General features: G+C 32.1%; 1 protein-coding gene, 2 long non-coding RNA genes and 1 pseudogene across 6 annotated transcripts in view; 2 read left to right on the forward strand and 2 right to left on the reverse strand.

Annotated features, from left to right (window-relative positions):
* Positions 1 to 376, forward strand: part of LOC148607968 (uncharacterized) — a 2,045-nt gene extending 1,669 nt beyond the window's left edge. Inside the window, exon 3 of the long non-coding RNA XR_015915405.1 lies at positions 1 to 376. This exon is cut by the window's left edge and continues 481 nt beyond it. This is a non-coding gene — a long non-coding RNA (uncharacterized LOC148607968).
* A 3,210-nt stretch (positions 377 to 3,586) lies between these two features.
* On the forward strand, positions 3,587 to 14,124 carry LOC148607969 (uncharacterized). Its single transcript, XR_015915289.1, has 2 exons — positions 3,587 to 3,845; positions 13,239 to 14,124. It is a non-coding gene; the product is annotated as an uncharacterized LOC148607969 (long non-coding RNA).
* LOC148607970 (uncharacterized) lies at positions 7,678 to 9,039 on the reverse strand (annotated as a pseudogene).
* Positions 13,354 to 117,105, reverse strand: LOC148607971 (uncharacterized). 4 transcript variants are annotated; one of them, XM_088545818.1, is made up of 16 exons: positions 116,701 to 117,105; positions 94,716 to 94,811; positions 60,186 to 60,326; positions 57,608 to 57,637; positions 52,758 to 52,784; positions 32,899 to 32,941; positions 31,165 to 31,666; positions 29,351 to 29,559; positions 27,870 to 28,087; positions 24,214 to 24,249; positions 23,825 to 23,917; positions 21,365 to 21,457; positions 19,642 to 19,837; positions 19,235 to 19,303; positions 18,162 to 18,465; positions 13,354 to 16,943 (listed from the first exon to the last, which is right to left on the reverse strand). In XM_088545818.1, exons 1-16 carry the CDS (start codon positions 116,920 to 116,922, stop codon positions 16,073 to 16,075), a joined length of 3,150 nt encoding a protein of 1,049 aa, XP_088401944.1. In that variant the 5' UTR covers positions 116,923 to 117,105; the 3' UTR covers positions 13,354 to 16,072. The 4 variants fall into 4 exon arrangements, with proteins under 4 accessions (XP_088401944.1, XP_088401945.1, XP_088401947.1 ...); XM_088545819.1 differs by lacking the exons at positions 94,716 to 94,811; positions 116,701 to 117,105 and adding an exon at positions 78,981 to 79,261; XM_088545821.1 differs by lacking the exons at positions 52,758 to 52,784; positions 57,608 to 57,637; positions 60,186 to 60,326; positions 94,716 to 94,811; positions 116,701 to 117,105 and adding an exon at positions 39,095 to 39,179.
* Between the last annotated feature and the right edge of the window lie 8,449 nt (positions 117,106 to 125,554).

The raw sequence follows: 125,554 nt of genomic DNA on the forward strand, positions 1-125,554 counted from the left end.
AATCACCTGTTAAAATTTATCAAAACTAACCTGCAGCAACTACCTACAACTTCCCTAGGATGTCATTCACTTCCTAATTGAATTTTAATTTGTTTCCACATTTACCTCCAGCAAGCACTTCCTTGAATTATCAAAATCAGTTTTTGAGGAAATTCATTGGAACACTTAAATAATACAGACTAGTGGAAATAGATAATTCATGAACAGGCGTTGAACTATTATAGACTTGTCAGGAATTATTCTGACCTTATTTTTTTTAATAAAATTATGTCACATTGAATTCTATAATGATCATCGACCAGTCAGTCAAGAAATACAATGCCATAAATACCTTTACTCTATAAGTAAAGAGAACTATTATGTATTTGCGACAAGGAATTATGAACATTTGACAAACAGAGAAATCAGGGGTAGAACTTTCGGAAATCGTTTTGAATTGTCCTTGAATTATTATAAGCTGTTCTTACTATCAATAAAAATAATGAATAGGTCAAAAATAGCCAAGTTTAAAAGGTAAAAAGGAATTACAAACAAGTAAAATATAAATAAAACGTATAAAATTAGAGAAAATGAGCCAAACTTTTCGGCCTTACGATCTTCGCCAGGGGTAAAAAGTGTTGAGGAAAAAGTATCAACTGCCGGTCCCTAAAACGGGGACAAAGTGTTATTCAGAATTACTAACGGTAGCCAGGAATCGTTTGTTACAAAATATATTATAGTTCAGTGGATAATTTCACTTATTTATCTATCCAACGTTTATAAAAAATTAGGTATACTTAGCATAGCATGCAAAAACAGCTTTGTATATCTATGTCCTAACAATTATACATGATTAACATTTTTAATTAATTTTATATTCTAGTCCGTGACTAAAATTGCAATCATACACTGAGTATCATATCTCGTGATGCATCAAAAGTATTTGTAATTCATTGACACTTTTAAAACCATAACTTACATTCAGTAATTAACACCTAGATATTCTAGCATGACGACTAATTGTTGAGTGTACCTTTTATTCGGTATAGGATGTGTTACTAGCTCTAGTATTTTTTTTCAAAATCTCTTATGAATTTCCTGTAATAATGAGTCATTCCAAATAAAGATTGTGTAACCGTTTTAGTAAAATGTATGGGAAATTCAGCATGCGTTGATTGTTTTAGAAATGTCGGTTTTCAATTTATAATTGCAAATAGGTCCCAAACATTTATCAAATTATAACGGAATTTATACTTTAATGGTCTAGCATTAATTTTCAATGATTCTGATCACTTTCCTATACATTTAATGTGTTTTTAATATTCAATACGCAATATTGATTAGTTTTTTAGAGCGTTGTCCATAATGCTTGCAAATGTTTCTGGTCTGGTGTTATTTTTAATGCATTTTTACTACAATTTTTAAAATGTTACAACCGGAGTGACCTACTCTTTCTTCTTTGCTGTCTTTGGCGATCGGAACTTTACCTGAAGTACCCCGCAGTAAGATCGATACTACTAAGGAATTTAGAGTGTCCTACTATTTAAAAAAACATAAATGCGAGGAGTTGGATAACTTTCAAATATTGTAACCTCATTGGTCTTTCTACAATTAATACTTATTCTAAACTTAGATCACATTGTCTCACTACAAACAATGTCTGCACCGTAGGTACATGTAGAAGAACTTGTAGTTAATTTCATCATCGCAATATCTTTTGCTACTTTGGCTTCAACACACAAATCGAACGGTATTCTGTTCGATTTGCACATAATCGGACTAAATCATTTGTTTAAGTACAGCTATGTCTACAAACCAGGCAGAAGCCTTTAATGGGTCATTCATGCATTTCTTAATCCAATCTTTTTTATTGCAAATCCTTCTTAAGACCCCATAGAAACTGAATTATGAAATACAATGCAAATAAAAGTAGTCCATTGGAGATATTAAGACTTAAAATTTGGTTATGTTCCACTACAAAAAAGTACAGGAAAATTTCCCGTCAGAATTTTAACACTATAACAAGTCACACATATTTTATGATAAGTTTAGGACCCAAGGACAAAAACATCGGAAGAGTTGTTTTAGGATCTAACAAATGTATGGTCCATGCTCCCAGTTTTTAGTGGAGTCCGAGTTGCTCATTTGCTTTTGTTACTTTGTATGTATGATTTTAATTACTTCATGTGCTTTGTTGTGTATGTGTGTTTTTCATGTCTGGTCTTTGTCCCTGGATTACATTCTTTTGATTGCCGCTATAACCTTGGTTCCCTTGATTACTCTTTCATACAGTTTCATTGATTATCTTAAGATGTGATGTGTAGTATTTTCTGGCTGTGATTCGTCGACTAAAAAATAACCATATAAAAACTGTCATAAAATGTAAATAAAGCTGTTATTATCAGCTTTAAATATGATTAAAGTATTTAAAGTTATGAAATAATTCAATTGCAATGCAATGAAATTAGTAGGACAAGTGAAATGTGAAAATGCCTGAACTATGAAAAATTCTAGCTTGTCCGCTGATCGCCAGATGTAGAATAACTAGCACATTTACGGTAAAAGCAAGAATTATCTATCCGCGTTTCGTTTCCGGTATAACGAAAGAGATAAATATGAAGGTTGCAGACGAATAATGCCAAAAGCTCAGATGAGGGCATAATAAGGCGTTATCAAAGAATGATATTCAGACTAAAATACGTTAATAGGTGTAAACATTGCTGACAAACGAAATCTTTGGGCAAAGCAAAAAATGCTCACTAAAGACGTCAGTTGCACGGACAAATTCCAGGACTATAAATATAACAGGAGATAAAAATTATAGCCAAGAAATACATAGCCAAGAAATACATAGCTATGAAATACGTTTGCTCTGCCCTCCGTTAATATAAAAGAATTTTGATCGCAGAATTAGCAAAGACAGCATATAAGCATTATAATACTAATTTTAGTTGCAAGAAACTAAACAAAATTTAAATGAAAATAAATATGTCATTTTTACTACATTTCTCAATATTAACTATATGACTCACAAAACATAGTGATGGTGCGATATCAATAACGACGCTATACAATTCTACGACTCGTGCTCATTACGTTACATGTATGTTTAACTTTTACCATGAGTCTGATAATTATGTTACAGACCGAAAGGTATTCACGGCATATCCATATACATATGTTAAGCATAAACAATGCATAAAAAACAATAAACAATCAAATAAAACACAATTGACCATCCACTTAAGAAATGTCCATATTTTAATATTTTCTGCATGCTTTAAAATGGCGTTTCCATTTAGCAAAAGAGATGGCTGACAACAGTAGGGAACTTGTTTTTTTGAAGCAAGTCTTGCCAGGTGGTGAAAAAATGAATTATTTTTGGCCCCTCTAAATGGGCATCTTGAACATTGAAAAAACACAGCTGACATGGTCAGTACTGAAAAATACAAAGAATAGCACAAATTCAAAATATCGAAATTGGCTGCAATCGAACTATTTGAAATTCATATTTGTGTTTTTGTCTTCATCCAGTTTGGTATTTCGCCTATATAGGGTTTTAATTTATTATAGTACACAACTTCAACCTTCGATCTGAAGCAAATTTCAAATAAGAAGTTACGGAATTTTTGTTATAAGGTGAGGTCCAGTCCAGACGAATTTAATCTTCTGAATATTTTTTTTATCATTTATCTGTTGAAGTAGTCTCTTATTACTAAAAGGAGCCTGTTCTTTTTTCAAGTTTGTGGAAGTGGACCAATTATGTCAATACTGATACGATCTTAAGGATTACCAACTCTAAAATCGACAAGTGAAGGAGTTCTTAATCTCTTTCGTTTTCTTTATTCCCAGGACCTGCATATAAGGTATTGTGGGATGCTATCAGAATATCTTTTCGTAAGACAAAAGGGACCAGGAGTTGTAAGTGTTCTTGGTCATTGGTGTTGTTTCTCCATTTTTGATGAATTACACCATCTTTCAATATGAGGTTGTCCCATTTGAGCCAAAACTGTCTTGTAGCTAGACTAAGGTTAGCATATGAATCTCTTCCTGAAACTTTACTATCAGCAAAACATTGATGAAGATGTATCTAATCTGGATCTTCTTTCTGGAAGGTACTGATCTTTTTATTTGTGTATTTTGATAACCATGGGTTTGATGTTTCTGTTTTCTCCCCTGTAACTGCTCCAATTCGAGACTGAGGTAAACTGTGCTTGATTTTGAGGTCTGTGTGATCATGTTGTCTTTGGCTCAAGTCTGTCAGTATTGAATTCGCGGTCCTCTTTAATTTCTCGACATTCTGTACAACTTGGATATGATTTTCCTTCATTCTGACGATGGCATTGTTGCCCTGATGTATTGGCATGTTTCACTCCTGCTTCACGATGCTGTATAGTCATATTGGCTCAGACTTTCAATCCACCTGGCAACTTGTACGGTTGGGTCTTTGAACACAAATAGCCACCTGTGTGAACCTTGGTCTGTTCAAAGTAAACATTTCTGTCCAAGCAAGTAGTGTCAAAAATAGTGCATGAATGTTACAGCAACTAATATTTCTCTGCGTGTCACACTGTATCTCTGCTCAATATTGTCAAGTTTCTTAGATGCAAATGCCATGATCTTTTCCTTCCCTTCTGGCATTTGGAACAGGACTTCTCCAACTCCAGTATTTGAGACATCTGTATCAAGAATGTAGGTACTAACAAGACATGGATAAGCCAGAACAGGTAGTAAAATAAAAGCTTCCTTCAATTTGCAGAAGGATTCATTACAAATATTTGTCCATTCGACGATTACATCTTTTCTTATGAGATGACCTATTGAAGCAATTTCACTGCAGTTTCGAATGTATTGGCGGTAGTAATTAATAAACCGAGGAATTGTTGAACTTTCTTAGTGGATGTTGGTTCTTTCCAAGCTTGTACTGATTTGATGATATTTGGGTTGGGGTTTTTTTCATTTTCTTCCTACTACATGCCCAAAATACAATATTTCCTTTTTCACTAATTCACACTTGGGGTGGTTCAGTTTCAATCCTGCCTGTAAAATTCTTCTCAGTACTTCATACAGTCTTTTTGAATGTTCATGTATATCATAACTGAAAATGATTATGTCACCGAGGTAAACGAGCAAAGTTTGCCACTAGAGACCTCTAAATATTAGTGCCATACACCTCTGAAATGTACTTGGGGCATTACAAAGACCGAATCCAATTTTATTATATTCGTACAACCCGTACGTGGTGAAAGGTGTTTTTGGACGATTCTTATCTTCAACTAACAGCTAACAATTACCACTCTGAAGGTATTACCAAGAAAAGATAGAAGCTGATGCTAAGCATTCCAACCACATATCAATACTTTGGATTTGATAAGCGTCCTTTATTGTTAAATCGTTGACCTTACGGTAGTCCTCGCACCATCGGACAGAGTTATCTTTTTTCCTAACAAGCAATACTGGAGAGGCCCATGCTGATTCTGAAGGTCTAATCACTCCATTGTCCAATTGGTCTTGAAGGTATTGTTGTTCCTCTTTTTCAAAAGCTACATGTTTACGTCTTAGGGGATGTCCCACTAGCAGTGTCTATTCTGTGTTTTATAACAGAACAAGTTCTAACATCTGAAGATGCAAATGCCTGTTTGTTTCTAATAAGCGTTTAAGTTAGTTTTGCTTTGTTTGATTGTCAGGTATGTTCTCGCAACTTTTTTTTTCAAATAGATCTTTCAAGTGTTCTCGCAACGGCGGAACTTCGGCCCCTTTCTTGTTTTCCAATAACTTTCTTGAGAGTTAATTTTTCCTGGTTGTCATCAGACCATGCCTGTGGAACATGAAATTCTGTTTTACTTTCATTTTCACAAGCTCGTGTTAAGTTGTGTACCCTACAGATATCGGACTGTGTGATGGCTTCATTTTTTGTTTGTCGCACCTCAGGTTTACCAAGACCTTGTTTATCTTGAACAGTACGCTACTCCCCAAGAAAAAAATTCTGCTTAATCTGATTGGATGGTGTTCCATCTTTACTAGTCTTATGGGTATAATCAATAGGGATGGATCAATCAATGACTATGCAACCAGGATTGTACTCTTGTCTTCAACTACTGGTTGTAATATGGAGTTTCTGATGTCAATATTTTCTGGGTATACTGTCTTTCAGGGTAAGATTATCTCAGAATTGGCTGGAACAGTTACATTTTCTGTCAAGTGTATTTTTGCTATCTTATTATCAATTATGCGGTCCACATTACAGTTGATCCAATTTCCATCCATCCGGACACGGCGATATCCATTTCATCAACACAATTACATCCGAAAAGAAAGCTGGTGCTACATACATCTCCCATGGAAAATATTTGCCTCCTATTCGGACATCCATGGAAACAACTCCATGTGTATCCATTTTCGTTCCTGCCTCTGCTACTACAACGTTTCTGGTAGCTTTCTCCAATTTAGGTCTCTTATCTGCTGATAATCCAAAATACAAACGGCTTTCCAAGACTGCCAATTCAGCACCAGTATCCAGCACCGCTTTAGTCATTTTTCCATTGACACATAATGACACCGTAATGGTCGCTGAACGTACCCGATCTACCTGTATACTTCCATTGGTATCATAATCAAACTTTTGTTGATGTCTGTCCTCCATCTCCATCTGTTCTTTGGTTTCAGACTCAGGGATCACTACAGACACAGAATCAAGTTGCTGTCCATCACTGTAATCCTCTTCTATTACTTCCATCCTTGGACTCTAAGAAATTATGTGTTTCACTTCTTTTTTCACTTTTACTTCAGTTTCTTTAAAAACTTGACCTAAAACGATTTCTACTGATTCATCATATTCATTTAATTTGTCTATTTTCATCATCACAAATTCTTTTTCGTTTAAAGCACGTTGCTTCTGGTTCTGTGAAAGAGTAATCAAGGGAACCAAGGTTATAGCGGTAATCAAAAGAATGTAATCCAGGGACAAAGACTAGACATGGAAAACAGACATACACAACAAAGAACATAAAGTAACTAAAATCATACATACAAAGTAACAAAAGTAAATGAGCAAACACGTCCACCACACTGGACAAATATGTTGTCGATTAAAAATTCCAGCATTTTGTAAACATCTTCCTCTGTTTGTTTGGAAGATGATTTGGAATTATTTCTTACAAAGTAAGAGGAATCTCTACCAAGAACTATATATTTGTATCTAGGTGTACCATCTTTTTGGAAAAAACAACGATGTATAATGTTTTTAAGTCGGAATTTTAACTGAGTATGGGGAATAGACGTATACAGTGTTGAAAAATCATAGGTTTTAATGGTATTATATTCAGATAATAGTCTTGAACTGATTGTCTCTAAAAGATCTTTCAAATTTTTCAGGACCCATATTGAATTAATACCACTACGGGAGTAACAAGTGTTGTGGTAAGACTGCAGACCCTCTTTGACAGTTGTGAGTATAGAAGTAAAACGTTTTGACAGAGGTTTGGTTGTACATTTTGCAGATCCAGCTATGAAACGTTGTTTGTATGGATTCTTGTGGAGTTTAGGAATCCAGTACATAGACGGTAAATCACAATCATCGTCCTTGGTAGAGAGAACTTATTTGTGACTTATTTACTAATTTGTAGGACAGTCATATCTCTAATCATGGATTCTTTTATATCGAGTCCAATATGATTCCATCTTTCTTCATTTACATAACTATTCTTCAACTCTTGTACACCCTAAGTCCTCAGTATTATAGACACATAAGGATGTCTCTTCTATCTGCTCTACAGATCTTATCTTGGGTCTATCTTTTATGTCACTTTTACATGTCAAGTGCCATTTAACAATATTAATGGCTTCGTCCATATTGTTTGGCCTCCTAGTTAGTACGTCATAGTCTATACTCTGATCAGGTAGTCCAGACAGCATGTATTCAATGCTGATGTTGTCAAACAATTCAATATCCATCCATGGGTATGCCTTCTGTACCATTCCTCTGACCCTGTCAGCATATGCATATACTCCTTCTTTCTATTGTTTTTGACAGACTGTAGTTCTCTCCACTATGTCTCTGTAAACTGATTGTTCCCAAATCTACGTTCTATTTCAGCATTCAGCAAACGGTATGATGTTCTGACTTTGTGTGTCGAATTTGATGCAAAGATCAAAGCTTCATCCCTTAATACTAGAGGGATCTCTTCTGCTTGTTGTCTTGGGTTCCAATTGTTGCGTTCCGCAATTATATCGAATTAGACTTTGAAAGTCTTCAAGTCTCCTTTACCATTAAAATGCGGTAATTATGATCTGTAAGAGTCAATACTGATTGAAGACTCGGTTATAATCTTTCTTGGATATGCATTTCTTTCATCTCTTAGTTTGTTGAATCTTGTGTCTGCCTGGTATGTTTTATTGTCCAGTTGGTGTTGTCTTGCATAGTTTGAGTGATGCAAGTCACCAATGAATGTTGGTTTAACTTCATCATGATACTGAATTGAATGAAACTGATGAAAATGCTGTTGATTATGACTTGGTTGAAAGTATTCATTGTTATGATTTTGCCTTAACCGGTCTTGGCGATGGGTTGATAAAACGTCGTCATCATTCTTTGATGTTGTGTATTGTGATGTCTTTTAGTTTGAGTCTTTGTCATAGGTTGGGGCATATAGCATGTGAAAATGTATTTATTTTGATAGCCTTGGTACGGGACTACATTTGTGCACAGATTTTCAATTGAACAAACAGGAGCTTCTGAATTTGAACTATCAGCAAATAAATTGTAAGAACATAATTCTTGGGCAGATCTAAATGCATGTAAGAGGTTAAATTTAAACTCCCAGCAATTGGTGTGCAACTACTTAATTCTTGGATTTGATTTAAAGAAATGAATGTTGGAACAGTGCTACCTGCAGTGCTAGAAATAGGATAATTGACATTAGTGTCCATATTAGAACCCTCAAAATGTGGTAAACTCGAATAAAGAGAATTTACTGTCCTTACAAGGTATCCTAATAATCCAGAATTCTCTCCCCTTTTAAAAAAAATCTGATTAGGTAATTGTCTATTTCTAAGATTCATTGCGTTTTACCTAGTATTGCTATACTAGGTATCGGACATTCACCTTTGAATTTCTATATTCTTAGTTTTTACAAAGTATATAAATTTTGAAAAAAAACACCTTTCAATTTTCATAATTACTGGTGCTATGAATATAAATAATTGAAAACACCTTTAACTTTCAATAATACTTGGTGCCATGAATATATGTAATGGAAAACTGCGCAGACAAGTCTTTCGAAATTCTCGGAAAGTATTCATATCAAACAGATAACGTTACGTTAAATAATTTACAAGCACCTCCTTGTAAATGCATATATAAATATCTATATTGTATTTATTGTCATTGCAAATATCCAACACTGATGTACCGCGGTGCGTCAGGATATCAACGTTTTTATCTAATCTTGATGGATTGATTGCACCAAGAATTGAACTTTCTATCAATAGTGTTTTCTTGTTTTCCAGTCTTTCATTCTTACGTTCAGGCTCAGATTTACTATCATTGCTGAGTTTTCGTACGTGTAAATATCGGCACCTGTTCCCTAATTTACAATAACCATGTCTATCGAAGCAACATTTCCTGGTTTTCGTTTGACTGATTTACAACATCCTTTTGGCTATTTTTCATTTTTGCCAGTCTTTCCTTTATTGATTGTAGAAAGGAACTTATTTCTGAATTTTTGTTTTCTTTTTTCTCCTCTGTGCTTACTTTTCGTGGCTTACTGATTCAAAGTCATCCAACCTTGACTGTAATACCTATATTGAATGTTATTCTTAGACTTCTGTATCACACTCATTTGTGTACGCAGCTCTTCAATGTCTTTCTGTCCTGCCTTGTTTTGATTCAGCAATGTAATTGTAGGGTTTTTTTATTTCGTCATTCCAATTTGACTGTTAATCTACCGCATCTAATTCTAATAATTGAGTATCAGTCTCTGTAAGAATCGGGCAGTGGGTGGAACATGGTATGAAAAAAAACATCATTTAGATAGTGTAATTTGACTATTTGTACCCTCAGATTCAGGAAAAGGACAATATTGGCAAATTGAGTTATAATTTTATTGAAATGCACTGAAAATGATTTTTTAAGGGCAGATAAATCTTTTAAAAACTTAATTTTCCTAACATTCTATTGAAAAATTTCTTAGCAAAGTCAATGATGCAGAGATCAGATAAACCATGGTCTTTTCAAATATTACATTGTCAGATCGTTGGGTTTTTTAAATGCATGCTTCTGATATTTTCCCATTTTGCCAGATTCTTACAAAAACTTACACTTAAATCAGAATATCTTCATTTGGTATGTGATTGTAGTTCAGTAACTTGATTTTAAAACGCGTGGAATTTTGAAGGTTATCTCTCTTTATGTGACTTAACTACCTTTGTCATTTTGTAAGGTTTCAGTCGTAGTTCATGTTCATGATTTAGACGTTGTTGCGCAAATTGCATTCTTGTATTCCCAAGTTGTTTTTAAATTTACATCTTTCGTTTGACTTTATTTTCTCTGTGGAACTTTTTCGGGTGGGTTTAATTATTTGTAAATCGTGTGCGCTTTCACTAACATTGTTCGTAAATTGAATCAAAGTGTTTGCAAGTTCAGCAGCACTTCTTGTTTCTCGATGTCCCTACCAAATCCCCCCTCGAATTTCCATTATGGTTGAACTGATGCTTGGGTAGTCAAAAGAAAGTCCGTATAACAAATGGCATTATCAAGGTAAGAAACCATCGCAATGACTTGGTGCAGTCATTTACAAAATGGAAGGTGTTTTACACCAGGTTTTAAACGTGTCGTTTGTCAGATATTGTGTTGTACTGAGATGTCTACTAGATGAGGTCAAGTTCGAGATGAACGTCTAAAATTACGAAAGGGAAAGCTGTGTCAGTGGTCCCTTTCATTTCTTGTTCTGATGGATAAATAAACGGAAGCCATTCTTTAAATTCAGGATTATTGATGGAGTGAACAATGTCAATATATCAATACGTGAAATTACAGAGTTTGGCCTATTTAACCTTTTTGTCATTCACAAGTTTTTTAAGGAACTCTGTTTCGTTAGATTAAGAAACATGTTGGCTTTAGGAGAGGGGCACAATTCGTACCCATTGGAGTGCCGATACTGTCTTGAAAAATTGTCCACCAAAAACAACAAATATGTTGTCGAGGAAACTCTATCAAACTGATAATCTATTGATCAATGTACCAGCTTTTGTCTTTTTGTTTTGTACTTGTAAAATATGTAGAACTACAACTTCACTAGAATAAGCATGCAGTTGAATGCTTCCTGGATGCTTTCTTCAAGTCGAGTTTTCAAGTGATCGTAGGGTGAGGTTGTATTTACTGTTGAAAAGTCAAAAGTTTTAATAGTGTTAACTTCTGTGAAGGAGCGAGATTTAAAAATATCTGACAGATCTTCCGAGTACATCCACAAATGATCAATACCACTACGCGAGTAAACAGTTTCACAATAATTTTGTTATCCTTCTTGGCGAACAAAATCTGCCATAGGCAGCTCTTTGTTGAACAAGTAGATGATATTGCTATAATGCTATGCACCTTTGCTTGTATGTATTTTATATACGTGTAGTTTTAGGGTCCAATACAAAATAATTAAAAGTAGGTTTTAAAACTTCTTATTTGAAGGAATATTTAACGAGACCATAAAAAACTTGAGGTGGTTGTGTTCGTTCTGCCTATTGCAAGTAGGTACAATATTTCGGTAAGCGTCAATTTCGCTTGGTTGACAGTTCGGTAAATGTAAAATCTAATTGAAGATATTTCAATCAAAATGTGATGACGATCATAAAAATACTGTATTTGGGATATCAACAAATGCTGTCCCTGTCTTAGAAGCTAATCAGAAAGTATCCACGCTCTATTAAGAAAGTCTATGTAAAAGTCACACCACTCTTATCGAGCAACTAATGTAGACTCAGCTGGAGGTGCATATATATTGGAGCAAAGAAAGTGAACGGTTATAATTCGAATTAAAGGGTAATAATAAAATTATCGAACTGATAGGCAAACAAGATGGTGAAAATTAAACCAGGAAGTTCCGCCGCTTCCGCAAAAGTCCTGACTTGTTTTATTAATTGATTGATTGTGGTTAAACGTCCTATAGCCTATATTTCGCGTATTTCAGGACACGAGAACGATTGACCAATCGAACAGACCCGACTTAGAGAGAGTTAGTTCGATACGCTGAGTCGGAGATCACTGAATTCGAAGGAACCTCCCGCTTCCTTCGATGGTCTGGCACATTGTGGTACAATTTAAAATCTTTTCACTTTTGCTTAAATTATTGTCCAGAAAAAAAACTTACCTTTTACCCCTAATTATTTAATGGTTCAAGTCGTTATTATGGGCTTCAAAATTAATTCCAGCCATTTTTTGGCAGTTTCGGCACCTACTGGTACATTTTCTTTTTGTTTGCTCCGGTTTAACGTCCGAGCAGCAATATTTCAGCTATATTCATTTTCAAAGATATCTATAAACTTTACTCACTTTTCTATCAGGACATCAGGAAAATCTTTCTTTCTCATCCCTATTCCAAAATGGGTAAAGTAACAACCCCACATCTTAATTTGTGGTATGGCGCTGTTGTAAAATTTCAAAAACTTCTATTCTCTTTCCCTTAGAATAAGAACTTGCTTGTGGGAGGGGTGGTAGCCTAAATTAAGTGGTAAATGTCATTTATTCTCGTCATTATCCTCACATCAAATGTCCGGACAACGACAACAACAGTATGATGCCATTATATCACCTCAAATATTTATAAATGGTACACTGTAGTACGTAGTAAGTTGGGAATTTGTAATATATTACTTGATATCTGTTATAAGACAGAACCATCTCACCATTGCTTGGGCTTGGATAAGTTGTATCTATTCAAAGCTTTATTATGATATTTTCGATTTGTACCTTTGTATAAGAAGATCCCATACCTCTTTTCCCTGACAGAAAAATGGTAAAAATATTATTCGATTTTTACCAAAAGCAGGTACTTTGTATTGAACACTTTACTTGAACACCTGTCTAAATCACAAGATCACTCTAGGATCATTGTAAAAGATATTCAAGGACCTACAAAGAGTGTATAACTTTACATGTCTATCCTCACTTAATACATAACCCCACCATTTTTATGCAAATAAGTACAGTATAATAGAAATAACTGTTTGTAGTGAGTATTGCTAAAGCCTAGTAATAATTTTTATGCCAGAGCCTCAATGCCAGCGGATTGATACATACCAAAACCAAGAAGCGGCTTTAAGTGAAACATTTCTAGGTATGAAAATGGTCAGGCAATTGTTTGATACAGTAAAACAGAAGTAATATGAGTTTTCAGTACTTTTTTATTTCTATTTTAAATAGAAACATTTATTGTGACCTATGTCATTGACACATTTCACACAATTTATCATAATATTATATTGCATCAAAAATCTTTGGATTTTTTATACAAAAAAAAAAACAATTCATGTCATACATTCTATATCATATAATGAATATATATATATATATATATATCTCACGATTCTATCAAAAATTTAAAAAAGAACAATATCTAGATGCATTTGATAAAAATCCATTGATAATTTAAAAATTCTAATACATGGAAACAGTTTAAAAATCGACATTAAAACAAGTAAGAAGATAGACAATAAGTGTTGTTAGTAAATATTGGAATTGATAAAAACCTAATAAAGTGCAGCAAAGATGATTTTGAAGTTACAATATGTTACTATACAAAGATTTAAAATAGAACATTTGTTGAGTGTAATTGGCAGCAAGGTTTCATTCACTCAGCCCTTAGAGGAAAGTAAATTACTCACTTTTCAAAACTTTCTGGCCGAAACAGTCCCTTCTTTACATAATGTTTGCAATAAACTTTATGATAAACTAACTTTTTACCCTTAACCATAGCTCCTCATCATTACTCAAATTAAAAACTTTGTTTCAACAAAAACCGAAACTCTGCCTATATTTCAAAGCACACAAAATCTGGATAAATGTTTTCAAAGAAAGAAAGAATATAGGAACAAAAACACCTTAAGATATACATGATATTGCCTCTCTTGCTATGTAGATTTAAAAAAAAAAAGAAACAGTTTTACAATGATGCTACATGTATAACAACGTGAGATAAGAAGCAATATACCATGACAAAAGGCAAAGGATATGTAAAATGTTTCTATGGACGATCTTCACATTTGTTCAAACACAATCGGCACTTCGATACATTTCTTATATTTGATTTCAATTCAAAATGCAATTTACAATTCAATAGTTAAAAGATTTGAAAAAATCATTATCACTACTAAATACAGTTTATAGAGATTTTGCTATCAGCAAGTAGAATATCTATTCTTCATCTCCATTTTTTTTTTATCTCATGATAAAATACTTGATACTTTATTTCAAATGACAATATGAGTATCGAAAGAAACTTGACATTGCTGAACAAGAGAACAAAGCAATTTTTGAAAGACTAAATTCAACATCAGCCTCACACTACCAGAAATAATGCCAGTATGCCTACTTAGATTTCAAAGCTGACATAATTCAGTGTTTATTGACTGAGTTTTGATTAGCACTGACTGAGATGATTAATAAATAATAAATTTTGTTACATATGTTTTATGTTAGATTATGACAACATACAATAACCTCAGGCTTTGCCTCAAACAAATACACACTTTTTACATAACAACAACCCATTCAAAGTTTTTTGCAATGAAGTGATTTTGTCTGCGATAAAATGGCAACAATTGTCTTTTAGTACATTTTTAGAATAAGCGATTTTAAGAGTTTTTCATTTACAAAAATACCATGATATCTAGTGAATATATAAATGATAAAAATTGACACCAATAGTACAATGGAAAATAAATAATAAATATACATGTATTTGGAATGAGAGAGACCACTGTACCTAATATTGCATGATAGCTTCCCAAGTCACATGACTAACTTTACTAAATGAATTACATCAAGTTGAGGAACAAAAACAGTTAAACAATAATGTTTTACATGCTTGTCAGTCAAAATGAAGGACTTTTCATTTTTAATTTCAATTCCTTGTTATTTTTACAGTTGCATTAAGTATACCAGTCTGTCAAGCACTTTTTGGCTTTAAAAAAGTTGGAAATCAGCAGAGTTTGAGTGCAAAAATTAGGAAATTATCAAGATTTTTTATGCTTTCACAACTTGAAAACAGTTGGTTTTCTCCACTCTTAATAAAGAATTTTAATTACATTTTTTACAGCTGACCTAGTACTTGTATATGTCTAAACAATAAAGTACTCACTTTGGCAACAAGTTTTTATAACCCATTATGTGAATTAAATACTAGCGTATAAGTTCAAATTTTCCAAGGTAATATTCTTACTACTGTACTTAGAAAAGTCCAAATATGTACTAAAATTTAGTTTGGTAAAAACTGATTTAGCATTGCACTCAAATAGTTGTTTAATGCATAAAAAAGCCCTATAAAAACACCATCATAGCTTCTGAATACCAGTCGTAATATGAAGTTACAACATAGATAAACTGGTCTTTAGATTACTCCATATTTATTTGATGACACTGACCTTTATTAGTTCTTTGATCAGAAACATTTTATTCAATAATAAAAATAAAAATCTGCTATCAGAGGAGTTGAATATACTATAAAAACAAGAGTGAAACATTAAAATCCTGAGTGAAAAATATGATCTTAATTTCAAAAACGAAAGGCAAATTCTATTTGATTTAACAGGGTTCATTTTATGCTTACAGATGACACTAATGACTAGATTTTATTGAAGCAATGCCTAAGAACCATAAAATTTTTATTTTTAACCTTATCATCCAAAACAAAAGATTTTAATTGAAATGAAAAATGAATCTTGAATTATACTAAAGTCATATGAAACTTTACAAGAATGTGGGACTGCTTGAAATGTTGACTGTAACTATAAATAGCTGCCAATGAGATCACTTTATTCTTGCTTTAGAAGCACTGATTAGATTAAAAAAAAACAACAAAACATTATATTCAAAGAAAGATAACTCTTATCTACTATGAATACTAGGATCATTTGAATTGGAATAACCCTCCCTTTTGTCACTGGTTTCTGTTGCACTAGGTTTTGTTCGCCCTATGTTAGGTGACTGTGTCCGTGACTGAGTAGCACTAGAGGAAGGAATTAATGGAGGGGGATATCCTGCTGGAGATCCTCCTTTGGCATGCCCTATCATAGGGCTTATTGTTCTTGGAAAGTGAGAGGAGAGCGGGTCTGGAGTTCGGAAATGTGGGTATCGACTCTGCTCCAGAGCTAGTCTTTGAGGATCATAAAGTCTTTCTAACAAGTCTCTTCGAGCTCTTTCATCCTGGAACAATAATTCCTCTTTCCGTAACTGATCTGTTGGGTCAAACAATGCTGGATGTTGCATACGACTTAACATGCGTTCTCTCTCTCTCTCCATATCCTGTTGCATTTGCAGTCTATGCTGTCCTAAGTTCACTTCTAATGGACTTTTATCATACTGACTTAACAATGCAGGATGTGGAGGAACCCTATCTCCCAATAAGTATGGTGATGGGCCAAAAAATCTGGCACGGTCCAATACATTCATATTTAATGGATTTGTAGCTGGGCCACGCCCAAGTAAATAATCTGTCCGTAGTTGTTTATCTCGTTCAGCCTGAAGAATTAATTCATCTTCCCTTCTTTCTTGTTTTATTTTGAGTCCTCCTTTATCATCAAATCTTCTCTCATAACTACTGTCAGACTTAGCAGACCCAACACGGCCATTTTGTAATGGTGACCTTGACCTTGAACGTGATCTAGACATGTGGGAATCTTTCATATAAGCTAAGTCTCGTTCTCTACTTCTGTCATCCAAGCTAACCCTTCTCTCATGTTCACCATTTCGTCTTTCCCTGTAATAAATACAGAGAGATTACTCAGGTCGTAAGGAATAAAGCAAAGGAAATGTAATAATTTATTTTGTCCATAATACAAGAAAATAATTTTTTTATAAGTGATATATACATTGCATGTTTCCCTATACCAATTAAGCATGGTGCTGCACCATGCCTGGATTTCCAGCTCCATGCTACCTTGATCATGAATTTTACTATGTGCCCCAAGAAAATCACACCCAACTTTCAAATTGGAAGATTAATTTAATTATTTTTAACTAATTAGCATGTTAACGTGTACTCCTGTTGTGTTAACACCCATTCATGATACTTTTACACTAGGGTGAAGGATGCTTCATACTGATTTCAGTAAGTACATTGTCCTTGTGTCAAGGTGGGGTGCCCCTAACATAACAGTCTGTGACGAACAGTGTACATGAAATATGTACACAAATAAATATAAATTTGACTCTCACCAAATAATAAATCAAGTGGGCATCAATGAAATGTGCCTTACTAAAAGAAGTTAACAAATAAAAAAAGATGTGTTAGGAGGGTAATACAAATTGTTTTCAAACACTAATTCTAGACGAGTATAATTTACTCATCACCCATTAAATATTCATATGACTCAAAGGTCAGAAACACATACAGGTACATACATGAATAATTTGACCTTTAAATTCATTATTACTTGTTTTATAAATATAAAACTACCCCATTAACATATCATTAAACAGGGAATTTCAGACATAAATAGATCAGTTTATAAGTTTTGTCACCTACAAAGTATCTTAACACTTGAGGTAGCAAAAACTTATTCAATATAATTTTGATAACTATAAGTATTTTGGTATTTCGACTGCATTTCTTGATAGATTATTCTATTATGAGATAAAACAAAACCTAACTGTGTGCAGCTGTTGTTACAATAATACTGGCCTGGCTAGAATGGCTTCTGTGGGAGAACTCTATGAAATATTGTACACTAGACAACTGTGTAGTCAGTATTATATTCCAGCTTCTTTGTAGTGTATTTCTCATTACTTCACCACACTTTTATATCCCTATTTTATCATGATGATACATGTAATCATAGTCCAGCAATGGGGAATGACATCAGTTATGACTTTCAACTTTTAACTCCATAAAATATAAATGTACACACTGATGTTGTTTTAAATGGTAAAATAAGTGAAATCATCAATTATTTCTTTTCTGTTCACTATAGCTCACCTGTCCCTCTCTTCTTCCCGTCTTCTATCCAAAGCAAGAACACCAGGTTCAGGACCTCTGTCACCTCTTTCAGCCCTGTCACTTTCCCCTTCCTCCCTCTTCCCCCATGGTGCAGTATGAGCAGCAGGGGCTGCTGGGAAGGTGGGTGGGGTTCGATGTAACCTGTTCCACTCATGTGGAGAGGTCAGACCAGGAACTGCTGGCATGTCCCTGCCACTAAATGCCCCCGAGGCTGATCCCAGCCCTCCAAATCCCAAAGGGTTTGTCATGGAAAATGGCGAAGGCTTAGGGAAAGGGGAAGTTCCTGAAAGAAAAGAAAACACAGTTAATTATTGTGGAAAGAATATTTTTGTAATTGGTGTAATTTTATTTCTGCTGTTTCTATTTTTTTATATTTACAGTCTCTAGTGGTACTTGGGATTTCATCTTTAATCTTGGTCTACCCAAGTTAAATCAATATTATATAGTTTTTGATTTTAGTTTTTGCAGTTTTTTTTTGGTAACCACAAAAATTCAAGAGAACTAGATTACCACAAAAATGTACATTTATATGGTATATTGGCATCCTCCCAAAAATAGCTGCCACAATACTTGTTTTCTGGTGTCTACAAAGGCAAATATGCCACACATGAGAATCATATAGTTTGCATCATATGATTATCATATAAATCGAGCACCATATGATAATCATATGTTTTGGTATACATATGATTATCGCATGGTTATCATATGATAATCATATGTTTTTTCACAAACATGATTATCATATGTTTTTAAGCCAAAATTACCATATGAGAATCATATGATAATCATATGACTATCATATGTTCAATATTATATGACTATCATATGTTAGATATCATATGACTGTCATATGATTACCATATGATTATCATATGAATCGAGCACCTTATGATAATCATATGTGGCACATTTGGCTGTGTAACAGGAGGAAATGGAAGGGGTTTATTTACAACTGATTTGATATTATTCTTCCAATTTTTGAAATATTTTACAACAGGAAATTTAATTGCTAGGTTTCTTTAAGGAAGGTGTCTGATTATGGGACTTACCTGAATGCATGGGGTTTAGAAAGCTACTATGAACAGGACTTGGCTCCAAGCTACTTCGACTGTGGGAAGCTAAAATAAGGAAGATAAAAATCATTACTTTACCTTGACACAATTTTTATACTTTAAAATAAAAAGGCCTGCAAACTCTAGGATATCAATAAGCGCTCTTACTAAAGTCAAAAATCTTAAAATATTTCAACATTCTACAATTTTTTTTTATTTTATATTTTTTTTTATATAAATGATTCTTTTTAATAGAGATTATAAACATCTTACATTAATTGATAATATTCTCAAACTGTCCAATTTAAGTTGTTTTATTCATACTAAATATGTATGATATTCATCTGAATGTAAAATCCTACTGATTACCTCCTCTTTGACCATAATTTAATTTGATGTAATACCTTGTGACATTAAACTTGAGGAAGCTGACAAGTCTGTTGGTCTGTGTAAAGATCCTCCAGGAAACAAATGACTAGGGGGTCTTAACGGCTCAACTGTTTTTCCTTCTACTCCCTTCTGTAATTCTAGTTGCTTCTGTTGGTGTTGGTAGATTTCCCATGCTATTCTCACATGTACTGCATTCCACTTTCCTGGCTTCTGAAAAAAATAGAATTATTTATTGTTAATTTTGAAATCACTGCATGCGTTCAATATTGCAAAATTAATAATTTAAAGTGTAACATTAAGTTAATTCTTATGATATCAATGGAAATACTCAGATTCAGTAATGATAGAAATTCCCAAGAGGCTGTGTAATTACTGTCATTAATACCATGTTTATTATCACAATAAAAAAACATTGTAGTTATTACAGCACTAAATCAAATTGAGTAGACAAAATATTTTTAAAAAATGGTAGGCAATCTAACAAGAGTAAAAAATATTGATATATAAAACAATTCTGTCTGTAGTAATTGACAAAAGGTCATGACCTTTGCATGTTATAAAGGCATACTGGGGCGTTCTGTAAAAAGAACAAACATTTTGAGATTTTCACACTTTATTTGCAATTTAAAAAAAAATATTGATAGTTTTTGTTAAATATGAAAATATAATCTAAAAACATTGAATCCATTAAAACTATTGTAAATCTGGAGTCCTTATTGGGAATATTTTTATGAAAAAAGAAGACCCTGCAACAATTAAAAAAAATGTCTTAAAGTCAAGAAAATATATTCTTATAGGAGAAGGAACTGAGCCTAAAGCCACCCTGTCCTAATCATCATGCTTATTTCATAAAGCCTTGGAGGTTAAAATTAATGAACTGTAAATCTGAAGGTAACTTAGGTAATAGGGTAACAGATAATTAAATAAAATTCTGTTCTAATTGAGAGTATATTAAGATCATTTGATGCAGGTTACAGAGGGGTTCCATCTTTGGGTTTATCAAAATCAACTCGTACAGCATCAGTAACATTTAGTAGTTATATAGTAGTCATTTTCAGTATTTTTGCTCAAGACCACAGACTTTGTTTTGACACAAATTTTGAAAAATCTAGTGAAATTTGATTACCATATAAACAACATTGTAGTTACAGCAATACTAAGTAGACATAGAGATAAATGTAAAACAAAACAAAAATGACAAGACAAGATGTACAGATATATATACACTACGATGATGTGATTATGTATGACTGTCAGTTCAGAATATCTTACATAATTGTCATCTCAGGATGAAAAAAGTATTAAAAGGTAAAACTGGGAATCTTTTTGTATTCATTTTCTCAACAGGCTCATTTGATTTTTCTGCAAGAGGGTTGCAATACCTTCATTCAAAAATCTGGTTAAAACTATTCAAATTTTTACATACACCGTTAGTACTTACCTGGCGGAAGTACCAACTGAGTATGCTCAAAAATTTGCATGAATTAGTCTTAAATCAGTTATAAATACGTTATTTCAACTGTAAGATTTTCTTTAAATATTTTTTTGGAAATAATACTAATTCAGATTTTCATGATTAGTCAACAAGGCATGTTGTTGAAGTGAAAAAATACAGAACACTTCTGGTCTATAGTTAAAGAGTTCATTTATATAACAACTGAACAACGATAAATTTTAAATTCTGAAATGACAGTATGAATGAAAGTGCTAAGACAGGTGTATGAAAAAGACACTAACTTTCTGTTGGGGCAATGTAGTGGCTGGTGGGAGCTTATCTCTATCTCGTAGGGGGTGCAGCATCTGTGTGGGGTGTAGCCCGGCTGTGACCCTCTGCAATCACATCATACACAAAATGAAGCATACAAAAACAGCCAATCAAAATATCAAAGTTTAAAATATTAGTTCTGAAAAGTTACTGTTAGTAATTAGTATTAAACACAAAAAAATGCCTGAAGTATTTTCAGCAGCAGTAAATCATTAGATACAGATGCAGAGCTTCATGTTCAATATTCAATTATGTAGGCATCTAAATAAATCAAAGATGGGAAAAATTGCAAGGATTTCTCTTTCAAATTAATGCACCTTTTACATGAACATTAAATAAATGAGAAAATTGATCAGGATTAATATATAACACTTTTGTGAAGCTGATTTTGAGTTCTAATGCACTCATCAAATATATTTAGACATTCTTAATTTGTGCACTAAATTTGTAATCAAAACCTGGATAACTCTTACCATGAGATTATAATGAGAAAACATGAGTTACAAAACAAAACAATCTCTGCCTGAGATTTTACTGGAGGTGTATTATGACTTATAACATATACCATCAATCATAAAAACATTCAAAATACGTCCATGCTCTATTTTGTTCCAAAATCTAAAAGATATGGTATGAATGATGAACAAAAAAAAGGGAAAAAATGATGGATATGAAAGTACTTGAATGAATATGATATGAAACTACTCACATCTCATCCTAGTAAGTGTGAAAATGATTTTTTCTAACACCAGTACACATGTGCAACTGTTTTTGTTTTTACATTTGTAACACAGAAGAGTTATTTTTCAATTAACACAGATATTTTGTATAATAGGGTCAATAGTTTTTATAAAAAATTTCTTTAAACAAAAAAATATCCATTCACTAAATTCTGAATGAGAAAATCACTTTTTGACCAATTTTTCCTACATGGTTCCATGCAAAAACCTTCAAAACCAATCCAACCCAGCTTCCTTTGAGGGTATGGCACCTAATGGTACAATTTCAAAATAATCCATTTCTTTTTACTCAAGTTATTGTCCAAAATTCAGAAAAAAATTGTGTTTGGTCCCTGTGTGGCCCTTTATTTTTGCTTGACTTAAGTCACAATCTCAAAAATCAATCCCAGTCTTCATTTTGTAGTCTGGCACCTTGTAGTAAAGATTATATGAGATCCATTCATTTTATTCAAATTATTGTCCAAAAATAAGAAAGATACTTGTTTCAAGTCCCTTGCAGGCCCTTTATTCCACAAAAGTTCAAGTCTTAACCTAAAAAATCAATCCACCTTCCTTTGGAAGTACGGCACTTTGTGATACAATTTCAGAGATCTATACTTATAGTCAAGTTATTGTCCCGAAAATACCTGTTTTGGTCCCCTTTGTGACTTCTGATTTCTAAAATGTTCAAGTGTTTACCCCCAAAATCAATACCAGTCCGACTACTGTGATGTAGATTAGTGTGGAACAATATCCTGGATGTTCCTATTCTTTAAATGAAGTTATATAGTTAAATACTATGAAATGCTTGTTTTCAGTCCCTTTTTGTCCCCTAATTCTAAAATAACTGGGGTCTTAACCCCTATAATCAATACCAACCTCCTCTTTTGTGGTTTAGAACTATTGTAGTATAAAGTATTGCGGTACAATATCATAGACATTCCTATTCTTTTACTGTTGTTATCAAGTTAAAATCTATGAAATACTGATTTATGGGCTGTTACCTCCAAAATCAATACCAATCTTTGATATTGTGGTTTAAAACTTTGATATAAAATTTTATAAAGATCAACCAACTTATATTCAAGTTATCATACGAAACCTAGTATCTACAGACAACTACAACAACACGAAAGAGATGGGTTCCCAATGTCTCAATATTTATAAATGACAAAGTCCATGTTTTGCTATGTGAAACCTCAAAATGAACTTGGATCAATATCAAAAATAAGAGGGGCACAATAAGAATATGTAATTAAGATTGTGTGAAAGTTTCATTGAATTCCATTAAGCAATATAGGAGGAGTAATGGATAAGAAATGGGTCCCCATGTCCCCATATTTATAAACGTCAAAGTCCTTGTTTTGCTATGTGAAACCTCCAAATTAATTTGGATCAATATAAAAAATAATGGGTACACAATGGAAATATGTAAGAAAGATTCAGTTAAAGTTTCACTAAATTTCATTCAGTGGTGTAGGAGGAGTAACAGATAGCAGATGGTAATGGAAGAAAAGAAGACAGAAGTGACCCTTTCACAATTTACCTTCCACTTGGGGGATTTGAAGTTGACTATCTATATGAAGCTCTCAGAAGACTTTACCATAAAAGAGGTAGAGTTGCATAATTAAAAAAAAAAAGAGAACAATTATCTTTTAAATTATATCTAAACACTAAACTAGTAAATAATATGTAATTAAAACATGTATGTACCTTAGGTTGGAATGCTCCAGTTAGTGTGGATGATAGTCCTCCAGTAGGGGGAATCAAGGGAGATAACCCAGGATATCCTGGTGGCATCCCAAACTGCAAATTAAAACGAAAGATATATAGTAGTAATAATACATCATGGTCCAGTATTTTTATTTTATTTCTTTCAAGTTTGGATTCATCCATCAAAACTCTTCCATATTTACATATTTTTATACTGTCTTCTTTTGAGTTATGACCTAGGATACCATTGTACCTGTGGTTACTCACTTACACAAGTGGCATATTCATGTATATAGGTCCTACTTATTGGTTATGTTTAGCGATGTTCCAAATTCCTGTCTTCATGTTTTCAGTATCTACAACTTCTATTTTAAATTGTAAGTACTTACATTTCTATACAATGGGGAGTCTCCAAATTTCGTTATCTGAAATGGCAAAAAAGGAAAAAGTAGAAATAATCTTAATATGAATTTAAATTATTTGGCATTTTATTTAGACATGTATATAGATTCTCCCTTAGTCTCGAGAGGATTATAAGATTTATACATTTGAGAATTTTAGATATCAACCCATAAGTATATTCAATGGGTTAAAAATAAAATTTAACTATCAAGAGCTGATAAATCTTGTAATCAAGAGCATTGGTAGAAGAATCTGTTTCTCCCATGCAATCTGTAGAAATTCTGAAATGTAAAATGGGGGGAAATTCTTGTAGAAATTTAATCACCGCTCAGTGGTTAAAAAGTCACATGAATTTTTAATCACTGGCTTAAAATAGGAGAAAATAAAGTAATGTTCTATTACCGTAATTGTAAACCAATTTTTCAACTAAAACTAATTTTTTCTTTCTTAAATGTCAGCTGACAACCCGATTATAATACATACAGCTCTTAGATAATATAGGTATAAGATATTTATTGGTTTGAAGTGCTTTTCACGACATTGTAAGTGCCATATTAGACCATGAATTATACATACAGTCCTTGAAACAATCTGCACAACAATTGGACAGATCAATGACCGCTAACAGATCGAAAACCGATGATCGGTGACCGATCTGATCGCAATTTTGTTATATACAATGACTGATGATCTTTGAGAAATAATACAAATGTTAAATAAAAGTATAAATTGATGTTTAAATTATGTAAATATGTGTAAAATTGACATAGAAAACACTGGAAATTGCACTATATATAATTTAAGGTCTATGTATGTTCTAGCTGTTTTCAACAGTCCATGTCATCCCTTAGTGCATACAAACTTCACTGTTCCACTACAGTACAAATTATAAATAAGACTTATAAAAGAATGACTCTTACATAACATTTTTGTAAAAAACTGTCTTGTTTTTGCCAAATAACTTTCACTCTTTTCTTGTGTAAACAATTAATTTGATGACTGCCCTGAGATATTTGATATGGTATTAGGAAGAAGGGTAAAATCAAAGAAGAAATTCTTCCTCAAGCTGAATTATTCTCTAATTTTTTTTCAGGAACCAAATCGTTGGAAAAAAGAGAATTTTCTCAGTACAACCATATTTCATTACAAAAATCTCATTATTCATGCAAAACAGGAAAAAAATCAGCAATATTTTATATCAGATGACGTTTTATAGAGTTAGGAAAACCATTTGCGTTCAACTATCTCTCCTCAGAGAATTTCAAACCAAAAATCAATAGGAATTCAGAATTTGTTTCCCCTTTATCTCTGAAATTATATTTAAATACATAAAAGAATGGATCTATGGCATGAAAATACAATATCAATTCTTTATAATATGTTCTTTCATATTTTTTCTATCTTTGAAGCTAGAATCATGAAACATAAAAGATCGAATTCCTAATTTGCTTTGAAAACTGATACAGCTGCGTTCACTTAGATTACAGAAAAATATTGCAAATGTCATTTTCTCCGGACCATAAACGTTGAAATAATTCAATTTTACTGACACCTTTGGATAATGCCACCAATTGTGATCAATTGACGATTCACCAGTTTATGATTTTTTGCCGCTGCGATTTGCCTCTTTTCATCTCTCGTCAGACTGCTTCAGAAACTGATATCATTTATCATAGCTTTTATTCCTAAACGCCTCTAATTATGAATTCACATTGATAACACTTATCATGATGAGCTATTATTGCACATTATGTGATTTTTAACAACCGCTATCAGCGAGCATGATATTTTGTCTATGTATCGTTGCTTCCGATTTTTACACCCTGTTTGTCAGCCTAATCAAGCATTGGTATCACTACATAAAGATAGCTGGGAGTAATCAGTTTCAATCCATGTGAAATTTATGACAAGGCAAGTTTATCAGTCAGGAAGCTGATAAGTGGGAGTCTATAAAATATGATATTTACAGTAATTTAGATGTTGACAAGTCTGATTTTAACAAGAAAACAGTTAATCAAGGGTGGGAGTGATGGAATGGAAGGAACATTGTGAATACTGTCATTGTAGGTTGTTATAAAGACAAACTGACTTATATGTTGAAAATAAATACATAGCTCAATAAAACCTTTTTTACCTTCTGTAAGTACTATTTCAACTTTAACTAGTCTAAAACTATCCTTAAAAGTTGTGGTTTTTTTTCTTTAAATGAGAAGAGCAAAATGATATTAAAACCTTTTATGAACCATAAAAATCATTTGCTTTTGTTGCTTTGTACATGTTATTTTATATTCTTTGTTATGTGTGTATCTGGTCTTTGTCCCTGGGTTACACTCTTTTGATTTCCGCTAGAATCATGGTTCCCTTGATTACTCTTTTACAGCACTTACTCTCTGCATTTCAGTCACATTTAAAAGGACAATTTATCCCATTTCAATTGGTACATTGTACAAATAAAGTGAAATGAATCAATCAATCAATTCAGATAAACTGTTTAAAATCAATTTCCAAACTACTTTTCCAGTCAAAATTATTGACCAGACCATGTTTTAAATCATACCAGAAAGTAGAGATATTGTCTAAAAAAAACTTGATAGGTACCTTAATGGCACACATCACAAAGTTTATTTGTAGATAAATAGATATCATCTCTGGCAAAAACTGCATTGTATATCATCAACATGCATAGGGCAGATACAACTTAAATCTGATACCAATAAAACCTGATAATCTAATGCCAAAAGCAAGTTTTTTTTTTGTTTTGTGTCTGGCAGATATAATAGAATAAACATTCTAAGGAAAAGGTGAAGCATTCTTGGTTTTGTATAAAGTCAAAAATATACTGAGTTTACCCCTCTGGCAAAACAAGTCCAAATCATACATTAGCCTTTGATAGTTATAAGTAATAGCATATTTAGCATTTTACAATGATTGTCGATTACATTTAAGGTAGAATTCCAAGCAATGAAGATAATTGTTTCAGCCATTGGGACAAGCAAGTGGTTTAGGGATTAACTGTTGAATGACCAGAAATTTACTGGTAGTGGTAAAAGTCTTGAGACAAGTACCCAAACCCATTAGATACTTACTTGTAATGGTGATGGTGTTAGGATGATTGCCCCAGCAATGTATGGAGAAACTGCTCATGGTGGCGGTGTTAGGATGAGTGCCCCAGCAATGCATGGAGAAACTGCTAATGATGACGGTGTTGGGACAAGTGCCCCAGCACTGAATGGAGGAACTATTAGATAATTACTGGTAATGGTGACGGCGTTGGGACAAGTGCCCTAGCACTGAATGGAGGAACTATTAGATACTTACTGGTAATGGTGACGGCGTTGGGACAAGTGCCCCAGCACTGAATGGAGGAACTATTAGATACTTACTGGTAATGGTGAAGGTATTGGGACAAGTGCCCCAGCACTGAATGGAGGAGCTACTAGATACTTACTGGTAATGGTGAAAGTATTGGGACAAGTGCCCTAGCACTGAATGGAGGAACTATTAGATACTTACTGGTAATGGTGACGGCGTTGGGACAAGTGCCCCAGCACTGAATGGAGGAACTATTAGATACTTACTGGTAATGGTGAAAGTATTGGGACAAGTGCCCCAGCACTGAATGGAGGAATTACTAGATACTTACTGGTAATGGTGACGGCGTTGGAACAAGTGCCCCAGCACTGAATGGAGGAACAATTGGATACATATGTTGATGTGTATGTTGATGTTGATGTTGGTGCATGTGCTGGTGTTGGTGTATATCTGCTCTCATGTACGGAGATTGTGACAATATGGATGAAGGCGATCTATCTTGTGTCAGTAAAAATCTTCTGTTCAATTCTTCTCTAAGAATCTCCTGGCCTGTAAGAACAGAAAAAGTAAATTGAAATAAAATAGGATATCAACTGAAAATGAACACTATTTTTAGCCTATGAACATAGTCATATCAGTGTAAAGTACATTTTACTTAAGGATGACAATTACTCACATTGAATTTATTTCACTGGTAATGGTGCAGTGATCAGTGTTTATCAGCCACTTATGCCATCGATAAAAAATAAAATTACTCAAATGTTCAGAACTGATTCTTTGTATATGTGTACACATAAAAAAAAAAAAAAAAACAAACAAATATCTTCACACATTAACAAATACCTAATTGAGAACACACCAAAAACACTAAAATTATAAACAAGTTATTCATTTATATTAAATGATAAGTGTATATTAAGCAATTAAATTTCTGAATAAACAACAAAATTTTATACCTTTTCCTTTGAAAGAAAAAAAAATGTGTTTTTATAGTTGTCTTTGTAAACATTTTTCCATTATAAATTCAGTTGGCTTTTCTAATTGTTTCAACATATTATGACAAGTTTATAATAAAATTACACTTATATACAGCCACAATATATGTAATCAAATTGAAACTAGTTAGAAGTGGTTATATTCATAATTATTTTTAACTGTGGAAACTCCTTATTCAACAACGCGCAAATATAGTAATAACTTTCAATTTACACAACACTTTTTTACACCTAATTCTAAGGCTTTACAGAATTGACATTTAAAGGGCATCAAGAAAAATAATACTTTTCGTTGAGAAACAGATGCCAAAAAAGGTTGTGGTTAATCAACATGACATATCTTAGCTGTAAGAAGAATTCTAGCACCTTTGTTCTGATAGAAGGGTTTCTCACATAGATAAACTTTTGTTTAATTCGAGAATTTTTGGAACAGAATCAAGAACAGCTTTCATTTTTTTGGTCTTTGATCTAACAACCAAAGACACCTGTCTGGCAATGTGTTGATGGATTATGTATCCTCGTGTTGTTCAAATGTCTGCATCGTTATAATTTTTTGGCTTATTTTTTTGTACATATATACCTCCCATTGTTAAGTAATTAAGAGAAATGATAGTATTGATTGCTTTAATATTGTGGAGGTCATATGTTTACCATAGCTAAGCTACCATCTTAAAGGTTGAATAAATCACTTAAAGATACATTTACCATTTATTATTTCTTTGTTTTCCAATGTATCTCAAAGATAACTACAGTTCAATTAACACCTTTAAAAAAAAATAAAAACATTTTAATTAACACCTATTATCCTGTTACTCACTAGCTATGTTCATGGAATCTGTAGGCGAGTTTAATGATGCCCCTGCTCCTAGGTTTGACGAGGGGCCTGGCGGCAGGGGAGATGCGAACATGCTGTGTGACAGCCCGGGGTTATGGTTTGGTGGTTGGCCAGGGTAGCTGGAATGATGATAGACTGACAATCCTGGAGAGAGTGAAACCTGGGGTGCAAACAGGCCAGGAGTGGCACGTCTGAAAATACAATCAATACATTATGTTCAGATAGATAAAATGGTCATGCCGAGTCCCAGAACTGTTCAATGAAATATTGGAAAATGATGATCAAAGAAAAGCAACATAGAATCAAATATTAGATAATTTCTCATGGCATTCTGGGTTTTATTGTACTACATGTCAGCAAAGACAGATATACATGTACCATTAAACCTGTGTCAAAAGCTGTGTGTATAAAAATTGTGAAAGTAGAATTAAAAAATAAAACATGTTAACTCACCTCAACAAATATGAAAGATTGTGTGATAAATATCATGGTTAAGTTCTCAAACAAGCTGATAAACTGATAAGTTTAATGACAAATCTCTGCACAAATACTTAGAACACAAAGGCAGAAAGACACAGACAGACAAGTACCAATAGAAGACAGCCTGATAGAATTTAAACCTAATTATCAACATTGTACAAACAATTATACCAAAATGACTTCTACATTGTTATAATTATTTTAGAAGTATTACATACAGTACTTCAAAGACCATGTTAACAACATGAGGCTGCTTTTACAAACAAACACATTAGAAAACCTTCTGGCAAGAAAGAAAATCTTGTCTCTTGTGTAAATTATTTGTTATATACTAATTACAGTCACTGACATACCAGTTCATATCGCTTTAGACTCAAGTGAAATCTACATTTCAAGCACCAGTTTATGGCCAAGAATAAAGATCTACTTATGAACACTTCAATCTACCATGGTATTACTATTAAGTAGACTCTTAAGTATTGGTTTTACTTGAGATCAGGCAGAGGGGTGATATATACAGCAGTTTTTAAGTAGACTTTTAGGCATAGATTATTTTAGCATCAAGCAGTGGGGAGGTGTGCAATCTGTACTAGGATTTATAGCCAAGTAATTAACAAAAAAAAAACATCTTTTCAAACTGTTCCTAACCAAACTGCTTATATATGTACCTAAATCAACATCATTAAACAAAAAGAGAAGATACAACAGTGTTGAGGATTGTTCTTAATTTAGTATGGCAAATAAAATAGTTTACTGAAACCTTCCAATGTCCCTCCTGCGAAGGCTGTTTGGGGATGTGACAAAGAAATGCTTCAATGTTTAATCTATAATCCATGCCTCAAAATTGAACTACAAACAATATAAGTAGATACTTCAAATCAACCATTTCACATCCTATGTCCGGGTAAAAGCTATGTCTGTTTCCCCTAAGAGCAAAAACCTGTGACATTCCAGGAACTGATACTTAAAACCATACCAGGATTTGCCCACAATCAGTAGTAAAATTGTTTATCAGTAAACACAGGCTACTCATGCCAGATTATCTCCCTGATAGCAGCAGTGATAGTACTCATGCTTTATTTTCACTAATAGATTTTATCTAGATGCTAATTATAGTATCAGTAGCCAATTGTCCCTTTTGTCAATAGAGTCCTATGTTAATTTTTTTATTACAATTCAATACTTGACAACAGCTGTTAATGAAAACTAACAAATACCAACAGAACTCTCTATCCCTGCAGATGGGGTCTTAACTGTAGACTAACAAGGTTTAAATACTTCCTTACCAGAAGATTTTGGTAATGGTAAATACATACCCTCCTAAAGACTTTGGAAATGAGCTGCTAGGATGCTCTTTTTCTCTAATATCTTCCCTCTTTGGTGTGACTCTAGGTGATGGTGACACTTTCCTATAATCCTTCTGTAATGGTGGAGCAGTTGATACTGCTGATGGTATAGACGAAATCAGTGTTGATTTCTGTACAATAGACTGCTTTAATGGAGTTGGAGAAACTCTCGATAATGGGGACAAATTTTTTCTCTTTAAAGGGGGTGATGTTACTTTTGGTCCATTAATTATCACAGATGTGGTAGCGGCAACTGCAGGAGTGGTTATGGAGCTTGTTGTTTTTGTACTCTCAGTTGTCACAGAAGCAGTTGACAATGCCGATGTTGTTGTTGTGGGAGATGTTGTTGTTGCAGTTGTAGAAGCCAGAGTATTGGTTGTTGTGGTGACACGATTATTTGTTGAAGAGGTTGTGACCGTGGTGGAAAATGTACTGCTGCATGTTGTAGTTGTTGCTTGCAAAAGACATTCTCCTATAATAGAAATTTTATTGTAAAAAGTTGTCCAATCCATTACAAGTATTAAGAAACAAACACATTTTCTCTGTAATTCATTCTACAAAATCATCAATTATCATTTTTGTTACATAATAATAAATACTGTCTTGCTTTACAGTTCTAATGTTTTATGCACAAGAGTTACATATATTCATAGTACATTTTTATGTTCCTTTCAGTTCTTAAACAACCATCAGATGTATAAGAGGCAATATTCTCTTTACATATTGAAATGTAAAAGGTTTAGTTGTGTTACATGAAAACTCTTTGCACTTGACCCCAACAACAGAAACTTGTTAAAACATTTAACATACCACTTAAGCTTCATGAAAAAGCTTTACACAAAAGCCTATTTCCATCTGCTCAATAATGCATGTGTTTGTCTGACTCATAAACAGTCAATCTTTTTCTTGTGCTAATTTTTCTTCTACTAGGGGTATTAGTTCATACAAATAATTTATTTAAAAGCATTTTTATTGAAGCTTAGCACCTAGTAAAGGCAGCTGCCAAGGGCCATTCATAACTGAAGTGGTAAATTTATATATGGTGCATCAATTCAAGTGAAGAATTTTTATGTTAAACATCAAAGTAGTGCCCTTTCATGTCAAATGTGTCGAGGCAACATATAACTTTGATTTTTTCTCATGTTTTCAAAATGTTGTCCTGAAAATTAAACCCATTTCAATTTTTACACTTCATTTAAGTGCTCAATAGGGAAACATCAATTTATTTCCATTTAAGGCAATAAAAACGGAAAGGGTATTGATTCAATTTAGACATGTCTACGAAACACCTTCAATACAGAAGAACACATTTTACACTTGCTTTAACTCAATTTACACCCATTAGACCATCTGTTCACCAAATATGACTGAATATTTCTACAGATCACAACATAGAAGGGAGTCAGTATTTGAGGGTGTTATTGAAGCACGATTTCTATAAAAAGATCTGTCCTTTAATCGTATGAAAAGGAAAATCTGTGGAGGTTTTTGATGCTATCTAATTCTACTTTGACAAACATGTAAGATTAATGCAGTGCCTGTTTACCTTTCTTCAAATTAGGGGTTAGGATGTGATGTAATAACTGCATTCTGACTTATGAAAATTTTGAAGTGGCCCCTATACTTCATTTTAAACCCCATCAACCTAAAGTAATTTTAATTTTGTGATTTTAAGGGAAATTGGTCTTATCCATATATACTTACGATTATGACTCAAGGTAAATATATCAGAACTTGCATCAGAGGCCTGTAAATAATAAACAATAATGATATATCACTGTACTCAATCAAATGTCATATCAATACTATATAAAGCTACATGATACATTCATAAAGAGACAACACTTCATCGACACTAAATTTAACCATACATCATTTTAAGTTAAATCACTAGAACTACAAAAAAAAACAAAAAACAAAAAAAAAATTTGTTTAATTAAAAAAAAAATACATATACATACATGTAATAAAATTCAAGTCTGCCAACTCATCTAGCCCCATTATACATGAAGTGGTTGAGGAAATTGTTCAAATATTTTTTTTTTCAAAACTACTTTATGTAGTTCCACACACATCTATTTCGAAGTGCTCCTATGCACTTTTATTCCACAATCAGAAACAACCTTCTTGATTTTTTTTGCAAGAAACAAATTGAGGATATTCATTTTTATTTATTCATGTGATACTCTAATTTAACAATAAACCATTTGACTTTCACCAGGCTCTGAGAAACCATGGCACCTATTTCAGTTATATTTTACAAACAACAGACATTTTGAGACATTCCGTGATCATTGTACAAAAGCCATAATCAGTATTCACAACCTTTACAAATTCATAACTGGTTCTTCCTGTTCAGATAAAGGTACCAGTACAATGTACTTAGAATGGTGTCGCCTTAAAAGCCACAGACTACTAATTAGACCATTATAATTAGATATTAAATAATTAATTCATATATAACTATTCTTCTCCCCCTACACCTTTGGTGTTGTTCATTTATATCACCATAAAAGCCGACTTCAATGAGAGCAAAGCTAAACACCTTTTAAATTTTTCATAAATAGACTTTAATAATGCTATCATTAAAGTTTATGGCGCCATTGAAAGTTTCATAAGAAGACCATATCTGTTGATGAACAACTTCTAGTGACTATGTTTTTTTCACAATTAACAAGATTACTTTTGATACATGTGGCATGAAACGGCTGTACAATTTATATTGGATCAGTTATATGATAGATCCTATTAAAGATGGCAGAGATTACCATGAATATTTTAATATTCCAGACATTATCTATATTCTAACATGTATTAAGTTCAAATACATTTCATACAACTATGAGAAATTATATAAATATTCACTGATTGTAAAATAATGAGACTTTGGTACATCATAATATGCATAATAATATTCATCAGGATGAATGCACTTTAAAATTTAAACCAGCTTCTACCAAAATTGGATTATTAAGACAGCCTTTAAATGTTAGAGCAGGCTATATAAGCCCAGCTAAGATGTTGACAGTTTACTACCAATATTCAGTCAATAACCTAAAAAAAAAAACCTACCATTCTCCTTAAAAGATTTGCAAAGCTGAATCCTAACTTTCCTCGACTTATTGAAGTTGGGGAATAGTGAAAATCCATAAGAATGTTTTCATCGAATTACTTTCATTTTCAATATAATGATTCCACTAAATCATAAATCTCTACACTGTACACTCCCTTATGAAGATGACACAGAAGCTTACTGGGTCTACTATCTTCACTTCAATCATAATATTCATAAAACCAAACTGTCTAAAAACTGATAAACCATTTCACATTTAACACTGAGAATGATACACAGCTCTAAAATATCCATCATAATTTTCAATTAGCAGCAACAAGAGGTGCAAAACAACCAACTTGCAAAATGTGAATTCTAGATAATAAAACACTACGCCTTTCCCATAATTCAATTTGCCATGTTACTTTCCAAGTTTTCAAAGTCGATAATGGTAGTGGAAAAATAATTATCCTTTCAATTTCAAATATGACAAATTATGCTGGCATTACAACAGAATGAAAATTACCGCAGTGATCCTCCAATCAAATTACAAGTTAATAACCATAACAATAACACATTCCATAAAGGCAAAAAAAAACATGTAAAGGGCAACCGAATTATCATAAACCTATTGTCATATTTCAAAATCCATCATCACGAACTGTGGCAAAAATGAATGAGCTAGCCTTAAAGGAACTAAAAATGACACCAGTATGCAATAAATTTCAAAACATTGCACATATAAATGGATCAAAACTTATTTTGTATTCCATCTTCAATGCTTGGGCATTAATAGTACATGTTCAACTTCCCAATCAACATTCTCCTAGCCTGAAGGCTGAGAGGATATGACTGAAGGGTTATATACTGAACAAGGTACCAAGGCTAAATACCATGTTCATATTGTGGTTTTTGCTCACGTTCGTTAAAAGGTCAACATGTTCTTAAACAAGACTATATATCACAACGATGAAGTGTTAAAACACATGTACAGGTTTTGTTTTAAAGCATCCATAGTTCAAAGGTCTTCCTAGTATTGTATAGAATTACTAAGTGTCAAATAACATAAGCATTGACATCTTTAATCATTGAAAGTCAGGATTTTCTCCAGGGTTTTTCACACTTGCTTTGTATTAGAACATCCTGGATTTTAAAAAAAACCTGAACATATAAATTTTAACAAAAAAATATGTCAACAACACATACATTTACTCTTAAAGCATTGGAAGTTCAATTAAATGAAGATTCACATTTGTTTTATTTTGGGTCATCTTAGGTATCAAATAAAGGCTTTGCAGACATACAACAGATAAATATGTCAGTAGCAAATTGTCCAACCATGTGTGTAGTGTACTAAAGTGCAGTTAGTTTGAACAAATAAGCCAACAACTGCTATTTTTTCAGTTAAGTTGGTGCATGAAGAGTAAATTTAAAAATTCATTCACTACAAAAAGCCCTATGCTTATTGCTAATAATAATAATAAGATAGGGGTATATTAAGAAATCATTATGGAGATTAGGCTTTACAGCACAAGAAGGAAAATGCACTTATAAAATGTACAAAAATGTTTTTCCTTTCAGAAACCAGTTTTAATTTTTGAAATAAAATGAGAAATTTTTCATAGCGCTATGAGGAACAGGAGGTAATTTCTGCGTCAAACTATTTTTGTGTACATTCCAAATACTCATTGGTTGAATTGGTGGTCTGCAACCTTAGTCTAATGTCTGGTTTTGCGTTTTCCCTCTTTTAAATTAACCTCTAATAACTTGAGATATATTTAATCTATAAGAATATACATTTCCACTTTGTTTCTATCAAAATGCCAAAAAAAACAAAAAAAAAACAAAAAAACTGCTTCACAGGAAAGAAATAGTTAATACATGTACTAGAACATTGACAAATACACTCTTCAAAGCCGACATTTGATGAAGAACTTAGATCTACATTTAAGTTCTCCATAATACTTCAAACTTCAATGTATTTTGTTAACTTTTAACCTTAAAACCATAAATTACCTTATAAGTTCAAAGAACCCCATACATCCTCTATTCAAGCATTCATTATGTGACTTAATTGACCTTTGCCCTTTGCCTGTTCAAACATCATGATTTCCTCATAAATTGACATGTTTTTCTGTCATCTATTGCTTTTTTGTGCAACCCCATGACCTGTCACTCAATCAAAAAACTTTCCTTCATTTGAATCTAATTAAAACTATGTGTAGAGCATGTTAAACACTGTATGTTTTTCTACAAATTGCCCTTATATACAATATTTACACTTTCGTCCTAATCTGCATTCTCCATCAAAGCCCAATAGAATATTTGTTAAAAAGTTGATACCACCATGCAGGTTTGTCTAAACCTGGTATATACCTTTGTCTTCTTTGTAATAGTTCGTTACAATATCAAAATCTAGAATGTCAATTCAGTATCAGTCTCTGTAAAAATCTGGCAGTCAGTGAAACATGGTATAAAAAAAAACGATCATTTTGATAGTCTAATTTGACTATTTGCACCATTACAATCAAGGAAAACAGACAGGATTTTCCATATCATGCTGCACCTTTGAGTTACAACTTCATTGAAATGCACTGAAAATGAACATTTCAAGGGCAGACAACTCTGTCAAAAACCTCCAATTTCTAAGACTCTATTGAAAAATTTCTGAGCAATGCCAATGATGCAGAGATCAAATAATGGTCTTTCAAATGGAGAGGATATCCTTGAGTGATATTATATTGTCAGATCGGTGGGGTTTTGACAAGCATGTTTCTGATTTTTCTCATTTTGCCTTATTCTTACAAATACATACACTTAACAAGCAAAAACATATGTACATGATTCAAACTCCATATTCATCAGTCTCAAAGCATTATATCTAGTCAAACGATATGTCCCAATAGTGCAAAGTCATCTAATTATTAGTAGATAATGAGACAGCCACACAGTGGTAATATATACTCACTCAACATGTAAGGCCATTTATTCATATTGCAGGTACTTAGGGTAAATGGTCTTCTTAGTTCATCAATTGTTATTCTTCATAAGATAACTAAAGTATATGCTTACTAATTTTTTTCCCTATCAGATGTCATGCAAGGTAACTAAATCACTAGAAATGTTACACCACAGACATTAAGCAGTCACTATGTACCATCAAACAATAAAGACTTAAAGGCTTAACACACAGACAGATATTCAATATGTTAACGCAATCCAAGCAATATTACCCTCAATGGTCTATTTGTCTGATAAATGTCCACTTTAGATTTGATTGATGACTGCAGAAAAATACTTAGTGGAAATTTTCTCCTAGTCCTCATATCATCATGGTAATGTCATATCATAGTCATTTACCATTAATTGTTATGTTAAAGTAGAGCCACATGAGCAAGATTATCTGGGTCATTTTTTGGTTTCCCATTTAAAAACATTAAGGAGACTGCTGTGAGTACCAGTCGATTGATAACAGCTTAGTAAACAATCTCCTTCAACACTTTAACCATGCAAATATAAACTTCTTCATATAATTGAAAAGAGTGCTCAAAACTATGCAAACCTCGAGTGGGACATTTGCGAAACATGAGAGGTTCATATCTCCTTCAGACTAAGGTAAAATCGGCAAACCAAACAATGAAAGAAAGACCTCTTGTAAATCTCGATGACTGGCATTATATCATCATACTCTGCTCTTCAAATAGAAGGCAAATTTTTTGCAGATAGTCAGAATTAAGCTAAGTGCTGAGCATCTGTTTTTACGTTGTAATTTGCACAGCCCTTGTGTTAGCGTAATTATGGCATTGCTTGTAACACTTTGGAATATAAATGTGCAATAATTCATGGTTAGATGTAAAGGCACTGTGTAACATCAATACAAACACATTTCAATTATTCAAAAAAGTTTAGAATTTTTCCTGTTCTTTAAAATTCCAATTAAATACAACTCCACATGTCATCATTTTTTTACCATTTCAAATCTAAATTGTGTTTAAGAAACTGTTGAACCAGCTGTGAGAGTAATGACAAACTGGAATGTCACAGAGTACCTACCAGTATGTTCTCTCAGTAACACTATAAATTACTAGACAACTGGACCTAGATGGCAAATTTTGCCTCAAATTGAGAAAATGTTCTTGAAGTTAAGTTAAAGTCAGACTGTAGACCTGTTTGGCAACTAAATTGAAAAATGTAAAGTTAGACAGGAAACATCATTAACAATATTGTTTTGAATATTATTTTAGCTGGTCTAGAATTATTTTTGAGATGACAAAACATCTGGCAGAAAATTCCAACATTTTGAAACTTTTTTTTCACATTCAAAACATATTTAAGTCATATATATGTAAACTTACATTCATCATCATGCCAGCTACCATATGACATTTATAATGACAATATAATTTTCCTCTATACTAGCTCCTAGTGGCCATTGAAGATAACAACAAGATCTTTAGCTATCAGAGAGGTATATTTAACTTTGTCTTCCAAAGATTAAAATTTTTGAGGGGACTAGTCTTACAAATCTTAATAGAAAACAGCTTATCCTGTATGAACAACTACTTACAAGGTCAATGAAGACAAAATAAAATTATATTGTAAGCAAATTATTCCATGGTATTTCCATTTTCAAATCGTATCTTAATATTTAAATCTTTGGAAGTTTAATTTTGCCTTGAGATGGACAAAAAAGTTTTACTAAATTTAAGTGATTCAAGTGGCAAGAAAACCAATAGACAGGCAAAATTATTCTGTCTTTAACATTTACTAAGCATCAAGAACCCACATTATTTTACACAAACAATGAATCACTTTTAAACAAATCTTGGACTAAAAACTACTACTTACTAATATTGAGTGCATTGATCCTGTATTCCTTACAATTCACACGACATGCATGCATCATACTACAGTTATAATATAACAAGGCTTTACCATGAATTTAGGGCGTTTCAAGTTAAGCAAGATTTAAGGGGCACACTGAGGGACCCTATAGGTAATAAACAATTTGAGTAACGGGCCAAACTACCCAAGTTAAATTGAACAAAAGTCAAATATTGAATTTTACCCAAACAAGATGACAGGCAAATATAATAAACATATCCAAAATTTCAATTTCATTTTTAAGATTTTAGAAATTCCCTGTGGTAGACCCCGGAAGAAATTATATCCCTAGAAAGACAAGAAAAGGAAGGGCCTACTTGACAGTATAAAAGATACAATATGATACTTGTTCTATACAATACAAGTACATGTAATTACACAAAAGTATTCTCATAATCACATACTTGTATTTCAAGGAAGTATTTACAGTGAAACACTATACATCTTTTGTGTCCAAATTAAGTCATCTCCAGTTCATGAAAAAAAAATTGCCTATGCTCTTCTTTGGAGTTTGATTTTAAAGCAGATTCAGGGACCATGCCTCAGGCAGAAGTAGTCTACCTTGATTATGTGACAAAATTCATGTATTTTTGTTATCATTTAATTGACAATTCTTTAAGATCTGAACCAGTCTGTTTGTAAATTTTCTGATAAATTTACACAATGGTATAAACTGACAGGGAAAGGTATTTGTGGCCATATCGAAATGTCATGTTTTTGAAAACCATCTTTTTAAGTAACATATTTCTAAAGCAGTTGCTATTTACTTATGTGTTTAAAGATATTTCAATATTTTAATACACTGACAATACTGAACAAAACTAAAAAGATCAAAAGCCATTTTCACTAATTGCTATTTTTCAACTAATTTGTCAATCAAGTATCTCAAATAACAAAATTATCAAAAAAAATCCAGACTGTAATTATTGGAAGAAATCCATTTTTGATATCTATATTTATGCGATAATAATTAAAGATTATAGCAACAAAATCAGAGCCGAATACCAGATGTCAACATCATTGCCAACTAACTGCCAAGAACCTTTATTATTTGTCTGGCAGATTAAACAGTATGGAACTTATGGAATACAAATCATGATAATATGCTTCACATGCAGCAAAAAAGCCATGTTATGATGGATAATCCACCTTAATCCTCTAAAATCTTCTCAAATAGAACAAGGATATACTGTGAAGGTCATGACACCTTGTCCTTGACTTCTAAAGTTCTTTTTTTTTTTTTTTAAATACAAGTTTACTTAAGTACCTTACAGAGCATTAGACTGTAATTTTTATCAATTTTTTAAATAGAAAAAATAAACCCAGTATGGCCCAATAGTGGTAAGAGATTCAATAAAAGTACTAAAGGATGCTGAGCATGGAGAAAACAATGGACTAGTTAAAGAGTTTGAGGGATCTGTATCAAAGTCCCATAATATTTAAAAACAAAATTTCAACTAACCTAGTTGGACTAATTCTATAACTTTCCCAATGTCAGATATAATTCTTGTTGGTAATTCAATCATAAATATGACTTCAGATTATAGAGAGGAATGTAAATACAAATATTCCACTTATCACTTTCCATTCTATTTTCATGATTCTTAATTGAGACTGTACTTCACTGCTACCTTTACTCAAAGAGTAATCAAGAGAACCAAGGTTATATCAAAAGATGTATTCATATTTTAGTACATAAATTTAAATCACAACTGTATAAATTTATGATTTAGGTTTCCACGTTTTTTTACCATTGGTCTTCTAAGAGAATGCAAGTCACTGATTGACATCACCAGAAGACGGGCACAGTACGTCATCAGAAAACAGGCACGGTCATTTGATGGTTAAAGACCTCAAACTTTTAATGATGATAAGGAAGAAGTAACCATTCAGAAGACATGCACTATCCTTTGATGGTTCAAGACCTGAAACTTGTAGGGATGATAAGGAAAAAGTAACCATTGGTTCTAATTGTTATGTTAAAAAATAAATCAGGCTTTTTACATACACAAGATTGAACTTAAAGATAGTGTTCAAGTTAAAATTTCAACCTAATTTTCAATATTATTATATAAGGTGTAGTGGCAGACCCATACATTTTAAAAAGGGGAAATCTCAAGAAAAAAAATGGATGAATAAGAACAATTTTCATCTATTTCAATAATACAATAGATAATGACGAATTGCATGATTTATGTATGAAGATATGTCACATAGTGAAAACTTCTTATGTTCAAATATAAAAAAATTAAATAATTCATAAAATATGAAATTTCAAAAGTGGAATTAGTCACAGATTAACCCACTTTTCTAAAAATGTGAGGCTGGCCTACTTTTTCAACCTAATAAACAATGTAATTACAACCCAGAACCCTGAAGTACCCTTAAAGGCTGTTAACATTGCTGCATGGGAAGTGTTAAAGGGACTAAAAAGGCCAAACTATTAACACTTTAATTCTAGGCCAAGTATTCATAACGTAACACAACATTTATCACATACATTCTACATTTATGATACCTACTTTTTATTTGGCATACCAAAATAACTATGAATATTTAAAATTCAAATGTCACATTTTTCAATCCTTGTATATGGTATGACAGGCATTTTTCATATCCCATTAAAGTGTTGTATTTCAATATGAATGATGAAAACAAAATCTTTATTTCCTCACATGTCTCAACTTTAATTTACATTTATAATCCAAAGTTTTCTTTGACATTTTCTACAAAATTGACATAAATAAACCATCATAATGTTTCATCAGTCATCAGACACGCCAAGGAAAAAAACTTTCAATTCATTTTTTATGAAGATATCATCTTTGACGTTCTTTCCATCTTTTAAAATTCAGTCTCTGTATTGTATAATAGAAAATAATAAACTGGAAACATTTCTACAGGTATGATGAAAAATGTTAAGTCATAGTTGTGATTGCTACCACTCCAATTTTTTGTATCAAGTACAATATTACCGCTTCTTACACAATATAATAAATGTTACTGCGACGAATATCACATGTACGAATCTTACATCAACAAAACATCAATGAAGTTTTCAAAATTAAGAATTTCAGACATGTTTTGAATTCTTGTACCACAGCTCTGAAACTGACCAAAGGAATTGATTGTACCATGAATTTCAAAACCTGTGAAAAAAATCTCTTACCTTGAATCCAAATTTCCATACTGCTAAAATTCTGATATTAAACAAATCCAAAGAAAGTTCTGAACTTTCAAGTCCTTGGGAAATAAGTCCAGTCACAATTTAGAGAAAAACACAAGTACAAAATCACACAAAAACACACAATTCCATTCAGATTAAACCAAATCTAAAGGAATAAAATCTGTAATATATCAGAAACCTTCATATGAACTGAGTAATCAGACAAATTCCTTGCTCTGAGCTCAATTACATATTACAGTATATCTCAAAATGATGCAATCTGCTTTACTCCCACAGCATGTAATGATATTTCCAATATGACCCCCTGGAGGTCACCGTTAAAACATTTTCTCCCTCCTCGCTGCACTAGTGTGATTTAATAGCCCCTAAGCATTATCTTTTAAGTGAGAAAACACATGCTTCCTGTTAGATTAAACCCTGTAAGGCGTATTGATTTTTTTCTATCTATTAAAGGGGTGGTGTGGTTATTAGAATATCATGAATGTATGGAACAGAACAAATATGATATACTACAAAATAATGAATTACTGAAAGGGTGCAGCTCTGTCTTATTTGAGGCTAAAAATGGGTACTACTTTTTCATTGCAAGAAGTTGGTTTTTTTTCTTCAAATAAATCAATCAAATAGTATGTGAAAGTCCTAGTTAGTTAGTATATATATATTGGTTTGTGGGTTAATCATATTAAGTTCATCAACATTTGTTTTACTTCCTAATATAAAATATACTGACAGACACATGCAGTGTACCAAATAGTTTCTACATTGTTATAATACTGCCAAAAAATCAGTCCAAATACCACAACACAGCAAAAACATTTCATAACAGAACTGATGAGCTTTCCAGACAAAACATACAAAATGTCAGCATAAATATTTACTCAGTATACAACACACCAATTCATTCAGATCTGCCAAAATAAATTATTCTCTATCACCACAAAAAAAGTTCATCCCACGCCAAATCTACAGATTCCGTTAATTCCCCTAATTATGATACTCATGCACAATCACTATCATCTCAAGATAGTAGACATTGCAAAATATAATACAAATCATTCACTGTATGCCTGAACATAAGGCTGTGAATTATAGAGAATTACTAAGCTACCTGGTATCATCAGAAGCCTCATCAAAAACAGATGAAAGCTCTTTTGATGTCTAATTTACCTTAATTGAGTGAGGGGAATTCAGCTCTGTCTGAATTAATAGCTTAATTGTATTAATGACTTAGAAAGCCTGAATCTGTAGAAAATAGCTAACTTTTGATTCTAATAGAATGAGAGAAAAAAAAACAGGAGATTTTTATTTTGTTACTAACATGCTATAGTTACTGAAATAGGTCAAATCAAGCATGCAGCAGATTGATCAGAGATGGACTATTTTGCACAAGTCATAGCTCTCTTCTTCCTTTTTCTTTTATTATATTATTTGTAGGGGTACTGTGCACAATATGCAGTTCACTTTGATTATTTTCTGGCCTAAAAACAGCAGTTCTGGCTTCTTGCTTACTTCTTAAAGAATTATCACAGCATATATTGCACCCAAGACCTATCAGGGTATAGATCACATCCAGGACCTACTGAATTATCTCTGAGTGTCAACTTAAATTAACCTATACATTACTAAGGCAGTGCACCCCTGGTAAACAGTATACAAAATAGACCTTTGTCAAACCAAGGAGAAACATGGGTTCTTCTATTGTATAAAGGTAAATACCACAAATCAATTCACAAGGTTTACATACAGAACCTTATCATTATAACTAGGATAGTGTATCTATAGGTCGCTGGTGTTCAATATTTCGGATTTCTAAATAAACATATCACTTGTCAAGACCACTGTTATTATAAAAGGTAACTTTATTTAACTCCAGCTAAAAATAAAGTAAGATCTTGCAATTATATTGAGATTCCAGTTTGTATTTACTTTTTTAGAATTTTAAAATTCATGAATTGACTGTTTACACCATGCAGATACTACTGTAGATAAATGTAATTGACCACATACAACAAGTATTGGACCTGTATAAAATACCCCATTTTCTTTCATTATTGGATCATTATAAGGAAATCTGAAAATTGGTTGAGCACTTGTCTCTTTCATAGTGATAAAAAATCATAAAATTTTATCAATTACATGCATGTCTGTAGTATTTTAGCCCCAAGATCAGATATAATTGAGTCCTGCTTTAAGAGGTCTCAAGTACAAATCTAAGTGCTAATTCTATTTACAAAAACAGCTAAGATTATCATAGTGCAAATTTAAACTTAATCAGGTATCTTAACTTACCAATTATTGAAACAAACTTTCACAGACTTCACACAGATAATGATTTTTACTCCATCAGGTCAACAATTAAAAGTCCATCTAGTATTAAAATTATTATTTATATGATGCTTTAGAAAACATGGTTCATCACTTTAACTCCTCTAAAATAGAATAATTTCACTTATGACATAAAAACACAGAAACATTTCTTATTCTGATTGTTTCTTCAGCTGACCCCTAATATTGAGTCATTATATGACAAAGTGTTGTCTGCTTGTAAGAAAACACTGAGTCCAGCCAGTAAAGGAAATTCCCAACTAGACGCTCACCTTAAATTCAAATTGTATTTACACAAACATCTATATGTGAAGTACAAATTTATGAGTCTTTTCAAATGGTGACAAATATCTCTTTTCACTACAATCATTTATTAACCAACTTTAAATGGTTTCCGCTACGATGAACACACAAAGAATCAACCCTACAACAGCAAAATCGACTGCTTGTATTCAGGGTAGAAATAATACTATTATGTGCGACACTCTACAAAGACCTTTGATCTTTGGAAGGAAGTCAGACGTGTAGAATAATCTCTTGAAAGGACCACTTTATGGCTCAGCGGCAAATGATTAAAACCAGTGATATTCTAATCCTCTAAGCTATTCTAGATGCATTTTTCTTGCACGAATGTCATATTTCGCACTCCAGGCTATTCCATAAATGAAAAAAAATTATCTGCAGTCAGTCGTTAAGAGTAACAAATTGACAACAGTTAAAGAATGTGGTCCACATGAGAATTTGATGAAGAAACTTGGTCACAAAAGTAAAATATTTAAGTTCCTTCTGTGTGAGAATATTTAACAACACAATGTAAGAGATACAGAATTCTTAAACAGCCCTCTCATTTAAACGTAACAGCACAGTCCATGATTATTCTTGCACTCAGAGAAATCCGTCATACAGTATTGTGTTGGTAGCAAATCTAAACTTGATGCCATGTAAACAGTATCGAAGCTACGCAAACATCTGATTTTCGTAACTAATCAATTTTATTGTATCCTTGGCTATCACAGGAGGCTTAATTCCTATCTCCAGTCGCATTAGTTTGACTCAACAGAAATAACCAAATTTATTTGGCACAAAGCCTCAATTAAGTCTCCGACTCAACCACAATCTCTAAGATTACATGTTGGAAATCCCTACAAAGACTATCAGATTTTGGGCTTGGTTTAATTTAATTCTGAACTTCCAATATGGAGATACAATCTATACAAACTTATTTCTCTTGGTTTTTATGAAGATGAGTTGAAAAAAATTCAATTTCACTTTTCATGCTATCATAGATTCACAGCATGACAGCTGTGTCCTAAATATGGAAATTGAAAGCAGCCAGGCAGAGAATATCAGAAATGTCAACAGTAGAAAATCTCAATAATACACAATCTGAGTCTTAACTCCTTTGAGAATGAAAATAAAGTGATATGTGTGACAGGTTACCCATATGCCAGAAAGACATTGAGTATGCATTTCACTATTCTGTTGATTGTGCTATGATTCATTTGACCCTATGTCTATTAGCATAAGCTAAAGAAGAAATAATCCTTTTATATTAAAATCGTGTATAAAAATTCAAAAATTGGATGGATCAAGCCAAGATGTTACCAATTTTATTTCATGATGATAGTTATATGATAATTTTTTATATCTCAACATCTGCCTCCACAGAATAATTTCGGAAAAATTGAATAAAATAAGTCAGACAAAACAGTTGTCAAATTTGAGAGTTTTCTAGAAACACAAAAATATAACTGAAAATAAACCAACAGACATTTAAAAAAAAAAAATCATGGATTTTGCCTTAAAAAAATCTTTGAAGAAGGAAAAATCCCAAGCCCTTGATTAAAATTTCTCCAAAATCCGAATGTTTTTGAGGTAAATCTGTATTATTTTAACTTGTATTTTTCTCACTACAGATAACCAGGCTATTCCTACTTTTCAGCCGTGTAAGACCCTACATGTGAGATTAACACACAACATTTGTAAACCAACTGTATATACAAAAAATTTTCAGCTGGCGGTGTGTTTTGAATTGGCATACTATCACACAAAAATAATTCTGAAGTGAGAAAAAGTACCACTGCAGGACTTGGAAATATAAGATATCAATGTTTGTCAACTTAGAAGAGCCTGTTAATTAACCCTTGGGTGCTTAAGATTTCTCTGCCGTGGATTCTCAGCAGTGTTAGATTCTTATTATGTAAAACCCTTTTTTGGCCTCACTCATATGCCTTCAAACCACTCATTTCTAATTTTTCCCAAAACTACTATAAAATTTTCTAAGTGTTTTAAACACATATTTCTGAAACCTTTCTTGCTATAAAGTATATTGATTTTTTCCATGCTAACTATTTGATGGGAACCCGACATGTAATTTGAAGGTATTTTTTTCTCATATCCTGAATTCAGTCATTTGGCTTTAATACCGTGCACACAGGTCCTTTGAAAGGCATTCATTTGTCAACAACAGGAACATAAGGCTGTAATTGGTTGCTTAGCAACACGGAAAAATTAAATGGAAGCTATTTCCTGATTGCTAGTTGTAACATTGTCATGATTTGAAATTTATTAAAAATGACACAATAGCGACTTTGATCCATCAAATCTAATTTATAAGCCGATTATGGAGAAAAAAATGTTTTGAACAACAAGGCCATCATAATGATATAAATTAGTAATTGAGTTACATTGATTACTTTTTAATCTTCCACTGAACCAATTTGTACAAAACAGTTCTCCACAGCAAATACAAGCAATACCACCAACCAATAATTCAACTTTATTAGCTGTTGCAGATTCTCTAAAGATTTCCATTTTTCCTTGAAGGAAAAAAATCAGAACAGATTTAGAATATTTATAAATCTATTACAGCTCTCTATAGCATTCTTTGTTACAGGGTGTCATGTTTATTAGAGCTGTCTTTATTACTTGAATACTACTGATTAAAGATATTCATTTTAGAAGTAGAAAAAATATTAAACCAACCTTAATACATCATAACAACAATACTCAATGATCATGACAACCCACACCAATTACTCTTGTACATGATACCCTTTACAATATGAACATGTTTGTTAAGATATTTTTAAAATCACCAATTCAAAAGCTACATGTAGCATATTGTTAGAATTTAAATATCAATTCCAAATTGTGCTCTCAGTGATAACACTAAAACTGTTTTCCTTTCTGAAATAAGTCTCAAGTCATCATCCTAAAGTAATTTATGTCATGAAGGAAGAGGATTACTGTCAGAAAAGTCGCAAACATATGACACTTCTTATATACATGTACATATGTAACCTCTTGGAACTTGAATAGTACCACTTAATTTTTTTAAAAGGCTACTTTTATTAAAAGGAATGACCACCAAAACTTTTAACCCAAATATTTCACATGTAAGTGTTGTTAATTCAAACTAAATTGTTAGCCATACATAGAATATGAATAACCCATTGATTGAAGAGGTTTTATAGGACTACAACAAGCGGGAATTTTATCAAGCACTTTAAATACTTCAGAGCTCTACAGAAAAAAAGGTGCACTATAATTATATACTTATTTTGAAGGCTGGTTCTATGACAAGAGTGCATTAATACATCTCAACACCTTGGTAATAAACACCCAAGTCTGAAATCTTTAATGCTAATTGGTACCAGATTATAGAGAACCAAATTGACCTGTGTGACCTTCACTAAATATGGGTTAAAAGATGTACAATAACATGAACTGAGCATTGTCATTCTGTATTCTGTACCTTGAATAAAAAGAAATAGTCATCTATAATTAGGGCTCAACACAATGTTTTGTTGGCCTTTATTATGGGATAGCTTGGTCTGTAATTTTCCACCACAGTAAATAAGTTATTTATGGAACTTCTTTTTTCTATATCCTTTGTAGGGAAATTCATCCTCCAACAATGTCATTATTCTAGGTTAATTCCTCCAATAAGAAACAGAAATGGCTTTTGTACTTGCTAAATAATGTGCTTCATTTAAAGTAAGTCAGCACAAACTTCATAATATTTGAAGAAAAGGTATACATTTATTCTTGGAAAACACTGACTAAAAAGGCTAACTGCTTAACCTGCTTAACTCTTAAAAAAAGAAATAAGGCTCCAGGAGTCTCTTTAAAGAATTCTGGTACTGATTTGTCCTGAATAAGTGTATTGTTTTAACATTGCAGTTTATGAATTCCTTGTCGTAACTTCAATTCATAAAATCTGCTTAGGTCAATGTTTCAGGAAATAATTCATTTGCTGGAATACTGAAACTTTAAAATGAAACAATTTTTTTTTCACATGTCATAATAAATGCTCCCTACAAAACAAATGATCCCTATTGAATACATCCTACTACCCTCAAACCATAAATCAACAACAGCACATCTGAGTCCAAGTAGTTTTCTCCTCACATAAAAGCTATCCTCTGGGAAATAAGATGCACAAGCAATAATTGAATTAGCTTAAAATTCTATTTTTTTACCACAAAAGCTTAAATATTTTAAGTCAATTGCTAAGTTTTATTCTTCCTTTCCGAATTAGATCTCTATTTTCCAGCACTAATATAATTTTCCCAGAACAGCGACTGGCGCTACGAATGTTTGTCTCCCGACATTTGATGCTGCGACTCAGTAATCAGAAATGATCTGAAACCATTATGGATTTACAAGTCTCTAGGGTAAAATATTGTCACGGACATCTATCTTCCAAAATCGAAAAAAAGATATTTGACTAATTGGGTTTTCAAAGCCCAGAGGAAAAAACGTCAGATAACTGATAGTGAGAAAATAGTTTTAGCCTAAATGGTCTAGCAATTCACAACTAATGAACGTAAAACAAATTTAATGGATTTACTAAAACTAATGGTTTAGAAATCCAAAATAGGAATATATTCTATGCTTGAAGGCATAGTATGTTATGCTCAATTCTTCTACCACACAGACATACAGGCTGAATTTGACGCATGCACTTGCTTTAATTTGAAGATGACTGACCCTCTTTTTTTGATTAACTATAGATTGAAGTAGTCCATCCTAACAATTCCAAAAATAAATTCTTATTTAGACAAAAAGCAAACAATGGTCTCTAATACTCATCTTTATATAATTTTTCTGCTGATTTTCATTTTCGTCTCTTTATTTCTAGGATTCTAACATAGTTCAAAATAGCTCAAAAAGCTTTTAATATTGCAATTCTGTGTATAAAAGGTAGTCTAGACAGATATTCACCTAATTTATTTTCCGGAACACAGACATGATATCATAAAGCAGATAAAATATCAGAAATTAATCTCACATGGTCAAATCAACAATCACCAAACAAAACAAATATGAATCCAACTTTAATTCTGTCATTCAATTCAAATACATTATTATTTGTAATGGACTATAATCCCTTAATATGGGAGAGAAAGAAAACGCATAAAATTTTACACCGTTGAGATGATCGGATATTTACTATAATCAGCTTATATACATAACATTAACTTCAGTTGTAATGGATAATATTGCAAGCCCTTAAGACTTGACATTATGATTACAATTACCTAAATTTAAGGGCTAAAAGTATAAATATTATTTGAGGCCTCAAAGGTGTAATACAGATATAAATATTTATACTTCAATGTTATTCTGTGTATGGAACCTTAATTATCCAGTTTTTAGACCTTTATGTATTATCATAAGATTTGATGCATTTATTTCCACAAACAATTAATATTTCTGATAAAATTACCTTTTTTACTAAAAACAAGGAAAAGAGACAATGTTCATTGATAAGAAGGAAAATTTCACACTAATACTAAGAAGATAGTGTACTGTGAATGTCTTCATTATGCGGTGTACTAATTCGTTATTCTTTATTTTTGGGATGGGCTGAAAAGCTTGAAAACAGTACCTGTTAAATTGATTTTTAACACTGTGCAACACTAATCTGTTTTTAAACCATGAAAATTGATACCAGCAAATATGTTCACTTTACAAAATCCACAAAACTTAATATGATTACAGTATTTTATCCTTTATATACACAAAAAAAACCAGCATTTTTTCTTGTTGATAGGATGAAACAGCGAGAGAGGAAACTGACATCCAATTAGTCCCTTCAAATGATACTATATTGCATTGCACAGAAAGACATTTTTTATAGTTTTAGTTGGACTTAACAAAAGATCTTTTTTAAAAGTTGATAAACAATAGAAGATATCAAACTTTTTAGTAAACAAAGAGTTTTCAAAACCAAAAAAATTATTCAATGTTAAAAACTTTTTAAAAATGGCAGAATTTCATCCCAAAAAAGAGAATACTGTAGCTTCTTGTTAAACAATAGGGTCCAAAGCATTCCCCATTCCCATAGAGTTGATTTAATCTCCTAACAGACTTTAAAATTCCCCAACTTGAACCCCATAAAATTTGACTGCACAATAATTTAATCCATTTATGATATTTTTGTCTGCATTTGAAGCCTATGATTAGTTACATCAGTAAATCGCCCTAAGTATAACAATTCTACAGCAATCCTATTATTGATCTCTATAAACCATGTACCACATGGTACAATTGTACAGCATGTCAGAGTAGGTCACCTCTAAAATCCAGGCCTACTTCTTAACAGTAAATGGTGTCATTCTTCATTTAGCTTATTAAATTGAGAGTAAAGTATAAGGTTGGTTAAACAAGCATGATCAGACTTGTTATCTACATGTATGAATTTGTGAAATGTACGAAGAAATATTTATCATGGTTCTGTTCAATCTTTTAATCTGTAGAACAAATCTTGAAACTTGTCTCATTGGCAAAGTCAAGCTAGACAGCTGGCATACAATACCATGAAATTATAAGCGTCAACCCATATCTGACATATACACGTGTAACAAAATTATTTAAATCCAATTGCAATGCTCATGTAAAACAATACAAGGAGATTTATTCTCTTTGCAAATAAAATAGAGGTTAAATGATATATAATGATATCCAGGTCCAAAGCATAAAAAACACCTGAATGTAGTGCATTGTAAGTGTTGTGACTGGAGGTAAGTCTAGTCTTGACAATACTGTGTTTCCCTGAACATTCAGCAGAAATGTAGTCATGTATTTGGCTGTGATTAGTTACATTCATGGTTTAAATCATTAAACATACATTTAAAGGCAATATCCATTAGTTTATTTGAGCTTATTGTCTTGTTGGAAGTTTTTGTTTTATTGTTTAAAACAGATTTGATGGGACAGTTAGTACTTCATACAGGTGTGCTAATAAAAATCTTGCCAATGGTCCTAGAAATATAACAGATCAGTTTAAACAACTGCTGTGATTCTATCTATAACAGTATTCATTGCAGTGCCTAAAGCCTTTAACAGGGAAAGGATGGAAGGTTCAGAGTAAATGTATGGATCAATTTCTCTGTTTGTTTGCACTAAGGGATATCCTGACAGAATGAAAGGCAAATTGGTTGACAGACCCAACAAGTTCTTTAATTATATAAAACACATCAAAAAGAAACGTATCCGTTTGCACAACAGCGAAGTAAAATCCCAAAACATAACAATACAGGGCAAAGAACAGACTTCCCTAAACAAACCCTCTAATAGCACTTACAACAAACGATATCCTGCACTTAAAATGTACATTTTTGTTGTTTATTTTTTACTTACCTTCTTTCATGCTTTAAAAACTCAAACGACAAAATCCATTATAGAAATATTAGTATTCCTTTGTTGATCATTAATGTAGCTCTTTTGGAAACCAGCTGCTCAGTGGATTCAGTCAATAAATATTAAAAAGCCAGTCTTGAAATTATATAATGCTACATGTTAAATATCAATATAGCTCTTTTTTTAAAATCCATGTCATCTATCGACACAAGTACACCATTTGAATAGCACGAAATACACAAAAGAAACACAATTAAATCTAAGGAAATCCGTTGCCTTGGTTTCGAAATAAAAATACGATAGTAGAAATAGCGTACTAAAGGATGTCGATCAAGTTGGCAGACTTGACAGGAAAATTATTTCAGATACAATGATACGACACTACAACAATAGGGCTTAACTCGTTCAGCAGTTTGGTGAAGTAAAGACGCCACACATAACAATAAATACAATAAATTGACTTACCCTGTCGTCCCCACTTTCACTATCACACTAAAATAACAACAAAGAAGCTCATTAATATTCATGAATTCTCAATGAAAAGTGCAATACTGCATTATGGGAAACTCCGTAATAAAACAGCAGTCTGTTAACGTTTTGATTACAAACGTTATGTGAGCAATTTTAAAAGGTGTTTTTAATGATAGGTAGCACAAACAAAATCGAAAAAAGGTTGACGTTCCAGTGGATTGAGTTTACCTTGCGGTGGTATTTAATACTCGGGAGAAGTTAGATCAGAGTTAGAGATTATACACAATATATGGGAATAAAAGGCAATACAATGAGATCCTAATGAAAATATCAACAATAATACGATCTAAGACAGTTGACAGGTCAACTTAATCTTTTCTACAGCGTAAAAAATATACCAAGAACGGCAGATAAGAATACTACACTCCGACTCGAGTGACGGTAAATGCCTACTGAATGGATTGAATAGCTCTTGGCAAGGAAGCCATCGTACTATATAGTTACTGACTGACCACATTGTTTGACAACGAGATAGTGATCAATTGGAGACATCCACAGATACAATACAGTAGATGATGACTTAGTTAAAACAATGCTTGGAGACAGACAATTAATCTGTAGATTGAAAGACACATGGGTGTGAATTATATGTTCTGGCATTTCCTGAGTGTGTTTATGTTTAAAATCCCAATACTCTTATAGATTACTATAGGCTTTAAAATGCCCTTTACTTTTAAAGAGCATTTTTTGGTAAGCAGGTAACTCTTTGAAATCATGCTTATCACAGTATTCTTTCTGACTAATATTGGTAGTCCAAAAACAATGCCTTTTAAAAGTCTTGAAGTACATAATTGTTAACTCTCTACTACAAGTCTTTGACTGTGACATAATAACTAAAGTATATTAGAAGCATAACTAGAGTTTTGCTTGAGGTTTTTAAAAAGGTTTTTCCAATTCTTTAGTTCACATAAATTAATAACCTGCAATTTCCATTCTTTACAAAGCTTTGGAAACAATCAGGAACACACTCTTGGGCCTATCTTCTTGGAAAATTAAAAATTTTAAAAAGCAACATTTGTTTTAATTTTCAGTAATACCAGAGCTTTTGGTAAAACAACCTACGAACACTTATATCATAACAGACACTATGGGCCACAAAGTCCCGTTAAAAAAGGGCATATTAGTAAAATGTTAACATAACACAAAGTCCTTTAAAAAATACATACTAGTAAAACTGCAAGGAAATCAATATTCCTGCTACAAACTGCCATTGAATCCATACATATGGCCGTGACTTATATAGTTACATATCAATTTTATACTTTCAATTGTTACAAGCGTGAACAATAAGCTCTGAGTGGGGTAGAAAAAATGTTTGAATTGTTTTTTAAATGATATATCCCTACATTCTTTTCCCTGATTTAAACCACCATTTGAGTGTCATAAGGATATTCTACATGAAATATAACTATCTGATCTAGTCACCCTACACTAATTGTTTATCTAGATAAGCAGCTATTATTGTAAGTCGTTGACATGGTTTGAAATTCATGACAAGCTTTCAACATGCAATCAGTATTTATCAAACCTCAAGTTTCATTAGCTATGATAGTAATTTTATTCAATCATTTTTTTTCATATTCCAAAATCAAATATTGAAAAATACAACTATTTGCCTCAACCTACCAAACTTTATCAATAGAAAAGCTTCTGTAGACTTTATTGGAATAGAGGAAATAATAGATAAATTATGATTTCCAACTTCATAAAATTTACACATTAGTGAAAACACTTTAATTCTGATCCATTGGGACAAATTAAAGTCAGATTTCTATTTGAGATGACACACTTTCCCCAGTTGCTAAGCAATCTAATTTGGAGTAACTATGACAGAAACAATGTCCTTCTTTTGTCCGTCAAACAATGGAATCCTGCATTAACAAATCTCCTAGCAGCCAAGTTGATACACTCAACCCTATTAAAATCTTCATCAAAATCGTAAAAAGCTACTCAACTATTTTTCAATTGTCCCCACCAGTATTGAGGTAAGCGCAGCCATATTTGACATAAAAATTGGAATTATTTCCCATAGCAAGGGTAATTTCCTTCAGATAATAGACTATATTTGTGCCAAACAACTAATATTGTCACGGAAATCATGGTTTCATTACCTGCAAATGTTGATGTCTAAAAATTGCCGACAATATCCATTTTTTTTTCTTTTGAGTGCTTATCTTTTTAAGCGTTTTTAATTTATTTTTAAAGATCCATTGTTATAATATTGTAAACACACTTAATGTAGTATTTAACTATAAATGTTTAAGATGTGGATTAGAAGGCATTAATACCTAAACAGTTATCAGGGTAGAATTGTGTTAAGTCAACTTGACAAACGGTAAAATGTTCTACTACGATTAACTAACCCTCTTAATTTTTTTAAGGTACAAGAAATCTGCTTGGTCTGGAATTCATAGAGACTTCCTGCATTTAATTTGAATGGAATTAAAAAAAAAGAAAAGATTTCATCAAATATCAATCATATCAGTAACCAATAAAAGTACAACCACACACATACTGTAAACTGGGAAATTTTTGTGCTGTATTTTCTTCGTAACTGATGTGATCAGTCTACTTTAAAACAGTTTTTAATTTGTGATCGTTCTTCAAATTGTATTATAATGTTCCATGAGGAAAATATTCATGACTGTTTAATTTTGGCATCATAGGTATTACCAAGAACATAACAAAATCAAAACTGCTGCGAAAAGTTGTCTACAGAACTGTTTACATACAATTATTTTCTAAATAGACCCTTTTGTTATGGTGGGGTAGATGCGAAGAGCATGCGAAGAGCATGCTCACCAACTTACCACAAAAAGGTCTATTAAGCTATTATTCTATTTTTTCTTATGTAAGAGTGCAAAACATGTATCCAGAGAATGGATAATTTTTAATAATGAAACCCTTAATATTTTCTACAAAACAAAAAATCATACCCCCAATTTTTGTTAAAATAAATTAATGAAAATTAAAACATTTACATGTACCAACATGTGCATTAGAAAAAATCTTTAAAACCTCAGAATGACAGGATAATAAATAATGCATGACTAAGGGCTGACTAAGGACCATGTGAAACAATACCCCTACTTAACACTTATAATAATAATTAGTCCTCACTAAAACACCAACATTTACTAAAGTATATAATCTACTGTAGTCAAGACTACAAACTGAATGTGTTCCATCAATTAATATTCCTCCACATTTAACAACAGGACTAGAAGCAAATCTTTATTGTTTGTAGTGTCTTTGTTTGTGAATCTTATGAATCTTGACTTCTGTGAAAAAGCACTTCAAGCTTTCTAATCCCTGGCCTCAGATCCAAACAATCTTAACCTAACTTATTAACATCCAACTCTTAAACCCAGACACACAACTGTATTCATTAGTTAATTCTAAACCGCTGTTCATCCAGCATGCAAACAAACAACACTCCACTACCAAAGAGGATGAATTTCATTATTTCTTCACATGTTGATGACTTCATTGTTGTAATTATTCTCCATCTGTCAAAAGTACTTCAATCCATCTCATTTTAATGGGCAACCCAAAAGGCTACAAACTGCCTTTTTACTGCCTGATTAGACACTAAAGCCAGGGGAAAATTCTGACCTTAGCCCTGTCAATGGAGTGCCGAAGCCATTCATATTGAACTCGGTCAACTGCCAAGTGAAGGTTATGCTTCCAAACATAGTTTGGTTTCACATGAATGCATATCAGTGATGTAAAATAAATTAAGGCACTTGGTGGAACACGTGTCTCTTTGCACAGTTACAAATTGCTCTTTCTTGACAAAGAAAATGATTTTTTGTGATGAAGAAGGAAGACATATAATCAATGCCTGAAACCTTATTTAAAGTTTGACTAAGTTATTAAATTGATCATGAATGGAAAATCTGATCTGAGATTGTTTACAAGCCAAGATTTGACAGACAAATTAATTCTAGACAATTTGTTTACATTGATTAAGAAACTAAAGAACCATAAGAGAAATAAAAACATAGTATTCTTCTTTAATCATAGTTTTAATGTTGACTGAGTGAGATGTTTTTTTTAATTTTATTTCAAATTTTAGCCCTATGAAATAATTGGCCCATTCATTATTGTTCATAAGAAACTTTGCAGAAAAACAAACAATTTTTTAAACTGAAACTGATGTGGTTAAAGCCAAGCGATATAAATTACAACCACTTCCAGTAGTAAAGCTTCTGATAATTAAGTAAACCATACATAATATCCTAATTATCAGACAAAATAGCAATTAACAAAGTTCAAAACAAGGAGGAATTTTGGGAAAACAAAACCAGAAACACGTGAAGCACAAAAAAAAACACAAAAGAAGCAAAAAATACACACAGAAAAACTAATAACATGAAGCCCTCTAAAAACTCAGATGAACTCAAGTGCTCTTGAAAGATGAGTAATTCCTTATTCTTCTGAGACACCTACAATACTGCTAATTAATGGAAAGTCTGATGAAAGAGAAGGAACATCGAGGACAGAAGGTCCTTGGTGACATTTCCTATTGGTAGATTTTTTTCTAGGCTGGATGGTCGGCTTATATACCACTCAACACCCATATTGTTTACTAAACCAAAATACACAAACCTCATGGAAATGCTTTCTTACAATTAGCAAGGGCCAAAAAAGATTTTTCTGAAGAACAGTACCTTTTGATGATGGCAGTGATGTATGTGTTCCTTATTTCTGTAATGTTTGTTTATTTTTCTTAATTGATTGTTTACAATCAATTAAAAGATATAAAAACAAAGTAAACTTACTAAGTATCCTCTTCCTGAACTTGAACTTGCCTGTCAAAATAAACACAAGCCATATAAGTTTTATTTACAATATTTTTTCATGTAATGGAATTTCTTCCACACTTCGGTGCCAAATTTTTGTATTAAATACTTCAATACTTCACATTAAAGTATTAAATGAAAGGTTTAATATAAAACCCAATTAAAAGCTGATTTTAGAGCATAAATCTAATCTTATTTTGAATATGCTCCAAGTCAGTTCATTGATAGAGTGACTGATGTTTAACATTATATAGCAGATATTTCCAGGATGAGAATGTTTGACCAGTCACTGCATGCTTTCTAATATGATATGCCTGACACAGCTTTTAATGTGCTAGCTCACAGAGGAAACAGCCTACAGGTACATGTAAGAATATCACTGCACTTAGACACATGATTATGACTCTGAGCCAACCGTCACCCTACATACTGTATCTAACATGGTGGGTGGAGAAGCAGTGACTAGCATAGAATAACTGAACCCCTTAAAAACAGGAACAATAGTGTGTGAATCAATTTAAAACCCATGGAGTCAGTAAAACATGCATTAACTTTCATACAAAAATGTATTTTCATTCAGTAGGGTAAATAATGAAGAATAGACCAACATTTTCTACTAGCTTTGCTGAGGAGATCTGCACCACCTCTAATTTAAAATCATGGAAATGCTTTTGTAATTATCATTAAAATGAGCAAAAGATGATGAAATCTTTTTTTAAATGGTAATTGATCTAAATGAAAAGTAAACTACATGACGGGGAGAATCTGTAATATAAAATTGTACAGTCCAGTTAGCAACTTTGATTAAACGCACCTATATAATCAATGCATGCTTTCTTTGAGAATAAATAGCACAAGATATTCTGGGAACTCGTTTTATAGGCTATTGATGGTGTACCGCTAATGCAATTTATCATCATTTACATCAGAACAGGAGAAAAACAATAAAAAAGAGACATAATTTAACTAGAAATAAAACAACATAAAAACTATACCTCCATGGCGAAATGCCTTCAACTAAAAGTGGCTAAACATATTTCAAAACTTGTTATGTATTTGGGTTCCATATGGGTACATTCAAAACTGTTTGCCTTGTGGATTAAGACGCAGTACATACACATCTAATCCTTTTAACATGGTTCAAGTCAACTTCAAAATGCATTAGTTCGAGCATCTCAAAGTTTCATTTCATAAATTTACATTTATAAAAGGATGATCAACATGTAAAAGTACTTAGATCAAAGTCTTGCCGATGTGCATAATGAATTTTTAAATCTGATCTTGTACAAAAATTTCCCAATTAAAGCCCCATAAAATGAGATTACAAGTTTTAAGAGGCTTAAGAAATAAGCAACTCAAGATTTTTATTAAAATATTTCTTTAAACTTTTAAATATTATTCATTTAAATGTAACACCTTCTTTCAAATAATTTACTTCACTTACTTTCAAGATCAAAGGCATTCTAAAAATAAACTTATTCAAATCATACTTAAAGAAAATTTGACTATCCTTGATGAGGCATGAAAAAAAATGCCCACGGATCAATTTATTTGTAAACAGACCATGCTTAACCACTTCAATCTATCATGAAATAGATTTACACCCTTCATATATGAAAGATTTTTGGTAACAAAGGACTTTCCACTCATTTAAAGATCAGCTGAGGTTGTGGCTGATCAGAGCAATACAACAACCTAACCTTCTGACAATGAAATCTAATTTATCAACTAGTTGGATATGTAAACAAGCCCAAGCTTTCTCAGAAAATACTATATCCAAATGCAGTCATGACTATTATACATTCACCTAGACCTCAGCCCCACAGTAATACAAACTTCACTTGGCAAATAGTTGAATTTGTGCTAATAGGTGATATACTCATTAGTCATAATTAATTGAATAACCTGGTAGTACTCAGGAGTAAATCCTTTAAATTGTGTATTATTATATAGCCATTACTGTAACTGTCCCTTAGTGGGTTTACTTAAGTATCGGTCTATAAATATCAGACAGGTTGTGATTCATACTTTTAAAAAAGCCATCAAATTCACTTTTATTTCTACATCAGAGAGAGTTACAGACCACAAAACATGTATTAATTTTTGTCTTTCTGTTGTTGAGACAAAAACTATATAGATTCTTAATGATCTAAATTGTCACTTTGCAAGAGTTACAGTTCTCTATTTGGTTGATTTAAGAAGTTGAATGTAAAGTTTTTTAACAAAATACAGATCTGTATGAAGAAAGGACTATAGTTTAGCCAAAAAATATGGAATATTTAGATAATTAAAAAAACATTGTTTGTTCAAGGGTTTTTTTCAGCACCTTGAATCACCTCTACTTTTGGCAGTGTCTGAATTTTATATGGACTGGTACTTAAGTGTTGCATTTTTGTGTTGTGTTGGCCTACTGAGCTTAGTTGACAAATAGCTTCATCAATTTCTGGTAAAAGCCAAGTAAACTGTGTAAAAATAAGAAACAATTTAGTGCAATATAATAATACATAACAATAGCTGTGCTCATAATAAGAATGGCATGTATCACTCTGCTTTTTACCTCACTGAGTAAATCTCTAGAATCAGTACTCCTACGGGGGCTATTGATTTTGTGTGGTTCTGTAAACTCCCCACTAGAACTGGGTTCCACCGACTCTTCACTCTGTCTCAGTCTTGGGGAAGGCAATGGCAATGGTCGATGCTGCAATAAAAAAATAGTAATGTCATAATGAATTCTGTCTCAATATAGGCAAATACAGTATCAATAAGCAATGCTGAAATAGAAGTAGGAACTTTAAATTGTCAAATTTAGCTATGCCTCGGTCTTTGAAAAGGCAATAAAAGTGGTCCAGGCTGCAATATAAAATGAGAAATGTCAAAACCAATAACACTTTAGTCTCTGAGGAAACAATGGTAGTGGTCAATACTGCCCTATTAGCAAAACAGAAACTCTGATATCTTATGTGCATGAAGTAACCTTACTCCATACATGTGTACATAATTCATGAAACCAAAAGATAAATAAATGAGTGTGTGAAAATCATCCATAGTAAAGAGCTTATGTGCCAAAAACAAAACAAAACTCACATAAGTAATAAAATGAACTTCAACTGTCTTCAATGTACCAATACAAAAGTATCAGAGGTCCTTCTCACAAAAAAATGTAAGAGTAAAATTAGTCATAAGTAATGATGACATCACAATACTTTGATCAACTATGACACAATAACTTACCGCTACTTTTACACTTAATTTTTTTGTGTGAAAAGGACCAAAATACAGATGACAGACAAAGAATGACATGCGGCCAATATAAATGGATACATTAAAAGTATGCTGAGATTATAATTTCAGTCCACCTGTATCAAATCCAACCTAGAACCCAGTGAGAAAAATGAATTTTCAGTTTTCATTTCAGCCTCATATCTTTGGAATTCCTTGAACTTTAACATGACTCTATCCATAATTACTAAAAATATGTTCTCAGTGAAATGTATATATACACTTGTCTTCATCCAAAACCATCCTTGTTTATACAAAATAAATTGATAAATTCCTGATAAAATTCTAAGTGTAACTAATGGAGAAAAAGATTATTGTTATAAATTCACAGATCGCTGTTTTATTGTTCCAATAAAATATAAAATATCATTCCTTATGGGACACGTGCTTCCAATATTTATTTCATTTGAAAACAATACACTCCCATGGGACACACAAAACAAACACTATAACTATATCAAACTGCTGGGCTTATGGATAATAACCCCAACTATAAAACACACTATTAGCAACTTTTTACAGTTCTAAATTACCCTGAATAGCCTAATATAACATTAAAATGGATGTTTTTTAATTCTCTATGGAAATGAAAAACATGAAAAAACACCAAAATTCAAATTAACACCTGCAGACAAAATTAACAATTTAATGACCTCCAAATGAGAAAATTAATTATTCAAAGTGAATGACAGAAAACAAATGAAAATGAATAATGAACAGACTGTAAAAACAGCACACAGGTTGCAGCATCTGTCAACTAACTAATGATTAAAAATTAATATAAAGTCAAACACCAACATGTGCTTGACTTTGATATTATTAATGATAAGGTTTTATATACTAGCAAATAAAAAATTCAATGTTCTTATGCGAGATCAGAGAGGGATAGTTCGAAATCAGAGAGGGATAGTTCGAGATCAGAGAGGGATAGAGATCAGAGGGAGATCAGAGAGGGATAGAGATCAGAGAGGGATAGTTCGAGATCAGAGAGGGATAGTTCGAAAGGTTTAATGGACTAATGGTCCATCTTAACATCATAAAGAAATTGATAGATAACTTAAAAACTCTACACTGAAGTACCAATGACTTAGATTCCTCAATATTGGGTTGAAAATATGATATTTATTTCTTATCAATGAATGAACAACACTCGAATATGCATTACTGCACTCTGACCCAACAGACAGGGTTTGAAGGACTCATCACTTACCAAGGCCCAAACCTAAGAAACCTTTACAAAGGGTTTGATGGACTCCAAGGTAATTCATTTTATTAATTTCTAAATAATCTCTTAAAGTCTAAGAGCAGATCATCTGACTTACATGTAATAGTATCAGTTAGTTTAAATGCTCTTATAGAGGGTATGAACCCAATCCAGCCCCTACCCTAATTCCCAATAACTGGTATGGTACCTGGATACTGTCTATAGTTAACAACCCCTGAATAAAAAGACCCCTGCTACACTACACAGTACAACCTGTCTATAACAATTTCTGAATAAACAGACAAATGTTACACTACACAGTAAAACCTGTCTATAACAATCCCTGAATAAAGGGGACACCCATTCTGAATCCTCATATAATTTTAAAATCCATTATTTTTTTAACCTTCCATTTTACACACACAATATTTACAGTCCAAAAGGAGTTTGATTCAGTTTAATAGACATGTAGAAAACATCTTTTCTAACTGCCGATAGTACAACACAGTTAAATCCCAATGAAAAGTAAAATGTATTGACCAATTTCCCTATGCAATTATCTGAAGTTACCCAAGACAGTTTTATTATAGAGAATTACAGACAAATAAGCATCCAGTGTTCCCATCAAGCTTTTTATCAAACTATATAAGACCTTAATTACACCAATATTCCCAACAACTGCCTTTAATGATAGCACAGCCTTGGAGATAATTTCTATCTTTTTTATCATGGTTCCTGAAAATTATTCGTAATGACTGACAAAGAATCGTAGAAATTACTAGTTACGACAAGGTTTGTGATTATCAGCCCTTCATTGACGTTCTAACGATAGGTTGGCACAACAAAGGTCATATTAACGGAGGAAAACCTTACAAACTAGTACTTACCGTGTACAAACTACTTGTTATCACTTTATACGGCCCAATTAGGTCGTGTTATTTGATTCAATCCAGAGAACTTTCTCTGGTCACGTTATAGTATGGGCGTTAGTACTAAGAACAGATTATTGGGCTTCTTAGAGTGTAGATTGGCATCTGCAGAAATTATTTCCATTTCAAAAAATGAATTATCATACATTCTATATAAAACAGAGAAACATAAAAAATAAGAATTAATACCATCGGTGCGAGGCCCGACTGGGTAGTCAAGGACGTTAAAAAACCCCTTGGTAGTAATAAGAATTTTATTCAGAAGGAGCTGATAGTTGCTATGACATTATTGATACTATGACTTCTTTTGTCAGGTGAAACCAAGAGTTTGTCATCTTTTTCTTTTTTACTCCATGTTTTATGTCAAAACCTAAATATATGCAAAATAAAACTTAACTCATACGTCTAAATTCCTTTTCTCTCTAACAAAACATCATTGGGGCAATACTTCAATGTTTCAGTCAATCAAATTTAATATTTGTCATTTTAACATGTTTACTACATGTATGATAATTAGCTTTTTTGTATCTGTACTTAAAATAAGAGATCACTACCCTTTCACCGAATTAAATTGTCTAACAGAGTACAAGCAATAACTCATGAGCTAATTACAACTGTCTTCATCAAGTGTTACTTTAGTTGACTTCAATGAACTTGTGCTAAGGCAGGGTTAACATAAAGAAAATAAAGTATTGTCACGCTTCCATTATTTAATTTTCAACTAACAACAAGTCAAGGAAGAATAGTAAAGACCTGGTAGGATGTGCCTTATTACCAATTTACACAATATTAAGATAATATTGGAGCCACATGCAATGTCCTTAAAAAGAGTAATTGGGGATGTATAACCTCTCTAAGGACAATTATAGCGTACACAATGATGATACTCATGGAATAGCATTATATCAATTTTTAAAATATAATTAGCTGATTTATACCTTAAGATGGTTAATTGGACAGTTGGATACAGATTTTTAATACCTATTCTCTTTTCATCCAGTTAACTACATCAAGCAGTTCATTAGGTGATTGTCATTAAACAATCCAACTCTTTCTCCTGAACATGATCATTTTATGCGCTATAACTGTTAGAAGTCTTGAAGTTACCATCATCACAGTATCACGAAGCTGACATAAGTGTCTATGGTAATTAGACATAATAAACTTCAATGTTAACAATTGATAGCCTTAAATCTGACCCGAGTGTAGCAAATTTACTTGGGTTTCCAACTAAGTCTGCGTCAGTCCCAGAGTGCTGGATACTTCCGTAACATTACAATATGATATTGATCACGATCACGGCTTGATATTGATCAAGATTTTATTTGTGTCAGTCATGCAAACTAATCCATTCAACAGAAGCCTGCCAATTTATAGCTGAAATTACTGCAAATAAAATGACTTAAGGAAACTATTACAGTGCGACAATGGAGGAAAACATTTTGTGATTAAAAAAAAGAATTGGTTTGAGGACATAAAAACGATTTTCAATAAAGAATGTCTCTGAGCCATCAAGAAATAATAAAATAACAGCCTAAGGAGTTACATGTCAAGCATAATGTTCTTCACAGTAATAACCTGTAAAGACTTCATTTGTTGTTTAAAAATTACTGCAGAAAAACCACAGAGGACACTTTACAACAATTATAAATACATGTACATAGTAAGGCTGTGGCAAGATAGTAAGCTGAAATTTATGAATTCATGAAATCATTATAACTGTAATTCTGATGGAGTTTTATCTAGACAATGACTGAATGATTGTTGGGGTTTAACATCTGAGTAGCAATATTTCAACTATATTCAGACCATTTATCAAGACAATTTGGTCAACAATTTACTGAGTTAATGTTTATTTATGTACATGAGTAAGGAAAAATAAAAAATTGCCTTCTTAAATACAGGAAAATCATTTGTGATCAACATCTCAAAGGAAGTCCAACAGTTCTGGTTATAAACACTATATGAAAGAAACTTCCAAGCCTCAGGCCAAACCAATATAATGAATGATGATGATTGGGGGGTTATACAGTCTTGACTATCGTATCTCCGACCACTGATACCTTGAATTTTCGCCACAACACTATACATAGTGATCACATGAGTTTACTAACTACCCTTACTCTCACCAAGACCTAATGACATTATTTTACTCAGCCACGTACAACACAATATAGATATCTGATAAACAGTCAGTTTAAGCTCATCAAATAACAATTTTAATTAGTACAAAATTTTCTGATACATGCTCAATTGCACAAAAGTCAAATATCAGTTGCTAATATAATCTATCTTATTACTTCAGCAAATTTCACTACGACTTTATTCAATTATACAATCATAGATGAGATTCCATATTTATTAGAAGCTCGGTGGGTTTATTACACAGCAGGCAATAGTATTCATACATCCTATGGCATGAAAAAACCAGTTTCTAATTTCCGTTTGATTCTGGTCCTTGTTTGTGGCGCAGTAGGATATTTATGCAAATTTTTAACATTAATATTATCATGGAGATTTTTTAATACAGGCTCAATCATCAAAAGAATGGTGACTTAACCAAGGCCATAAAGTCATTAATACATCTCTTTACTACAAAGTTAGAAATTTTCACACTTAATTTATTTCTTTAATCTGGGACTAATATTCCTTTAGCCCTATGACAGCCATTTTCATCTCTAGAGCAAAAATGTCGGGAGCCATTAAAACTAAAATCTTGTTTTCTTTATGATCACCCTATAACCTAATCAAATGCATGAGTAGATTTCTGTCGTCATCGTAACACATTAGTCCACGTTTCTGTCCTACTGGAATAAAGGTTTCCCCGTGGATGATTTCAGGGAAATTATTGTCAAATCTGATTGTTGCAGTACGGATTGCAAGCCCTAATGGCTTTATTCTGGAATTAAGGAAACCACAAATGAATGTCACGCACATTAAAGGATCAACTCCATATTTGTAAATGAGAAAAAATTTACCTAACACAATTGTTGGAAAAACATCATTCAGTACATGAAAACTTTTGAAGAAAAGGCAAAAAAATACCTGACAAGTAGTGGAAATTACCTTGCTTACAACAATTTTAAAATTGCAGTGTTGAATTTATTGCAAAATATGGGAGTGTATTAAATTGCCATTATCCAAACTCTTATATTGTATATCTAAACTAGCAGTATTTAAGTATGTATGACTACACTTTTAAACCTTACAAACTCAAATTTTTATCGTTAACCCAACAAACTCCTTACAAACCTGAACCAGTGCAATGTACATCCAAACTTGTCACTTCTTTTTTCAGGGATGATTTTACGAGGTCATCAAAGAATGGGGAAATTGGTAAAACCAGAAATAAATAAACAGTAATAAAAAAGAATCTTACAGCAAAATTCAGATTTCAATTAGCGGAATTCCACTAAAAGCAGAAAAAAAATCATCCCTGTTCTTTTTATAATTTAAAATAACACAAATAAGGCCTCTCTGTAAAAATGAGATATCAAGAAAACCAACAGCCAAGTATCAAGATATGAATCTGATCAGAGAGAAATTGTTATACCTCTCCTACATTATCAAGTTAACATGCATTAAGTTTCATCAACATTTAAGCATTCCATTGTATGTAGTAACTTAGATGCCAGTTCAGGATAGTTTGTTGTTTACATAGACACTATGATTATCTCTGGTTATCCATAGTTTATATCCAGTTTATCCCCCCTCAAAATAAAATGATCTTATGTTACCACCTGCAAGTAATTTATTCTGCTTGTACAGCTACATGTAATAACAAACTAGGCAGCAGAAGTAAGAAGATTCAGAACATGTTTATTGTTAGTGACCTGATCAATACCCATTAAAGGTATATCCAAATATCCCCTATTGCAAAAATCTTCAAAAAGCTTAACAAGATATTGCTTCTATCAAATTTGCTTCAGACCTGACAGCACTTAACAAGTGTATTCATTCTATAAATTTGAAACTCATACAGGGAAACTTTCAATACTACATCTCATATCCCAAATCTGATTTCCAAACCTTAATGCAGACTTGAACCAAATATAGAAGCCATGACAGTAAGTTTCTAATCAGATAAAGCCAGAAAATGCATCCTGAATTCAAACTATCTCCACGGATTATGCAATTTAAAGGGAATTGAAAAACTCATAGAAAATAGAAATTGTCAAATCAATTTCCAAATGAAATTGAATTTTCTGGATTTAACATGCCAAGGAGCTTGCAGATCTATTAATGATTATCCATGAAAATTGTTCAAAAGCCATCTTTTTTAGTTACCATGACAACCAAGAAAGAAGACGGAAATTGATCTTTTTAAAATCATCAACTCCTTAAAACGAATCAAGGTTTGTCAATCTCCATCGAGTCTCCTCCGCATAATTTCAACATCTAAATTGCAAATGTAATAAAAATTTAAATAACATTGATATTTTTATACTGATGTTATCCCTCCGACTGCAACACACTTTGCAGCACTGTCATAATCATGACATCACAGCATATGCTAAGATCCTATTTAAACTGCCTATAGAATTTAAAGGGCTCGCCATGCTATTAGAGACATAATCAGATCACTAGGCAGCAAATACCCAGACAGTAATAATTTTTACATTATTTATGGCTAATAAAGCAAGCCTTATAACATATAACAGCTCTGGGGACAGGAAAATCAATATTTTCCAGGAACAGTAAGCCTATAATGACAGTCTTTATAGCACATAGCAATTATCTATAGGGAAATATCATATAGCAGTTCTACAATGTTGTACAGGTGCAATTCTCTACAAATACATTGTTTGACAAGGAGCGTACATGTACATGTATGGAAATACAGAAAAAGGGTATTTACCATTGTACTGTGAGTACAAATAATGTCATAGATAGTGAGAGTTTTTCATCAATTTCCATGGGACTGTAATCACAATGAATAATACTCTCTATGGATTTTCAATATTTCTTTTAATATAAATGTATTATTAGAATATTTTACACTCATACTTTGGATTAAGCAGTGTACAAAAATCTACTTTGGATTGTACCCAGAAAATGGGCAACATTAGGGATAAAAGTTTTGATTTGTTATACCTTCAAGAGCATGCAAGAATGGTTTTGCCTTCCATTAAGTCTAAACATCAACCCCTGAGTGTCAATTTATATCACAAATGTGTATTTCTACTTGTGTATTAGTGTTTTATTAGTGCCTTCACTTAAACCTATTTTTCTCACAGGTAAAGCCCCCAGCAGGAAACAGAGAACAAAGTGACAAATATTTATACATCATTGTCTGCCTTTAAGTCAACCGTTCCATTTTAACCAACAATACAACTCGTACTAAGTCCACTTGTTCGTTGTCCCCGTATCTGTGCATTGTATTCCTATTCTATCTCGTAGACCCTTGCTGTAAATCACTGATTCGGTCTTACTAAAAAGTCAGACTACTTCAAACAAACTAAGCACCAAGCTCAACAAGGGACTACGGACTCGAGTGACTGTCGTAATATTTTTAATGAAGTTCTTGACAACCTTCTATTTATCAATACTCCACTACTTGAAATGATCAGAGCTTATGAAATTTTGTCACCTAAATATTCATCAAATGTCACAATCTAAATATGCAATATTTGTTCAGCACCGATATAGAATATTGTCGTGTTTGTCTATCATACTTACAGAACAATCGAGTTGAGAGTTTTATTAGACTGCGGGTGGTATTTGGGTATAATCAACGCTCAAGAGCCTCTTCTTGGTTTCTAGAAGTAAGAGGATCACTAATGGTGTATGGCGGATATAAATTATATACATTCTGCTGGGACTATGCCCTGTTACTATTTTAAGGAATTTTAAGAGCAGCATTAGCGTATCACTTCCCTCCGTGAGTCTGATTTTATCACGAAAAAAAAGACACAATAAGGCAATTGACCTATTTAGTATTATTTCAATGAAGCAGGGTTTTACACCAGCAGAATTATTGAGCTTTGTCGATCTTGTATTTTTTGTTCCTTGAATTAACACTATACATTCAAGATAATTTTTTCATATGATACAATATCTCTTATTATTACATATTCAGTGCAAAAGTAAGAAAAGGATAAAAGGATAGAAAGGTTAGATCAACATACCATACTCAAAAAGACAAGAGGCTCTCAAAGAGCCTGAATCGCTTACTTGGCAATCCAAGTAAGTAATGGGTTTCATGGTTTGTTACCAGGTTTGACAATAAAATGCTGAAAAAAAGCATATATTAATGAATGCTGTAAGTAATTGAGTACATAAAGGCACTGTAAAATGTTGGAAATGCCTTAGGCAGGTGCCCCCTATGCTCTGTTATCCAACTAGGTCTGGGGGCATTAGCCAGCTATACACTTGCTGAGAAAGAACATAAAATGAATTTAAATCATGGCTATAGAACATTTTCATCATCACCATTCAAATCAGGAGACCATACTATACAAACCCAATATCACTGAAAACAGAAATGGCAGCCATGGTAACAAAGAATAGTTGTACACTAAAAATCAACAAAAAAACCTGTTTCAAGGGCCATGGCTTACCACTCCTACATTGGGCAATGAATTATTTTGAAAATTTTAACATAAGTCATTCTTCTGATGGTGAACAAAATTAACACCTGTCAGAATTTTGCTTAATTCAACAGTTTTTGAGTTCGACAGATTGGATACATGAAGAGACAGACAGATAGACAGGGTAATGCCCATATACTCCAAAATTTCGTGTGCAAGGGGAATAATATATTTACATTACAATTGCATTTACAATAAAAATCTTTTTTTAACTAATTGATGAATTCCATAATGAAACTTAATTAAAAAATAATTACAGTAAACATGGCTGCAAACGCTGAAGGTTGAAAAAAAGATACTTAATGAAAATTACTTTCAAAAATCTTCTTATCAAATTACAGCTTTATTTCAGTAGGATGTAGCAAAAACTTACATGTCTATACATTTAAGAGTATTATACATGTAAAAAGTTGAAAAATTTGGACTTTTTGTCAAGAAATGCTAATTACCTCAATAAAAGCTGTAAAATCTCCATTAAATATTCACAATCTCCTTTTTAAAATTCACTAAAGGTAGCTTATTTGAACCTCAAAATAATTCAATGCTAAGTCACACTGAATAGTTAATATACTGCCCCACCAATTTAAAATGAACACTTTATCACAGGTACTGAAAGAGATGAGCACTTCACAGAATTAATGTGTCTAAAATACATCCCAACTAAATTAATATGAACATTTGATCAGAGCTATTGAAAGAGTTGAACACTTCACAGAATTAATATCTATTACATAACCATGAAGGTCATCAGAAAAGTCAAATTGTATCTGATGACGCTAACTGTAGTTGCATCAAATTTGATCAGTATGAACTTGAGACTCCTACAGATAACGATATCTAAATTGTGAAATTTATCTCTTAAATTTACAAATTTAAACCTTATTTATTTTCTTTTTTTTTAATCAAAAATAAAGAAATTTGAAACAAAATGATGTGGGTTTTTTTTTTTGCCAATTCAGATAAATGAAATGGCATTTGTAATGTATATGTATGCAGATCTAGATATAAAGAAATAAATTCATCTACAAGACATAAGTTTATGGACAACTCATTAAACAGTTAAATCTCTATCAACTTCTTCAGCAGAATATTCCCAGAAAACTCATCAAGCAAGTAATTCTGGGACAACTCATCATGCAGTTAATTCTGCAGGGACAACTCATCAAGCAGGTACTTCTACAGGAACAACTCATTAAACAGGTTATTCGGGGACAACTCATCAAGCAGGTAATTCTAGGACAACTCATCAAGTATTTAATACTGGGACAATTGTCAAGTATTTAATACTTGGACAACTGTCAAGCAGGTAATTCTGGGACAACTCATCATGCAGTTAATTCTGCAGGGACAACTAATTGAATAGGTAGTTTATGGAGTACTCATCAAGCAGGTAATTCTAGGACAACTCATCAAGCATTTAATACAGAGAAAATTGTCAAGCAGGTAATTCTGGGACAACTCATCAAGCAGGTAATTCTGGGACAATTCATTAAGTGGTTAATTCTGGTACAGCAAGTCATGCAAGAACTCTAGAAAAAACATTTGATAAACCAGAAATTATAGGACAATTCATCAAACTGAAAACCCACCAACAATTCAACATTCTGCCACTGCTGCAGCAATCTGAGATGTATCCATAAGAATTGTATCATCAGACAGTAAATCCTAAGACAATCATCAGCAGTGAATTTTGTATCAACTCAGAGGGCAGATAATTTTGCAATAATTCTGCAACAACTCATCAACTTTAGTGACAGGTCATCAAACATGAACATTTGTGACCAATCATCAATGAACATAGCTTTGAAGACAAATCTACAGAATGATAAATTCTGGGACAAATCATCAAGAAGTAAATTTCTACATGAATCATCTTTTACAAATCATCAACCAGTCAATTTCGTAACAAATCATCAAGCAATTACCTCTTGGACAAATCAACAAGCGGTAAATTCTGATACAAATCATAAAGCGTGAAATTATAGGACAGTATAGATAAAAAAAAAAAGCAGCAAAGATAATATGGTGAAAATACCCAGAAAAAATATGTCCAAGAGTTATATTCGAATTGCATAATTATAACCTTTATACTATCACAATCCTTACATATTAATGTATTGTAGTGTGTGAACTTCATATTTATTTAGGTTTATATGGATAGATTCAGGTTCCTTATGATTAGTAAACAATAAAACATTCAATAAAATACAAATCCCAAACTAACCAGTACATCACTGGTCATCTCCAAAAAGGATGAATCAGTGGCTGCCTGAAGACAACACAGAGAAATGAAATTTACTTAACAAGATACTTTTTTACAAATGGAACTTTCTTCTTCAAAAATTTTAAACAGAAAATTCCATGTATAAAAAATTCAAAATAAAAAAAAAAACATTTCAGAACTACAGTGCATTGATATCCACAAAAACAAATTCTTACACAATATGTATCTCTTCTAGATTTATTCAAGTTTTTAAAGTATGAAATCTGTCGATGTTTTATCAAAATGTGAATACAAATTTTATTAGACATAAAATTTACATCAATGCATTCTAAAAAATTATTTCAACATACCTTTTAAAATGTTGAAAACCATAATCCAGTAAATTTAATGTAAAATATATTTGCATCCAAATAAAGATAATACTAACTGAACAAAACTCAATAGTAGCAACACTATAAATACCACCACTTCACCTTAAATAAAACTTTAATGCACGTTGTTCCCAGCTTTACCGTAAAAAACAATAACACATAACAAGATTATTAAAAATTCCTAGGTAAAACTTTTATCAGACACTAAACCACTTGAAACTGTATGATCATGGTCCTTTATTGTATTAAGTTTGGATACTACAAGTTTTTCTAAAGGAACTTGTCACCCCACGACCAACTGAGCTCGTAATGAAATTTATCGGTATCTAAAACACGATACTTGTGCTGAGGTATTTTATCACCTTTTCACTGATACCAGGGTATAATTTCCCAATGATGACAGGCATTTATCAACCCTTCGTTACCGGGAGTGAACAGTGAAAGCAATTTGGACAGGACGTAACGATGTTCTGGAGTTTACACAAGGATCTCGTTGTCATCCAGAGAAGAAAGCCCACTGAAAAAACAAAGAATTAACATGTCTTTTGCATTGGGCATTCAACACCCGCCGTCTCTGTTGACATAAATATACGGCCACCTAGCTGTCGGAACAGACCTATGGAATGCTGAATAATATTGCACTGTTTCCCTAATCTGAGCCGATTAAATGATCATGTTAAAAACAATTGACGGAACAGAATTGGAACGCAGGTGTAAACCAAATATGTGAACTGCATAGAGTCAATGGAATTGAGGATTACTGTCTTATTGAAGTGAATATCTCGGATCATCTTCCCTATTAATGTCAGAGACAAGGATTTGAAAAGGTTCTACGATTATTCAGCACAAAGTTTCAATGAAAAAAGTTGGTTATAACTTGGAAATAATGCTTAAGTACATTTCTACTAAAAACTGTCCTGACTAATGCTTTAACAAACATATGTCTTAACACATCATTTAGTTGGTTTTTTTTTTAAAGTTTAGGGAATGTTCAAGTGTTTTCTTGTTTGAAAGTTAAACTGCATATAAGGGTGTTAACACTTCAACATTTACGCAAGCAAGTGCACAAATAGATCTTTTCTGTTGTAATTTTTGAAAGTCAATTTTATGATTTTCCAAACAAAAGTTATAAATCATTTCAAAACATACAGAACATATAGAGAGCAAGTTTAATCTTTTATACCATTAAATATTGTTAACAGAGGATTTTTGCAATCCGTTTTCTCAGTTTCAGCCACCAATCTACTTTTGCGCAGTTTCGAAGTCACAACCATTCCACAATATAAATTATGATATTTCTGACTGTTTTATTTTAACATTACAGGTCTTACAGAGAAAATTACAACTGCCAAAAATATATCACAGTTTACAGAATAAAAATTTACACACTTATGGCTGTAAAATGTTCTTGAATTTTCAGAATAAGCAAAAAATTACAGGCCACTGAATCAGTATCTGGGCATTCCATCTACCTCATCCCACCCATCTCCCAAAAAAACAAACACAAGGAGTTCTTAAACTATGATCATACATGCAACACTCTGATGTAATTAAACAGAACTTTGTCTATTGACCAAGTACTTCTATTTATCTCTCAATCTGTATGTATCATTCGACTACTCATCACAAGATGGGAAGCTTATCAAGATTTAATGAGTTATCTCCCCTGAGCCCTGATAAAACAAGTGATTAGACTGTCAAAATAGATAAAATCTTGTTACTACTGACAAACTTAGGCATAAAATTAACAAATGCAGTAGTAGGTCTCTGATGTGTTATTTTGTACTTGAGGGAAATTATAAACATCTCATATGGCTTTTTTATATTAATTAACATAAATGCAGATCATAAAACAGGTGTGGGGAAAATTCAACAATACAATAATTACAAAGAATTGAGACAGATGATTATGACACTGAATTTTTCTTCCTAAAAAACAGCTTCAATCCTTGGTTGGTATTTCACTCTAATCCTATATCTTGCACAAATCAAAGGACAACACCAACAACCATTGAAGCAAACATAATCAATGATGAGAGAAGGACTGTGGAAACAGAACTAAAAGATATAAACAAGATGTCAGTGAGGTAGAAAAAATGGCAAAAGATAGATCCAAGTTGAGATCCTATAGTTGCATAAAGCATCATGGATACACCCAACCTACCTCTTTACCTTTGGATTTTAATCTGCAGAAGAAAATGTCAAAATTGGCAGCCCTCCTCTGATTGACAAATGAGACTCTAATAAAAACAGTGTTCTTGATTTCATCAAACAGACAGTCAGACAGAAAACTAAATAAAGAACTTGTTATACCAGGTAAAAATATAAACATTTTTTCCAACAGCTGTGTGAAACTGTGTAAATCAATTACATTAGAGCATATGTAAGTAGGAAAGCCAGCTGTGACGCATAAGCATATTTACAAGATTCTTAACAGGAAAAAAAACTTTGATTTATACAAATAACATTTTTCTAAATAAAAATTGGGGAACATATTTCAGCATTTTTTTCTATAGCTCTCAAATCCTATTAATAACAAAATTAGCATTGATATTTATACAAATATTACTTATTTAATGGCAGATTATTTTTTTGCAACATACTTGTCTTCATACTACAACAGCCTAGAATTTAAGTAGCACTCCAGCTAAGAATCATGCAAAATCTGAAAAAAAAGGCTACATATTTTCATTTTTGTAATTAAGTTGTTTTATGGGTCCATACTATGAAATGTGTAATTACTCATTCGAATCTGCCTGTTCTTAGGAGATAATCAACATTAAAAATTCAATAGATTCTATTGTATTTGAGTGTCATTTACAGAGTTATCTCTCTCAATTTTTAAATCTTAAGAGCATTCTGTATATTTTTTATCTCCTAAGAACACGTTAAATTCAAAATTAAATGTTTATTTCTGTTTACTATGGCAATTCAAATAAAATATCAAAAATAAATTTTAACCAATGAATTGCATCATTCTTAGCTCGAGTGCTACTTAAATAAGTATGTGAATGCACTTTTTATTAAGTTTTGTCCAAAATCTGTAAGAGAAGTTCTGAATTATATTTCTTTTCAAAACCATGCTCAGTGCAAAACTTGTTGGAGAATTAAATTTTTGGTAGCAACAGAAATAATGGTCTCCTATAACGAAACTGAGATAGCTGAAGTCAAATGGATAAAAATGACTTCCTCAAAATGTAAAGATTTGATTTCTGAGGGAAAAAATAATCACTACTAGCTAAAATTTCAAATTGTTTATATGTACATTTGCAAATAGATGCATCAATGCTGTGCAAGACGGATGATGTATTGGGAGAGTAAAATGACGAATATATCCAGAGCTGAATCATAAGACACAAAAAGGTGTATTTGAATATTCTCCAGATTTTTGGTGGTCCTAATCAAAATTCAGTACGAAAAATGACAGAAAATGCAGTTAATTCAAAATCTTTCCAACAAGGCGGTTTCATCAGTGCAGAGAAAAACATTCAAATAAGCCAAAATTGCATCAACTCTTCAAGGCGATGTTTATAAACAAAAACTTCACACATGCCAGGTGCCTTTCAAGATTACGATAAGACAACCTCTCCAAAGCTACACAACCTCATCACCAGGATTACGCATTGCCAATCTCATATATATACAGCTTTCAACAGAATCTGTTTTATTACTAAGTAATGGGCAAAAAACATGAGAAGATCCTTCAACCAGTTTCAACAATTACCTCCAGTAACAAGCAATTGTTTGAAATGGTATTTCCAGATGTATACATGAAACTATATTACTATATAACTTTAAGGGAGGTGTCAGATGCTTATCTAAATAAAACTTAAGTAAATTATTCTACACTTCTGATAACCAATCAACTATATATATAAACAAGTATGTATCTATTTCATTGAACCAATTGCATAATCTAACCTTATACATGTACCTTTTATTTGTGCTTTTTTTTCAGAGAAAGACCTGTAACTCAAAAAATAAAACTGGCTCAAACATTTCAACCACGAAGATTATAAAAATTATCAAAAACCTTCAAAAAGAGAGACATGAAAGGGGTTAAAACTTTGCATGGGATCAAAATATCATATTAAACTGGTCTCTCTCAGAATCCTGCCACACCATTAATATAAAATTGTTCCAGAACATTCTCTTTCAATTCACCAGTTATCACCAATTAAACTTCACCAGTGTGCTAGGTCCTTAATATAAACATTATCCAAGACCTCAGCTTTACATTCACCAGCCATCACCAATAAAACTTCACCTGTCTACTGGGTCCTTAAAATAACATTATTCAAGACTTCAACTTTACATTCACCAGTCATCACCAATTAAACTTCACCAGTCTGCTGGGCCCTAGCATTTCATTATTCAAGACCTCAACTTTACATTCACCAGTTACCACCAATTAAACTTCACCAGTCTACTAAGCCCTTTACATTATCCCAGACCTCATCTCATCATCAATAGAACTTTCCACCATCCTATGATATATACACACCATTATCCTGTCAAGTGATTTCTTGTTGATCAATGTTCTATCCATACCGGACACGGAGATACTAAGACCTTAATTAATTCTCTCTGAGCTTAAGGTATCAATGAACAAGTAGGAAAAACTGACAGGGGAGATTACTTATATTCAATTTATCAACTTTTCAAATCTGATTAAATTCTCCAAGGGTTTCAACAAGGATCAAGTCAAGAATTGCCTTCTTCACAAAATCTCTATATCCTCGACACTGCAGGGTTAATACTAGAGTATTGAATTCTTGGCGTCTGACTTAAACATTAGTATGATTCCAGGCAAAAATTGGACCTAAACACATCAAGGATTTATACACAATCAAGACAATTTTATGACAGCTTGTGTAAATACCTCAGTTTCTAAAACACTTACTAAGGACACTGATTGAAGATTCTTAAAGCTTTAGACAGTGAAATTGGGGGATTCTTCTCAATAAGTAGTTTAAGTCTTAATATCTCTATATTAAACTAGATTTTGACACATAAGATCAGATAATATCTATGTTTGGAGAGAAGAGTTTGTCTGACACCTGCAAATCACAAATAGTGGTCTTTCATCATAGGTCAAATCCAAGTACTAACATTTGGACACTGGTTATTGGTAGTGGCTAGTCTTCAAATGATCTTCACAGTAGATATAAATGAAGCAATGTTATCATTGTGTTTTCATAGTATTTAAGTGTGCTACTAAATATTCAAATAAAATAACATCCAGAAAGTGAATACATGCAATTACAGACATACACTTTCTCATTTTTCTGACACATTTTAACTGCATTTTCTTACTGACACTGAATATTTCACATGGAACATTTATTCAAAGAAACAAGATAAGCAGATTTAATAATAGGTGTCTGATGATATTACAATAGTTTTAGTTCCATGAAAAATTTGTCAAAATTGCAAAAAAATAGTAAGGGCTAAATAAACATGGGGAATCTAGTCTCTTTTTAAGTTGACAAAAGAAGTTTAGATGAGCTAATCCAGAAATACAAAATGGGGGAGGGAGTTTAAAACAATATTTGGACTTTTTTCACAAATATCAAGCACTTTTGAACAAAAGCCAGTTCCAACCATGGGAATCTGCATCCCTAGATCTCCAACTTGCTTGCCCAATAATACTTTCCAACTAGCCCAGAGTTGTTGGTCCAAGGATGCACAAAAATGACAGAGTAGAAACTATATAGTCTACAGTATGTACTTTATAAAACTGTTTATTGGAATACACAGATTAATTATAATGAAAGTAAATTAATTTCAAAACAAAAGCTAAAAGATTATGAAATACAACATACTTAGAAGTTAGTGTTGGCAACTTGATTATGTGCATACTAAGAACAAGAAGCATTATCAAATTGAAACCAGCCAGGTTTCATTTTGGGAAATATTTCAGTACAATGCATATTATATTATGTAACTATATCATGATTCAAAAAGAAGATAAAGGACTTCCGCATCAATTGTGACCAGCCCTTTCCTTGTTTGAGAGAGCTTTTGTGGCAAGCCCATACATGTACATGAATGCGTGCATGTTAATACAGTATGTAGTAGTCAATATACAGGTTTACAAACTGCTTTAAATGATACATTATTCAATAAGTACACTTTGTAAAATTCATGAAAGTCCATAAATTCTACAGTAAATACAGTATTTAATGTGTGCTATTGTCATTGTTATTTAGTCAGATTTTTTTATAAGTGAAATAATAAAAATCGTGCTAGATTTTTGTTTACAAAAATTACTTAATTACTGTGATTGCAATCCTCTCACATTTAATCTTACATGTAGTTCCACATTTTACTGCATTTAATGCATATTCAATTTTTTTAACTTGATTCGAATTATTAATTGGATAGATTTCCAGTTACCTATTTGCTAATAGACATAGAGCTAACTGACATGTAAAAATTTCACAAGGAAGAGTCTTTCTTAGTTATATATAATACTGATATCATTATGGTGTATTAAAACATCATTTTCCTTCTACTCCATCATAAGAAATTCAAAAGTTAACACGATTGCCATGCATTACAATGCAGTCTTAAAATTACATATAGTGGGATTAAAACACCCTCTGTGAATATGTAATTAGGCCTAGCATCTGTCAACAGCATTTCTACAAATTATTCGAATTAACATAGTGGGATGCTAGTTGACACATCAATACTAAATCAATCTGTATTCAAGCCACGAGTTCAACTCGTCAAATAGTAAGACCTCTTACCTGAGCTTTTATAGTTGGTTTTAGGAACTCATCTTTCTCCTTTAAGGCAGATTCGTCCATAGATTTGCAAATGTTTGAGTATAAAAATGTCACCTTCGAATCAGATATCACCTGACATGGCCATTACGAGTCAATGTAAATGAATGTGAATTGAATGATCTGGTATCCTATTGATCCAGCCACGATATGAGCCCTGTGGATTCACAGTTGATTGACTTAAACATCTCCAGCGAGATATCTATTTTATTTCTCCCAGTATCTGTCCAAGTTATCTTCATTTGCCATAATCACGTTTTTATAAAGCTATCGTGAGGTGAATTGAATGTGAAGCAAATTATCACATAGAGTCGAGAAGCAGGATAACTGATACAATATGAATGATTATTCTCCATGGAGCTGGCAATATGTAGCCAAATCATGTCAGATTTCACTGATTCCTCAGTCAAAGCAAATTGAAATAAAATAATACATTAATGACATAGATAGTGACTTATCATTATATCTTACCATTGTCAGTTTAATGAATCATTTATCTGGTGGTGAGAGGAGATTATAACTTAGGGGTGAGGAAGGAACTGAGGGAATTATCTTCAACAAAGATAAATTGCTGTTTCCTAACACCTGCAAATCTAACCGAGATTTTTTTTATTTGTTTTTCCAATTTAATACTGAAAATCAATTAATTTTCGCAGACACTTTTTTTTCTCAATAAGGAGATACATCCATTTGTGTAACCATCTTATTTCATGATTAACAGTCTCTTTAAGATGTATTCAATTATAAAGGGATTTATTGGTGGCAATTAATTTCCATGGTCTTTTCTTGATCACAAATTTCGTTGCTCATGAAGAGCTATAGAGATCCCATGATTCTAATTCCTTTTGGAGGTTTACTTTAGGCAGGTTTGACTACACAAGATTTCATCCTAATACATTTAAAAGGAGTAAGCCTAACCTTATGAAATAACCTTTTTCCCACAAAAGTTTTATAATATTCATGTACTTAATCTTACCAGCTCACATTACCTGACAATTTTTTGTAATAACAAATACTTGTATAAATTGTCTCCTTTTACATCAAAAGCAGTGCATTCATGTTTGTGAAATCGATTTCCATGTTATTCCCATTTAAAATAGCTTAATTTAACATTGTCGCTATTTATTTTCAACTTGGAAAGGACGGCCATTGAAACCTGAATCTATGGAGCCCTTACATCAGATTTCCGCTCTTCCATTAGCCAACCAATTATAATAAAAGTTTAAATTAAGTGCTTGGTAAACAACAATATAAGTTAGGAGTCCTGACATTTTAATAAGCAAATACCCTTCTTTATTCCCTGCTATTTCCTCTGGAAAACCAGCTCTTCAGAGGAGAATCAAAACTAATGGCGATCAGCTGCTAATAGCTGAGAGTTTAATTGTATCCATCTAAATATGACTGCAAACTTTAATCAACATTGATTATTTTGAGAACTTCAAATAAATTAAAAACAAACGTTCTATGAAAGGTCTTTTATTGTATTCTGTAGAAGTAAAAGGTGTCTATTTCAAAACAAGTTTGTATTTATCTTACCATTATGCCAGGTGAATGGCAGAAATCAAAAGGAACAGACTTTGTAACTTTATTTTTTCGTGGCTTAATTGCATTTTTAACCAAAGAAGTCCAGCTGCACTACATGTGTATAGTCAGAGAAACCTTGAATAATGCTCACTTAAGGAATTACCTCAACTCCATACCAACTTAACATTATAGCCATCATATAAACAAAGTTATTCTAAGAGGAACTTGATGTCCTTCAGTCTTAAATCCCACAAAAGGGCATACCTATATCAAACTTGTAAAAATATATCAAAAGCTCATACATAGTTATGAGTAGTAGCAGAGTTAAATGTAAAAAAAATTGTGGTCCAAAGGATGGACTGTAGGATCAGAGCATCTAAGCTGGATATAAAAACATAATGTAAATTGGAAAGGAAAGATAACAGAACTTGACACCTAATTATTTTACCCATTAACAGATCTTGGTTGTATGCAAAAAAAACCTGTCTTTACATGTATTGTACCAGGGGTTACATTTAACCAACATTTTGGTTGATATCATTTCCTTCCATTTGTGGTATTTTCTCACTGTTTTAAATATCTAATAAATCACCCATGTTATTAACTTACTCATACCAAACAGCAGGATTTTTCTCTTAACCTTATGTCTTTGAGAAACCCTAATCCTTTTGTTCAGAGAGAAGTTAGATTAATCACAAGTATTTATCCACATTTCTCAAACTGAGCTTTCTCAGGTGCACCTTATTGCAAATTTCAAAATCCATATCAATTTTTCTTCTGATTTTCCATTGCATCTGAGTCAAACCATTGATATTTTAAACCGCTTCAAAAGGAAAGCATATTATGAACCTAAAATTAATATTACTGACAGATTACTCAATCTGGACCACAGACAATAGCCCACTGGGTAAATAACTTCTCAACCCAGCTATGTATTGTATAAGATGTCAGGCAACTAAGAGATTTGACCCTCAACGAGGATTTCTCCGAATAATCCAATTCACTATGAACCATTTGTCATTTGTTCAGTAAAAACATATTATGTCAACAAAATTACACAGTATTAAAGGAGCTGTTCTCCTTGAAAGACAGATAGAAAAAGAATTTAATCCTGAGATTATTAGCTAAGGTTCCATACATGGTGAGGTTTAATTTAAAGTGTATGTATGAAATGTGAAATACCAGCTTTTCCCAGTTTTTATCAGAGAATAAATATGTAGACTAGTATAAAGTGTTTAGACTCCTATCAACAATATGTACCCTCTGGCACTTCACATATCCATCCTCATGCCATACAGCAGGAAATTTTCATGGTTTTTTTTCAGTTTTTATGAGTTCCACAGTTAATCATTAAATGTTAAAAAAAATATCTAAGATTAACTTGTCAATCTTAAAAATTGAATTACAGCTAATACCTCTATTTTGGAATATTTTCTAATTTTAACACAGTCATCCCAGCAAATCACATTTCCTTTTTCCCCTACCAGAGCACCATATTTTATTAGCAACTCTGAAGGTGTTTCTAGGAAAACAGACGACACTTACCCTACCGGGCTCCCTGTATTTTGTGGAGTCCAAATTGCTTAATTACTTGGTCATTTCATGTCAGGGTTGGACACTAACAGTAGTCCAGTAGTCCTGTGCCACCCTAATTAGAGAGAGGACTACCTAGAAATTTTAATGGGTAGTCCTTTGGGCTACCTAAATTTAGTCTTCAAATTTTACTATACCTAAAGACAGAGTCGCAAAATTATTTTGAGGACTACCAAATTTATTGATCAGAAAGTCCCTTGGGCTACCTAGCTAAAACACTTAGTGTCAAATCCTGCATGTTCCTTGTCATGTGTGTTTGTTTTCCCTGTCTAGTCCTTATCCATGAAAAACATTCCATAGATTTCCACTAAAATCTTGGTTCCCTTGATTAGTCTTACGTGTCATCTAATAAATATTCATTAATAAAACGATAGAAATTTGCCAGAACATGTTTGTCTAAAGGTTGAGGTCATTACTAAATAAGATATCTGTCTTTATATAGCAACTGTGACTGCACACATCTTGAAAGGAACTAATAAGAAAATATGGGTGCTGTTGTGATGATTAATTAATTCATAAATATTACAAGTGCAAGAGCATTGAAGTTTTTTTTCCAGATATTTCTTTTATACAACATAGACAATTATGTGCAGTAAAAAAAATCGGTCTAAACTTAACCCTGATTAATCCAAAAATCTGTCTAAACTAAACCCTAAATAATCCAAAAACCTGTCTTAACTAAACCCTGTTTAATTTTTAAAAAACTGTCCAAACTAAACCCTGATTAATCCAAAAACCTGTCAAAACTAAACTCTGATTAATCAAAAAACCTGTCAAAACTAAACCCTGATTAATAAAAAAAACTGTCAAAACCATACACTGATTAATAAAAAAAATCTGTCCAAACTAACCAATGATTAATCCCAAAACCTGTCAAAACTAAACCCTGATTAATAAAGAACTAAACATAGAATCAGTATTGATAGAAAGTGTACAAAGGGGGATCACTCTAATTATTTTATCATACAAAATTAGCTTAATATTTAAATTCCAATACAAACTTGTATGTGATTCCTGTCAATAAATATGAAAAAAATGTAAGACTTGATCATTACCATACAACACTGTATTTTTTGTTCATTGAATGCCACAACATAATTTATTGAATGCCCCTACAATAACTACAATTAGGAACTTTAACCATGAATGATCCTATCAATTAAGACATCAGATGAGGACTTGTATAAGATGAATCAACATGAGTTTAGATCCCTCCATTATTAATAAGGTGAAATATGATTTACAATTTATGAACTTCTCTTTAGTATATTTTATGTAAATCAAATTTTGTGAACTTCTCTTTAATACATTTACATGAACATCTTTTTAATACATTTAAGTTAATTAAAATTCATGAACTGCTCTCTAATACATTTTTTGTATTACAACTTCTCCCTGTTGCATCAAACTGTGTACATAGATGTTATTAAGGTGAAATCAATGACAATCATTTTTATTAACATCAAATATAACATTTTTTGTAGAAGTTGTAATAATGGAAGAATCTGTTTCTGAAATAATTCATAAAAAAATAAAAGTGTCATGCATGAAAAGAAAAAAAAACATCATAAGTTAGGAAACAAATGACTGAAAACATTTTGACCATAAAAAGCCATAAAAATGTTGATATTTTTCCCTATTATTGCTTGCCTACCTCCGCATCTTAAGTCTAATTTCACAATTTTTTATCAAAAGCTTTTGGGGTTTTTTTTAAGCCTGTACACAGTTAACCATAAATTTGTTATTTTTTTTACCTTATTCACATAAACCTACAGCAGCTGAAAAGTCTAGTAAGTTATAGTAAATCAACTTCAATGTTTTTGTAGCTTTGACTATTTTTTTTTTTCAGATTTGGCTATTTTTCTCACCAAAAAGCTTCAAATATATTCACAGACAAATACATCAATAATAAGTACCATACAAAAGAGGCTTGTGATAAAATATTGTTGAAAACATCAATTTCTATACATTTATTATTCATTTATTTGTACACCATATGATTCCATGAATGTCAGCAGTTACAATAACAAAGATATTATCAGATGACATAAATATATGGTTGTCATACTGAATGTAGTTAAGTAGATATACATGTGTGTATACTGAGCAAAGGATTGATTATTGATCAATTAACAAATTCAAACAGAAATTCAATACTAATTAGCATTGATATAAAAAATGAATTTATCAAAACCATGTAATATTTGAAATTCAAATAGAAACTAATAGATGATATGTTTTATTGTTTCAAATTTCAAGTTTCCTATATACATGTAGCTTAACTTTCAAAAATACAGAAAAAGTTGAGGAACTAAAAGAAAATGGTTTCAATCTAGAGTTTGTGGGCTCATTTGTAAATACTACTGTGGAAATGCCATTGTTTGTGAGGTACCAACGTTTATGGTTTTCATGGGCAGGTTAAACCAAGGAATTTGGTTCCCACTGAAATGGAAATTTTGCATTGAGGTGTATACTGAAAATATAAAAGCCACAAATTCAGGAATCCACGAATATGTGTTTCTTTCATAATCCACGAAAATTTGTATCAACAAATTAAAGTACTTTCACAGTATTTTTTTTACTGTAATAATAGACCCAATGTCCATTAGTGTCACTCTACAATCTGACATAAGTGTTGATGTTAATGATATAAATAAACCACGTCATCAAAAAGGAAGTTATTGTTGTTGCCTAAACCCAAAATAAAATTCCCTATGGCCAAAAAAAAAAATGTCTGTTTAGGGTTACATTCCTCCCAAAAATAGGGTAGGTAGGTAGGCATTTTCATTTTTTGTTTTTTTTTCATTTTATTTTTTTTATGACTGAAGTTGAGCCTATATTTGTTAAATAGCATCATGTTTATGTCATAAAAGTGTTTGGTTTTAAGTAGAAAATTTAATTTTTAACATACACACCTATTAATCATGTCTTTTATCACAATACACTTTTTTAAAGTAATTTTGAACAAAATATAAGTACACTGTATTTACACTTGGATATAGGTAATATAAATCAGTCTCCTATTCAAACACTATTGTGACCTGGTTTTAAAGGAAATGATCCGTATTATACCGGAAATTACCGATTTTGTAAACTTTGGAGAAAAAATATATTAGGGTCGGGAGAAAAAATTAGGGTCGGTCGGGAAACCCGAAACAGACATATTTTTTGGGGCCTAATATGACGCATCTACACAATACTAGTGTCAAAAATATATCAAGTAGCTGTGACAAGTTGTAGTAGAGAAAATCGTTACAAAAAAAAAATACCAGACAGACAGACTAAGGGTAAAACAATATACCCCTTATTTCAGAACAGAAATGTGTGTAATAACAAAACAAAAACACTGACATGAAATGTATCATGTCTGAACATCTCAAAATCTTTCCTCCCATTTTTTTTATTTTTTTTTGGGGGGGAGAAGGGGAGTTGTCAATATATATTAGAATATAAGCTGAAATTGAAGCTCCACTACAAGAACCTTAATCCTTATTTTCATTGATTCTCAAATCACTCATGGGATGTGTTGAATGTGTTTGCACTATTAAGGAAGTTGACAACAAACATGGTCTCCAAGTGTTCCTGCACGTAATAAGTTATGATGTTTTATGAAAATCTCGGTCATTTACACTAGTCCTACACTTGAAGTCATGCTCATTTATAAACAAATGTACTCTTACCTTAAGGAGTAATGGGTGGAAGGATTCAGGGGGATATAACAAACCCTCTTCGGAAGCAGAACCATGTTAATAAACAAATAAAAACTTGCTTAAAAATTTGTGAAGCACTACTATATTTTGTCTTAATGCCCCTCCCTCTTTCCATCAGAGCATTCACTCTCTCAATATAACACAACACATGTAACTGTTAACAACAATGATTTTATCACTTGACAATTATTTTGTTATTTCACATTATCCCAGCCTGTGTTGATGTAAATGGTAATGAGAATTTTAACCAGGAGATGACCTTATTAGCAGCTTTAATTAATCTAATTAAACTCTTGTAGAAATCCTGAAATCCCTACAGATCATGCAGGAAAAAATTCAGTAATTCTGAATGGGTAAACAATCTTAATGATGACAGTGTTCTAAGTCACGAGCGCACTCCAGTTTTTTTCTTTTAAATTAAAAGGGGCATACATCACATAAATAATTACCAATTAATTTCTTTAACTTATACTCTAAAAATTTTAAAACTTAAAATGAATTAAGTAAGTGTAAGTGTTTGTAAGAATCAGGCAAAATGGGAAAAATCAGAAGCATGCTTGTAAAAACCAATACTCAAGGATGCTTTCTCTATTTGAAAAGGCCATTATTCAATCCCTGCATCACTGGATTTGCTCAGAAATTTTTCAACTGAATGTTAGAAAAATGAGGTTTTGACAGAGTAATCTGCCCTTGAAATGCTAATTTTCAGTGCATTTCAATGAACTTATAACTCAATTTCACTATATGATATGGAAAATCTCTATTTTTTCCTTGCATGATTCTGACTGTACAATATGGTAGGTTTTTTACCATGTTTCACACACAGCCTGATTCTTACAGAGACCAACACTTAATACTTAATTCAAATGAATATCACATAAACTCTTTCAGAAATTCAGGTGAAAGTCATGTGAAATTCAGGTGAAATTCATGTGAAAGATCAATTCCTATTCATATAATCACATGTGTGAAATCCAAGACCAACAGGAAACACCATACATGTATTTCAGAAGGGAACCAACAGAGATGTTATCAGCTGACCATTATTGCTTTAGTTCTCACCACTTTAGAATCTTAACACTAAGGTAATGAGAACTTTAACCACAAGATGAACTCATCATGGTATACCTATCAATCCTTTACTGATCTAATCAATCAGGTCATAGACTAACTAAATTTGCCACTTGTATCATGGAAAAACATCAATATGCCTGTCTATACAAAGCCCCTTCAGATATTAATTGCTTTTCAATAATTGATCCATCTGTATAGTTATAAGCTTATACCATTATCATGCCTGGGATTATGATCCAGTTTCTGCATTATTGATTTGGTGGATTTGATCGGTTGAAGTACCACTAAATAGATTCAGAGGCTTCTTTTCTCTCCTGGAGAAACGTCAATCATGTTTGTTGTTATAGAGTATCTGAGTGATTTCTTTGGCTTCCCTGTTACTATCATACTGTCACATTGTTAATAAAATGTTAGGCTTTCCTTTCTTTAAACAATATGCACTTGGTCTATCATTATACTTCTTTCTGGTATTTAAGTAATACATGGTTCTGAATATGTCATCCTCTATGACAAAACCAGTAAACATGATAAAGAAACTACAAATCAGAGATGGCTTTAGAATACCATGTATTATACCTTCAACTGCTTTAATACCTAACCATATAAAAAATACAGCATTTTGTGCTATATTTCAGAGCAAGCTTAGTAAGTTTTTCCCACAAGATAAATGCAACACTTTCCCATAAAATTTTTAACAGCTTTTAACCCTTTTTTACCTGGAAAGTGTTGCATTTACCTACAGGAAATGCTGACTGAGTCCGTTCAGAAAAAGGCATGAAATGGGGCTTCAGGACCACTAGAACTTGAACTAAAGAGTCATAGGAAAGACCAATTAAAGACATCTACAATTTCCTCAGGATTTGCATTTGTAGCATAAAAATGGTCCAGTTCTTTCAAATAGATTTTTTTTAAATAGACTTCAGTGCTAATACACAAGTAAATTTAATATGCATAGCAACTGGTTGACTGTAAACTGATTTAATAATATAGATTTTAAGATGTATTAATCCATTTTCAGGCTATTTGATTTTGTGACTTAAACTATTCTATTATAAAAAGAATTATTCCTAGCCATTTGTTTTCATAGATTTTTTTCTTGCTTGCAGAAGTAGAAAAAATAAATCACTGCCCTATATAAGTTGGTTTATAATACTCCTATACTGCCCTATATAAATTGGTTTATAATACTCCTATACTGCCTATATAAGTTGGTTTATAATACTCCTATACTGCCCTATATAAATTGGTTTATAATACTCCTATACTGTAAAATAAATCACTGCCCTACATAAGTTGGTTTATAATACTCCTATTTCCCTACATAAATTGGTTTATAATACTCCTATTTCCCTACATAAATTGGTTTATAATACTCCTATACTGCCCTATATAAGTTGGTTTATAATACTCCTATATCTCCAATCATACTTAGTATCAAATCATTACAGAATACTCATACTCTTCAGGAAAACGTCAAGTTGTGTGGTATTGTCTGTACTTCATTTGATTCCATTCTTTCTAACTCCTACATCAAATGCTCAGTCTTTCATTTTCAAATTCAACAAGTTGCCGAAGTGAATAATTTAAGAGATTCTCAAAAATCAATGGACAGCTATAGGACCACATCTAAATCTATACAAATCACCAAATAAATTACATCACGAGAGCACATGCTCCGATGCATGCAATTATAGATTCAATTTATCTTATTAAACAAGGAACAAGCAAACATGTCCTTATATGGATCAATAACATGGCATTTGTCGAGCATTTGTTCTGTGCATGGTTGTGATTTGATAAAAACATGATTGCAATTATATACCTAGAATCTACTGAGAAATTAATTTCAATAAATGGTTTGTAAGCAACTGATGCTTATACAATTAACTGTAAATCTGCTTCCACAAACTCTAAAAAAACATAATAACTGTATTAAGACCTACACATTTTACAACCCTTTCGTCTGCTTTACATTAGCAGCACGCTGGTAATAAACAGCTGGAAAAAAAAACCATCCTCTCTTTCCATTTGTTTCAAACCAGTAAATGGAAAACAATGAAAAAATGATTGAAGCTGTAATAAATTTCTCACTTAAAATACAAATATTGCAACAAAACCTATTAAAACCATTGTGTTTTTTAAGCTATGTTAAATGCATGTTGAGACAGGAGGACAACAAACAGCTTCCATGCACATTTAGTACAGGTAAATCCATTTTGTAGCAGTTCATACAGCCATAATCTGATAATTCTGCTTCCTAAATCTGAAGTAATCTCAATTTCATTCTTGGCAATTTTTCCTATTTTTCTATTCTTTTTGTAATATTACATATCTTTTAAACTCAAGTACAGTAACACAAAATTCATAGACACAAAAACTTTGACATTACATCCAGACAATTTACTAGACATGCTCTGAGAGGCATGTCAATTGTTTATTATTTTTTACTTTTTTTTACCACAAAATGAATTATTCATCTCTTGTCAAACCAATTAATGCTCTAAATTATGTAGTAAACTTTTCTGATATAATTCAATTATGTACAGCTTTTATCATTGGGTAATATACTTCAGAACTAAATTAAATTTCAATCCCTCAAGTTCATACTTTTATTGCATGGCATTTATATATGTACATGTCTTAATTTAGAAAGAGTTATAATAGTGCCTTATTTTTGTTAAAATAAGTGTCTTGCATAGCTATGAAAAATGTTTATTTTTAATGACCAATAAAAATCCATTAGGATAAAATTATGTAAGTCTGGCGATTTGGCTAATTATTCATCAACTCAAAAGGTAATCTACTTTCAATTACATGTACATGTATACACAAACATGTTGTTTTCAAATTAAGTAGTAGTCTTTGTACGAATCATGCAAATCTACAAAATGTGATACACCTCAAAAAAGGCTACATATTTTTATTCTTGTTATTAAGTTTCTTTATAGATCTATATGATGAAACGAATAATTATTCATTCCAGTCTGTCTGCTCTTAGGTGATAATCAACATTGAAAATACAACAGTTTCTATTGTATTTTACTGTCATTTACAGAGTTATCTCCCTTAGGTATGAATTCCACAGTACATTCTATATAATTTTTATCTTCTAAAAGCACAGGTTACATGAAAAACCACATGTCAATTTCTGATTAGTACAACAATTTAAACAATATATCAAAAATAAAAATATGTAGGCTTTCCAACCATGAATCACATTTTGCATGATTCTTAGGTGGAGTACTACTTAAATAGTAATGAAAGCAAACATGAGATAATAAGCAGAAATCACAATAAATCCCGATAAACAATAATTGTCTAGGGCAATATGAGTAGATATACTGTATGTTACTTCCTGCATCTATACTCGGCGTTACATAAATAACATACTGTTAAAATTTGAATAAAAATATTTTCTGCGACTTTATTGACACCTACTGTCGTTTAAATTGTCTTAAATGACTTGCTCATTCGTTTAGCCAAACGGCTTCTCCCTAAACATTGAATCGTTAAATTCCGGTCAGATTTTAATTCTCGGTGCCAATATTTACATTGTAAAAAGTCGGCCATGTTTACAGTGATCGGGTTGCTAGGATATGTTGTTTACGTTTAAATGGTTTGTCTAAAAACCGAAGAACCCAGAATGCATTTCAGCGTTATTTCGGATATCTCGGATTTATTTTACGCGAACAACGTACAATACCGAGAAGTTGATCAAGCAGACGATTGTCACCGGAGTTCGACGGGAACTTATGAACTTCGTTTGTAAACAAATCGTCCCGTAAAAACCAACATGGCGGATATTAGTATGGGATTTTCCCGTAAGGATTTGTTACGCATGATTTAAGCTAATAAGCAACTTGTTTAGGGAGAAGCTGTTTGGCTAAACGAATGAGCAAGTCATTTAAGACAATCTAAACGACGGTTGGTGTCAATAAAGTCGTAGAAAATATTTTTATTCAAATTTTAACAGTATGTTATTTATGTGACGCCGAGTATAGTATTTAAGTAAATGTTAGGAGGCAAGGCAACTAACTTTATTTGTAATAATGTTTAGCTCCCACATGCAACCTAAATAACATATTTGGAAGGTACAATGTACATGAACATTTATAATACATGTACTTAAAATTCCATACCTAAATGCCTTAAAAGTTAACAGGTAATTTGTCTAAAACCTGTTTGCTTTACATTTAACATTACATTAACCCCAATAATTCATTTCTCTAATAACAGTATAATTTCCACATCAATATTCAATCGTCTCCATTCAGCTCAATTCTATCTCCAGATCGGCAAGGCTAGAAACTCAATCTTTACTGTTGAACAAACTGAAGGTAATATGACAATGACTCAAGCCTACTTATCAGCTCAATCACCTAAACTACTCAGCATGAAAGAGAAAACAAGACTTAGGGGGAATCTAATACACAAGAATCCTTGTCAACATACAGGTGAGATAGAACACCTGTTTATTTTGCATCAAATTAAGACAGGTAAAAAAAGCAATTTTAAACTCATGTGAAACTGACAACTACATTTTAACCATTTAAAAATGAATTAATAGTGAAATGAAAGAGATCTTTAGCCCATATGAAGTAACAGTGACACAACATATAAACATATACAAAATGTACATTTTAGAAAAGCATGTCCAACTAAAGTACTGAGATAATTAAACACTAACACACATATAAAATAAGGCCAAAAGAAAATGTAAATGAATACTGTACATTTTTATGAGCAAATTTACCTAGAAGTAAAATATTAAGAAATATTCAAATATTTTTCCTTCAAGTAATGGACAGTCTTTCCAATCCAGATTAATTTCAGCACCAGCTTGTTCTGTCTTTTTTCTGACCCAAAAAGATACATTTAAAAAAAAAAAGTTTTATTAAATTGGCTATCTAAAATAGAACTGGAAATACTGTGAGTGCAAAAATGAAATGAACTTCGATCATGTCACGCTTTATTTAGATTATCTCCCTTTTCCGATATTCAGGACAATAAATATATAAATATAATTCTTCAAGCACATCTACTTATGATGTCTGACCATCCAAACAATTTCATCATTGTTTCGCTGTCGAGGAGGAGTAGATTGCACTTATGAGAATTAAACATGTAAACCCTTTTGTAACCCCTACATGTACATTTTATTATGCCAATAAATTAGTTGGTTTAGGACATTGCACTGTCAAGACATACATGTATGGACAGATGAACCATCAGACAGACAGGTTGGTTCCTATATACATGTAACCCCCGACTTTGTTTGCAGGATTTATAATAAAAACATGCACTGCATTTAAAGGCAGGATAAGCTCATCATTTCTCTTTTCTGTGCTTAAAAGTCAAACTTCTGTAAAAAAAAATGTCTGAAAACATGAAGAAAAGAAGAGAAATAAGTTAATCAAAAACATTTTACCAAAATTTATATGATGTTTGGACAGGCAGACAAACTACTAGATGTACATTTATATACCAATAAATGTCCATCAAAAGATGTTCTTATGAACAAGTACTATACAGCAGATGCATTCTATTGCTTGTTAAAATACCAAATCCGATTTAGATTTTATTTGGTGAATTCTGCAATCACTAAAGAATTATGGATGTCACATGATGTAAAAAAAAACCCAATACAGACTTAACCTTGAAAAAAAGTCCCTCTCACTGAGATGTGCATGTATGTTCAACACAAAAGAGTTATTTTGGAAGGACAATGTGTCCAATCACCACATAAGAATTCAACATTATTCATGATGTAAATAGCTCAAGATGACCCACTTAATTAATGAGAAGATTCATATTACATACATACAACACCCTGAACCTAAATTTAGAGCAATCTGAAACGGTCCGTAAATTTCTACAAAGTTTTGGGTCTCTCTTGGCCCTTTAATCCTATGCAATCAGGGCCATAACCCTTACAATCAACCCTTCACTTATTTTTGGTATGGGTCCTTTTATTAAAATTCATCATAAAATACTCAAGTTTTGTACAAAACCAAGTGTCTATGACTTAAAACAACAATGCCATAGTGCCATGATAGTGGTGGTACAGAAAAAAAAACAATGTTATTATTTTCGTCTTTATTTACCTTCAATACCTTTAAACATTACTACACCATTGCACTACCATCAAAAGAGGAGTAAATAAAAACAATGCTCTTATTTTTGGGTTTTCTGGATACACTAAGAAGATAAACATTCACCTTTTTTTAACTCTCCCATACCTATAAAACTTTTCTTCACAACTCAACCCAGCTGTGTTGACATAATATGTGAATAATTTACATTACTAACATTATATTGCAGTTTTGGTGATTAATGGTAGGAGTCTTTTAAACAGGTGTCAGGTAGTTTAATATATTACCAAATTGTGTTATCACCCCTGATCCCTAACTCAGTCAAAATAGTTGAAATAAATTTTTAACAGAGACATGTCTTTCTCGTGTAAGGTGCAGATTAAATGCTATTAAACATGACAGGAGGAAATTCTATCTTATTTCAAGTCAAAGAATATTAGATAAAAACTCTACAAACCAATTAGTGCCTATTTATTAACAATATATGCCAAAAATGAACACCTTCTGCATACATAGTAGACACACATCAATTAAATTTAACAAAATTATAAATAATAAAAGCTTATGACTTTCCACCCCTCCACGGTCAAAGGGGGTATACATCCACAAAATAACTTAACTAAATTATTGGATCCTCATTACCTACAAAGTTTCATGAAATTCTGTGCAGCAGTTCCAAAAGAATAGCACTTTACATAGGTGTGACATACAGACAGTAGGACAGAACAAACTAATGACTCCCCACTAAAGTAGGGTAGACATTTGTCAAAAGGGGGGAAATCAAATAGGTCTGTATGAATGACATGGCCACCTAAGTTTCAAGTACTTATACATAGTAAACAGGAAGTTAATGAGTAACCAAGACTATAGTGATTCTGAAGGCATTATACTGTACAACCAATCACAGTTCAGTCACATACATTACCAAACTTCAATATTAACAGGAAGGCTTCCCAAGTTTCAATTGATGAGTATTTACAATTTAATATTAACTGGTAACCAAAGGAAAATGTATGCCTGACTTACTGGCAAAACAAAAAAATCTGTGGGCAACGACTAACTAGTGATGCCCACGCTTTTAATCATGATACATAAGGAAAATACACATAGTCCCCAATAAACAGGAAGTTGTTGTACAATTTTTTCTAAAATATGGATCCAACCATATCCATATGTGTTGAAATTTCAACCCACTATAATTATTGCTGAGAAAACTGTGACAGAAAAAATATTTACGAACAAAGCAGGGTAGGGATTGTACATTTAAGCAGATACAAAAATACATGTACATACACATCTACAAACAGCAACTAAACTTCATTTTTAAATATCTACTGGTAGACAGACTAGATGATTGGGGGATTTTAACTGCATGCACATGTAACTTGATATCTTTCTGGTCGGTGTTGCAGGGTTAGCACATGTGGATGGGGAACACAGCCTTCAGGATACCTGACCAGTACTCAGTCAAAAGTATGTCCTACTAGTGACTGGGTTACTGTGTTGGAACTCTGGACTACTCTGCACATGAGTCTGAGAGCTTTTCCCCCATTCACGAAAAATTATTTGAGACCTGAGTCGAAGTTAAAGCTCAATGTACTGGCTGGCCAAAAGAAAATGTTATTAACTGGATAAGTTTAGTTTATTCTATACACATTACATTATGTATCTAACAGAAAATTACATCATAAAAACAAAGGTCCTACCTTTTTCACTTTTTTCTTGATGGAAGACTTGTGTTTATCTTTAGAAAGATTCTGGTCAGTCTTTTCACTAGGTTTGGTGCTGGCCTTGACAGAATTCTATAAAAACAATAGACACCATTTAAATGTACATGTAAGAATCATAAACCATCACACCAGTAGTCATGTACATAAATACCATATAAAAAACATTACATAACAGCTTGTAACCTGTTTTTAAATATGGTATTTGTCATGTAAATGAATACAGTTCATTTAGTCTGCTCCTTTTATTAAAGTCTTTTTCTGTTTTTCTATCTTGTAATGAGTGGCACATGTTACAGGGTTAAACAGGTCAAAGATGCATTATCCTCATATAAATAGACAAACATTTAGTCTTGGATTATGCATGAGCATTAAACTGAGGTCAACAAAGGTGAGCATTACAAGTAATTTTAACACTAATTTTCTTTCTGTTCTAGCAAACATTTTAATTTGAATCTTCAAATTGGTTTAATAAATGCCTCTGAAACCATTTAATGGTGAATGTTTAAATATACCTGTAAACTTCCTACCATAAAAATAAAACTTTTTATTTCTAAATAGGTAAGTCATATACCACTTCAGGATATTCACAATGTATATAATCTCATTTTTATCAACACCTACTAGTACAATAAAGATTTCTAGATGAATGAAGAAAATGCCCAGAGGAAAAAGTAAAGGCTCATCTATATTTGTTTCCTCAGATCCAGCTTGTCACTGTGGATATTCAATTGAAAATGTCCAACACTATTTTTTTTAATGTCCTTTGTACAGGGAATACAGGGAATTACTTATCAATGATCTCAATTGGCTACCTAACAACATCCCGTTTGATATTAATTCATTAATTTCTGGGAATCAAGAGTTATCTTTAGCTGAAAACAAGAGTGTGTTTAGTTACGTTTTCGCTTTCATAAAGCGGTCTAAAAAATTCATAATAATCTAATGTACTACTAGTGAACATGTCTTAAGTGGGCTATGCTTATCAACACTGTCAAATCTGTACAAATCATTTCTTCTCCTTTGTAGCTAACTTCTCAGAAGAACTTTGTTATATGTTTAATGATATAAATAATTACTCGCATGCTCATATGTACCAATGTTTCATTGTTAATATTGTATTGCGGAAAGGACTTCATAAGTATGAGTTACTTGTGTCCAATCTACTTTGGTTTGAACAAATAAAATATGTTTAAACTGGAATTTGTTTCCTCTGTTACTAACAATTATTATTTAAATTAAACAATGACAATGGGATAACATCAAGTAAACTCATTCACTTTTCCCGACTTTGCAAGATTCTCGCATTTTCGGAGAGGGCTGGCTGCAGCTTCTACAGTGAATTCGAACATCAGACCCTGTTCAGAGCTTGACAAATTACATGCAATTTTTTTGTACATGTAGAACGTACAACAAAGAATCATTACAACATATACATGTACATGTACATGTACACTGAACTAAACCCTGTATCACAATAAAATCAGTACAGATAACAGACTTCTGATTAGTGGGGATAAACAAGTTATAGAACAGAGCCAAATGTCCAAAACACAAAACTTTTAATTTTAAAAGGGGATAACTCTTGCAACATCTGCTGATCATTATTGATTCTCAAAATTTGTCCATAAGATTAATCGCAATAGCCTATGGTAGAAGTTTTATTAAAATCTGTTGAGAAAATTAATCTTGAAATCACTTACAAGGTGTAACAGACAAAAGAAGAATGGACAATAGATTTTTAGTCACCATGTCAAATTGCAGGTAAAAGAAAAAAACAGTTACAGTATGGGGATATCCATCTCTTTTGCCCCATTAAATCCTTACTACAAATTAGAGATACATGTATCAATTTTGTGATTTTTTAACTCCTCCATCTCTCATATAAACTACATATATCAGTCAAGAGATTTAGTCAATGTGTGTTCTTTTATTGTTTGTTTTTTTTTTTTTTTTCATTTTTTTTTTTCATTTCCTGGTAAATATTTTGATGTCATTGTCTATTCATGGAAAAGCCTACATGCTATTTAGAGAAAACAAGAGGAAGTGACAAGCTAATATTGTTTGGGGGAGATAAGTCTACAAGTACATTCTAAAACTAAAGGTCTTTCTGTTTAATACATGTACTTATGTTATCAATCTTAACATCAGTATACATAGCAATATCAAATTTAAAATAGGCCAAATAAATGTTAACAATGAAAGTCTATATTATTAGATTTTTTTTTATTTCATCTATTTATAAATACATGTAATGAATTTGTAAACTAGTACACATGTAGATATATGGAACCAACAACACCCTTGTTGTCAGGGCCTTTCAGTGTTTACACTTGTTGAAGACTTTTCTTGGTTATATTCTGGTGTATTTGTTACTTTTCACCATATCCGTTTTTTTCTACTGAATTCTGAAATGTCTTTCTCTGAAGAGAGTATAGACAAGTTTTATATTTGCTGTTAATTCATCAACAAATCCTGATATCAAAGTTGTTTTCACAAATACATTTTGCATTTGACCACCAAAGCTGAATACATGTAAGAAGTCAGTTGTATCACTACATACGGTTGATTACGTGTACATGTATGTCTAATCTAGCTCATTAGTTTACTGTATAAAGTACTTTTATTGTTACATTCTATCCTGTATTATTGATTGATATGAGATGATTAGACATGGACAAGTTCTACAGCTGAAGTTTATAAAAGATCCTTAGGTATTGCTTGCTGTGGTTGTAAAGTTTTATTGTTCAGTTTTCCAACTCCATGACTTTTTTCATATGCTTCATGGCTATAACAACCTTGTCCTTTCATTATTACTCTGGCCTTTAATAGGCTTGTATTCAACATTGGTAATTAACCAAAATATTTCACTGCTATACACAACACATAAGACAGAGACTTTCACAAATACATTAAGATATTTAAACTTGATGTGATCAATGTATATTAAATATCACCTATATCTTAGTTAAAACCCACTTCAAAACAAATTTACACAACATGTAATCAATTATTCTGCCAATTACTAGAATGATCCTACCAGTTCTATTGATCATATCTCAATCAACATGGTATAATGGCTAACAATAACTCATACTACATCTAAAATAATTCATATCTTTTCCATGCTTGATGATGTCTGATAGTTTGTATGGTTTCTTTAACATAGTAATGGTTAATTGAATGTGTAGACAAATATTCTACAGAACAGTACAATTTAACAGTTTTCTGGCAGACATATTGCTGTGTCATTGAATACATATTTAATTATCACTTTCATCCACCCTCAGATTTCTGTCCCCCTTAATGCTAGACAATCAGGCAGTAAATATCATATCAAAGCAGTTTTAATTGAAACATTTTGAAATTAAAAAAAAATATTTTAACACCTTAGGAGACAAAAGCATTTTCTTCTATTCTCAGGAAGTGATTAAAAATGCATATGATTTTTTAACACCAAGTGGGAATTAATTGACTGCCATTCTATATTTTCTGGTTTGCTATGTATAAATTTCAAGGGATAAAATAATTCAATTTCAGCAGAGTTTTCTCCATCTCAATAGAAAAATTCGAATTTAAGCATGCTCTCTTAAGCTCATGTTAAATAAAATAAAACTTAACGAGTGGTGAAATGACTCAACCTATTATTTCCTGAAAAAGAAAATTAATATAGAACACATGCAGTAAGACATGTGACATTTTTTTTTATAAATTTCAGTCTTTGCACAGGTGCCAAACCTTACACTTTATTCTCAGTTACATGTATACATACTTTTTTAAGTACAATTATTATGCAACTTCTTTGTTATTCAAAAAATCAGAAAATCTTTATTCCATTTTACTTTTTACAACAAATGAGCAAAAGATTACAATTTTTCATTGTTACCACTGAAACATTTTAAATTTGCATCTTTAGATATAGCCCCCAAACCTTCAGGCATATAAGCATTTTATTTTTTTCCATTATTTTAACAGCCATTATCACTAAAGACAACACATGACTATGAACATCTGACTAAAATTTTACTCAAATAGTTTACATGTGCAGTAACTTTTAAATACACTTTGTACTTAAGAGCAGAAAATGAGAAAATGTCCTTTACAATGGCAACTCAATCTGTCATTTAAAATTCAATAAAGTTAAAAGCTTTGTGTAAAAGGAGATTATAATCTCAGGTTGTTTAAAGTTTTTCAATATAGTTTGTCTATGACACTTATTTATTCAACATATTTTCTATCCAACTAAAGACAAACAGAGGAGTGCCTGAATACTTCCTGTGGCCTCAATAGATGTTCGAGGTTATATACTACAACAATGTATTTCAGTATCCACCCACCTAACAAGAAAGACTCCATGCTGATCATAACACCTGTATAGATAAGACATTAACTCTCTATAAGTACCTGTAGTGATGAAGGAGTATTTATCACCAAATGGTTGTCAAGGTTTCCTATGAAGAATGCTCACTTAAAGTTCAATTTTGGAAAATCAGTGGAATCCTGAGCTTCTGTCAGGCCTAAAACTTGATTAAAAGTTAAATACTGTAATAACACAAACTCTAAGCCACTATGCCTTTTTGTGTTTAATGTTGTGCTTTTACATAATTATAGTTGCAATATCTCAACAAATATCTGTATCATATAGATCATTTGATTATATTTTCAGGAGAGTGGGGTAAGGACAGAAAAAAATGCATACATGTACCAAAGAGCAAAATTTTTTATCAAATATTAACATGAATATTGTTGTAACTGATATCGAAAATGAAATTTACATGTTCTATTTTTTTAACACAGAATAGCCCTTTCCTCCCCATTGCCTCACATACACTTTTAGATTCGCACAAGTTTCTGACACTTTGGATAAGTTTGAAAGTAAATTGCATTCTAAAGTCAATCAATATTATTACATAGATATATTAAGTGAAAGAATTAATATACAAGTACATATAAATATAATCATTTGCTTAAATGTGATACATGTGGAATGAAGAAAAACAATTACATACTTTAAAGCATGTGCTCACAGTCACAGTACAATCATTTCAATGAAAATAATCAGTGCAGTCCACTGATATAGGGTTTCGTAATTTTTGTACAAAACAAGTGTTAAATCTTAATATGATATATCTCAAGTATTTCTATACTGACTAGTTTTGGACAAAAGTTTGAATCACAAGCAAAGTTAATTTGTGAACCCTTTTTCCCAAGAAAGGCCAACCTTAATACTTAAACCATAAAAATGTTTTCCGTAAATCTGGGATAAGAAGAGAGTTACCATGTTCTAACAGCTGTAACAAAGAACACTATGCAATGTTTTACATTTTTATCATATCTGTAGCAGCCCTATCCCCCAAGACTATCAATTCAATGTTTCTTTTAAGAAGTAAATCAAATTATAAATATCGACACTTATAACATGAAATTGATAAGTAAATAATACTGCTCTATAGCTGACTGCCAATTTTAATCTTCTTAGGCTGTATAAACCAGCCAATTTCTAATCTGTGCAATTTAGTTATTTCCGTAAACAAAATAGCTATTGTCTCTAGTTCGTACCATTATCATGATATTTCACATAATGGTGGGGAGGAATGTACACAAATTAATGACAACATACAACTGCTACCTTTTTTTCACCTGTGGGGTTTATTTACATACATTTATCAATTACATGATAAACTTATACCTTGTCAAAAGCAAGAATTATTGTTTAAAGGGGCGGTAATGCTATGAAAGACATCTCCTATGCCTTATTTACATTTTATGAGAGTTTTATTGATTTAAAAATCAGAAAATTTTATGTAAATATGATTCAATTTCAATGGGAAAAATTAAAACCTCATAAAATTTTGAGAACAATAGCCATATGATAAATAAATATGAACTTAAGTAACTTTTGATATTAGGTGAGATTAAATCAAATTAACTTGGAAGGTTGCAATTTATTTTGATGTATGAGGTTTACAATTTCTTATTTCATTTAAAGTTGACAGAATTCTTAACTACTAAAGTATGGTTCATGCAAAATGATTAAGTGAAATAAGGGTAGAATACACTACCAATAAAAGTAGATATGAAACTATACTTTTTTGATAATCTGCATACTCAAAGAAATTTATCAGTTTGAGATGACCCCTAAAATACACAAATTGCCAATGTTCATGTCTAAACAAATTTTGCCAGTGTAGGCAGCCAGATAAACTTTATCTTCCTTCACATCAAAGACTGCTCAATCAATGCCTGAGTTATGCTGAGATTACAGGGATAAAAACAAATGGCAGCTTTCTAATGTTTTTATCAAGGCAATGTTTACTTACAACATTTTCCTCAAATAAAATATTTCCTATGATGAAGTATTCGATAGATAGCATGATATGTGAAGATGCCTGGGCATATTGACTACATATGGCCAAAGGATATGGATAAAAAACATGGACGTCTATAGTCCAATGTCCTAATTACAGTCATGTGGCACAAGTGATCTCCCAACAAAAAATTCTCAGTAGATAAAAATAACAAAGATTCCAGTTAAACAATCCTTGATTTTCATAATTATAAAAACATTTAAAAGATTCTCGTTTTTTTTCAGTCAAACTTCAGTTGAGAAATTTAACCTCATTTTTTTCTATTTCACTGTGTATTTACATCACATAACACATAAATCTGCACTAGTGGCTAAGGTACTTAAGTTAGTAACCATGGCACTAAAATCTTTTAGCCTATTTTTCTCATTAGGCCATAAACATGTACATAAAAATGATGCAGTATGATTGCCAATAAGACAGTCATCCACCAAATAGTAAGCAATGAGCAATTCAACTATTACAGGTCAATATGGGTCTTCAATGAAGGGAAAGCAAGCTATAAAATGGCCCAAAATAAATGAAGTAAAACTGCTAATCGACCAAATCTACAGAAAAAAACACAGAACGAATAACAATGAACATAAAACACTACCACTATCTGTTATGGTTTCCTCACCGAACCTATTTTTTGGCCCAACCTAACTTATTTGCGCACAAACTGGAAGTAAAAAAAATAATAAAGGTAATATCCAATTAAACAGATGTTTAAAAACAGACCAAAGTACATTTCGAAGTACATTTCAGCAAGTTATTCAGACACATTCCTAACAGGGTAACCCTATTGACCACCTAGTTAGCATGGCACTGGTAACCACGTCAACCAGCATTACAGCGCTAAAACTATAAATAATGTCATATGGACAGCTAGTCTGTTTTTACAGCATTTCCTAATAGACTTATGCAACATAACCTGTAGAATTTTACTCCAACATTAAAGATTTTGTTAAAGTAAATTGAAATCTGAGCTAAAAAATAAAATAAAAAAAATAGTAAAATAAAAATGCAGACCTCAATGTACCAACCCTATTTTTGTTAAGTATGTAGGGTAACTGTTAACAGACATATTATTTTTTTATGGACTAACATATAAGGCATTGAAAAGTAATAAGCTACAAATACATTAATTAAATAAGCATGAAACTGCCCCTCAGAGTCACACACTCAAGTACAATGTACATTAAGTAACTGTGTGTGACAAAATTTGTGTCAATAAATAATTTATCAATTCAAGTATGAACCCCTAAAGTCTAGACACCAATAGTATAGAACATAAATCCAATATGAGAGTCACATAGCTTATTGATGATAAACTTGGAGGAAAGTGAGTGCTATTAAAGAGACAAAGGGATTATTATGCCAAGAGAAGATTACATGTTCAGCAAAGAAGCTCTTAAATTATCTCTCAACAAGTGCATTTTAAGTTACCTGTAATTTGTGTTGGCTTCAATTTACTGTAAATGTCTTAGTGTTGGTAAATATCATCTATTATACTACATCTCACATCAACAAAAGAGGGTGAACACTTAGTCCAACTTCTCATTTTTTTTCCCTTAATTACCACAACCCTTTTGAAGCACGGGCATGTACAACAAATCTGCATGTGGAAGGCAAGGAATGTCTAACTGATAATTTAAAACCCTGTTCACAATGACTTCAATAGGTAACTACATGTAGTTACATGTAACTTGTTAGTCTTTATTGTTATTTATCTAACTGCATTGGCGTCTCCAAATGGAAGGTATTAAAACTGTAGAACCCCCCTTTTTTTGCTTTCAAGTGTATCACATTTCAACTGATATTATGTCTGTGTAAAAAAGGATCTATTCTCTCCTGTTTTAACATATCAAATCTATTGTTAATCTTGTTTATGTACTAATGCCAACAAAGAATTATCAATAAGGAGTTACATTTAAACTTTATTTAGCACCTGATCGGGACTACACACTTGTTGACCCTTGACCTTTCAGGTTGGGAGAATCTCAAGTATGCAGTTTATCTTGCTAAAGATCTTAATCAATTAAATACTGATTTTTTACCAACTTATCTGACTGAGCAAGATTTAAAAAGTTAATCAGGGTAACTGTACAAAATAGAAGGATTGTATCACTCAATTAAACCGATTTCTTTGTTTATTAGCTGATCAGCAGATGAACAATTTATAAATAGATAATGAACAAGGCTACTCAGCTATTTGACTGGATAATTCTGCCAGTAAATTATCTCAGTTGAGTTAATAACATTTATCAAAGGATGTAATAATTAACATGTAAACCTTCCAATGAAAGCTTTTATAGCAGGAGAAATGGAGAATGTGTGTGTTTTTTCATTTTTTTTTTTTTTTTGAGTGAGGCATGTTTATTAAAATGTTCACATTCAACTGTCTTTATCAAAGCTCTGAATTTTTTTGACTGCACAAATGTGTATGCTCAAATGACAAAACTGTCTCACATGCGACTATGAAGAATTTAACACATTCCTGGGTCAAATTTCTTTTGAGTTAACCCATTCCTGAGCCAAGTGTCTCACTTACATGAGACTATGAAGAAGTGAAGTCAAAGAAGTGAACTTATTCTGGAATGAAGATTGATGTCTTGCATGAGCCTATAAAGGAGTTTTTCTGGCTATTTCTGAAGACAAGATGTCCCACATCTTACTTTGAAGGAGTTAACTCATTCTGGACCAAGAATTCCTACACGAGACAATGAAGAAGTGAACTCATTCTAGAGCCATGGTGTCCCACATGAGACAATGAAGGAATTAACTCATTCTGGAGCCAAGATCTCTTACATGAGGCTATCTAGGAGTTAACTCATTCTAGAGCCATGGTGTCCCACATGAGACAATGAAGGAGTTAACTCATTCTAGAGCCATGGTGTCTTACATGAGGCTATCAAGGAATCAACTCATTCTGGAGCCAAGATCTCTTACATGAGGCTATCAAGCAGTTAACTCGTTCTGGAGCAAAGATCTATTACATGAGGCTATGAAGAAGTTATCACATGCTGGAGCCAAGATATCTTAGGTGGTTAACTACTCTAAAGCCAAGATCTCTTATATTAGGTAATCTAGGAGTTACAGGAGCCAGATGCCATTGTCTTATAATAGACTATATTTATTTTGCCAGATATGTAACTTTACTGAAAGCTTAAATTTTGACATGTAAGAAACACCTACATATACATTGTATTAGTATGTCACCACTCATATTATTTTGAAAATTAAATTTTTTTAAGTTTATACATTACTCTTTTCATTTCTAGGTAAGAGGAAATTCATTCATCAGTAATTTTCTCATGAACCAAAATAAAATATTCAAAAAAAATAAAACATAAAATCCTTCCGTCCCTAATTTTTGAAGAACAATTAACTTGAAGTGGTCTAATGGGATCATGTTCAAACTCGACAACAGCTTTACAATGTATTTAGAAGGATGAAATATGTATCTTTAATAGCTGTTGACAATTACATGTATTGCTCTTCCCACCATGGATCCAGAAATGGTAAAAAATGAAGGTCATTGACCAACAAATTTTGCAAATGACCGACGACAATTTTCCAATATCACATTTTAGGTACATATAATTATTCATACATTAATATTCTACATTGCATTTTTTTTTCAGTAGAATCAGGCAACAACTTGTAACCATATCAAGTTAAGATTTATTTAACACTACTCAGTAATACATGTACATGTATCACCCTTACAGGTAATAACCAATAATGACATGTAACAACTTGTTTGTAACACCTTTCAAATCTTCAAGTATACACCTCTGGGAGCACCATATTAACATACATGTAAATGTAATTCTAATGGCAAGCACTCTATAAATAATGATAAAATTACTAACTACTTGTGATCAATGACTATGAAGTAATCTATAAGCCTTGATCATTAACAAATTAAAATACCCAACTTGTACACAGCTTTGTCAAAGACAACTGAACATTCCTGATACATCAATAATAGAGAAAATTCAACAGCAGATGCTCAAGAATAATAGTACAACGATCGTTCAATGCATTGTGACAATCTGATAGAAATCTAGCCAAATATTAACATGTAGAAATCGCTGGAGTACATTTCAGTTATGAGTATTGATTGGTAATAGTCAACTAAATCGGTCTTCTCCCATGAAGCTTTGTAAACACTGATGTCTGATGGAGGAGTATCCTAGATATATTCAGGGAAGTCTTAGTTTACTCGTGACAATTATTGATGTAATACACATGAATGTGTATTACAGTAAAAAAACACACATTGTAATAAAAACAAAATATATTTACAAGTGTACATGATGCATGTATGAAATACAATGTAAAAAAAAAACAGTGCCTGATACTGAAGTTTTCTTAATAATTAGTGGTTTTCAAACCCTTTTAAAAAATGTTACATTCATATTGTTTTCAACAATAAAAGAATTGTACTGAAATAATCCAGAATGTTTGAAAAATTTTGGGAAATTTTGCATAAACAAATTATCAGAAAAAAACTTAATAGAAACCAATTATACAATATTTTTTCTGTTCTTCATGTTCATTTAAAATAACAAAGTTGTTACCCAAATTCATAAGCAGATCAAACAAGTACTTTTTTGTGTTTTCTAGAAGTTTACAGAAAACCTTTAGACACAAAGTTCTATGGACATTTGATCTATGACTGTCACTTGTTTAATTCAATTTTTCACTTTCCCATCTAAACATAATATAAACTCAATTAATTGTAAAATGACTATTGATTTTTATTGAAGATGTCTTCCTACTATTCTAGGAAAGGATAGGTCTGAGCTAGCTTGTGATAAAACAACTTATTACAAAGGTGAAAAGAAAGAAATTGTGTAGGTCAATAGTGTGAAGTTTATGAGGAACTTTCCTTTTTTAACTACAAAAATACATGTACATGTACATACATTTAAGTACAAGTACAATTATAGGAAAAATTACTGTCCTTAATACAGTCCTTACAAAGAAGTCTTTGTTTTCTTATATTTTCAAACACATAATAATTAATGTATATTACTGTATGTGTACATGAATATTTTTCCTCATCCTACTTTGTAATTTCCTATAATTAATGTATATTACTGTATGTGTACATGAATATTTTTCCTAATTCTACTTGGTAATACTTTGTAATTTCCTATGAAGTCTGTTAATAGGTAAGTACAGTCAAGTACAATATGAGCTCTGCTTGTTGAACCAAAATCTGTAATATTCCATATTTTTTTTTGACAGTGCTCAATGTCTTCAATGTACAGTATATAATCTGCCTGTTATATATCTGTTAAATCAATTTTGTATTTCTTCACATTTCTATTTATAATAGCAATCCTTCTGTATAATTATAGGGAAAACTTGTACCAGATATGGAGAATCTATAAAGGTAAATACATCTGGTCTTTGATACAAAATGTATTTATAATCTCTTAAAACAATAAAAACTTTGGAAAAAGTTAAAAACAAAAAGGAGCATTCTTCCTAAAAGACTGTTATTGTACCAAAGTAAATTCCCTAAATTATTGTACATGTATGAAGTGTGGATTGATACAAATTACAGTGACATGTGAATAAAAGTTGCTGACCACAATCTTATGCATTAATAATTATTACACAAAGTCTTCAATGAACAAGTACATGTAAAAGCAAAATCTAAAGAATACACATATCACAAAATTCTCAAATTGATTTTTAATGAACATATGTCAACATGACATGATATGTGAAGTTAGACATTAGGATGGGTATATGAAGCCATGAAACCTATCTAAACTAAACTCCTTTCTGACTTAATGTCTTGTTTGGTTTAGACAAGTGTCTGGTCTACACAAGGATTGGGGGCATTAAGCTATGATAATGGCCAAAAATGTAACAAATCTAAATGTATGTCATTGAAAAATTTCTTACAGTGCTCATTTACCGTGGATGATAGAAAAAAAAATGTTTACTAACCAGGCTGACAGGTATCCTTATGATAACCGCTACTAGGTTAATTCTTTCATTGCCATGCATTTCGGAAAGTAGGAAAAATCACTTTGAATATGAACTAAATTTTTAAAGACCCCATTTTTCACTTTTTTAAGAAGGAGGGGGAACAAATATACTCACAGCCGAAAAAAAAAGCACCATGTCTAAATTACCATAAATTTACTACATGTACATGTGATTATACATTTGTGTAATGAGCCATTCCTAACATGGTAATTCACCAAAAAACAAATCTTAATCAATACACATCTTTTATGTATCATACCACAAGGTACATGTGTATCTTCCTGTAACATGACTGCCCCTTGTACAATAAATTTATCTGTAAACGGAACTCCTTTGTTCATTTCAACATAAAGATCAAGAGAGAATATCTTCTACTGAGGTGTCAATGGATTAATTTTACATGTAAACAACTTGTAACTTGTTTGTCCTTGAGGATGTTATACTGCACAATGGAACACACAACATTTGGCCACTCACAGTAAACTATAGAATTACAAATGACATGTAAATAATATTGTAAAACAATATCGTGCACAATAATTTTTCATAATTTTTAGCTATTGAACTTCCTGCTATCATCAGAAGTCTTTGTATGCCATGTAATGAATATACAATTGATCTGTTCTAAAAATCAATTGTTTGGTACAGTGGAAAATGTCATTAAGTCAAATTTACAGCATCATTCCTGATTTTCACAAGGAAATAAATGTGAATTTGCCATGATTTTCCTCTGTATTGAAAAAGCATTCAGGCTAAGGTCAAATGTCATTTTCACCAAAGGTTACACTAGACCATAAGTTATGAGGATTGAAGGACTTCAAACTCAAAAAAATTTACAATTATGACTTTTTGTCTGCAGATAAATGTACCGTACTACATGTATGTATATGTACAAGTAGAAAAAATTTCCAATATCATTGTAATCCCACATTTTTTAACTCACAGATAAAAAAAATGTATCTAACATTTACATATAACAAAATGTAATCAATGAGAAAAATTACAGAAATTCAAGCAGTTGTAATCAGCAGGCTGGCACCTCTGATGTCAAGAGTAAGCCTAAAAAATTATCATTCTAAAATGTCTCATTTCCTTTCATCAAGATGAATTTAAATTTATAAAATCCATGGCCTCTATAACAGCTAAGTCAACAGTCATCGAAAAGAAGGTCACTAATACTTCAGGTGAAAATTAAATTAACAGGTATAACTTTGACTATGGCCACAAATGCGCTATTTAAACCTAGATGTCACAAGTGTCACTGTGTCTTGGTTTAAAGTCTAGTATTTGAGTGGTATAACAAATGAAGTATCATCACAAACAAAGAACATGTCAACTTATGGAGACTTCTATAAATTTATTCTTGTATAGGAGAAGAAAAATAATCACCTCAATTAAACTGCCTGTTTTATGTATATAGTGTACAGCCAGAAAATAAGTCCACTTTCGACTTTCTGTATAACAAAACAAATATGACTCATCTAAAGTAAGCAAAGAGTTTGTCATACAACTGTTCTTATTAGTATAAAAATGAACACGGCTTCATGTGTATTGAATCTATGTTATACATGTACAATTTAGTCCATGTACATGTGCACATATACTTTAGAGAGGCAAGATTCATTTACATATACAAACTGTAAACATAAAGTTGAATATGTTGAGGTGCTAGGCATACCCCCACTCGTACAGGAAGTTGATACCGGACAGCAACCAAAATCGCTTACAAAGCAATATATGCCCCATCTACATTTTTGTACTTAAAACCACAAACCAAATTAAAAATCAAAGGCTGAAGTCTTCAAAGTCACTAATCGTCAAATATTCTATGCCACTGACGTTGGCTTACTTTCAACATCCCAAATGGCTCGAATGCGATGTGCTCTAAATTCAGGTGACTTCCACTAGAATCTTGGTTCCTTTGATATTATTAATCTTTCATAACCAAGATGACAAATGTTTTCAATCAAATCAACTGGTTTCAAGGGACCAGATTAAACAACTGGCAATTGCTATAAATAGATATTGGGGTCCTTATAATGTATATGACCTATATAGTCAATTAAAATGAGCCCCTGTGTTTGAATCAGAAACTGGGTAATATTATATAAATTAAATTCTAACCGATCATTTTATCTTTAAATGTAAACTTCCCCTTCTTGTACAAGCAAAAAACACACATAGACATGTGCATGATATTTTTTTTACAAGACGTACATTTTGGAGATCTTTGGGTCGCTTATGATATTGACCAGGGAACCAGATTAAACAAATGGCAATGAATATTTATAGATATCATGGCCCTGCTAATGTACATGACCTGTATAGTTTTGTAACGAGCCCCTGTGACTAAATCGGAAATTGGGTAATGTTCAATGCAACACATTTGTACATGTGAACAATTACAATGTACATGTGCAGCAATCAAAATCCAAAACTGCATGAATAGAAATAAATTTAAAGTTTTGCTGAAAAATCTTTTCACAAGAGGTTAAAAACATATGTTTGATAACATCCTAGGTAATGATATTCATGTGGCCACCATTTACATATGCATGTGCAGTGTATTCATAACATATAAATTCTCAATGCAGGATCTAGTACTTTCTAACTGGAGGAACTGCCAAGATGCAACATGTACATTTGTATTTATCGAATGTAAATGCCCCTGAGGGACTATGACTGGATTAATGAAAAAAATGAATTTGAAATTTGAATTTATTTCCCTGAAACATTATAAAAGAATTTTGGCCAAAAGTTGAGATAAAAGCAGGATGTAGACCCAGCATGCCAGTCTTTAATCCATTTTAAATGTTCATTAATGTGTAAACATGTGTGAAGAAATACTATTCAATCCTAGCTGGGTTTCACCACAAATTAAAGCATATAATCTTCTGTCTTATTCCCTTTGACCTTCCTAATTCATAGACAACTTGGTAACAGCAATGTAAACATTTCTTTAACATCCTTGAATTCATCCAAGGTACACATCTATTTAGTAAAATACATGTACTTAAATGCACAAGACTTGTAACTAAACAAACATATCACCATTAAATTCCCTTTAAACATGTAAAAGTTAACCCTACAAGCAAAGTTTCTCTCAGTGCAAGCTATCTGTCATCAAAATATAAAAACATATGTTTTTGCCATACAAACCTTGTATGTTGGGTAACATAAAGATGAAACATAATATTGTGAGAAATTTGAACATCTGAGGGACTACAGCTTTGTGTAAATATTTTTACCAGAACACATCTTGAATGGCATCTGCTCTATCTGATTGCACTCTCATAGAAGAATGTGAAGACGGAACATTTCACATGTGTATCATTCAGACTATGTGCACATGTACATGTGCATGTAAATGAGCATCCCATTCTACTTCAAATGTACAAAAGTTTGTACAATAAATTAAGAAGATATTGCAGTGTTTTTATTATTGCGCAAAATACAAATGACTCTAATATGCATTAAATTATATTTGCATTATGCAATTTTTTAGGTTAATGATGTTTGATGCATTGTACATGCATTTTCAACACCACAATGCGATAGCATTTTTTCCTGTCATTGCAAACTGTACAATAAATGACAGAATCCAGAATTCCTAGTGCATGTATATGAACTTGTATACAATACACTGTACTTGTATTTGTTTTACACAAAAACATTTCACATTTTTCTATTTAGAGAAGGCAAACATTGTACATTTCTTTATCAGTGTACACGTACATGTTGTTATCAAATAAACTGAATTGTACACTTGTAAAATCTAGGGAATTAAGTTAGGAAAACATGTACATTGTATACATGTGTGTATAAACACCTGATTTCATCGCATGTACAATGTACATGTACATTTAAAGAGTGCAAATACAGTAATCAAAAATATGATTTCAAAAATGTCAAAGTGTTCAAATTTACTTCCAACAGTGAAGGGTCCTGGACTTTCCTAATTTACTTCCAACAGTGGCAGGTCCTGAACTTTCCTAATCTACTTCCAACAGTGGCAGATCCTAGACTTTCCTAATCTACTTCCAACAGAGGAAGGTCCTGGACTTTCCTAATTTTCAAATCAATGATCTACTTGAGGAAAATCAAAGGTCTTAAAGTTTTGATAGAGTTAAACCAAGGTACAATGTAACTGAATAATAAAAGATCTTAGGTATAAAAATTAAGTGGTCTAAGACCTGAGAAGACCAATAATTCAAACCCCTAATTTTTGCTCAATCTGCTGGAATACCTGCATCCCTTCTACAATGTAAATCCAAGATCTGCCCCTTGTATTAGTATTTTGAAGCATCTGGATACAAAATACATTGTGCAATTTTGTGTTGTGTTCAACTCGTGATTGGATAAAACCATTCACACAAATAACCGAAGCAGCAATATGCAAATAAGGATGATACATAGAAAATCTATCCGCAAATGATGAAAATATTTGAATGAACAAGATGCAGATGATCACAAAGGAAATCCATCCACTAATGAGAATGACATTGAGACTAATATAGCACTGTCAAACAATATGACCTGAATGTCATGACAAAGATGGTTCAATCACCCCAGTGGCCAGTATGTACATTTGACTGACGCCAAGACAAAAATATATTTTACCTAGTAACTACCAAATGATTTCCAAAAAAACTAAGAAGAAATATAGTTTGATGCAAAGATCAATATATAACCCATAATATATATAATCAAAATCGTACAAAAATGTTATATGCTTCCGTAACAATCTATAATTATTTAGACAGTCAGTAGATCTGTTGGAGGGACTTAGCTAACACCTCATCCTCCAACAGAATCTACTGACTGTATAAATAACCATTAATGGTCACCTGGGAGCTTATATATGTACATGTAACTTATAATGTTGAATGCACATTTGCAGACACACCTGAAATATACATGTACAATGTAAATGTGTATATAAGATCGAACTTGCACAAGTATTACATGTATTGTCTTTATACATGGAAAATAAGATTTAACACTAATACATTTTAAAAATAACTGAAGCAATTAATACATGAACAGTTCAAAAGTAAAAAAAATTTAAAATTTACCTAAGACTCATCCAAATTCTTAAGCAAATTAAACCAAATTCTATGCCCCAAGAGGAAACCATTTCAATCATTTCAATTGAAGAAAAATCTGTAACAATTTCATCTGAATCATTCTGAAAACTTTGAATGACAAAGTTGACTCAAGTTCACAAAGAGAAATCAAACAAAAGATTGAATTTAAAAAGCACACATTTAAATTCCTAAGTATGAAAATGAAATGTTATGTTGACTCATAACATACAAGCTCCATATGAAAACACCTGTGAAAAACAATTTTATACCTTTAAAAAAAAATATTGAATTTTTTTTAGGCCAGATATTATACATTTTTCACACATAGATTAATTTCGTGAAATTGCCAAAATTAAAACATCCATGACATTTGATACATTTGTACAATAAATGTACACATGCATGTACATATATATGTACTTTTGGATGAAATCTATGGGAAGAAATTCAAATGTACAATGTACATGTATGATCCATGGTATTAGATTATTCACTACTACATGTAAATACATGTCTACATCTACATTTACAATGTATACATGTACCCTAATTGCTCGTCCTTTACATTTTTCTTTAATACTTGTAGCAGATTAACTTAATGTATATAATTGTGACAATGTACATAATTATATTATATATTAAAATACAATAGTACATATAGTGGTGTAAAATGAAACTACAAGGCACATGTACATACCTTTTGTACATGTTATCATGTAACTAGTGAATGTTAAAATGGAATACATGTATATACATGTATGAAGTTAGAGTAAAATTTAATGTACATGTACAAATGTGCAATATAAAATGTACAATGCACATGTATATGTATTTGTAACTATTTTGAGACTCCTACATGTAATAAAGTACAGATGAGAGTTGCAGTCCTTGTTCAATATCTAAGTTACATATAGTACAAGGTATATATCTATGTCTTACAGATCTACAAATGTACATGTAAATACATGTATACAGCCATTCTACAATTGTACAATAAAAACCAAATTATTCTTGAATTGAGACATTTTTTTTCTTGTTTAGGGAACTTTTTAGAATACCCATGTTATGTAAACAGCATGAAAAGTGACAAGGAAAAAATTCATAAGGTTTCTGGTTTAAACAGAGTTTCTCTGTGGTTCAGTTTAGACAGGTTTTACTGTATATCATAATCATAAACATGCATTGTATGTACATTGTACATATATGTATTGATGCCCTATGCCTAATTGAAGCTTAAAGTGAATTATGCAATTAAGAAGCTGAACAAAGCCTAAGATAACCAGTTACCGTAAAGTATTTGATAATGTACATGTACAAAAGTCCATCCCACTTTTACTGGCATTTGAATAACAAAACAATGAAAAATTTCTATTGTGACAGATATTTGTCCTCAAAGTTACACTACACATGTACATATGCATATGGTAAAAACATTTATCATGTATGTTAATCAATATGTACACTATGTGATATAACTTTATATACATGTACAAATGTACATGTTGATCTTCATATGCTTGTTAAGAATAAGCTGCATTTAAAATGAAAAACATGTAAATGTACATGTACTTGATTTCGTTTATTTGTTTAATTTTCTTCTATTTTTTTCTAATCTGACAAGTCAGTGCAAGAAAATTTATTTAAAAAAATAGGAATAATGTACATGTATGTACAGTGTACATGTATCAAATGGGGAATGAAATTTAATACTGACAGACATTACAGAAAGTATATTGCATAGGACAGGTTGTGCAGTATGGTCAGATATTATCTTGTAAAGAAATTTACATGTACATGAAGATCTAGTTCAAACTTGCATGGACATTAACATACATGTACATGTGCATGCATTTACTTCATCAGAAAAGCTTAATAAATAAAATTTAAAGATAGTTGAAGAAATTGTCCTTATCTTAACTCCCTGCCTACATTAAAATTGAAGTATAAACATGATACAGCTGTAAATACTTATTCATTGTAAACCACCACCATCAGCATGAATTTTAATTTTCCACTCTACATGTACAATGTACATGGAGAATTTGGAGTTGAGTGGAGTCACCATGTCTCCACTCTACAAGGTAGAAATATGACTGAATTATTTCAATCTTTCTTACATAACAAGACGCATGAAATTATTCTGACATTTGAATAATGTTGCAGTCTTTAGTAGAAAGCAGAGTGAAATAAAATAAAACTCAAAGAAAATTATCTTAGATATAATATATCATGGGTGAGATACACTTGTATGTGTGAGTCACTGTGGAGCAACTACATGTACATGTACTCCACCATGTGGTCCTGGAGACATTAAAATTCATGGTGTTGGTAAGTTACATGAAAATACATGGATGGACATTTGTTCCTTTTAACAATTCAGGTATTTTTGTAATTACACATGTGCCAAAAACAATTAAATACATTTTGTACATGTACAAAGATCCAGCTCTGAAACTGGCTTCTTAAAAAAAAATCAACATGTACATACATTTTGTATACCTGCTCAATTGTACTATCAAGGAAAATTTTCCTACTGTTTTGGGTCTAGGTACCATGCAATTGGGATAAAGAGTGTGAAAATCTTAACTTTTGGGAAATAACCTATTCAAATGAGTTCAAGGATTTCTATATGGTATTTTAAAAATAATTTCTTACTGGGGACCATTACAGTTTCCATTGTATAGATGTCCATGACAAATTTGATACAGTAGAATGGAGAGGTTTTAAACATGTTCAATTTACAACTCTCTGTTTTAATCTTGTATAAATCTTTAGACAACATTTCAAGACACAACTGAGAATTTCACTGCTGAAATTTGGGAAATTTGTAGCATTTTTCTCTTTGGGAACAACAAGAAGTTGGAAAATCACTGTTATAAGATATCTTTTATATAACACTGAACACTTGTGTGTATATGATGCCAAATCCTGTCTTAACAGATCATACAGGACAAATAACCCTGGTTTTTAAAGGTGCCTGTCCAGAAGGATCATTACATGTACATGTACTAGCAGGTTAGACTGAAATGAACATTTTCATGAGAAAAAAACTTTTGAAAAACAGACTTCACAACCCATCTTGCAAGTACATTGTACATTTGTACAAGTAAATGTTCAAGTGTATGTACAGTGTATTGTACATGTATGCATGTAAAAATTGTTTTGACAACACATAAAATCAAAAGAAAAAATCAGGAGGTTAGTTCTGCTTCTTCTAATTTTCTGTTTTAATCAACAACAAAAATGTGCATATATGGTATTTGTACATGTAAAAATGTTACATCTGTACATGTGCCTGCCTGTCCAGTACATGTTCTATGCATTTGTACATTTTTTGTATCACATGAACAACATTCATGTACATGTACTTGTACAATGGTATTGTTGTTATTATGAACTTGTGGATTGTTATGGTGTATCCACCTGCACCATGTCATGAAAACTGATTTGTTCAATGTGTCATAACTTTTCCTTTCCTCTTTCGTCTACCATGGACTTGACTTTTATGAGCAACTTGGTGGGTGTTTCAAAAAAAAAGGACACTTACCCTACTGGTGCACCTGGTCCATGCTCCTAGTTTTTAGTGGAGTCTATGTTACCCATTTACTTTTGTTACTTTGCATGTATTAATTTTGACTTTTTTTATGTTCTTTGCTATTTGTGTCTGTTTTCCATGTCTGGTCTTTGTCCCTGGATTACATTCTTTTGATTTCCAGTAGAATCTTGGTTTCCTTGATTACTCTTTGTACAAGTAAAGATATGGTGAAATACAATGCACATGTATGTTCACTTGTTTCTGGGCCTACTTGTGTACCATATATATTCAAACCCAAGATGATTTACCATGAAAAATAGTCTTTCTTTTACATTTTTTAATCAAGGCCCTCATGGATAATCCTTTTATTCAACATGCAATACACTATTTATATACATGTATGAAGTTTTATTATCCAGATGAAATAAGGATCAACTTCTCTTCCCGAAAAATTATATGTACTTGTGTATACACTATGTCCATGTAGACTTCTAAACCTTGTTTAGGAAACTAAGACATTAAAGGTACATTGCCTTGATACTGAAGGAATTTCTGTATATTTCAATTACCTGTGCATATAAAATCAAACTGAAAAGGCCAATCATTATAATTAATGACTGATTAACACATAATTCACCACATAATTGGATTATATGCTACCTGAGGGTTGATCATAAGTAACAAATTACAATGGACTGTCGGAATTAACAAATGGTGAAATTGCAGGTGCCCGTCAATCTAAATGTCAATTTCAAGTAATGCATTTTGATACAATGTAATAATTTTAATGATGTTGTCAACATAAACAAAACAAAAGATCAAAAGGAGTGGGGATTGTGACGATGACATAATCAAAGTGTGTGATGATAGTAGGTATGGAATAGCTAGAATATACAAAAATAACGAATTTTCTAAATGGATACTTAAAGAAGAATGTAACAGACCATGCATGAATGATCAATAAATGAATAACTGCTCACCTCCAAATCTTCGTAGGTTTTAAAGCTCATGATTGCAAATCCATCAATAATATCTTCCTCGGCCAGATTGCTATTGTTTTTCTTTTTCCGAGGTTTAGAGCGGGGTTTGTTCTTAGTGGATGGGGGGTCGTCATCTCCGCTCCCGTAATCAGGTACTTGATTTACTTGGGCACGTTCGCGGCGTTTAGTGTATCGCTGCTTCTTATTTGTTTCGTTTTCCATTGAAATATTTATTCCAAGGTAGCCATTTTCATAAATATTTAACACTAGACCACATCCTTGTGTATAAGGCAATCGATTTTTGTTGAAGTGTGTTTAATCCATTGTGAACGTTATGTAAAATCCAAAGAAATATCGGAGGTGATATCCTGTGTTTGAAATGGCGGAGGAAACAATATGGCCGAACTACTCAATAGATCGAGGCATATGTTCTTCCGCCAACAATAAATCTACTGTACGGCGCAAAATTGGAAAGTTTTTGAAGGATAATTAAATGGACATTCATGAAGAATTATAACTTTACAAATTATAACGATGGGCTATTAATTCCAAGGATAAAACATAATGTTACACTTAATCTGCTATAAAATATTTCAAATTAAAAATATCATTTATTTATCGTCTTTCGATTTTTGTTGAAAATTTATTCTTGTTGTCTGTGTCTGAAGTGGACCTTGACTTCTGCATTTCAGATATTTTCAGTATGAACTTTTAATAATTCTCTAACTTCAGTAACTATATTATCTGCATGATATCCGCAAAAACAATTAAATTATGCACGCTGAACTTTAATACACGAAGCAATCAAACAATATCTATATTATCTTTATCTTTCAGCTAATTAGCAATATATCTGCTTAGTATTTTACTATTTCTATCTCCCGTGCCGACAAACCTAACGTCTTTATATTACATCCAGAATAAACTCCCTGTACTTTCCATAAGTAAATATCCCCGATGTATACACCCATCACTTCTCATTTCCTTACATTTACATATGAACATCGGAAGATATCATTTATTTTTCGAACAAAGAAAAGCTGATCTTCAGGATTAAAGGACAGATAGAAATGAGTTGTAAGTTTATTTCTATTGTCGAAATTTGTTCATTTTTTAATTTTCGCGTACGATAGATTGTTTTTGCAAAATATGTAAATTTGTAATTCATTCTTAAATTGAATACTAAACGGATTTTTTTCTAATGTCGTTAAAGGAAAATGGTAGTCTAGCCGTTTAACAGTTTAAAGTTTGAAATCATAATGTCAACTACTAAATAGACTAGTTTTGTATATAATAAATACAACCATTAAGTAATTGCTCAGACAGACCAAATCATTTGTAACATAAAAATTAACACACGAACTGGCAATGAAATTGGAATGTCTAGAACTTTTTAACTGCAACTTTCAACAGGAAATACTGACCTTTCTGATTGAAAAAAAACCAATTCCTATATTTGGCAAAACTATTCAAAAAGGCATCATCTGCTTAGTGTACAAAAAATTAACAACTGAAGGTAGTAAAACTGAAATTTACGACACAACTCAGTGGCGGATCCAGAGTGTTAGGAAAAGGGAGGGGGCAAAAAATAATTTCTTGACAGGATCATCGGTGAGGTTGCTAGGGGGTTTGGGGCATCCCCAAGAAAATTTTGAAATATTGAACCTCAAATCCTTCATTCTGAGGGTATCTTGAACAATTTTTCAACAATTTTTAAAAATTGCAATTTTCTAAGGGGGACCCTGGATCCGCCAATGCAACTCTTCGTTGATTATACCTACCCATATAACGCTAGAGAACCGGAAACGGGACTAGCCTTTTCCGTGTGCAATTCTTTGTCCTTTAATTTTTTTTCAAAGTTCGCACTATGTAACCCCTATCTCTTTCATTCCTGCCTCAACGGTCCGCCTACAGTATTTCTTTGGTCGACATTGCTTTCATTGGCCTTTTAGTGTCATTTAAAATAATTATTAGATCTGGCTACATACAAGGACTTGCTCAGTTCCACTTCTAATATGGAGTCAGACTAATCTTAAGTATACCTCGAAGTTACTTATACTAGTCACACTGAATACTGACAGTGGGGGCAAGTTTTTGTGATCTATGAATCCAAATGCTACCAGATCTGTTAACTTTTTCGTTGTTTTCGTCGTATTTTTACGAATGTTGACAGAAAACACTCTATGGATTGTGAATCTCTTCATAGTACAAATAGAACTATGTAAAAATAACACCAAGTACAGGATTATACATATCATATATAAATTTTCATGAAATACGGTCAAATAAAATACGTATATTATCATATGGTATAGATTTACAGAAACAGTTAGATATTTTGAATGATATTGTTATATGTGAAAATTACTGGTAATTGTTGACAAAAGCAAGATATTTATCTTTTCTAGAGGTAGAATTTGTAACAGACTATCATTTATATATGAGGATAAAAGTATAGACATTGTTAATGATTTTGTGTATTGTAGTATTCGCTAGACTAAGGCAGAATGCAGAAAAAGCTATCAGAGCTATGTACGATGAATCTATCTATCTAATCACAGTTCGACTTGTTTGATGAAATTATCCAGCCGATTCTTTTATATTGGTCTGAAGTTAGGGACAATTTCTACCTCAGGAAAAGATAAATATCTTGCTTTTGTCAACAACACTATTATTGAACGTGTCCACTTAAAATTTTGCTTAATTCTTTTGAATTCAAAGAAATCTACCGCAGACTTTATGATTTATGGTAATTTAGGGAGACACTATTTGGACGCGTATAAAATTGAGAGTGACAAAACATTCCAATTCACTTTAATCACTGGCAAGCAAGACAAGATACCTCCAATTCTGTACAACTTTGCTTTAATGAAATACACTGGTAACATTACGTGGTTACACTTGGTCAAAAAGTTCTTAATGAACATGGTTATTCATATGTATTTCTTACCCAGAATATTAATAGTGTTGAATGGATATACAATTCAGCCAAACAGAAACTCATCCACCAATTTCAACAGAATTGGCATTCTAATGTGCAAACTTCTCCAAAATCTCTAAATTACAAAACAATGAACTAGAACATTATTTCAATGTTTCGATAGAAATGTAAACACTTTAATTAGATTTAGGACCATGAATCACAAACTTCCCATCGAGACTAGAAGATGGCTGAACAGACCCACGGAAGATTGAAAGTATCTTTTATGTGCAGATAAAGATGAATATCACTATTTATTTACATTTGCGGCTTTTGCAGATGAAAGAAATTTATTTATGGTACCAAGTTTAGAAATAGACCAAATATCATGAAATTTTGTAATTCAGTGAACAGTAAACACCTCCCCGGTATCAATAATTTGTGAAAATTTATTCGTATTATTATTAACAATTAATTAGACTCTCAGTGATAGCATTGAATTTTTCTAGTGCACCTCCTAATAACGTTACTTCTTGTACATATGTTTTTCATCATTCTCAGTATTCTTAATTATGCATTTGTTGTTCATCTCTGTACCAAAGATGTTGGTGTTAAGAGAATAAAAGGAAAAAAAGGTTTTAAAAAATAGCATAGACTGATCTGTGATACCCAAGAAGTAGTCTGAATCCTCTCAAGGAAAGTCGGCTGTTCTATTTTTATTTTTAAATGATCTACTGAAAACAAATCAGTCTGCAAAAATCTACCTAAGAAAATGTCCATGAAACACTAGTAACACTACGTAATTAAAACAGAGTCCAATGTGAACGCGAAGAGAACGAGAAACTGGATATTCATATTCCATGACAAAAAAACTAAAGCAAGGAAACGGATAAAACACAAATACAAACAGAAATTAAATAACAGATCAACCAATACTCCTCAAAAACTTGGATTATCGACCATTAAAGAATAGATCAATCCATGCTCCTCAAAAACTTGGATTATCGACCATTAAAGAATGGATCAACCTATACTCCTAAAAACTTGGATTATTTACAGAACATTTTCCAAGAAATATTAAGTTTTTTTATGAATAGAATGATCTATTTTGGCATGCGGTTATGTGTTTTAGAAGCTTCCTATTTCACAAATGACAACAAAATAGTTCTATAGATGTTTGTAGGATGACAATGTTACAACTATCAGCTATACGTAATTTGGCCATATCACATACATGTTTTATAAATTAGGTTATTAGCATCATATATAATACATATAAAGACAAATGAAGGTATTAAAAAAGAGCAATTTTGAGACAAAACTGCGTAAAAAAATCAAATTTGGTATATTCAAAGTAAGATATGCTTTCAAGAAAACCATCTCGATTATTTTCGGGATCTAATTTTCACCATACAGATGTTGAGGAGTGTGAACGTTTGAATTTTTTTGCAAAAACATCGGATTACATTCTACCTTTTTACAAAATTGCCGAACCACGTCTTGATGTGAAAAAAACTACAATAGTTGCGAGGCTTTCCATCGACACGTAAGCCTAATGTTTTACCGACACAGCCCGGAAATCCATGACTTCATTTAGTAAGTGCCGCCAATAACCCTTTGTGTTCGACAACTGAGGGGAAGAGAAAGCTCACACAGATGCGTGACGTGCGAAGAAATATATAGACGATGAACTCACAATGTTCTCTTTAAAAACAACAAATAATCTGCCGTTCAGAATCTTACTTACACCTCTTCGTTGATGAGCAGGGAACAACATATTAATTGCTTGCATATTTTAATGCATTTAAATGAATTTACATAAATTTAACTTTACTTCACTGACATTTTCTTCTGCACGATTATAGAAAATCCACTATTTTAATGTATCGCAGTAAAGTTCCCTACTTTAATAAACACGCCCAATTTATATGCACCAGGGGAGAATTCAGGATTTCCGAATTGGTGTTGGGGGCGTAAATATAACTAAATGCGTAACGAGGCAATGTTTGGAGGGGGGAATTGTGGGAAATTAAGATTTCATGAAAACAAATTACCAATTTTGAGGGGGCGTACGCCTAACACGCCTGCCCTCGGATCCGCAGCTATGCACATGATCCTCACATACAAAATATTACCGGTAAATTGTCGGACGATCAAGGATGTCAATTAACATTCGAGGATTACCCATTCCGGTAACAACTTGAATACTGCCACATTTACTTCAATGCCAGTTGACTTCTGTCAGAGTTCCAATATGTTTAAGAGATGCACTCAAAAAATGGATAACAGGAAACCTACAGTTTTACTACCAAATGTTTACTGGAAGGAAGAATAATTTACCGTAAATTCCGAAACATTACATTACGATACTGGAATGAGGTAAGCACAAAATATTTGAAATATCAAATAAAGTTACTGTTTAAGTAAACCATATAAATGGTGATATATAAGCTGTGTGGATTTTGGGGAATTATCCAAAAGGTCTGTTGGGAAGTATAAGAAGTCAACACATGTGATGATCTTCAAAATACCACAATACACATGTTGTTTTTTTTACGATTGAGTATTATATCATATCATGTATGGTTGTTAAAGTGTCGTTTTATACCAGATTGGAGCAAACTCACCAAACTATTCTATCACTTTATGAATCTGTAACATCAGTACGTACTAGAATGAGAGAGTTGGTCATTATAATGTCACTAAGGTGATTTTCTTCTGCCAAAGTACAAGATAAATATCCACAACCCAAACGCTAAAATCCTGAATAAACTTCAAAAAGATATAAGAATCTAATGAATGTTATATTGGATAAATAGACAATTGTTACTACTTTCAAAGTCAGTTCTAATCCCTTTGCTTGGTTATAAGATCTGCACTAGTTAAAAAAAACGATCTTATAGATAGATAGATAGATAGATTATTTAGAACTACCCCTTTACAACGGGGGTTTCATAATACTACCAGGGTATAAGTCCGGTGGCGCGTAAACAAAGGGTAAAACCGGACTATGTACATGTAGTAAACATTTTAAATCCCGTTGCTTTCATCGTTAAACAGTTCAGTACAAATAAAAATGAATTGAACGGAGACATACATTAAAATCAACACCTAAAATCATTTTAAAAACACATTCCTGAGATCGAAACGATCCTTTAAAAACATTTTCCCTATACAAGCGTAGAAATGGCCGACATCTCTACTACTAAAAAGACAGCTGATGTCTCCATTAAGGAACTCCATCTTAGCTTCTGGCAACCGATCTGCAAAAGGGGGTATACAACATTGGATTGAGATAAAATTGCAAATTTCAGGCGTATATCATATTAGAAAAAGACATGTTCAAGGTCCTCGCACACCCAGCGTTACAAAAGTCGTATAAATCGTATATTCATTCTGTATAGATATATTTTCAGTGGACTAGCTTAGAGGCTCGGAAGTGTGTGATTATCTACCTGTTCCGACAGAACTGCCTGCAAAAATCCAAACTACACTTGTCACGCTTGTGGCAAATCAATTAACATTTAGATCTTAATTTTATTAGATTGTAGGTTGCCCTTTTTGTACACAACCATAACTCTTGTGGATTTCGGACATTATCAAACTGCAGTTAAACTACGTACTTGCTGTAGAAGTTACGTTTATTGGAAGTCTTATCCCGTTAAACAATCTAAACCATTCTGTTAAGTTATGAGCATACCGCGTAATTTAGTCATTTTATTTCTGTTTACATCTTAGAAGTACATGTATTCATTTTTCAGTCATTTTCTTTTCACATATAAATGTAAACCATGCATATGATAATAACATTTACTTTGCATGATATAAGTTTTAAAGTTAAACTTTAACAAGTACTATCTTTAAAAAAAAGATAACCGACGCAGTAAAATTTGTACTTTTTACTTATAATTTTCTACATCTCATTCAGGAAATAACACATGGCACGCAATTTCAATTTTCGATACAGTTTTTTTTCGAACGCAACTAAATTATCAGTATTTGGACAATCATAAAACCGAATTGCGATCAGGTGACTTGTGTTTCCATGGGAGGACGTCTGTAAGGTCAAAGGGTAAAAATCGAAACTATACCGACTGCGTCGAAAAAAAACATAAATAAATACACTGTGTTATATCAATTTGTATATCAAAAAGCATCGTCTCGAATAATAATGTATTATAATTTCTCTGCTATAGGTTGATATTCATCTCAAAATGATAAGCTTATGCATCAGAAACAAGTAAGTACATGTAATTGCCAATGATGATTTACAGCGAGTAAGATAGCTAACTTCAGGAAATATAGTTGGTTTTCCCGTGATTAAATGACAATCTTCTGATAAACTTTAGTAAGTGGGCTGAGATTACATCGTGCACCCTCCGACTCTTCAACTCCAAAATAATCTACAGGTAACCTAATACATTTGTACATGTACATGTACCCCCAATTGTCTACATATATACTGAAGCATATATACAATTTTTGCCACTTTTTATCAATTTAGATCGAAGATCAGAGTTGATATTAAAGTTGCTAGAGCCTTTAAATTTGTAAAGCCAGATAGCATCTGCAATTATCTTACACTACCGCTGGAAAGTAGTCCCATTGGTATACCTCATTCAGGTTCGAATGCAGATAGTTCGGTCACCTTTATAGGTATTTCTAATATATCAAATTCAAATCTTTGTTATTTACGCCAATAAACAAACCCAACTAAACAACATTTACTGCGAACTGAATATACTATTAATTTGGTTTATGTTAACAATGATCAGATTAAAAATAGTTTACCTCTAACCTCCTATCAGTATCTGTTCATTTCTATACAATTACCCTCATATGCTGTCGTTCGGTCTCGATATATTAAAGTTGCCTTTTTATTTTAAGATGCATAATAAACCATTTGATGTTAAGCTAGAAATGAAACCCTACGATATTATAAATAGTCATATATCATAGAGTTGAAATATAAAGAGGAATGCTGAGTACCAATTGGAGTAAAGGGGAGGTGGTTCCGTTCAAGAAAACGTGTATAAAGAAAAGGGTTTAGGGTTCATATTTTGGCCATTTTTTACAACAGGGTAGCATAACCCCCGAAATCATATTGACGTATCAGCAATTGTATCGTGCATTTTTATTACGGTTACCGCCTCGTGACATCGGAAGCCCGAGATGACAAATAAAAATGAAACTTTGCATAGACGATGTCATAGGAATTTCGATAATGGATATCTTGGGAATTGTGTCATAACTTGTTTGGTCTGGTGTTATTGCTTTTTTCTTAATCATTCTTAATCTATTTCACTATTTTGGCCATTTGTATGTTATTACGATAGAGCTGTAGGTGCATGACTAAAATAAATGTTCCTGCACTAGTCACCATTGTTGAAATTATTTTCTAAGGCTTTATCCTTTATGGGTATGTTAATTTATGTGTTTTTGGAACTATGTATCCAGAAACTTAGCGCTTATTCGTGACACATAGGTGTCTATGGAATAACGTGTAGCACTTGAGCTATTAAGCTTACCAACTGAGAAATGTAGCAAATTGAGAGTATCATGTATCTAAGATATGATTTATTTCAATGATTGTTGCTAAAGTTTCGACCTGGAGGTTGATAAATTGAACTTCGGCCTGAAAATGTAAAAACTGAGAATGGCCAAATAGTTGTTTGTAGTTCAATTATGCACTGAGTAGGAGAATTTTGTGTACATTCATCTAGATGTTCCACGTAAACCGATATCGAAATTGAATATAACGCAAACTGGCGCACTGTTACGATGCATCGTGAATTTGTGAGTGTGTGTGTCTTTTTTTAATGTCCTTGTAATCAGAATGGTGAATTTAAAAATAAAACAAAGAGTTCGATATTAACCATTTATAACAATAAGCTTGTGTTGAGATGCGTTTGAATTCGATCCCGGTACGTTCCT

The sequence above is a fragment of the Perna viridis genome, chromosome 9, assembly GCF_037379345.1.
Source record: "Perna viridis isolate PV_CMFRI_1.1 ecotype Kerala chromosome 9, ASM3737934v1, whole genome shotgun sequence".
Lineage (NCBI taxonomy): Eukaryota > Metazoa > Mollusca > Bivalvia > Mytilida > Mytilidae > Perna > Perna viridis.

Bases quoted from the DNA above. Each gene is read 5' to 3' on its own strand.
- LOC148607971 (XM_088545818.1), bottom strand. From the start codon at position 116,922: ATGGAAAACGAAACAAATAAGAAGCAGCGATACACTAAACGCCGCGAA. The intron at 52,785-57,607 runs GTAAGTTTACTT...TTGTTATTTTAG, and splicing joins GTTCAGGAAGAGGATACTTA to TGTGATAGTGAAAGTGGGGA. The intron at 29,560-31,164 runs GTATGTATTTAC...TTGTATTTTCAG, and splicing joins TTTCCAAAGTCTTTAGGAGG to ACGTGCCACTCCTGGCCTGT.